This window comes from Phacochoerus africanus, chromosome 4 (assembly GCF_016906955.1).
Source record: "Phacochoerus africanus isolate WHEZ1 chromosome 4, ROS_Pafr_v1, whole genome shotgun sequence".
NCBI lineage: Eukaryota > Metazoa > Chordata > Mammalia > Artiodactyla > Suidae > Phacochoerus > Phacochoerus africanus.
The window spans coordinates 15,762,727-15,906,905 of NC_062547.1; the positions used below are offsets into that span (position 1 = coordinate 15,762,727).

Genomic DNA, 144,179 nt, shown 5'->3' on the forward strand with positions numbered 1-144,179 from the left:
GGAGAATTGAGAATGAGTTGTAACTGGACCTTTGGAAGGAACTAGGTCACCTAATGGCCAAGAGTAGAAGGAAATAATTGGGAGGAGAAGAATAAGAGTGGGTACTGAGTGTCAAGGGACATGTCTTCAGAAGACTCCGAAGGGTATATGGAGAGGTGAGAATCCTATTCTGCAAACCAAAAATGGAAAAGGAGCAAACGGAAGCTGCCAGCAAAAGACAAAAGGATTCAAATGCAATAGAGAGACAGTTGTCCTGGAGACAGCAACACTGTCCTTGCAGCCCTACATCGCCCAATGGGGCACTCAATCTTTGTAATAGGTTTTTCCTCCCTCTCATCTGTTTCCACTAGTCCAACCTGTACATAGAAAGTGATTTTTTACTTTCCAGTTGACTAACATTCCTAATGATTCCGCATTGTCCCCTGAGTAAACCTGAAAATCCCAATAGTTCTTTATGAACTGGACCTAGAATTTCTTTTTAGCTTTATGGTTACTGTTCTCCAGTTTATTCCAGACCCATTCAATACATTTTCAAAGCCATTCTCTTTTCTTAGAATTCTCTTCCCTTCTTCTTTGTATAACTTAACTCCTACTCATCCTTCTGTATCCAGCTTACAAGTTTCTCAGACATGAAAGAGATTATTATATAATTCACCATCCTAATATAGGAGTCTTCTTTTATATCATTTCAGATCTCTCTACCTAAAATATTGCCTCCTGGTGGTGACGTCATGGCTAACACACACAATGTGACAGAGTTTATTTTTCTGGGACTTTCTCCCGATCCGAAGGTGCAGAAAGTCTGCTTTGTGATATTTCTGCTCTTGTACACAGCCATTGTGCTGGGGAATTTCATCATTGTGCTCACCGTCATGACCAGCAGAAGCCTCGGCTCCCCCATGTACTTCTTCCTCAGCTCCCTGTCCTTTGTGGAGATCTGCTACTCCTCTACTACAACCCCCAAACTCATCTCAGATTTGCTGGCTGACAGAAAAGCTATATCTCTGTGGGGCTGCATGTCACAGGTTTTCTTTATCCACTTCTTTGCCGGCACTGAGATGTTCTTGCTCACTGTGATGGCCTATGACCGCTACGTGGCCATCTTCAAGCCGCTCAACTATGCCACCATCATGAACGGGCAGGTGTGTACCTTCCTGGTGGGAGTAGCAGGGGCAGGGGGCCTTTGTGCATTCCTCGGCCCAAATCCTCCTCATTTTCCACCTGCCCTTCTGTGGCCCCAATGTGATTGATCACTACTTCTGTGATGTATTTCCCCTGCTCAAGCTTGCCTGCTCTGACACTTTCCTGATTGGTCTGCTGATGGTTGCCAATGGGGGGACCCTGACTGTGATCAGCTTCCTGGTCCTCTTAGCCTCCTATGTAGGTCATCTTGCTGCATCTGAGGACTCAAAGCTCTGAGGGGCGGCGCAAGGCCCTCTCCACCTGTGGGTCCCACATCGCCGTGGTTACCCTGTTCTTTGGGCCCTGCCTCTTCATCTATCTGAGGCCTTCCACCATCCTGCCTGTGGACAAGGTGGTAGCTGTGTTCTACACAGTGATCACCCCACTCCTGAACCCTGTCATCTACTCCTTGAGAAATGCTGAGATGAAGACAGCCGTGAAGAGGCTGTGGATCAGGACAGTGAAACTAGAGGAGAAATAGAGTCTGAGTCTTGGTGTTGATCCTGGGGTTTAGAATGATGTGGAGTCCAAACTGAGGAGACAGAGTGGGACGAAAGACAGATGCCAGGACTTGTTAGTTCTAGAATTTTTCTAACAGGTTCCCATTTTCAACAGCTTCACTGTAATCACTTGCCAAATGTTTTCTCTTATTGTTACTTGATTAACCATTTTTGTGATAGATGTTTAGATTTTTTTAATGATTTTTTATTACTATAAGTAACAATGGGCTAAGTTTCTTTAATGGAAATCTTTAAATATTTTTAAAGCTCCTTTGCTATCGTACATTTACCGTGTTAAAATTTACAGTAAATTTTGATGCGTGGTGTTAAATCAATTCTCAGAGTGGTTGTAATCCAACACTGCCATTAAACTCTTTTTTTTGATAAGAAATAAGATTTTACTTAGTCTCAAAATATCTCCCTACAAAATATTTATTAATTGCAAGAGGTTAAATTTGACTTTATAATCGGGAAATCTGGAAGACATTCCCTGAAACACCTATATGTTTATGGTACTTAGATTGAGAGACACGGAATGTCATTACTGTGACATTCCTACCAAAAATATGTAACCTCAGGAGTTCCCATTGTGGCGCAGCAGAGATGAATCTGACTAGTATCCATGAGGATGCGGGTTTGATCACTGGCCTTGCTCAGTGGGTCGGGGATCCGGTGTTGACGTGAGCTGTGGTGTAGGTTGCAGATGCGGCTCAGATCCCACGTTGCTGTGGCTGTGGCTCAGGCTGGCAGCTGTAGCTCTGATTTGACTCTTCACCTGGGAACTTCCACATGCCATGGGTGATGCCTTAAAAAGAAAAAAAAAAGTAATGTTAGTTTAATTTTGAAAACTGTCAGTTAAGCCCAAACTGAATAATATTTTGCAAAGAGAGTGGTCAAGATGATAGACTAGGAGGATGCTGGGCTCACCTATCTTCATGAACATACCAAAGCTCTAACTACAAATATAGTGATTTGTACTGAAATCTACCAGAGGACTAGCAGGATAACTCTTCTACAACCAAAGCTGTAAAGAAATATTTACTGAATTCTGGTAGGAATGGAAGAGAAGGGATCAGGACCCATAACCTCTGGTTGGGGGATCCAGCAGAGGAGGGTGATATCTCAGGCTTGGGGGTCCTCCCTGGGGAGTGAGGGTTTCAAAGTACATATTAGGCACCTCAGCCCTTTGGTGTCCATACCAGGAAGACAAGCCACCCCCCGCCCCACCGCTTTAGCTGAAAAACTAGTTGGGATTACTGGAGGCTATAAGAAACTGCTTATATGCTATGTATGCTCTTAAATACACACACACACACACACACACACACACACACACACAGGCACACACATGCTCATGGGTGCTTACTCCCAGTCACAGTACAAGGCAGCAGATAGAAAACCTCCTGGGGTTCTTGTTTGCCTGCCAGGACCATCTCAGTGTGCTATCCAGCCCACAGCAGGCTCCTGCTTCACCCCTATTCCTCCTGGTGTTTCTCCTCACTAAGACAGAGGCTGCCATTGCCAGTGAGGATGGGCACACTTTGGGGAAACAAAGCCATTTTGGACCTTGGTCTTGCCTCTAATCAGGATAGAGGCAGCCATTGCCAACATATGTTTTGGGAGAGAGCAAGGCTGGCCCAGAGTGGAGACAGCCACTGCCAGAACACCTGTCCCTGCACACACTCTCTGAAGGGAAGGAGGCTAGCTTGGGTGGAAACCTCCATCCCCAGAGTGTGTCGTGTGCACACTTGACAGGGGATGGGGCAGGCTCAGCTATGTGGCACCAACCCCCCAGGCCCCAAGCCATCCTGTAATGAAGGTAGAAACACTGGGGAAAAAAGTGAAACCAACACAAAAGTGCAGTCCTAAGCCCTCACACTCTAGACATGTCCCAAACCAGGGTAGAGACTGACACCACACCTGGGAGAAACCCAACTCCCTAAGGGATCCCTCCCATCGTAGGGCAGTGAGGGCCATTGAGTGGACCGTCAAAGCCACTGGGCACACACAGACCACATAGGAATGCTCCCACAAAAGAATATGCCTTCAAGATCAGGATAGGTGACTGCAACACTGCTTTCGCAGAGAGAGAGTTAAACAAAAGGAGAAAACTGAAGGAGACACTTCAAACAAAAGAGAAACAACAACCAAAAAAAAAAAAAAACCCAAAAAAACCTAAGCAAAACAGAGATAAATAACTTGCAATTCAAAAGATTGCAGTAAGAATGCTAACTGAATTGGTAAAAGAACAGGCGAACACTGAGAATTTTAACAAAGATTTAGAAAATATAAAAAAGAGCTAGTTAAAGCTGAAGAATAAAATAACAGAAATGAAAAATGCAGTGAATTAACAGCAGAATTAGGTGATTCAGAAGAATGAATAAGTGATTTGGTAGATAAAATAATGGAAATCACTAAGCCAGAACAGCAAAAAGAAAAACAAATTTAAAAAAATGAAAATAGTTTAAAGGACTTTTGTCACAACATCAAATGTACCAACATTCATATTATATGGCTCCCAGAAGGAGACGAGAGAAAGGGGTAGAAAATGCATTTGATGAAATTATATCTGAAAACTGAACTTGAAGAAGGAAATTGATATGGTGGTAAGGAATCACAGAGAATCCCAAACAAGATAAACCCAGAGAGCCACATGAGGACATAATTAAAACGGCAGAAAGTTAAAAAGAGAATTCCAAAGGCAGTAAAATAAAAAGAGCCACATATAAGGGTACCCCCATAAGGGCAGCAGCTGATTTTTTCAGCAGAAACTTTGAAAGCCACAAGGGAGTGGTGTGATATACTTATAGTGCCGAAAGGGAAAAACCTACAACCTATGATATTCTGCCAGCAAAGTTATCATTGGAATTGAAAGAGAGATAAAGAGCTTCTCAGACAAGCAAAAATTAAAAGAACTCATTAATACTAAACTATCCTTAGTTATTATTAACTTCTTATTAACTAAGAAGTGTTAGAGGGTCTTCTTTAAGAGAAAAGAAAAGGCTACACCAAGAAATAAGAAATGATAGGAAGGGAAAAATTCCACTGGTAAAGGCAAATATACAATAAAGACTGTGGATCAACCACTTAAATAAGCTAGAATGAAAGTTAAAAGACAAAAGTTATAAAATCAACTATAACTATGATAAATAGTTAAAGGAAAGACATGAAGATGTAAAATATGACATCAAAAATATGGGGGAGGAGTAAAAATTATAATTCTAAAATTGAGATTTGTAGAATGTTTAAACTTCAATAACTATCAATTTAAAACAAGTAGATAAAATTATAGGTCATTGTGCCTGAACTCAATGAAAACCACAATTAAAAAAAACTATGGTAGATACACAAAAGTAGAGAGAAAGGAACACAAACATAACACTAAAGAAAATCATCAAACTACAAGGGAAGAGACTAAAAGAAGAAAAGAACAGAGAAGAACAACAACCAGAAAACAACAAAATCACCATAAGCCCATACCTATTAAGAAACACTTTAGGGAGTTCCCGTCGTGGCGCAGTGGTTAACGAATCCGACTAGGAACCATGAGGTTGCGGGTTCAGTCCCTGCCCTTGCTCAGTGGGTTAATGATCTGGCGTTGCCGTGAGCTGTGGTGTAGGTTGCAGACGCAGCTCGATCCCGAGTTGCTGTGGCTCTGGCGTAGGCCAGTGGCTACAGCTCGGATTCGACCCCTAGCCTGGGAACCTCCATATGCTGTGGAAGCGGCCTAAAGAAATAGCAAAAAAAGACAAAAAAAAAAAGAAAAAGAAACACTTTAAATATCCACAGACAAAATGCTCCAATCAAAAGCCATTGAGTGGTTATTTGGATAAAATAAAGAAGACCCATCCATTTACTGCCCAAGAGACTCACTTCAGTGCTAAAGACAACCACACCCACTGAAAGTGAGGGGATGAAATAAGGTATTCCACACCAGTGGAAATGAAAAGAAAGTTGGGGTAGCAATTTACATAACAGACAAAGTAGACCTTAAAACAAAATCTGTAATAAAGGACAAAGAAGGACATTATATAATGATAAAGGGATCATTACAAGAAGAAGAAATAACATTCATAAACATAAGTGTTGAATATAGGAACATCCAAATAAACATTAACATAAATAAAGGGAGGAATGAATAATAATACAATAATAGGAGGGGACTTCAACACCCCACTTACATCAATGGACAGAACATCCAGATGTTTCTACCATTTAACATCCTATCCACCCTCCAATGCCCATTTGCAATGCTCCTGCCTTTCGGAAGCTTTCAGGATTATCCCAAGCAGATATGTCTTCTTCCCTCTTTGAATTTCCATGGCACTCAGTTAGAATCTTTTCAAGCTTTTACTACCTATATTTCAGTGTTTATTTCCTGACCCTCCTCCCCCCCAGCTGTCACTCTCTTGGGAATATGTCATGAATCTTATATCTAGCTCGAATTGATATACAATGAAACAATAAAGGTTTGGTCAGTTAAATTTCTGAAAGTCAGTAGTGCTTTAGATTATATGTGACTAATGGTTATTACATCTATTTTCATCTCAATTATCTGAATAATATACTAACATTATACCACTAAGACCAACCAATAATCACTGAGAATTGTTTCAGAGAATAAATATATGTGCAAAAAAGAGCATGTATTGTGTGAATATTTTACTATTAACCAAGAGACTTTCCAATTTTACCACTAACCAAGAATGTTTTAATCTCATTTCATCCCAGAACACTCAGCTGATGTAGGTATGAGTCTCCTGTTTTATAGATAAAGAGACTGAGGCTGTGGGAGGTCATTGCTTTGATACTGGTCACAGAGTTAGTAACTCCCAGTGTCTGAGTTCAAACCCAGGACTGCCTGATTTCTAGGCTCTTGCTCTCCCTGTGCATTCCTCTGCTTCTCTTTAAAGATTGTCAGAATGCTAACATAGCTAAGCCTCTGAATTCTAAATCTGAGGTCTCATAATCTCCTTATTGTCAGGCATTTTTCCATGAAATCATTTTAATGTCAGGGATTTTTTTTTTAATATAGCATGTACTGCCTTATGATGTTCACAAGCATTCCTGGGTCCACATAAAACCAGGGGCTGAGATACCAGATCTGGGAGTGGAGGGTAGGAAAGCAGCAAGATATGATACTTCTGTCAGCTCAGCCTCCTGTTCTCATGACAGCAAAATCTGGTCACTGAACTGCCAGAGTTACCTAATATATGGGATCAAAACTCAATATATTGGTGAAGAAGAGATTTTTTAAAATGCTGAAAGAAGGCAGCATTATTGAGAATAACATACATTTCAGAAAATGGGAAAAAGAAATCAAAAGATTAATATGAATTGAGCATCCACCAATAACATTCCTAAAATTAGATCTCAGGAAAGACAAAGCTCACTTTACAGCTGAGAAAACTTCAGGTCAAGGACTCATCAGTAGCCCTTGATTTTTTTTTTTTTTTTTTGGTAGCAGTTGTTTGTGAATAATGATTTAGAATCCAGAATTCCTCAGATACCTCCGGGATGGGTGCAGGGGCAGAGCAGAGGAGGATGGGAGGCAGCTGAACAGGTAGCTGTGGGATTTCAATAAAAGCAGCTGATTATCTCAATATGTTTTATGTAAGATTTATGTTGATGAAAAACAGTCAAATCCTTAAAAAAGTTTAAACCTACTCCAATATGCTGTGTCTATACCTCTTTCTTGATTGGTCATAACCTGGTTCTGTGGTTTGGATGTGGAGTTGCAGACTTTAGGAAATGACTTCCATTCTGAGCAGGGGAAGCAAAGCCAAAGCTTCTTCTAAAAGTCATATCCAGAGAGTCAAGGCAAGAACCTCCCTGTTGAGAGTGAAGGTGTGCCTCAGAACACATAGCATGTCCCATTGGGGTGAATGCCCTTGAACATGTGGTGTTGACTCAGCCCAGCCTGAAACTGCCTCCACTCTTGGGATGATGAAACTCTTGTGTCTTTCTATTATGGTTGCAGACTGTGGCATAAGACTTATGGCATTGAGTCGTCCTCATAATCTTTCTTTTTTTTTTTTTAATTTGTGAGTCACAAAGGAACTAGAAATACCTTCTAGTCTGACCTCCTTGTGCATTAGATATTCCAAGTTTTATGATTCTTTGTACTTAAAATTTAATAAAAAATGTTTTGAAATAAATAGAAATAGAGAAGAACTTGGAAATAAAGCCCTTGCATACTATCTCCCACTTGACTCTGACATGCAACAATTGAGATCTAATAATACTTGATATTAAATAAGCACCTACTAAGAAACTGCATCAAATACTTCTACACTCTCTCGCTGTCGCCGTCTTAGGTGGTGTGTAGTATCATCACCAATCTGAAATATGTGGAGAGTGAGTTTCTGAGGTGTCAAGCAACTTGCCCAATGTCATTCAGCTAGGGAATGGGAGAACTGGAAATCAGTTTTACAGAATCTGCACCTAGATTCTTGCTGACTGTGATGGTGCTGCCCAGAGCAGTTTGCCCTTGATGGCCTGAACACCAACTGTGTTGTTCCAAGCACTTGGTCATTTGGTTTTACATCAGAATGTCCTTGCTGAGTTTTTTTTTGGGGGGATGGTGAAGAGTATTACAAAATACCAGCTAGAAACAACGAGCATGTTTTACACTTATCATAAGACCAAATAAAAATAAAATATGGTAGAATTTCTTTTTTGTGAAATATGCTGAGGTAACTTATCTGCTATCAACGTCTTTTTGGGGGTCATACATGGTGATTATATTATTTTTGGTTATAGCATTCCTTCAATGGCAGGACCTGGCTGGCTATTTCCAAGGCTGTTTCTCCTTTTTTGTCCTGTGGTTAAAGATAACCATCTGATCAAACCATTTTCAGACTTTTAGAAGGGAGTAGGAAAATGATTTTGCAGTAAAATACATATATTTTCTTCTGGGAATTTCTGGGAGCTGGAAATGCTTAATAAGCTTGGGCAGAATGTCCCAGGAGAGGACAATTATTTCCTTGTACCCACCTCTGGCATTGTCATTGCTTATTGTTCTAATTTTCATGTGTATCTGAGTTTGGCTCCTCTGAGTGAAACCCCTTTGTGCCAACCTCAGTGAGTATATGCCACAGGCATTTTGGTTCTTCCTCTCAGTCTTCTGTCAATCCTGTATCAGGATCCTAAGTCCCTGGGAGATGTAGGAACTGGAGCTTATCTAAGACCTTATAATACATGATGGAGGACTCTCTGGACTCTTCTGCTAGTGACAAATATAATTTGACTTTTTTATTGCCACCACAGTAACAGAATGATTGTTGATACAAAGGGTGCTCAAATATGGGCCTGTGGGATTTCACTTTCCTTATCCCCACCGTCTAAAATACTGCCCTTGACAATGAACCAGAGGTAACAGTCAGTGTCCTCCCATCACTGATGTGCTCACTGTAGACTTACGGCAGGTTTCCAAGGTTATTGTCAGGCCCAGAAGAGAAGTCCTGCCCATATAAAATGAGAAAATTAATAAAATGTATTTCCAAAGGTGACCGTGTTGAGATTTAAACTGATATATGCAAGGAGGTAAGCCTCTGTCTGGCACATAGTGGTGTAAGTAAATATTAGCTCTTTGGCATAAGATTATGTGCAATTGTGAAGTCCTATATGTGTATAATTTTTTAAAGCCCTATAAGTATCATTTATTCCTTCAATCTGGAAATATAAATTGAGCACCTGCAATGTGTCAGGCAATGTGCTAAGCACTCAGCATGCATTAGAGAAGAAAAGAGACAGTGAACCTTGCCCATGGAGCTCATATTCTAGTAAGGAGAGGCAGACAATAAAATATAAATATAATAAATTAATTATATTCTATATTTGAAAGCAGTCTGTGCTATGGAAAGAAGAAAAAGCAAAACATAGCAAAAGGGGCTGGGTGTGCTGAGAGGTTGCAGTTTTAGCTTTCTTTTTAAAGAAATTTTCAATTAAAGTATAGTTGATTTATAGTGTTCCATCAATTTCTGCTATACAGCAAAGTGTCCCAGATATATATATATATAACGATATATATATATAAATATATATATATATATAACATACACACACACATTCTTTTTCTTATATTATCTTCCATCATATTCTATCACAAGTGATTGGATATAGTTCCCTGTGCTGTACAGCAGGACCTCATTGCTTATTCATTCTACATGTAATAGTTTGTGTCTACTAACCTCAATCTCCCAGTCCATCCCACTCCCTCTGCCTCCTCCTTGGCAAGCGCAGGTCTGTCCTCTATGTCTGTGAGTCTTTTTCTGGTCTATAGATAGGTTCATTTGTGCCCCATTTTAGATTCCACATGTAAGTGATATTATATGGTATTTGTCTTTCTCTTTTTGACTTAATTTACTTAATAATGATTTTTACTTAATAATTTACTTAATAATGATTTTTTTGTCTTTTTTTTTTTTTTTTGCTATTTCTTGGGCCGCTCCCACGGCATATGGAGGTTCCCAGGCTAGGGGTCCAATTGGAGCTGTAGCTGCCAGCCTACGCCAGAGCCACAGCAACGTGGGATCCGAGCCGCGTCTGCAACCTACACCACAGCTCAGGGCAACGCCGGATCGTTAACCCACTGAGCAAGGGCAGGGACCGAACCCGCAACCTCATGGTTCCTAGTCGGATTCGTTAACCACTGCGCCACGAAGGGAACTCCCTAATAATGATTTTTAAAAGTCATTTTTACTTAATAATGTCTTCTATTCCCTTTTCTCTTTCTATTCCCTACTTTGTCCCTGCCCTTTCCCCCAAAGCTCTCATAGCTATCAGATTAATTATTCACTCTTCAGATATATTAATCACCTAGCATCTTATAAGTTTGTTCTTTTTTCCCCACCTGGGTTTATTCACTATAAGTCCCTGCCCAGCCCTTCCTCAGAGAAGTGACTAAGCTGGGGAACAAAACACAGAAGGGCTGCCAAGTAGTGAGTGTGGATGGGGTGGAGCCTGGGGTGAGGTTAGGATGTACCTGGGACATTGGCTCAGCCTCAGTGCCCACCCCTGGACCACCAGCAGGCTCCAGGTGGGGTCAGTGAAGGTGTTTGTGAGAATAGGTTTTTGATTTTCTGCCAGTGTTTTAAGCCTGCATCCTTGACCCTGGTGCCTTTCCTGGGTAGGAGCTAGAGATATAGCCGAAAAGAAACAGACAAAAATCCTTTTACTTATGGAGCTTATATTTAAGTGTGTGTGATAAAAGCTGACATTGAAGTCTTCTAATATTCCTTTCTGGGACTATTTTAGACTACTGATTCAATTATTCTAATAAGTATGAGACAATTAAGGCTTTCTGTTTCTTTTTGGATCAGTTTTAGTAGAAGGTTGTATTCATTTCATCCAACCTTTTGAATTCATGAAATAAATTCAGAGTTTAATTTTAATAGTTGGGAGGGGGATCCTTGATGGGCTTCCCTTACAGTTGAGGGATTATTAATGCCTCAATGAGTGTCCTATTCAGGGTCGGCTTGTTCCGCATTGATATTTCTCAGATAATCTTGTCCCCTGTAATGCTCCTATGATGCCATGTTTAATTTATCAGTTGATGCTGGAGATCTCAGTTGATCTGTATGCCAGAACTGCCATATAACATGTAAGGTACTATTACGACAGAGAATGGGAGCTCCACAGGGTGGAAAACTTGATGAACTCATTTCTGTGCTAATTCTGGAATGTTTTAGTGCACTGCAGTTAACATGAATCTTGTTTATATTATTTATCTTGTTTAAACTCACCATCTGGAAATGGACATAGGTCCAAAAAATTTCTTTCAAATAATCCCCATATGGGCATTCCTATCGGGGCACAGCGGAAACAAATCTGAATGGGAACCATGAGGTTGCAGTTTCGATCCCTGGCCTCGCTCAATGGGTTAAGGATCCAGCGTTCGCCATGAGCTGTGGTGTAGGTCACAGACTTGGCTTGGACCCCGCATTGCTGTGGCTGTGGTGTAGGTCAGCGGCTACAGCTTCGATTGGACCCCTAGCCTGGGAACCTCCACATGCTGTGGGTGTGGCCCTAAAAAGACAAAAAGACAACAACAACAAAAAAATCCCCAGATAAAAAATAATACCATTAACACACACACACACACACACACACACATCTCTTCAGTTGTGATACATCTCATCCTTTAATGTAATAAAGCCATTAAGGTTAGCAACCTGTTTTATTTTTTTCTTTTTAGGGCTGCACTCATGGCATGTGGAAGTCTCCAGACTAGGGGTTGAATTAGAGCTGTAGCCTCTGGCCTACGCCACAGCCACAGCCACAGCAGTGGCATATCAGAGCCACATCTGCAACCTACATCACAGCTCATGGCAATGCCGGATCCTTAACCCACTGAGTGAGGCCAGAGATTGAACCTGAGTCCTCGTGGATACTAGTCAGATTCATTTCCTCTGAGCCAGACGAAACTCCAGTAACATGTTTTAAAATATTTTATTTCACATTTCTCATTCTTTAAATTTTTTGATATATTTAAAAATCTACCAAGTATCTTTTTTTTTTGTCTTTTTGCCATTTCTTGGGCTGCTCTCTCAGCATATGGAGGTTCCCAGGCTAGGGGTTGAATTGGAGCCATAGCCACCAACCTATACCACAGCCATAGCAACACGGGATCCAAGCCGCGTCTGCAACTTACACCACAGCTCACGGCAACGCCGGATCCTTAACCCACTGAGCGAGGCCAGGGATCGAACCTGTGTCTTCACGGATACTAGTTGGATTCATTAACCACTGAGCCACGACAGGAACTCCCCAAGTATCTGCTATTTAGGCTACACATATAGATGATTTATTAAATGTATAAATTAAAACTTTTTAGTAGTAGAGGCAAGATTAAAAAGTTGAGACAACTGCACTATTCCCCATGTTTGTTTTCTTCTTCACACTAATGCAATGTCTATTTCTTTGCTTCTTTATTTGTTTATTGTCTCTCTCCTACCAGGATTTAAGCTCCTTGAGGGCAGGAACTTTTTCATCTGGGCACACAGACTGCATTTCCTAACTTTCTTACCTCCATGTGGGCTCTTGTCACTAAAGCGTGGAAATAATGTTCCTGTTTAGGTTTGGTCCATAACATGTCCCCAGTGATCCTTCATCTATCTCTCATCTTTGGCTGGCTGGGTGCAGATGACCCAGCAGATGGTTCTGAAACCCTGGAGACTGGAAGTGTCACAATTTGGAATGGGCCTGTACCCAGGAGTCATAGCCTGGTGGAGAACTGCCCACAAGTCCTGCCTGATAATACAAATCTGCATTGGACTTAGTGTGAATGAGAAATAAAGTTTTATTGGGATTAAGCCACTGAGTTTTGGGCTTTTTTAAAAAAATTATTACTATTATTATTTTTTGTCTTTTTGTCTTTTCTAGGGCTGCACTCGCAGCTAATGGAGGTTCCCAGGCTAGGTGTCCAATCGGAGCTGTAGCTGCTGGCCTACGCCAGAGCCACAGCAACGTGGGATTCGAGCTGCGTTTGCAGCCTACACCACAGCTCATGCAACGTTGGATCCTTAACCCATTGAGCGAGGCTGGGGAGAACCCGCAACCTCATGGTTCCTAGTTGGATTTGTTAACCACTGCGCCATGACAGGAACTCCATGGAGTTTATTTTTGTGTATGGTGTTAGGTGTTGGACTCTTTGTAATGACCCCAAGTTCATTTAACTCTTTTATGAATTTTGATTAAATTTTCCGAAATCCTATCTTAAACCTGTTTTTAGGGTGTGAATTGAAGAAAAAAAAAGATAAATAGCAATCAATAACTTACTTTTTTTTCCTAGAGCTTTGCAATGTTTACAATCTGTTCATTTATTTATTTATTTTTGGTTTGATCCCGTCAACACCCTAGCTGATGTTTATAAGCCCTAATCACCAATCAGGGGTTGGAGCTTAGTTATAGAGAAGGGCACTGCAGATCTTGAAATAGAGGGATCCCGAGTTTAGGAGGGCTGAGGTGTGGTGGAAAAATCCGTGGAGCACATGGGAACGAATGGGAGATGTGAGAGGCTACCATCCAGGGGCCATGAAGTGGCAGAGGCAAGGTACCCAGGTGAGAGTTGAGTACATCTGTGTGGTATGAAACAGACTGCCTGATTTCTTTCACAGCCCTGAGTACCATTCTCTCTGTGATAACAGGGGCCACGCTGGTTTCATCTGCTGCTTCCACGTCAAGCAGCCCAATACCTGACATAATTCATAATGAGTAAATGAATAGAGGATCTAAGAGTCTTTTCCATATCTCAATTCTATTTTACCTTGACTTGATTTATTCTAGGAGGTGTTTGCTGATCCACTAAGGTGGAGAGCTCCATCCGTATGAAAGCTAATCAGAAAGGGAGCCACCAGGGTTGCCAAGGCCACTCTCAGGAATACACTACTGCTCCTTTGCTGTGTTAACACTGGGTTAATACTGTAATATTAATATTTTCTTTCTTTTTGAATAAAAACATTCCTTGGGTCATTCATATCTGTTAGAACGCTGGAAGTTTTTGTTGTTGTTGTTGTTTTCTTTTTACAGCTGCACTGCAGCACCAAGGAAGTTCCCAGGCTAGGGGTCAAATCAGAGCGGCAGCTTCTGGCCTGCACCATAGCCACAGCAATATTGGATCTGAGCTGCATCTGTGACCTAATGTTTTAGCCCATAAATCTCCTGTTTACCCAGAGTGAACGTCTGCTCCTTTTGGCAGAATCTGTCTAATTGTTATTCCCAGCCCATCACAACTGATTTTTTTTTTTCTGCACTGATGGTATGTGGAAGTTTCTGGGCCAGGAATCAAACTTGCAATTCTGACCTGTGCCTCAGTTGTGGCAACGCCAGATCCTTAACCCACTGTGCCAAATGGGAACAGCCACAATGGACCATTTAAACTTCAGGATCATTCCTTTTTGAACCCCTAATGTGTATTCAAATGGCTTCAGTGAAAATCCTGACTGGGCCACTTATTGGTCATGGGAGGTAATCTTGAGCATGCTACTTATCTTCTCTTTGGCACAAGTCCTTCAATATAAAGATGGCACTCAACTTTTTTGGGTCATTGTGGAGATGGAGTGAGCTAATGCATGTAGAGAGCTTGCGACAGAGCCCCAAATGATTACACATCAGTATGTGCTTGCTCTTACTCTCTCTCTAAAAAACTATTTCTATTCCTTGGTTGGTCTCACTCTGATTCCTCCTCCCCGGAAGCTTTTGTTTGTAGATATTGCCTGTCTTCCCATTATCCTTTTAGTGAGACTTTTCCCTCTTGTCTGTAAGTCTGAGGATTTTTCTGTAGCAGAGTCATCTTGGACACTAAACTTTGGCTGGGTAGATGAGCCTTTCTGACTTTGTTGAAATTCTTGCATATGGTTTTCTCGAGGTGATGGGTTCACTACATCATGTCTCCTCATGACCAAGATACAGCAATACGACCAGGAGAGTGCAATACATGTTTAGAGCTCTAGTCTTAATCTATCAGGTTTTTGCTTTTTAGGGCTACACCTGCGGCATATGAAGATTCTCAGGCTAGGTGTCGAATTGGAGCTGTAGCTGCCGGCCTACACCACAGCCACAGCAATGCAGGATCTGAGCCACGTCTGTGACTGACACCACAGCTCGCAGCAATGCCAGATCCTTAACCCACTGAGAAAGGCCAGGGATTGAACTTGCGTCCTCATGGATGCTAGTCATGTTTGCTAACCTCTGAGCCATGACGGGAACTCCTCAGTCTATTAGCATTTTGTCTGTAGTTTAGGTTGCTATGTCTGCAAGGAATGTGGAAAATGGAGGATGAATTCCTTCATTGCTAAGATTGTACCTAGGTCCATTTTTCCCAAGCCACCAAGAGAAGGTATTTTTGGGTGGTGGAGTGATTGTGGGTGAGAGTTTCAGATCTACTGTGGATCCAGGGAGCTGTGGGTGAGCTCGGATTTATTTGGCTTACAAATAATTTCTGATATTTCCATAGCTCATCTTTCAAGATGTGGAGAGAATGTTTAGAATCCTTCTTTCAGACTTGCCGTTGCTGAAATCACTAACTTTGGAGTTGCACGGGACAAAATCAGTGGATTGATGGCTAGCGTCTTGAAGGAGTGAGCTGGCCTAGAGGGATCCCTGAGGGTCATTTGTGATGATACCAGGGGAAAAAGTAAAAGTATAATTTATTCCTTTAGATAAACAGAAGAGGGAAATCGAGGCATAAAGAGGTTAAAAATCTGCTCAAGTTCACATTATCAGTAAGTGCCAAGGGGAGTTCCTATTGTGGCTCAGTGAGTTAAGAACATGAAATAGTGTCCATGAAGATTTGGGTTCCATCCCTGGCCTCACTCAGTGGGGTTAGGGATCTGGAGTTGCTGGAAATTGTGGTGTGGGTTGCAGATGTGGCTCAGATCCCACATTGCTGTGGCTGTGGCATAGGCCTGCAGCTGCAGCTCCGATTTGACTCCTAGCCCTGGAACTTCTATATGCTGTAGGTGAGGCCATAAAAAGAAATAAAGTGCAAGCCTGGGATGCAAATCCAGGTCACAGATTATGTTCAGATTATAATTTGCAAAAGCAGTGGTTCACAAATACAAGGGAAAAAGTTCAGTTTACTAATAAGGCGGGTTAATTACAGCTATAATACTTCTCCACCTCCATTTTTCCTCACTTACAAGTGAGGAATACTGTGGCTTAGGAAGATGAAGTGAATCTCCAAAGGTCTCAGTTACTTATGGCTGACTTAGGACCAGGCCGTCCTGACTCCAGGTCAGGCACTATTACCACCAAGTTGTGCTGCTTATGAAAGAGAATTATGAAACTCTTAAGCAGTTTTCTTTTTCTTTTCTTTCTTTTTTTGGTCTTTTTGCCATTTCTTGGGCTGCTCCCCGCGGCATATTGGAGGTTCCCAGGCTAGGGGTCGAATCGGAGCTGTAGTGCCAAGGCCTACGCCAGAGCCACAGCGACGCAGGATCCGAGCCACATCTGCAACCTACACCACAGCTCACGGCAACGCCAGATCGTTAACCCACTGAGCAAGGGCAGGGACCGACATCCGCAACCTCAGGTTCTAGTCGATTCGTTAACCACTGCGCCACGACGGGGGAACTCCAGCAAGTTTTCTAAAATAAGAGGATTGATACAATGAAAAGTGTGTGAATCTGGACAACAGATATAGCTGTGGTCAAGTTGTTTTCTTACTTACTAGCCTTGGGATAGTAGGTAGGAAGAAGAAATTTCACTGATGTTAATTTCATCATCGATGAAGAGAAGATAAAATCTGCTTTTCAGTCTCAGTGTAATGATAAACGATGGATGGTGCATAACAAAGTGCTGAGTTATTCATTCAAGCAGATACCAATTATATGGACATATAATTTTTTTTGCCGGTTTACCAAACTGGCTCCCCAAGAAAATTGGGAAATGTCATTCATCTACTAAGTTACTTCTCAGTTCATTTGAAATTGCTCTTTACAGCTTTAATAATTTCCAAAAGAGAGACCTGGATAGAAAAAACAAAGAACGTTACTTACTATCAGCAAGTGGCCAAAAAAATATAAAAATTTTTTAAAAAAGATAACATTTAGAAAAAAAATCCTATATCCATTACTGGCTGGGATGAAAGAGAGAAAGAATTGACCTCATTTTGGTGACAACTGTGGAAATTGGGAGGACCCTTTTTGGTGAGAGATATTACAAATCTTTATAATATCTGTACTGCTCTATTTTGTATACATCTGAGGAAATTATTCTAGGGATCCAGAAATAATTTAATACATGATGAGGTTTTGTGGTGTTAGAAATAATGACTTATTATAGATACATCCACTTAGAATAATATGCAGTCATTAAAAGTAATACTTTTTTGGAGTTCCCATCGTGGTGCAGCAGAACGATTCTGACTAGGAACCATGAGGTGTAGGCCGTAGATGCTGCTCAGATCTGGCGTTGCTGCAGCTGTGGCATAGGTTAGCAGCTACAGCTCCAATTTGATCCCTAGCCTGGGAACCTCCATATGCCTCAGGTGCAGCCCTTAAAAAAAAAATTAAAAAATGATACTTTTAAAGAGTTTCTAATCATATGGGAAATGTTTCATTATAATACTAATCAGGATAGTATATTAAGTATATGATGAGATTTCAACTGGTAAATGAGAAGTGAGCAAAAATCCACATATGGAAGAAAGACTGGAAGAAAAATACACTAGAAAATTGATAGTTTTCTTTTTGGATGGCAGGGTTAAGAGTAATTTTTTTCATCCCCTTTAAGTATTTTCTGAAGTTTGCCTAATCATCATGTGTTATGTTTGTAACTACTTTACTCTCCTTTTCCTTAGAGGATCTGCTGATACACAACCTTGGCAAACCAGAGCTAACTACTTTGTTTTTTTCTGTTCCTTTGTCCTCTCCATGGGCTGAGTAATCTGGGTTCTGAGATGACACATTATGATGTAGGAGGGGTACAACCTGAGGAGTCAGAAGACATGGGGTCTGCGTTCAATCTCTCACAACCTTGCTTCTGTGACTCGAGCTGCCTACTTAGTATTTTCAGCTCAGAATGTTAGCATTTTAAAACTAAGATGTTTGCCCCAAATTCTCACCAAATCACTGTTCTTAATGAGTTCTTAGTAATGAAAATGGGAAGTGATGATTTAAGCGGTCCCCTGTAGCCCATAAATGGATGAAATCCCTTATGCAGTTTTTGAACCCATGTCACTTAGTGGGAGATTTCCAAGTCAAGGAAGTGATTATAGAAACCATGCAGTTTATCACTGCATTTTTCCTCTCTGCAGGAAGCTTCTTTAATCCTGTCTAGGCATCATTCAAAGCAGGGGAAGGAGGATCAGATGTTGCAGAAGGATGGACCGGATGACCTGTTAGGATTTCTATTTGTTCTCTCACTCTGTCATGTTAGAATGTAATAAAAATTCTGATAAGAAGCTATTGACCTCCTTAGATGCCAGTGTAAGTTTCCTATATTGTTGGGGTTTTAGTATTTTATTCATTCAGCACATACTCATTGAGCACTGCTCTAGGTCTGGCAATAAGGATATCAAGCACAAAAAATTCCTGCTTTCAAGGAACTCCAGAGTGTAGTGTAGGAGGGTGGGGGAAGACCAATGCAAGATAGCGTGCAAAGAGCTAGGATGAAGATGCTATATGAATACGCAGAGTCCTTATCAGTCTATCCTAGGGTGGGTAGAAGAGGTCATCTTTCTTGTGGAGGTGATAGCTAAGCCTAGTTTTGAAGCATGTTTAAGAATAGGTCAGTTGAATTGGGAAAGGGAGTGTAGGATGGGGGTGGTGGGTGGGATGGTGGCAGTGAGGTGTGAATGAGCATGGCTTGGTCAGGAATTTAGGAAAGTTTAATGTGGCTAAAGCACATGAAGTTTAATGTGGCTAAAGCTGAAGGAGAATATGGATGGGTCAGTTGGGCCCAGGCTTTTGTAATGAGACTGAAATGCCTAGATTTTATTTTGAAGGCTGAGAGGAGTCTTTGGAGATTGAAACTGGGCAATGACATGACTGAATGATTAAATGTTATAAGTGTCACTGTGGTTGCAGTGTGAATGATTGAGCAGGTGTCTGGGGAAGATGTAAGGGGAGACCAACTGCGATGTTGTTGGAGCAACCATCGACTTATTTTGCTAATTAATCTAAATTTAGTGCTGAGAACTATGGTTGGGGTCTGGCAGGTACATAATCATGTTTTCAGAATAAATAAATGAATGGATGGATGAAGCTAAAGGAACAAGATTTGTGGGTGTGATTAATGTTGGAATTATGAGATGTACTAGTAAAGGGAGCAGTCAAGGTTGACTCTCATGTTATGGTGGATGGTGGAGGAAATATAGAAGGAGGAGCTAGTTGATAATGGGTGAGATGAGGAATTCAGTTTTTGAAGAGATGCCCACTGATTTTTTTTTTTCTTTTTAAGACCACACCTGCGGTATATGGAAGTTCCCAGGCTAGAGGTTGAATTGGAGCTGCAGCTGCCGGCCCACACCACAGCCACAGCAACACCAGATCCAAGTTGTGTCTGCGACCTACACCACAGCTCACAGCTACATTAAATCCTTAACCCACTGAGCGAGGCCAGGGATCAAACCCTCATCCTCACGGACATAATGTCAGGTTGTTAACTTGCTGAGCCACAGTGGGAACTCTGGTAAATCCCTTTCAACTCAAGTTCTTGTTGCAGCTCAGGATTCATGGATAGTCCAAGAACTTTACAGAGTTTTTCATGCTGGGACTTTCACAAAACCCTGAGGCGCCAAGAGTGTTATTTGCGCTCTTTTTGATTGTCTACCTGGTCTCTATTTGGTGCAACCTGCTTATCATGATCACCATTATCTTCAGCCCACCTTGGGCTCTCCTATGTATTTTTTTCCTCTTCTATTTGTCCTTTATTGATACTTGCTATTCTTCATGTATGACCCCGAAACTCACTGCTGACTCCTTGTATGAGGAAAGCAAATCATTGTACCCATTTCTTATGAGGGCTGCCTGGCTCAGTTCTCTGTTGCCCATTTTTTTGGAGGTGTTGAGGTCTTTCTGCTCACAGTAATGGCCTGTGACTGCTACGTGGCCATCTGCAAGCCCCTGTGCTACACGACCATCATGACCTGGCATCTCTGTGCCCTACTGGTGGGGCTGGCTTGGCTGGGAAGCTTTCTGCATTCATTGGTTCAGCTATTGCTGGTCCTTCCGTTGCCCTTCTGTGGACCTAAAGTGATCAATCACTTTTTTTCTGTGACTTGTACCCCTTGCTAGAACTTGCCTGCACCAACACATATGTCATTGGTCCACTGGTGGTGGCCAACAGTGGGGTGATCTGCCTGTTGACCTTCCTCATGCTGGCTGCCTCCTACATTGTCATCCGCATTCCTTGAGGTCCCACCATGCAAAGGGGAGGCGCAAAGCCCTCTCCACCTGTGGGGCCCACTTCATTGTTGTTACCTTATTCTTTGTTCCCTGTATATTTATTTACATGTGGCCATCATCCACTTTATCCACAGACAAAACAGTGGCTGTTTTTTTTTAAATGGTTTTTTTTCCTAGATTGTTATGAGATTAATGTAGTTTGATAACATCCAATTTACTTTCTAGATTAACCAAATAATATTAAATGGTGATAAGTATAACCTGCACATACATGATTTTGAGAAAAATTTAATACGTTAACTTCACCATACAACTATATTCTAATGTTATTCTTTTTAAACGTAAAGAAATGGATCCCTATAAGACCAAAATAACCCAAAGGCCATGAGGTTAGTTTTTACTTTTTCCTTTTTTTTTTTTGTTTAAACAAAATGTGCACCATGATGGTTCCACAAGTAAGGCAAATGCCTTGAATATGAAAGCTGTAGTTTGCAATGCACCACATCTAGAACCCAGGGGAAGTGAATCATTCTAATTAAACAATCGGGAAACACCATGACAAGTTGGTTTGCAGCATCCAAATTGTCCATTTAAGTGTTTTTTTTTTCCTTAATGATCAGAGCTCCCACGTTATCACCAGTTTCTTCATTGTGTTTTATGTGTGATCCATCATAGAGTGGGAACTTTTTGGGCCTCCAGCAGTGGCAGTACACAGGTTTATCTCCCAAATCCTCCATGCCGAAAGCATGTACTACGTTGGGGTTGTCTTTCTGGATGTGAAGGTTTACCATAGATTTGTTGCAATGATCTTTAACATAAAGTCTTTTGTAAGCTAGATAACCAAATGCAGCTGTCCCAGCAGCACTGGTAACTGCTGAGATCCACTCAGCTCGTACACTGGAAGTCGTACTCATGGTGCCATCACTTGCAAGGATGTGCACAGGACGCTGAGCACAAACCGGCTCGTGTGGACAGCGGGGATTCAAAGGGCCACAAGCGATAGTTCTAAGGGCTCCAGGCTGCTACCACGCAGGTGTCGTGGCGGGCCTAGTGACTGTATTTCATTGTGTGTTTTTTTTTTTTCCCCTCTATTGTGTTTTGACACTCATGTTCAACTCCCTGATTTATACACTGAGAAATGCAGAGGTGAAAAATGCTATGAAAAATCTCTGGAACAAATGAACCATTGTGGATGGAGGATACAGGTATAGTAGGGAAAGAAATAACCTGTTGTTCTCAGTAAGAATTCTTTTTTTTTTGTCTTTTGTTGTTGTTGTTGCTATTTCTTGGGCTGCTCCCACGGCATATGGAGGTTCTCAGGCTAGGGGTTGAATCGGAGCTGTAGCCACCGGCCTACGCCAGAGCCACAGCAACGCGGGATCCGAGCCGCGTCTGCAACCTACACCACAGCTCACGGCAACGCCGGATCGTTAACCCACTGAGCAAGGGCAGGGACCGAACCCGCAACCTCATGGTTCCTAGTCGGATTCGTTAACCACTGCGCCACGACGGGAACTCTTGTTCTCAGTAAGAATTCTTAAATAATAATAATAACAAATATAAAGAATGGCAAAAAATTGGACATATACCTCACAACATAAATACGCAAATAGCCAATATGCACATGAAAACTTGCTCAGCCCCATTAGTCACCAGGGAAATATGAATGAAAACCATAATGATATACCATTATCCTCTTTAAAGAATAGCTAAAATTGCAAAGATTAAAATTTTAAATATTGGAGAGGATGTGGGATAACTTACACTCATATATTCCTGATGGGACATAAGGAAAAGTAATAAATTAGTAAATAGAGCACCAAGACAAAGGGCCTTGTAAGTGGTCAGTATGCAAAAAATTCAGAAAACTAGAAATTTGTTTCTTAATGACGTGCTCTATAAAACATAAGTCATGAAATCAATTGACTTGCCCAATAGTCAAAATAAAATATGTCTTAACTATGAAAAAAAAAAGAATTCTTATTGTCATGATGAAAGCTCAGGAATCATTAAAAATATCAAAATAAAACTGATTTGAATGTTCGACATTCTAGCTTATATATCTATGTTTCCTGTTATTGACCAGGCACATGTGTATATGTCACTTCATTTTTTAAGTTTACCCTAGAGTGTGGAGCATAGAAATACCACTTCTCGCTCATCAGCTTGTGTTCGAGATGGTGCTGTGGTCAACCTGGGGCACTGAGAGTCTATCACGAGCAGGATCCCCTTGTTGAAATGTTACTAACCTGCTCCTCCAACTGCACATCATAATACTGATCACAGTAGCCATTGATGGTTCACCTCTAACTGATTCCTGCCGACCGTGATATCAGAAAGCACCTATAGCTTGAGTCCTTGAGAATACATGAAATCAATTAAGAATGACTGAACCCAAATCATGGACGTGTATAGAATAGTATTATAGTAAAGTTAATATAGGTATGATTATAGACTATAACTGTAATGAGGCGTTAAGTTCTGAAATAACTTTTGTGTACATGTGAACACACACATGCACACATATGTATACATGATATATAGTTTATTGAGCATTGACTTGATATTAGGCATTGGGTTAACCAGTTTATAAACAAGATCTCATAAGATCCTTATAAGAAGTTGACATGGTTTTCTTTCTACAAATGAAGAATCTGTGAATTAATTCACAGAGGCTGATTTATTTAGCCAAGGTTGAGCTAGAATTTAAATCCAGATCTTTCTGCCTTCAAGTTTGAGTTTGCCAGCAGGCTTGGGGCTTTACTGATCTTCCTCTGCATGTTTTATTTTGTTTGTGTTTTCTGCTTGTAAGCATCCCGTTATCAATGTCCTTATTTTCAATCTCTGATTAGTAATTGCCCAGAGTCATTATCAAGTATATTATCAACTCAAAAGTTTCAAGTTATAATGAGACATACAAATGGAAAGCCAATCCTTCTCCTGGTAACAAGTGGATTAGAGAGAATCAAAGCCCTCTTGGAGTTCTCGTTGTAACTCAGTGGGTTGAAAACCTGACTATTATCCATGAAGGTGCGGGTTCAATCTCTGGCCTTGCTCAATGGTTTAAAGATCTGGTGTTGCCATTAGCTGTGGTGTAGGTCAGCAGCTGCAGCTCCCATTCCACCCTTAGCCTGGAGACTTCCGTATGCCACCACTGGGGCCCTTTAAAAAAAAAGCACCTAGTATTATTCTGGGAAACTTCAGCTCAGATGCATTCCTGCGATCAATTATACCTGCCTAATCTGTGCTTTGCCTAAGTAAGAAAAACAGTTTGAATCTTATCCAGTAGTTCAATCACACAAAGCAGTGAAATTTGGGATGCTATGCTTGGAGCTGGTTTCGATGTCCCTTTAAGAAATCTCCCAGGTCCACTATTCTATGATGTTAGGACATAGAAAAAACAAAAAAGGACAAACCACCTGCGACCTGTTTATTTCCTCAGATCCAGCCAACCTAAGTTTTCTGTAATCTATGTTAAAGGTTAAATAAAGGGTTCCTGTCATGGCTCAGTGGTTAACGAACCCGACTGGGAACCATGAGGTTGTGGGTTCGATCTGATCCCTGGCCTTGCTCAGTGGGTTAAGGATCTGGCTTTGCCATGAGCTGTGGCGTAGGTTGCAGATGGGCTCCGATCCTGTGTTGCTGTGGCTCTGGTGCAGGCCGGCAGCTACAGCCCCAATTAGACCCCTAGCCTGCAAACCTCCATATGATATGCCACGGGAAGCGGTTCTAGAAAAGGCAAAAAGACCAAAAAAAAAAAAAAGAGGTTAAATAAGAAGAAATACAACTCACATAAAAATGCCAGGGAATAAATTTACTAAAATTCTCATTACTTTCCACAAAATAATTTTGTTTTTCATGGATAACACAAAAAGGAGACTAATTTTTTTTTTGCTGTTTTTTTTTAAAGTAAATTTCTTTGTACTCCCAAAAATTTGAATTACAGAGATGAATGAGCTTCATATTTTGATTTGGGGGCATATAATTTCATTATTTGGCTAAACTGTACACTTAACCCACTGATTGTTTTTACCCTCGTATTCTGTATGAGGATAAGTAGGGCATTTTTAATATTTGTCATATTTTAACACATGCATAACTTAGGTCCTTGGCTCCTTAAGCCTCGTGAGGAATTTGTTGCCCACAGCACTGATGACAGGGACTTCACAGACACCACTTATTGAATGTTTATTCCGTTCAGGCTCTGTACAAAGTCTTGACATGCACTGTTTTCATTTACTGCTCTTTGCAAACTCAGAGTGTAACAATACTCTTATTTTCATTTTATAGTTAAGAACATAGAGTCTTTGAGAAGTTGTCTATGATTAACACAGAAAATAAATAGCAGAGGAAGTATTCAACCTAAATGAGCTTAAGTGACAGTATGGCATGGTGACACCCACAGACTCTATACCAGGACTGCTTGGGTGCAAGTCCTAGCTCTGCCACTTATCCGCTGAGTATACTTCTATGGGTTTCTAAATGTGTCTCTCAGTTTCTTCCTCTACAAAATGAGGATAAAAACAGTAATCTACCTTATGGGGATGACAGGAGGATTAAATGAGCTGTTGTATGTAAAGCAGGTAGGACAGTGCTTGGCAAAGCCTGTTACATAGGTGTTGGCTCTTAGGACTGCTGTCTGTACTCTTAGTCACAGTGTTCTTCTCTGAAAAGATCCCCATCCATCAGACCTGTCACGTGCAGAAGCAGTAGTTGTCATCTTGTAATAAAGCTTGGAAAGAGAAAAAGGATGCAGCTTTCTGATCAGTACAGGAATCTTCTCTCCAGCATGCCTTATATCTGGCTGTCTCTTTCTTCCTTTGAAACTCAATGATTGTACTTGAATTCTTACCATATGATAGGGCATGAAGTCCTCGGCAAGTTGGGAGTTTCAGCTACTTTAAGAAGACTTATGTTTCCCAGGAAAATAATAGATTGTTGGTGGGTGGGATGAGTGACAGCTTTTTGTTTAGCCAAAACTTAGATAAGCACAGGCATTTCCTGAATGTAATTAAGAATAAAGGGTGAGTAGGAATAGTTGCCAGATGAGATTCTAATTTATATTTAGTTAAGATAGGACATCTGTTCTCTCTCCTTCTGTAGCTTCCTTTATGCAGTGAATAGGCAGATAATCATTTAATAGAGTCTTTCACTGGTGGTCACAAAACCTTTTTTTTTAAACTTTGACTCCTCCCTGTAGGCTGCAGAGGAAATGGTAGGCTTTCACGAGCAGGATGTCACCAAACCCAGGGAAAGCAGAGCCCAGAAGTATGTATAATGTAGAAAGCAAGGGAGAAGAGTAATTTAACCTCTTATACACGATACTGTCCACAGCACAGGTGTGAAGTGGGAATAAATGCAAGGAGAGAACTGGAGAATTTGGTCAAGTTTCCAATTTCACCCAAGTCAGCTTCTCCCAATCCTCCTTCAGCTTGCTTTATATCAGTTTGTGTTACTGCTGGAAACACAACAGAAAGTGTAGCAAACCTCACGGTGAAGTCCAAGGAGAAAGATTTAATTCACAGGGTATGGACTATACATGCAGAGATTCAGGAGATTCTTAATATTCATGGGTTTCTCAAGTACTTTTGTATGTTATGTGGAACTCTGCTGAAAACTGTCAGACGTACTCCAGTTGAATTAGAAAATCAATGTCTGCTGAATTTTCAATTTCAGGAGAAACCGAATAAATTAAAATAGAGGTAATTAAATTATTATTTTCACTTAATGACTTAGATATCTAGTGCCCAGTAATGCTAAAGCTAACAGACATGCTCCCGTCTTATGGTTAACAGGATGAATTGGCACATGAATTTTGGAACAGAAAGGGTTAAGAGGAATAAAGGGAAGTGGGCATGGCTAAAAGAAATCTTTTCCCTCCCTACAATGACTTCTGTTCCAATCATGTTTCTCTCTTGACTTAACAGGCAATACTGTACCTGCAACCTCCGTGTCCTTGGACTTTATGGCAATACCACACAATATCATAGAATTTTTCATGGTGGAACGCTCACAGAACCCAGAGATGCAGAGGGTTCTCTCTGTGGTCTTTTTGATCATTTATGTGGTCACAGTTTGTGGAAATATTCTCATTGTGGTCACCATCACTTTCATCCCACCCTGGCTTCTCCCATGTGTCTTTTTCCTGGCCATCCTGTCCTTTATTGGCACCTGCTACTCTTCCTTTATGGCCCCTAGACTCATTGTTAATGCCTTGTATGAGGGGAGATGCCTTGTATTTCTTATGAGAGCTACATGACTCAGCTCTTTGGATCCTATTTTTTTTTGGAGGTGTTGATATCACTCTGCTCACAGTGATGGCCTGCGACCTACTACATGTCATCTGCAAGCCCCTGCACTACACGGCCATCATGACCTGGCATCTCTGTGCCCTGCTGGTGGAGGTGGCTTGGTTGGGGGGCTTCCTGAATTCACTGGCTTAGCTCTTGTTGGTCCTTCAGTTGTCCTTGTGTGGACCTAATGTGATCAATTACTTTTTCTGTGACTTGTATCCCTTGCTGGAACTTGCCTGCACCAACACATATGTCAAAAGTGGGATGGTGCTGGTGGTGGCCAAAAGTGGGATCATCTGCCTGTTGACCTTCCTCATGCTGGCTGCCTCCTACTTTGTCATCCTGCATTTCTTGAGGTCCCACAGTACAGAGGGGAGGCGCAAAGCCCTCTCCACTGTGGGGCCCACTTCCCTGGTGTTGCCTTGTTCTTTGTGCCCCGTGTAATTACTTATATGTGTCCATCATCTATTTTATCTATGGACAAAAACATGGCAGTGTTTTATGGTATCCTGACTCCTATGTTGAATCCACTCATTTATACCCTGAGAAGTGAAGAGGTAAAAAATGCCATGACAACTTCCTGCACATAGTAAGAAATTGCAGGTGGATAATGAATGGTTAAGCAGGAAAGAAAAACTGCTTTATTTCTGAAAGAGGAACAACTCCAAAGTTTTTTTTTTTTTTTGCCATACAGCATCTTAATCCATTTTATCTATTCTTTAATCTTCACAGACTTTATTGGTTTACTTAGACTTTCACTTGAATTTCATATTTTAATTATATAATGACCATATGAGACATATATGGCATGAATGATTGTTATCTCTTTTAGAAATGAGGAAACCGTGTCTTCTAATGTGGTTAATTGATTAAGGTTGTCTAGTTTTGACCTGGCTAAACCAAAACTCAGAATCAGTTATTATTATTTTTCGTTGGTATATGGAGTTCCTGGACCAGGCATCAGATCTGAGCCATAGTTGTGGCCACACCCGGATCCTTTAACACACTTACACCACAGCAGGAACTCCAAACTCAGGTATTTTTGATTCATCATCCCAATCTTTAAATAGAAATCTACGTTGACATGAATTGAGTCTGTGTGACAATTGAAATGTAGAAATGAGAGGAAAAACACAGCAAATAACTTCACACATGCCATATATAGTTGTCAGTGTGTATGTAGGCCTGGTTTCTATTGCTTCTCATCACCCTTTAGGACATCAGCAGCATAGCTGCACATTATAGCAGAGGGTAAGATCTTGGTTGGGAGACAGATTATCCTAAATTTGCATCTTAGGCTTCCTCGTGGCATGACTCTGCATAAGTTGACCAAACTTTTATGAGCCTCTGAAGCTCGCCTTTAAAATAATAATTAAAAAAAGACAAAAAAATAAAGACAATACACGTCCAAATTATTACTATTAGAATTAAACTAGATAATCTGTGTAAAGTTCTTAATCCAGTTGTGGCACATGTGTGCCCCAAATTTTAGCCGACATTATTTCCACTTCAACCCTTTCATAATCTTCCAAAAGAGGCTATTTTCTTTGGCTTTTCTATATCTATTAAATTTGAAATATATGCTCCACTTAGAACAGAATGGCTTATTTTTTGGCCAGTGATGCAATGCGGCATTTCCTTTTTATTGTTCCTAACTCCTTCTCTTTCAAACTCTAAGGGATTCCAGGATTCTGGAATTTAAAACACATACCCATGCCTATTCCATTCCTTTCCTGATTTTAAAAACTGATCACACCCCATTCCATGCTGCACTCTTTAAGACTGTAGGCTCTTGGAATTTCCTGGCGGCTCAGGTTAAGGATCTGGCATTGTCACTGCTGTGGTTCTGGTTACTGCTGTGGTATGGGTTTGATCCCTGGCCTGGGAACTTCTGCATGGCCCCAAATGCAGCCAAAAAAAAAAAAAAAAGTCTGTAGGCTCCTATAATTTATAATAAGCTTATGCTTTGTTTAACAAATAATCAGTAATTCCTCATATTGCAATTATTCACTTTTTACACTAAAAAAAACCCCAAACAAACCTAGAAATTGGTATGTAAAACAATTTCCCTCCTCTAAGTGGTCAGAATCAGTCACCAACTACCAATACATTCAGGAGATCATCAGGAAATAGTTATTGTGTTACCCCCAAACTTCTATGCCTAACAAAAAAAAGTTGCAGAGTTCTTCAGCAAAATAGTCTTTTTTGACTTTGCCACATTTTGATTTTGTAGTTAATAATAACTAAGTATAACTGAGATCTTGAGTTCTATGTCTATTCGTTTCTGCTGTGAGATAATAAAAGTATAATTGAGCCAATTTTCCAATTAGCTAAGAACTATGAAATCAGAGTGAGGGTTACCAAAAAAGAGCCTATCTTTTTTGGCAGCTTGCCACAAATTAATCTCAAGGAGCTTTCTAGGAAAAAACAAAAAATACTTCAGTTGAAATTTGAAAAGCACTTTTATTTTTAGCTCAGTTAAAATAGCAACTAGCATATGGAGTTCCCCTCATGGCTCAGCGGTTAGTGAAACCAACGGGCATCCATGAGTACCTGGGTTTGATCCCATCCATAAGGACCCGGTGTTGCTATGGGCTGTGGTGTAGGTAGCAGACATGGCTTGGATCCCACATTGCTGTATCTGTGGCATAGGCCAGCGGCTATAGCTTCAATTTGACCCCTAGCCTGGGAACCTCCATATGCCGCGGGTGCGGCCCTAAAAAAAAGACAACAACAACAAAATATCAAATAGCATAAAGGACTGACCTGGGTGCCCCCTTGTTTGGTGTTGTCCAAATCAAGGTTCACAGTGGCCCAATTATCTTGTGAATGCTGCTTATTCTTGAAAATTTTCAATCTGCTAGAATAAATACATAAGTGAGTTTCACCAGAAGTGTGCTAGTTGGTTTAAAAAGTATTACAACTTTTACCAAGAAAGGGATATCTCCATTTTGGAGACTATATGAAATACCTTCCCTCCCAAACACACGTCTATATTAAAATTTAGAAAACAAGAACGAAAGATTGGCAACACACACATGCATGTGTGTGTGTAAATCCACTTACAAGCCTGTTACCTAGAGGTAATCACTGTCAACAATGTGTTAGCTTTCCTCCAGTTATCATCATCTTTTCCCCCTCCTCCACTTCTTTCAACTCCTTCTAGAAACTTGGTTAAGCCTCTACCCTCCTAAAAGTTACTCTCTGGGGCCAAATTTCTTTGTTCAAGTTATAAGACAAATCCTTTCTGATCCTCAGTTTTCTTGTCCCCAAATGGGCAACTTCATCCTTCTGTCCTTATGAAAGGAGAATGAGTACAAAGTGCATCGTGTCTGACAAGTAGTTGAGTCTAATGAGTGTTTTTCTCCCTGTCAGTGGGAAATAGAAGAAGACCAGAAATAATGTAAGGCTCTGAATTTTAAATACTGTTGAAAATATTCTTGTGGAATAAAAAGAGAACACCTGGATTTGAGATTTTTATTCCACAGCTCGTTGTTCCCTGGCTATTGGTGAGCTACTTAAAACATAGTTTTCTACCTCCCTTGAATTTCCCCTACCTCAAGCAGAGTTTTCTTTTATTTATTTACCTATTTTTAATGGATCACAGCAGAATGAACACACATTCCTATCAGACACACTTACTAATTAAAAAAAATTACGAGAGGAAAGTACTACCATATAAGCCATTGGATACTTCTTTATGTATAAACTAGATGGAGAAGAGAATAATTTCAAAGGACTTTGCTGTTAGATGGGCATCGAAACACTCATGAAGTTATAAACTACTGACTAGTCACTACTCAGGGCTTTGCAGACGCATGCATTTCAGGTCTATCTGTGAAAGAAAGACCACCTTTGAGTTGGATTAAATGATGCAGGCCAGAGGGTTTCAGAAGAGAACTGTAAAGATTCCAGAGAAATGTGAGAAATTTAGTTTGTTGTTTGTTTCTAAGGGAACGCAGAATGGGTTTGGGAAAGTACACAATCTTTGAGTTAGATGGACCTAGATTTGAATTGTGTCAGCCAAATTTTAGCTATTTGGTCCCAAGCAATGTAATGAACCTCTCTTTACATATATATTAATATATAATGACCCCTTGTTTCCTACTTTATGAAATGGGAATAGCAATATTACTGCACTTATAGGGCTGTAGTGAGAATTAAATAACAAAGTGGATACATAACACTTTGCACATAGTAAACACACAAGATGAGCTGTCAAAATTTTTCACACTAGCATTGATTTATTGATGTTCATACCTTCCTAAGGGTAGGTTCACCATTATGTTCAAGTAAAGAACTATTTTAGACAGAGGTAAGTTCCAGGGTTTGAGGCTTAAAGTAAATGAAAGACATGAATTAAGCCGAAATTTGCTGCCTCCAAAACATATGAAATGAGTGATTAGTTTAAGAATTTATTCACAGAAGGGGCTCAGGAGACCACTATAATCATCATTATCATAAGTGTCATCATCACTGTCTCTTTTTCTTTTATCTTTTACAGCTGTGCCTGGGGCATATGAAAGTTCCTGGGCCAGGGGTCAAATCGGAGATACAGCTGCTGGCCAACGCCGCAGCCACAGCAATATGAGAGTCAAGTATCTGTGACATATGCTCTCAGCTTGTGGCAATGCTGGATCCTCAACCCACTGATCAACGTCAGGGATCAGACCCACATCCTCATAGACACTAGTCAAGTTCTTAACCCGTTGAGCCACAGTGGGAACTCCATAGTCACAGTCTTTCTTTTTACATTATCCTAGTTCATTCTGGTTTTCTTGGGAGCTACAACTAAATGTCTACAAGATAAATGTGATTTTGTAAACACTCAGTTGCTTGCACGTATCTACAAAATGACCACTCATAGGAAATTATGGCAAAACATCTATTTTTTAATGGCCTTATGTGTACAGTGAGATCTAACCTGATGCAGTGTCCTGCGAACATGAGAAATGCCAGCACAACATGATAGTCAAATTCCTGGTTGAGCTTCTATCAGGGAGGTTAAATAAGCAGTAAGGTTATAAGTTTTGAAATCATCATATCTAATTCTGAAATAATTCAGAACTTCCTTTTGGCCTTAATACACCACCTATTGGTTCTTTTTTGAGTTGCTGTGTTAAAACAGCCCATGCAGTGCTATGAGCTGCAGCATGAGAGTAGCAGTTAAAGTGGGGTCTTTTCCTAGAACTGAATCATCTGGATTTAAGTCCTAGCTCTCCCACTTAATAGCTTTGTAACTTCTTCTCCGTACCTCAATTTCCTCCTCGGGAAAATAGGAGAATAAGAGGACACACCTCGAAAGGTTATACAATGATAACTGGGTCACTTTGCTGTATAGCAGAAATGGACAGAACATTGCAAGTCAACTATAATAAAAAAATTTTTTTTAAACTGTTACTAAAAAAAAAAAAAAAAAAATTCCCTTGTTGAGAAATCTCCTGAGGCAAGTTTCTGAGCTCTTCCCCAAACATCACAAGCTCTATACAGGGACTGGCCTTTTGGTCTCTAGCACTGGGCTCTCCTTTCTCCTCTTCCTTCCAGAGGACCAGAAAAGGACAGGATCCATCATTAATGAGAACCTTTGAAAGCATCTCACAGTTGATCCAACCAGCTCTCCCATTTGCTTTTTTTTTTTCTTTGTGTTTTTTAGGGCCCCACCCACAGCGTATGGATGATCTCAGGCTAGGGGTTGAATTGGAGCTGTAGCTGCCGGCCTATGGCACAGCCACAGCACCACCAGATCCGAGCCGTGTGTGCAATCTACACCACAGCTCATGGCAATGCCAGATCATTAACCCACTGAGAGAGGCCAGGGATCGAACCTGTAACCTCATGGTTCCTAGTCAGATTTGTTTCCTCTGAGCCATAATGGGAACTCCTTTTTTTTTTTTCTTTTTTTTTTCCATTTGTAACTATAGACATATTTAAGGACATTTTAATCCCAGAATAGGGACTTGGTGCCGGGCTGGCTCTTAATATCCAGAGATCTTCTCACTGGCTGGGATGATACATGTTGAAGTGAGGCTGGCACAGATGTCTGGTCTCCCTGCGATCATGCTGAGGGAATGGCAGTAGCAGTGTTCTTGGGCTCCTCTGTCAGGAACTGCCGTCCCCAGCACACCTTATTCTCTGGTGGCATCTCTGAGATGCTGGATCAATATCTGAGCAGTTTTCATTAATTTTCAGCTGACTCATTTTTCCAACTGAAGCCATTTAATTCTCACAATTTAAGGAAGTACATAATGTTATTTTCCTTTTACAGATTAAAAAAAAAAAACAGGTAGGAGAAAAAGAAAACAGATAGAAGCACCTTGCTAACATTTACAAGACAGATGAATGCTGGAGATGAGAAATGAAGGTGTTTTGATCCAAAGCTCTTAATCTCTGACTTCAAAGCATCTATTTCTAAGTTCCTTAGAATTTCATTATATTCAAGGTGTGCATTATTTTCTATAATCCAGATTTGGGCTTGGTGTCCAGGACACACTTGTTATTAAATCACTGGTAATTTTTGTAAGTGTTTCATTTTCAGAATCTTCTATTCCTTTATCCATGTCTAAAACTAGACTTTAATGTACAGATATTTTCTGGCCTAATGGAATTTATCAATTATGTTTCCTTTATTCTGGCCAACTTGGTTCCAACTGTTTTTGTAGACTGTTGTGTAATACAGAGAATGATGGAAATGTAATTTTTGAAGAGTACATTTATGTGCAAATGCTCTCTTCTTGGGATTGTGTTAAGAAAAAAGTTTGGTTTTTTTTATTGCTGTGGGGGGATAATATTTATAAACTTCTAAAACTTAGGAGGGTCAGAAAAAGTATATTTTGATAAATGTACTTTTGAAGACTCTTTCCTTGTTCTACATTTTTTCCATGTGTCATTGTTCTTCCTCTTTTAAAATAAAACTGTATTCTGCTGGGTATAATGAGTGTTCAAGAATATCACTATTGGAGTTTCTGTCATGGCACAGTGGAATGGAATCCGACTAGGAACTGTGAGGTTGTGGATTCGATTCCTGGCCTCATTTAGTGGGTTCAGGATCTGGCATTGCCGTGAACTGTGTGGTGTCGGCTGCGGACATGGCTTGGATCCTGCGTTGCTGTGGCTGTGGTGTAGACTGGCAGCTGTAGCTCCAGTTTGACCCCTAGCCTGGGAACCTCCATATACCACAGGTGTGGCCCTAAAATGCAATAATAAAAAAAAAGAATGTCGGTATTGATATACTTAGTATCCACAATCAGGAAAATATTATGACTTTAGTGGGTCCTTCATACTTTTTTGTCCTCATGGGTTGTTTCTTCCATAAAAATATTAAAAATTCTTTTATGATAGCATTGGTATATACATCACTACAATCCAAATTGAATTATTAATTTTTTCTTCTTGTGTTAAAAGAAATTGAAAATTGCAGGGGCTCCTAAAACTATCTTGGGCTCTAGGCTCTGTGCCTACTATGCTTCAATGGGCATCCTCCCTGCTCACAATATATGGGGTCCTAAAGAAAACTGATCCAGATAGGATAATACTCCCAAGTTGATCAACTAAGAATAGGAATAAATCACCATGAAATACCGCAAGATTTTTTTTTCTTCATACCCCACACAAGATTTATTTACCACCAGTTTTCATTATTTGTCCCCAGAGTTTTTTCAAGGCATCCTTCACTTCTGCATTTCTGAGAGTATAGATTAAAGGGTTCAGCATGGGAGTTACTATGGTGCAAAACACAGTCACGCTTTGTCAGTGGGGAAGGAGGTCATGGGTCTCAAGTACAGGAATGAACAAGGTACAAAGAACAAGATAACAACCGTGACATGAGAGGCACAGGTAGACAGAGCTTTGCGACGCCCTTCAGAGCTATGAGTCCTCAGGGAGCTCAGGATGACACCATAGGAAGCAACCAGCATGCAAAAGATTACCAAACACAGTGACCCACTGTTGGCAGCAATCAGGGGCCCCAAGGTGTGAGTGTCTGTGCAGGCTAGCTCCAGGAGAGGGATTAAATCACACATGAAATGATCAATGACATTGGGGCCACAGAATGGTAACTGGACCATGAACAAAACCTGGATCCCTCCATGAATAAACCCTAAGGCCCCAGCCATTCCGACCAGAAACGCACGCACAGGTGGGCTCATGATGGTCATGTAGTGCAAGGGCTTACAGATGGCTACATAGCGGTCATAGGCCATGACAATCAACAAGACGATCTCAGCTGAAGCAAAGAAATGTTCAGCAAAGAGCTGGGTCATGCAGCCTTTGAAGGATACGGTGTTTGTTCCAGAGATCAAGTCAAAGATCATGTTGGGTGCGATGGAAGAAGAGTAGAACGCATCTATAAGGGACAAATAGGACAGAAAGAAGTACATGGGAGAAGCCAGGGCTGGGCTGATGAAGATGGTGACTGCGATGAGCAGGTTGCCTGCCAATGTGATCAAGTAGGTGATTAACAAAACACCAAATAAGAGTTTCTGCAGTTCTGGATTCTGGGTCAGCCCCAGTAGGATGAATTCTGTGACATTGCTCACCCTTGCCGTCAACTCATCTTGGGATGAGAGCATGCGGTCCTTCTGGAAAGAGCACAGTATTACTGAGTGATGACGTTTAAAATTCAATACGAAAAGATTTCATCCCCTCTTTAGTCATGGATTGGGGGAGCTACACCTTCTACCCGCCTCTGAGATTTTACAGATAATCATAAGAAAGGAAGGAGGGTAGATTTGTCCTTATTCATATTAATTGTGACAAACCTTAAAACACGACACTAAAAGCAAGATGTTATTGTGACCATTGACTTATGGTTGACTTCTAAACTTTCTTTGCAGCTCTAAAGTTCTCACAGATAGCTTCCTTTCACGTTGGGGGACACGTTTCATCAATCATAATTATTATTTAAAGTTCGGCTTGTCTATGGGCATGAATATTTTTAGGTATAGGCACACAATACTCTTTTTAAAAAGGCAACTGTGTATCAGATATGAGAGTAGCATCCCAAGCCTTTCTCTGTCTATACCAGCTGTGTTGTCTGAGCTCTTCCTGCCTTCTGTCAAATGAAAGCACATGCACACAGGGACAGGGATACAGATGGGGTTTTTGTCCCTCAAATGTCAAGGAACTATCTTTATAACAGCTCATTGAGCAGCATTCACTCAACCATCCAGGGTGTTTTGTCTGGCTCAGTGTGACTCTTCCACGCTCGCTCTTTCCCCTGTCTTTGAATGTGAACATGTGAGTGGTACAGAGTTCCCTGAAAAGCTCTCGATATTCCTGAAATGAATTTTCTGTGCAGTTGCTCTCTCATCACACCTAGAATCCTGCTCTGGATGAGACCTATTATACCCTCCTCACATTTTACAAATGGAATTGAATGAGCCGTGAAGTTTCCCTGAGTCTTCTACTGACAAGACAGAAATGTTACAGTCACCTGAGATAACCCAACTTTCCCTTCCATCATGTTTAATCCATTAGGATGAACTTGAAGTTTTAGCTGCTCGCTGGTGGAAGTATTGACTCTATGTAAGAATACATTCTTCTTCTGGGGAACGATCTGTTCGTGGATATTCAAAAGTGAGTACACGTTGTTATTAGAAAAGACTGTAGATATTTTACTCTTTATCCCTTTCTCATTTTGCTTCCTTCTCCAGTCCTTGCTAAGAAGCATAACCATGTGTTTTTCCTCTAAAATTCCTGGGTACTGACTTCCTTGCCATGATCTCTCACTGTCAGTAAGGATGAGGGAAGATCTTGTAATTTTCAGGAAAGCATAGTCTCTGAGTGGTTTCTTCTGTGTCCATGGCTCCTTTGGCTGGTGACTGTGTGGCTCATCATTCTTAAAGGATTTCATTGACCCGCTCTAACTTCAATGTGGTGACATGGAATTCATGAAAAAGGGAAGGAATTTCTAATCCTTACAAACAGACTTGTGCAGACTCAATCTACTTAGTGAGACATAAATGTGAACCACGATCTTGTGAAAATGAGTAGTCGTTCTCAAGAGTGTCCTGTCTGGGAAAATCACAGCGTGTTTTCTTCATTCGTTTTTGCCTGGGCCCATGGCATGTGGATGGTCTTGGGCTGGGGATCAAATCAGTGCCACGGAACTGTCAGCGTCAGGTCCTTTACCTTCTGAGCCCTCAGGGAACTGCCAGACAGTGTTTCCTCTTGCTCTTTTGGTATCATTGTGTCCACCTTCATTTTTAGAGAGAACGATTAAGCCTCAATGGACAGACCTCCCATTCTAAGAACTATCTCAGTGAAACTGAATTGGCTAAATTAAGTTAATCTACTTAAATGTTGGAAAAAGAATTATTTACCACTCACCTGGATTGGTTGATTGTGTATCCTTACTGTTTAGATTAGGCCCAGTCACTGCTTCTTCCCCTCAGGCATTTGCCCTATAGCTGCAAATCTACATGCATTAGCCAGGGAGATAATGGAATTCTTCTCTCTCTAGGCAAGTCTCTTAGTCTGATTTCAGTGTATTTTTGTTCTCACTGGCAGTCTGGATTTACTCAGAAAATGAATTGTTTTAGTTGGTAAACTTGGTTAGCTATAAGATGTAATTTGGACTCACTTTCTTGGCTTCTACTGAAACCATAAACGAATCTTCAAAATATAATTATGAAAAGTTCTTCAAATGGAGAAGTATAAAATGTATGAGTAAATGAAATCCATTTGACTGAACATGCTTTTCTCCAGGCAGTTCTGCCAAAGTGTTGTTTCCCAAAAAGTCTATGAGCAATGGGGAGAGAATTCCTTTTATTTCTGATACAAGCCCACATTCACACTCATACTAGGCTTGGCAGCAGTGTCTCCCCAGGAGATCTTCAGCTTGTTGATGCATGGCTTTGTGGCTCTTATTTCCTTAAAGGTCCTTGTAGTTCTTTCTTCGTTGACTCTAGAGAAATGTTTAAATAGACTTTCACCAAGTGCAAGTTCACGTAATGCGTTGACCTCTCAAGTCCTCCGAGGACTAGTAATTGGCCCTGTTGGCATCCTTTCTGAAGCATCAGCCAAAGCCTTGCCTTTACTCCCACTTGGCTCCCACAGACAAGCTTAGAGGCCACTGTTAGAAATGCACTTGGGCTTTGGTGAAACATATGCCTCTGGCCATAGTTTAGGATGGGGGATTTGTGTAAGGTTCTTGGAAAGGTTTGTGTTGGGGCTTCCTTGTTCATTTTGACACAGGTGGGCCTGGCATAAGATATATGGGGGTGGTTTCAGGCATAGGTCAGAGCCCAGATGATGCCAGAAAGATGTTACCGGAGTCTGGGTTCTTTGTGCAGTTGAAGAATGGAGTCCGCAAAAACCCAGGCAACGAGCACACAAAGTCTTTATTACAGGAAAGCAAATAGCTCCCATGGCTGCTGTGTGGGGGGAGAAGTGCCCCCCTTCTCTATTGTCCTATAAAGGTTTTTAATTCCTTAAAGTGTGTGTGTACCAACATGGGGTGTAGAAAGATGTGGTTTTCTCCCACTGGTCTTGCTCAATATCCTATATCAGTCCTTATCCAATAGGGGTTTTAGGTATGGAAATGTCCTGTAGGTCTCATGGTTTTCTTTGCCCTTTTCTCCCCATAAACTGAGTCACAGGGGCTTAGGGATTAATGTCCATCTGGGGGTAGGTACACCTCCTATAGTAAAGAAGGCCTGTGGGGATGTGTACTCCCTGGAGCCCTTCAGCCACAAGTGTTAATCAATAGCCATACCAAAGAAGGCATCTAAGCCCATGTTCCTCTACTGACTACCTGAGTTAGTATTCTGCCTCACAGAGAATGGACTTGTCTGTGAAAACATGATTCTTCTAAATGTATGGTTATGCTAAGAATGGAAATGTCACTTTTTAAAATTATGTGCCAGATTGAAACCTTGAAACAGAGCAGGACCCTGTGCGGCTCCTAGACACAGATACACAGAGCAATATCTTTGAGATTTTCTGCCAAAGCAGTCATCGTTCCAGAAAGAAGGTCTTACTTTGGGAACCACCATAGCTCATCGCAGGACACTCTGAGGCCAGATTAAAAGAATACAGGCTCTGAGTAAACTCTGATCCTTAGCAGCAAACCCACCCTTGAGCCATTTCCATAAAACTCTTCACCAAACCCTACCAGGGTGGGACACAATCCGGCTGATTCCCCCCTTGTCTGGCAAAGCAGTAAAGGTATTCTTTTCTTGTATGACCGAAACCTCTTGTTTCCAAGGTCCAGTTCGGTGCCAGTGCACAGAGGCTGGGCTTCAGCAAGAGGATTATCCTGGGACATTGTGACATTTTTATTAGTGACTGTGAGACACAAGTGGCAGGGCTCCTAGCTCCCTAAGATTGAGTAATTAAGTCGTGGTCATATCAACTTCCTTTAGGATGAGTGGGCGCCAGATTGTCATGCTGTATTATCACATAGCTTTTTTGTGTCTGCCTCACAGAGAGAGAATCATGGGAACTTCACGTACTATGCTTTCACAGAGTAGCCATGGGAAATCACACCCAGACAGGCACTCCATGGATAAAGACACCCAGAGGGAGCAAATAGAAACACTGTGGCAAAGAGGCTGCCTACAGCTTCCTCTCCCTCAGCTTCTGAGGTGATAAAGAGCTGGCTGGAACCCTGCTCAGAATTGCCTTTCTCTTTCAGCAGCCTTTACTTTGAAACCAGATCAACACACTCCTGAAGTTCAGAGCAGAGAGGGAAGCAATGATGTCAGCTCTATCCTCAACAGTGAACAATTTTGCTCGTGTGTTTGCTGCCCGCCTCATGCACAGTCTGTCCCTCTCCCTTGATTTTTTTAAAAATTGTGGTAAAACACACATGGAATTTACCATTTAAATCATTTTGCACGTGCAGGTCAGTGGCATCCAGTACATTCACATTGCGTGCAACCATCCTCACCAGCTATCTCCAAAATTTGTTCCTCTTTTCAGACTGAAACTCCACATCCCCTAAATCATTACTACTCATTCCTGCTTTCTCCCAGCCCCTAGAAACCATTGTTATTCTCTGTGTCTGAGTTGGATTTTTTCTAATATGTTGCACATAAATGCAATTACATAGCATTTGTCCTTCTATAACTGACTTTTTCCACTTAGAATAATGATCTCAAAGCTCATCTATGTTGTCACATAGGGCATGATTTCCTTCTTTTTAAAGGCTGAATAATATTCCATGTACATACAGCATATTAAAAAATGCATTCATCTATTGATTGACATGTGGGTGGTTTCTACATCTTGGCTCTTGTGAATAATGCTGAAGTGAATACAGAACTGCAAATATGTCCTTGAGATCCTACGTTATTTTGGATAAATACCCAGAAATGGGATTACTGGTTCATGTGGTACTTCTATTTTTAATGTTTTGAGGAATTGCCATACCATTTTCCATAGAGGCTGTAGCAATTTCCATTCCCACCAGCAGTGTACAAGGGTCCCCTCTTCTCCCCATCGAGGTCAATAATTGTTTTCCCTTGTCTTTTCTATCATAGCAATTCTAACATGTATGAGGTAACAGCTCACTGTGGTTTTGATTTGCATTTCCCCAATGATTATTGATGTAGAATATCTTTCATATTCTTGTTGGCCATGTGTGTGTCTTCTTTGGAGAAATGTTTATTCAACCCTTTGCCCATTTAAGAAATCAGGCTGTTTTTGCTATTGAGTTGCATGGGTTCTTTATATATTTTGGATACTAACTCCTCCATCAGATACATGGTTTGCACATAATTTTTCCCATTCCAACACAGTTGCGTTTTCACTCTCTTGTTTCTTGTGTTGTAGAGAAGCTTTTAATTTTGATGTTGTCCCACTTGTGTGTTTTCGCTTTTGTTATTGTGCCTTTGGTGTCCTTTCCAAGAAATGTCCAATGTCACACTACCTCAAAAAATGTAATTGGACATTCCAAGAAATTTCCGATGTCACACTACCTCAGAAACACTGACCAACAACACCAGCCCTCAGGAAACATTCCACGGCAGTGGCAAGGGAAACCTGCCCAGCCACGGGAGTACAACTCTACCATGAAAGAGAAAACAACAAGCAAGATGAAGAAGCTGAGAAAACACCCCCAGTCAAACCAAACAGGAGAACTCACCTAAAGCAGTCAACGGGGAAACAGATCTCTGCAGTCTGTCAGACCTGGAGTTCAAAAGAGAAATAGTGAAAATACTGAGGAATTAAGAGAAGATAAGAACAGTAAAGCAGACACCCTCAGAAAGGAACTAGAACATATAAGGAGGAGCCAAGAAAAACTAGAACATTCATTTGCAGAGATGCAAACTGAGCTAAGGGCAGTAAAACCAGAATGAATAATGCAGAGAACAAATCAGTGATGTGGAAGATAGAGTAATGGAAATCACCCAATCAGGTCAGCAGACAGAAACCGAATCAAAAAACTGGAAAGCAATATAAGAGACCTATGGGATAATATAAAGCAGGTCAATCTATGCATATAGGAATTCCAGAAGGAGTAGAAAAAAAATAAGGGAATGGAAAATATATTTGAGGAAATTATTGCTGGAAACTCCCCAAATCTAAAGGATACTGAGTTCAAGGTACAGTTGCTCCAAACAAGTTGAACCCAGATAGACCCACACCAAGACACATTATAATAAAAATGGCAAAAGGTAGTGATAAAGAGAGGCAGCAAGAGAAAAGCAGAATGTTACCTACAAGGAACCCCCATAAGGTTATCATCTGATTTCTCTACAGAAACTCTACAGGTCAGGAGGGAATGGCAAGAGATGTTTAAAGTGCTAAAAGGAAAAATATGCACCTAGAATACTCCTATCCAGCAAGAATATCATTTAAAATAGAAGGAGAAATAAAAATTTTTCCCAACAAACAAAAGCTAAAAAAATACAGCAATGCAAAACCCAGGCTAAAAGAAATACTGAAACTGCATCTCTAAACCAAAAAGAAAGAAAGAAAGGAGGAAAAAGAAAAAAAAAGAAGAGGAGAAACTAGGACTGAGGAAACCGCAATCAGAGAGCAGTCACTCAAATAAGCCAGCATACAGATTTAATCATGAACATGCTTCGAACAAAATAAAATTAAAAAGAAAAAAAAGAGTCCTCAAAATCATAAAATGTGGGCAAGGGATGCTAGGAAATAAATAGACCCTTGTTTTGTTTGTTTGTTTCTCTTCTTAATTTTAATATAGTAATGAAGTGTTTGAACCTATAGGACCATCACACTAAAACACACAATTATAGGAAGGGGTTAGCATACTTAAAAACAGGGCAACCACAAGCCAAAACCAAACATTGCATTCACAAAAAATGAAAGAAAAAAACCACTCAAGCAGATAATAACTAGAGAACATCCCAGCAAAAAAAAGAAAGGAAGGAAGAATGGAGAACCATAGAATCAACTGGAACACGAGGTTCTAAATGGCAATAAATAAATCTATCAATTCTCACCTTAAATGTTTGATGGACTGAGATGCCCCATCAAAAGACACAGAGTGGCTGAGTGGATAAAAAGGCAAAAACCGTTCAATATGCGGCCTACAAGAAACTCACCTTAGGAAAAAGGACACATACAGATTTAAAGTGAGGGGGTGGGGAAAAATATTTCATGCCAATAGACATATGAGTTGCAATCCTCATATCAGACAAAATAGACTATAAACAACATAAAGAAAGACAAAGAAGGACACTATTTAATGATTAAGGGATCCATCCAAGGAAAGGATGTTACTATTGTCAACATATATGCCCCAAATACAGGAGCACCCAGATACATACAACAAATACTAACAGACATAAAGGGAGAAATTGATGGGAATACAATCACAGTAGGAGACTTTAACACCCCCCTCACACCAATGGACAGATCCTCTAGACAGAAAACCAATAAAGCAACAGAGATCCTAAAGGAAACCATAGAAAAGTTAGACTTAATCGATATCTTCAGGACCCTACATCCAAAAAAATCAGAATACATGTACTTCTCAAATGCTCATGGAACATTCTCAAGAATCGACCACATATTGGGACACAAAGCTAACCTCAACAAATTTAGGAGCATAGAAATTATCTCAAGTATCTTCTCTGACCACAATGCCATGAAACTAGAAATCAACCACAGGAAAAGAAATGAGAAAAAACCTACTACGTGGAGACTAAACAACATGTTACTAAAAAACCAATGGGTCAATGAGGACATCAAGAAGGAAATTAAAAAAAATACCTTGAAACAAATGATAATGAAGACACAACCTCTCAAAATCTATGGGATGCTGCAAAAACAGTGCTCAGAGGGAAATTTATAGTGATACATGCCTTCCTCAAAAAAGAAGAAAGATCCCAAATTGACAACTTAACCCTCCACCTAAATGAATTAGAAAAAGAAGAGCAAAAAAGACCTAAAGTCAGCAGAAGGAAGGAAATTATAAACACCAAAGAAGAAATCAATAAAATAGAGCTTCAAAGAACAATGGAGAAAATTAATAAAACCAAGAGCTGGTTCTTTGAAAAGGTGAACAAAATTGACAAACCCCTGGCCAGACTCACTAAAAAGAGGAGAGAAAGAACCCAAATTACCAAAATTAGAAATGAAAAAGGAGAAATCACAACGGATACAGCAGAAATACAAAAAACCATAAGAGAATACTATGAACAACTATACGCCAACAAGTTTGACAATCTGGAAGAAATGGACAATTTTCTAGAATCTTACAGCCTGCCAAAACTGAATCAAGTAGAAACAGACCAACTGAACAGACCGATCACTAGAAATGAAATTGAAGATGTTATAAAAACACTCCCTACAAATAAAAGTCCAGGACCAGCTGGCTTCACAGGTGAATTTTATCAAACATATAAAGAGGAATTGGTGCCCATCCTCCTGAAACTCTTTCAAAAGGTTGAAGAAGAAGGAATACTCCCAAAGACATTCTATGATGCCACCATCACCCTCATTCCAAAACCAGACAAAGATACCACCAGAAAAGAAAACTATCGCCCAATATCATTGATGAATATAGATGCAAAAATTCTCAACAAAATCTTAGCCAACCGAATCCAACAACATATCAAAAATCATACACCATGACCAGGTAGGGTTCATCCCAGGTTCACAAGGATGGTTCAACATACGCAAATCAATCAACGTCATACACCACATTAACAAAGGAAAAGTCAAAAATCATATGATCATCTCAATAGACGCAGAAAAAGCATTTGACAAAGTCCAGCATCCATTCATTTTTTTTTGTCTTTTTAGTTATTTCTTGGGCCGCTCCCGTGGCATATGGAGGTTCCCAGGCTAGGGGTCGAATCGGAGCTGTAGCCACCGGCCTACACCAGAGCCATAGCAACGCGGGATCCGAGCCGCGTCTGCAACCTACACCACAGCTCACGGCAACACCAGATCGTTAACCCACTGAGCAAGGGCAGGGACCAAACCCGCAACCTCATGGGTCCTAGTCGGATTCGTTAACCACTGCGTCACAACGGGAACTCCCAGCATCCATTCATGATCAAGACCCTCACCAAAGTGGGTATAGAGGGAACATTCCTGAAGCATAATCAAAGCCATTTATGACAAACCCACAGCAAATATAATACTCAATGGGGAAAAACTGAAAGCCTTCTCACTCAAATCTGGAACAAGACAGGGATGCCCACTCTCACCACTGCTCTTCAACATCGTTTTGGAAGTCCTAGCCACAGCAATTAGACAAACAAAAGAAATAAAAGGCATCCATATGGGAAAAGAAGAGAGAAAACTGTCACTGTATGCAGATGACATGATACTATACATAGAAAACCCTAAGGACTCAACCCAAAAACTACTTGAAACGGATTAATAAATTAAGGCAAAGTAGCAGAGAGAAGATTAACATTGAGAAGTCAGTCGCATTCCTGCATACCAGCAATGAAATACTAGAAAAGGAATACAAAAATACAATACCTTTTAAAATTGCACCTCACAAAATCAAATACCTCGGAATACACCTGACAAAGGATTTAAAGGACTTATATGCCGAGACTATAAAACTTTAATCAAAGAAATCAAAGAAGATGTAAAGAAATGGGAAGATTTCCCATGTTCATGGATTGGAAAAATCAACATTGTAAAAATGGCCACACTGCCCAAAGCAATCTACAAATTCCATGCAATCCCTATCCAATTACCCATGACATTTTTCACAGAACTAGAACAAACAATCCAAACATTTATATGGAACAACAAAAGACCCAGAATCGCCAAATCAATCCTGAGAAACATGTGTATGTCTCCTTTGGAGAAATGTTTATTCCAACCGTTTGCCCATTTAAGAAATCAGGCTGTTTTTGCTATTGAGTTGCATGGGTTCTTTATATATTTTAGATACTAACTCCTCATCAGATACATGGTTTGCACATAATTTTTCCCATTCCAACACAGTTGTGTTTTCACTCTCTTGTTTCTTGTGTTGTAGAGAAGCTTTTAATTTTGATGTTGTCCCACTTGTGTATTTTCGCTTTTGTTACTTGTGTTTTTGGTGTCCTTTCCAAGAAATGTCCAATGTCACGAAGTTTTTCCACTATGTTTTATTCTAGGAGTTTTACAATTTCTGATTTTACAGTTTCAGCTTTTACATTTAAGTCTTTAGTCCATTTGAGTTGATTTTTGTGACTGGTGAAAGATGAGGGCCCAATTTCAGTCTTATTTTTAAAAAAGTTAGATTGTTCATTTCCCCCTGTTTCTTTCTCAGAGTATGAGGGAAGTATAATTACAGGATGCATGGAAATATGTTAGCAAGTGATGGTGGATTAGTTTGTAATGATGCCACTCTGAGTACTAGATTGAAATAATACATCACTTGTTGGAAGGCACTCTGAATTTCCAGTTCCACTCATCCACTGTTGACAGCAGCTGTGAACTGGAGTTTTAAAACACTTGCCATCTGCCTCTACATGGATTAAATCATGAACCAGTTCAGCTGCAGACCCACAGCATGCCCTCAGCAGAGCTTAGGGTGAAGACCAGGAGTGAGGCATGCTGTGCTCTGGGAAAACTGGAAGAGCAGGTCCTTCAGATAGCTATTGTTAGGAGGATTTTAATGAGCCCACTTCTTCTTGCATCTCTTCATTTCTTATAAAAAAAAAACAAACACTAAAGCCTTCATGGTAGTGTCTGCTCCTCATGACTAGTAGTACGTTCATGACACCAGAGGCAAACTTCATAAAATGTGTGCATGGCTGCATGCACACCTCTGCCTCCACCTTATAACACATATGTTGGCATTTCCCCTTTTCCCCTTTGGGTCAGGATTTCAGAGCTCCTGGGTTGTAATAAGTGGACAAAAACAAAATATGTCATCAGTCAATGCAGTCACTCCCAAGGGTGGGCTGGTGAGCCCTGAGGGAACTCAGGAAAGAAACAAAGAATACTGGCCCACAACAGAGGTACCTATTGAAGGAATGAGTCCAGTAAGCCCAGACCTTTATATCTTCCCATAGAAATAGGTTTTCTGTAAATCTTCTTCTGTAACTCTGATGACATGTGTCTCCTCTTCCTACTACCTTCCCTTTCTTGCAAAAACTCATATATCCTAGCTTTCCCCCTGCCTCTACCTGCTCAGAGGGGGTTCTCTGGGCTAAGATGCTGTCTCCTAGGCTTAAGTCCCTAATTTTGCCCCAAATAAAACTTAATTCCAAGCTTTCATGTTGTGCATTTTTTTTAAGTCTACACAGCCCGCTCACGAACTCTGAAAAAAATGTTCTTTTCTGCATTCCAGGATGGAATCTTAAAATCCATAAAATCTTAAAAATTCCATATTTTAAGACATGATGATGTAAGATATTGCTATCCTAAAGAATATAATACTCTAAAGTTCTTGTAATTATCCAGATATAATCAAGTCAATTTTATTTTTTTTCCACTGTACAGCATGGGGACCAAGATACACTTACATGCATACATTTTTTCCCTCACTTTTTTTGTTGTGAATAAGTATCTCAATGCAGTTCTCAATGCTACACAGCAGGATCTCATTGTAGATCCATGCCGAGAGCAATGGTTTGCATCCATTAAACCCCAGGCTTCCCAATCCCTCTCACTCCCTCCCTTACCTCCTGGGCCGCCACAAGTCTATTCTCTAAGTCCAGGATTTTCTTTTCTATGGGAAGGTTCCTTTGTGATGTATGTTAGATTCCAGTTACAAGTGATATCATATGGCCTTTGTCTTTGTCTTTCTGACTCATTTCACTCAGTATGGTAGTCTCTAGTTCCATCCATGTTGCTGCAAATGGCATTATGTTGTTTTTTTTTTATGTCTGAGTAGAGTTCCATTGTGTAAATATACTACATCTGCCTAATCTTCCTAATATGTTGATGGACATTTGGGTTGTTTCCATGTCCTAGCTATTGTGTATAGTGGTGCAAATGAATATGCAAGTGCATGTGTTTTTTTTTAAGGAAATTTTGTCTGGATATATGCCTAAGAGTGGGATTGCGGGTCATATGGTAAAGTACCATAACCTTAGAATCTATACATAGAACTTCCAGTATGACCCCATACATCCCACTCTTGGGTATCTATCCGGACAAAACATCTACTTAAAAGAGACACATGCACCCCATGTTCAGTGCAGCACTATTCACAATAGCCAGACATGGAAACAACCCAAATGTCATTGACATATGATTGGATTCAGAAGAAGTGTATATATACACAATGGAAATACTACTCAGGCCATAAAAAAAGAATGACATCATGCCATTGCAGCAACTGATGGAACTAGAGAATCTCATACTGAGTGAAATGAGCCAGAAAGACAAAGGACAAATACCATATTATAGCACTTATAACTGGAATCTAATATCCAGCACAAAGTGAACATCTCCTCATAAAGAAATCATGGACCTGGAGAGAGAGACTTTGTGGCTGCCTGGTGGGTGGGGAGGGAGTGGGAGGGATCGGGAGCTTGGGCTTATCAAGCACAACTTAGAATAGATTTTCAAGGAGATCCTGCTGAATAGCATTGAGAACTTTGTCTAGATGCTCATGTTGCAACAGAAGAAAGGGCTGGGGGAAAAATGTAATTGGTAATGTATACATGTAAGGATAACCTGACCCCCTTGCTGTACAGTGGGAAAAAATAATAAATAATTTAAAAAAAATAAAAAATAAAAAATTAAAAAAAATAAGGTATCTCCAAAGTGTTCTCCATAGTGGGTGTACCAGCTTACATTCCCACCAACAGTGCAGGAGGGTTCCCTTTTCTCCACAACCCCTCCAGAACTTGTTATTTGTGGACTTACGAATGATGGCCATTCTGACTGGTGTGAGGTGGTATCTCAGGGTAGTTTTGATTTGCATTTCTCTAATAATCAGTGATGTTGAGCATTTTTTTATGTACTTGTTGGCCATCAGTGTATCTTCCTTGGCAAACAGTGTATTCAGGGCCTTTGCCCATTTTTCCTTTGGGAGGTTGGCTTTTTTGCTGTTGCATTGTATAAGCTGCTTGTGTATCCTAGAGATGAAGCCCTTGTCTGTTGCATCGTTTGCAACTCTTTTCTCCCATTCTGTAAGGTGTCGTTTTGTTGTCGTTTTGGTTTCCTTTGCTGTGCAAAAGCTGGTCTGTTTGACTAGGTCCCTGCTGGTTTCTTTTGACTCTTCTTTCCGTTGCCTTGGGAGACTGACCTGAGAACATATTCATGAGGTTGATGTCAGAGAGTGTTTTGCCTATGTTCTCTTCCAGGAGTTTGATGGTGTCTTGTCTTCTATTAAAGTCTTTCCACCATTTTGAGTGTATTTTGGTGCATGGTGTGAGGGTGTGTTCTATTTCTATTGCTTTGCATGCAGCTGCCCATGTTTCGCAGCAATGCTTGCTGAATAAACTTTCTTTTTCTCATTTTATGCTCTTGCCTCCTTTGTCAAAGATGAATGGACCGTAGGTGTCAGGGTATATGTGTGGGTTCTCTATTCTGTTCCATTGGTCTGTCTGTCTGTTTTGATACCAGTACCACACTGTTTTGATGACTGTGGCTTTGTAATATTACTTGAGGTCTGGGAGAGTTATGCTTGCTGCTTGGATTTTGTTCTTCAGGATTGCCTTGACAATTCTGGGTCTTTTGTGGTTCCCTATACATTGTTGGATTATTTGTTCTAGTTCTGTGAATAATGTCGTGGGTATTTTGATAGGGATTGCATTGAATCTGTAGATTGCTTTGGGTAATATGGCCATTTTTACAATATTGAATTTTCCAATCCATGAACATGGAATATCTTTCAATTTCTTTACATCTTCTTTAATTTCCAGGATTAATGTTTTATACTTCTCGGCATATAAGTCCTTTACCTCCTTGGTCAGGTGTATTCTGAGGTATTTGATTTTTTTAGGTGCAATTTTGATACTGTATTTTTGTATTCCTTTTCTAATATTTCATTGTCGGTATACAGAAATGTGACTGATTTCTGAATGTTAATCTCATATCCTGCTACATTGCTGAATTTATGAATCAGTTCAAGTAGTTTTTGGGTTGAGTCCTTAGGGTTTCATATGTATAATATCATGTCATCTGCATACATGACAGTTTTATCTCTTCTCTTCCTATTTGGATGCCTTTTTTTCTTTTGTCTATTTAACATATGGGTATAGCAACTGATCCTCTTCATACTCAGTAGCAAGATGGAAACAAAGGTTGGAGTTGTTAGTACCTTGCTGCCCAAAGGTACTGGGGAAATAGAAAAAGAAATACAAATAGATGGTGGAGAATAGAAAGAAGAGAAAAATGTCATTGATAGAAGAGTAGGGAGATCACTGCCACCCAGTGTCCTAAGTTGTCCTGTGTATTAGAAGACAAACTTTTATAGCTCTTGTAATTTACTTGCAAGTATAATCCAGGGAGTGTAAGGTGGTGCTTTGGAATTAATTTCTCTGCTGTGAGCTTCACACATCCCCAAACGTGGATCTACAGACTTAGAGCAAGTAGTACCTTGATTAACTATAAACCTCTTTTTGCAAACTGAATTGATAGCTCATATTTTTTTCAAATGGATATCCAACTGTTTTTCTAACTTATGTTAGTAAATGTACACTTATTGATGAAGGTGTTTCATTGACATAATTTTACTTACCATATATTTAGCAACAGCCTGTATGTTTGTCACTGTACATAAGTTACATTTTGTGTTTCCCATAAATATTCCACCAGATAAGAATGAACAGTGATGTTTCATGTGAGAGAAAACTGAAATGCACAGAAGTCAAGCAGCTTGCAAGGTTATGTATTTGGGAAGTTCCATCCTGAGAATGATATTCATGATTGTTTCATTTCATGGTTTATCCTCTTGCCACACATTATTTTATATGCTCCTAAGTGGAAACAAGGATTCATAAGTGATTATAACAAAAGTTGATTCGAATGTCTGAGTAATGGTATCTGTGTTTGAGGAGCTGAGAATGAATAGTGAGACCATGAGGACAGGTTGAAATTGAGGTAGCCACAGGATATATGTGTGAAAATACTCATTTGGGTTTTTTCACAGTTTGAAATGGATGTCAGGACTCTAAAACTAGATTTGGGAATCTTTGCTTGTAAATGAGAGTTTAAATTATTTGGAAATTGAGGAAGGTCATCCAGGAAAACAGAGAGAATAGAGAATTGAGCCACTCTTCTGGGTAGGGTTAAACTAACAGAAAGAATCCCAGAGTGGTCTCAAGAAGCTTGTGGAAAAATCATAAGTGAAACCATGAATAGTAGTGATATCATACTTAAAGGAGTGGAGTTTCATAAAGATGTGAGTGGGTGTTCTGTGTACAAAGGGCACATCAGCACTTGTGGCTAAAACTCAGACACCTGTAAATCCTGATTCACATAACCAATGAGTAGAACAATTTCAAATAGAAAAAAATGTGCTAGAAACCATGCATTTTATTTCCATTGCTCAGAATCTTAAAGTTCTGTAAACTAATACTCACTGAGGACAGAAATCATGACTGTTTCGTTCTCCAGCATTATCTTTATCATAGCAAACAATAATTTGTAGCATGCAATTTCTCTCTCTTTTTTCGTTTTTTTCATTTCTTAAGGAAGGCCAAGAGATCTGAAGGTAGTATGTGGAGGAAGCCAGGTCAAAGAAATGTGCTTTTTAACAATGGAAAAGAAGGAGTTCCCATCATGGCTCAGCTGTTAATCAACCCAACTAGCATCTGTGAAGACACCCATTCAATCCCTGGCCTTGTTCCGTGGGTTCAGGATCCAGCGTTGCTGTGAGCTGTGTAGGTCGCACCCATGGCATATTGATGTTCCTAGGCTAGGGGTTGAATCAGAGCTGTAGCTGCTGGCCTTCACCACAGCCCAGCAATGTGGGATCCAAGCTATGTCTGCAACCTCCTAACTTTGAACACTTTTGATCAACCCTTTGATTTGTACACTAAGGAAGGCATAAGTGAAAAATGCCATGAGGAAGTTGTGGACCAAGAAGTTGGTTTCAGATGACAGGAGATGAATAGAAGTTTCAGTTTTCCTCATAGTTTGGATTGACTGAAAGGAAGTCCATACCAAATAAGATCTTTTTCTTATGGAGTTAATGTAATCCTAACGTGTGGTGTGAATATTAATTTCTTTAGGAATATAAGCCATGTGAACACACACTAGTGTTGAGTCAAGTTTATGTAGAAGAGACGGTCTTACAGTCATGTGAGACACCTTGTCTTCGATGGTCACTGCTGGGTCTCTGCCTCTCTGGTCTGCCGGATATCCCTGTGGTTTGATCTCCTGTTTCCACTGCCCTGTGTGTTGACTTGTGTTTATAATTATACTTCTATTTGCTTATAACCACGGCTTGACAGGTGTTCCTTCCAAAGAGTTTATTTACTAGAAATGGTGGTCTTGTGTCTCATTGTGGACCTTCAACTTGTTTGTTCTTCCTGACTCAGGAAAAAGCACCAGGTTCAAGTAAGCATAGCATCTTCATATTTTAAAGGACAATATATTTAATCTAAGAAACCTCTCTTCTTTTCTTGGGGTTATATTGGAAATTCTTATCATATGTTTACCTAGATTCTTCTAGAACAGTGACAGAACAGAATGAGAAAATTCACCCTTTTGTAGGAGTATTTTTTCCTTAGGGAGGTTCTGACTGTTGGGGTTATACTCATATTAATAATCTATCTGTAAAAAAAATCCTTTCTGCTCTTAAAATGACCCTTTATATTTGGGAGGAAATATTTCCTTGTCTGTTGAGTCATACTCATTTCAATAATTTGTTTATAATAGTGGGCTATTATGATTATGACATAGATGGTCTGAATGAAAGCATATTCAGGTGAGCTAGGTACATGTAGTTGATGGTAGGGAATTCAAAAATAATAGTCAATTACAGAAAGTATGTAATAACCAGGAGGAGTGTTTTTAGGCTTTGAAACATAAATAGTTATATCAGAGATGTGAATGGTTTTCAGTGAATTTTAATGTAATTCAGAAAGGAGAGTAATTTGAGAAAGACTGAGGCATTTAAAAATTATATTTATATAATTATAAATATATGAAAATTATATTTACACCATGGAGATTGACATCATCTTTTGTCAGTATTCATCAACAGTATGGTCTCTAGTTACATGATCATTAAGAATCTTTTCTTTTTTATTGCCTCTTTGTCTTTTTATTTGGAAGTTCCCAGACTAGGGGGTTGAATTGAAGCTGTAGCCTCTGGCTGACACCACAGCCATAGCAATGCAGGATCTGAGCTGTGTCTGCGACCTATAGCACAGTTCACAGCAACACCAGCTACGCATCCCATGGATGCTATTTGGGTTCGTTAACCACTGAGCCATGATGGGAACTCCAGTTTGTTGCCTTATTTGTATTTTAACCATATAGAAAACTTGATATGAGTATTTTTTTTCTTATTTGGAACTTCTATTTCTGTTTAAATATTACTAAATTATATCAATTTTAATAAATTTATATTAACTTTATTGTCCCAAGAAGCTTACATTTTTTTTTTCATCTGAGAAAAACATCATTTATTTCTCAGTGCGGGGCCAGAAACCTGTGAATTCCACAATGAAATCCAATGACATATATAATCACCTTTTTATTATTTTTTTTTTCAGGCTGCACCTGCAGAATATGGAAGTTTCCAAGTTAGAGGTTGAATCAGAGCTGCAGCTGCAGGCCTATGCCACCACCACAGCAACGTGGGATGTTAGCCATGTCTGCAACATGCACCACAGCTCATGGCAATGCCAGATACTTAACCCACTGAGCAAAGTTGGGGGTCAAACCCACATCCTCACGGACACTATGTCAGGTTCTTAAACCACTGATCCACAGTGGGAACTCCTACATCAGATTGTAAATTAAAAATCAGATTGTATATTTTTCATGGCTAATCTATCTCAAGCAGTTTTATATCACTGATCACAGCTGCTACAGTTTGATTTCTGTTTTTGCAAGGTTTGCATAGTAAAAGATTCCAGTTTGTAGGGTTTCAGTTGAAGACTTCTATTTCAAGACAAGGAAAATATGAAAAGGGTTGTATCCCGGATCCAATCTGGGTACCTCCCCAGATGCACTCTATATAATATGTCTTCTGGACAGGCTGTGGATGTAGAACTCCCATGTCACTGTCACCACATCTCTTGCAGACAGACATGTATAATCAAATTCCTTCCTAGGAGTCTATACCACAGATAAGAGAATTGTAAAGAAGTCTGAATGTACACCCTCACAGGGTTTATTTTGAAGTCAGTGGTCTGATACAGCAAGAGTGGGACTCTGAAATCTAAAATAGACACACTTTCATGAAGAAGAGTGAGAAGCATGAACTCACAAATATTCTTGCAAGGCCCTAGTTGTCCTAAGTAGCTTCCTCGTTCTTGAAAGAGAGAAAAGAACAATCAGCCCTATAAATTAAAAAATGTAAATTAATAGAAAAAGATGAATCATACCTACACTCATAGGATAACAATTACATTTGGAGTCGGGTCCAGAACCCTGAACTTGAGTTCCTGTTGTGGCTCAGTGGTTAACGAATCCAACTGGGAACCATGAGGTTGTGGTTTGATCCCTGGCCTTGCTCAGTGGATTAAGGATCTGGCATTGCTGTGAGCTGTGGTGTAGGTTGCAGATGCAGCTTGGATCCTACATGGCTGTGGCTGTGTCATAGGCCGGTGGCTACAGCTCTGATTGAACCCCTAGCCTGGGAACTTCCATATGCCATGGGTGCAGCCCTAGAAAAGACAAAAAAAAAAAAAAGAACCCTTAACTACTAATGACATTCTACCTTATCCAAAAGCACCAGGGCCCTTAATATTAACCTGATTTTAAAAAGATATATTCTTTGTTTTCAAGAACTAAATGAGCCTGATCAAACCCAGTGCCTCATTCATTTTCTCTAAAATACCAATTGTAATTTTACTATGATATGCAGGAAATAAGACAACTAACTGCTGTTTACCATTTTTTTCATGATAAACATCACCTAGGAGATGAATATTCACTAGAAATCTGCAGAGAACTGCACAACAGGTGATTGGAAGGAATACACTGGTTGCTTGGCAGGAAGGATGAGGTGAGGATCTTTATATAGGTAGCAAAAGATGAATAATCAGATATTAATAGGTGACCACTAACCTTAAAAAGTTGTAGGAAAAAAATGAGTCTTGTTAACTACAAGCTTTAATTTTCAGGTTTGGGATCAGAGCTTAATTACAGAGAAAAATTAAAAAGTCACTGTACCCAATTTGTGATCCAGCAATCCAGTCCCCCTTTGCTTTCATTTGAAGATGAGTTTCTACTGCTCATCTTCCCATTCACTAGTTTTGCCATCTTACGTGAAAACAGGAACTCTTCATTTCATATTTAAAGTAGAAGAAATAAGAAAGTTATTTGGAATTTCCAAGTATACATATTTGTAGGCATAAGTTTTGGGTAGTTAGGCAGTATAATGCAGATCTTATATTTTCCCCTCTCACCCCACACACACACAAAAAAATCCACCCCCTTACTTGGGCTATGTGCACTTGAGAAATGGTGGGATCATGACCTGTGCTGGCTGGTGACATCCTGGGAGCAGTGAGAGAAAAGGGATCTTGCATTCACTGTGTAGATTTTCACTTCATCTTAGTACCTGCTAATGTACATTTCATCACTGCTCTCTCCAGTGATACCTGAAACTCTTTAGTTCAATTAAAAATAAATAGGAGTTCCCATTGTGGCACAGGGGAAGCAAATCCAACTAGTAACCATGAGGCTGCGCATACGATCCCAGGCCTCGCTCAGTGGATTAAGGATCTGGCATTGCCATGAGCTGTGAAAGAGGTCACAGATGAGGCTTGGGTCCTGCATTGCTATGACTGTGGCATAGGCCAGCAGTTGAGGCTTGGATTTGACCACTAGCCTGGGAACCTCCATATGCCATGCGTGTAGCCCTAAAAAATAAATAAATAAACAAACAAGCAAGCAAACAAACCTCCAGTCTTTTGTGAGATGGTGTAGAGGTGTTGCCCGACTATGGAGAAAGTGGGCTAGAGAGAGAGAAAATAGTCTTCATGTGACTCAAGGTGCCTTTCCCTCCTACATTCTATGGAGCTTGATGCTCTAAGCTCTTAGCATCTCAGGAGTTTTGCAGGTGAACTACTTGCTATTATCCCCTATCCTATCCTATCCTATTTATCTCCATTCTCAAACATTTGTAACTTCCTCTATCTGTTAAATCAGTTACTTATCACTCTTCTCTATGTTTCAAAGAACATGTGGAAGTCTTTCACCAACTGGTATTTCCTGTCTGGTTCTTTTTATCACTATGGATTAACGCATGATTTGGGGTTTTTTCATTTGTTGTTGTTGTTGATGATGTTTTAGCTCCACACCTGTGCCATATGAAAGTTCCTAGGCTAGGAGTCGAATCAGCTAGCAGCTGTTGCACAAGGCCAGTTCTGAGTCATATCTGTGACCTGCACCACTCATGGCAATGCAGGATCATTAAACCACTGAATAGGGCCAGGGATCAAACCCACATCCTCATGGATACTAGTTGGGTTTGGGTTCATTAACAGTGAGCCTGAAGAGGAACTCCTTGGTTTACATTTTGTACTCTTTGTCCTTCATGTTCTCTGTTCACTTAAAAGGTCTGCTTTCAGGAGTTCCTGTCGTGGCTCATTGGTTAACAAATCCAACTAGGAACCATGAAGTCACCAGTTCGATCCCTGGCCTTGCTCATTGTGTTAGGAATCTGGCATGACGTGAGCTGTGGTGTAGGTTGCAGACATGGCTCGAATCCCATGTTGCTGTGGCTCTGGCATAGGCCAGCGACTGCAGCTCCAATTCAACCCCTAGCCTGGGAACATCCATATGCCATGGGAATGGCAAAAATACAAAAAAAAAATTCTGCTTTCATATAGCTCTGTTTTGTCAAGATGCAAATTCTTTCTCCACAAGTCTTTTACAATATTCTCCCACTTCCCATCAGCCTCTTAGGTCCCTATTCAGAATTTCAGAGAGGAAATCCCCAATAAATCTGGTTTGTCCTTGAGCTGAATAGACTAAACTTAGGTCATTGGCCAATCTACAGAGTAACCAACTCCCCCAGTCAGGCATCATCCTGGGTACAATCTGCTGTGATTTAAAAGGGGGGGGGTTGGAAGGGTAATGGGATAAAAGTGTGGCACCTGATCATATTTGTTTAGCATGGACTGTTAGCCAAGCATTTTGAGGAAAATATGACAGTATCTAATCAAATATTTACCTAGTCATTTAGATAAATTTGACTTGCTTTCTCTTTTTTTATTAACTTTATTGAGATATTATTAACATCTAACATATGTAACTATAAGGTATATAATGTGATGATTTGATAGAGGTACATATTAGAAAATGAGCATCAAATAAGTTTAATTAATCCCCCCACCCCATTAATGACATTGTGTCTGTGTGTGTGGTGATAACATTTAAGATCTAACTCTCTTAACAGCCTTCAAATATAATACCTTTTTGTTAACAATAGTCCCCATGCTGCGCATGAGACCCCAAGAACTTATCCATTTTATAGGTGGGGGTTTGTATCCTTGAACTAATATCTCCCTTTCCACCCCTCAACCCCTGGAAACTGCTGTTTCTGAGGTTGGCTTTTTCAGATGCTGCATATAAATAAAAACATACACTTTGTCTTTTGCATCTGACTTATTTCACTTAGGCTTCAAGTTCCATGTTGTCCCAGAAGGTAGGGTTTCCTTCTTTTCTATGGCCTAATAATATTCAATTTCAGGTATATCTCACATCTTTATCCATTTATCCTATGATGAACATTTAGGTTGTTGTCATATTTGGCTCTTGTGGAAAATAGTGCAAGGAAAATGAGAGCAAAAAGAATATTTTAGAGGGAGAAGGGTCTACAATGGTGGAGTAGCAGGAAATAGGCTCACCTACTCCCACAAATAGATTGAAAATACAACTACATGTGGAACTATGGCACAGAAAATTTGAGAAAAACTGACAAAAGAACTCAAAATTATGATAGAACAAGAAAGATGTTACACAACCAGACAGGATAAGAGAAAGAGGAAAAAAAGAACAAGAGAAAAAATAAGTAAAAGGAAAGGAGATGGGACCTGCTCTCCCAAGAGGGAGCTGGAAAGAGGAATAGTTCCTACACCCTATCAAGTTCCCCCAGCAGCAAGAAGATCAGCCAAAATCAGAGAAGGAACTCTAGAGAGATGGTGTGAGGCAGTTCAAAAGGAAACGGTTCTCCACAAACGGTCAGTGCTACGGGCAATGGGCAACTGTACGTGGGTGCCAGCAAGTGTTGGAAACTAAAATGTTGGCCTTAGAGACCAGACCCAAAGAGGGAGCTGGGGCTGGCAACATGGGGATAAAAAGAGGATTGGCGATGAGGAAATGGCCTGGGGGACTAGAGTGTAGGGCGACCACAGTGGAGAGCATCTAAGCAGAGGCAAGACCAACTGCAGAAGAGCCCATTCGTGAAAGGAGGGCTGGCTGTCTGTGCCCACCCCCTGCTGATCAGGGAAAACACAGGGATCTGCAGAGGCTCATGCTAGTGGTGCCCAGTCAGCCCCAGAAGAGATGCCAGTGGCAGTGCCCATTCCCTGTGAGACCAGTAATCTTCTCAAGCAAGGCAAACATAGGTGTCTTGGCTCTACCCAGAGACTCTTCAGACACTTGCACCAGCATTGCCCAATCAGCACCAGAGATCTGCCAGTGACAATGCCCACTCCTGTGAGAGGGCTGCCAGTGTCTGCTCCATGCCCGAGGTGTGGGCTGCCTGACTGGAGAAGAGCACAAGTTGCAGGGCCCCTGCCAGTGGCCCTGCAAAGGCCCATATTAGTGGCACTCATTTCACACCAAGGCAGCTGGGAAAGGCCCATTAACACACCTCCCAACCCATAGCGGCTACAAAGAGCACTCCACCCAGCACTAAGGCAGGGGAAGGGACCACTAGAAACACACATCCTTCAGCTACAGAGAAAGCCTGTGAGCCATAATTAAGGAGAAGTCCCTGAGCCCTGAGGCTTGAGAGAGAGATCCCTAGAGTGGCCAAGCAAGGCGAGTGCTAGCAGAACAGTGGCACCTACTCCTATACCTACTGAGAGCAGTGGAGCCTTCCTGGCAAAGGGAGGGGGCAGCAGGAGAAACTGCTGACATAGCAAGCTATGAAAATGAGCCCTCAAAGCTACCGGCTCTCAGGAGGGGCTGTAGTAGACACTGCCACCACTGCAAGCTACAGAAGCAATCCTTCCAGTGGTGAATCACTGCCACCTACCTCACAGACCCATATCCTTTGCAGCCACCCAGCTACAGGAGAAGGAGTATGATACCATGACTCCCAACACATGCTCTGGGTACACATGAGACATTACCACCCCTCAGAACTCCAGGGCTCTCCATACCAACTGTAAAGGGGAGGATAAGCAGAAAGGTAGACGTGAGATGACAAAGAAGCATCTTTCAGACAAAGGAACAAGAGAAAAACACACAAAAACTTCTAAATGAGGAGGAGATAGCAATTTACCTGAAAAGGGATTCAGAGTGTTGAGAGTAAAGATGATCCAAGATCTTGGAAAAAATGGAGACCCAGATGGAGAACTTAAAGAAATGTTTACCAAAGAGCTAGAAGATTTAAAGGCAAGATGAATAGCACCATAGCCAAATGAATAATAAACAGGAAGGGATCAATGGCAGGTTAATGGAGGCAGGGGAATGAATAAGTGAAATGGAAGACAGAGTGGTGGAAATCACTGCTACAGAAAAGAATAAAGAAAAAAGCATGAAAAACTGAGGAGACCATAAGAGACCTCTGGGACAACATTAAATGTACCAACATTTGCAACATAGGGGTTGCAGAAGGAGAAGAGAGAAAGTGCCAGAGGAAATATTTGAAGAGATTATAACCAAAAATTTCCCAAATATGGGAAAGGAAACACTCACTCAAGTGTAAGAAACACAGACAATTCCATACAAAATCAACAAAACAACATCAACAGAATTCTACAAAATAAACCCAAGAAGAATTGCAGCAAGACACATACTAATCAAACAGACAAAAATTACGTTCAAAGACAAAATATTGAAAGCCACAAGGGAAAAGCAACACGTCACATATAAGGGAACCCCCATAAGGATAACAGCTGGTCTTTCATCAGAAATTCTACCACCAGAAGGGAGTGGCAAAACATATTTGAGGTGATGAAGAGGAGGAACCTTGAACCAAGAATACTCCACCCAGCAAAGCTCTCATTCAAAGCTCTGGGAGGGAAGAAATCAAATGTCCCATTTTCAGAGGACATAGCTGTCTAGAAAATCTCAGGATAGCAGCAAAAACACAGGTAGACGGACAGTGGGCTTGGCAAGCTCATGTGCCAGGCCACGGGCTCCTCTGTGCCACAACGTCTACATGGAAACCAAAGGATGACACCACAGCAGCTAGTCACACCTCAGAAGGTAAGGTACTTAGGCATGAACATAATGCAATGTGGGTAGGACTGCAGGCCAAAAATTACAAAATGTTGGTAAAAGAGATCAGAGGTCCAAATAAACACAGAGACACCATGTTTGCAGATTGGAAGACAATGCAGTAATGTTTTCCCAAATAAAATGGCCTCATCGAGTGAAAAATGTTTGTTCTGCCAAAGACTGTTAAACAGATGAAAGGATCACTACAGACTGGGAGAGAATATTGGAAATGCTGAGTTCCAGAATATAGAAGGAACTCCAGTGAGTTAACCATAAAAAACGAATATTCCAATTAGGATGTCAGCAAAGGACACACCTGGACACTCCCCAAACAGGGAGCACAGCTGGCTCATAAGCTCACATCATCAGCCTTGAGGGGAATCAGCTCAAAGCCACATGAGGTGCCACTACACAGCCATCAGAACAGCTAATGTAAAACAGCGACCACATGGCAGACTGGCAGGGACCTCGAGGATGTGACCTGGGAGCTCAGCCCCTCTCCGCCCTGCCACAGCTGCTTCTCACAGAGAGAACAAGACCCAGTGACCCCATGCCTGGGTGTTCACCCCAGAAATGAAAGACACTGTTCGCAGCAGCCTGTTCCCAACAGGCCCTGGATGGAAAGAAGGTGCAGATGTGGTCCAGCCCCACCACTGATGTGTCAGCAGCTGCAGGGTGAAAGCCTACAAGGGGTAGATGACCATTTTTGTTGCCTAAACATAGCTTCTCTCCATCAATGCCAAATAGAAATGCAGAGACAGAATTGTGGCTAACGGAGAAAAATAATAGCTTTTGTTGCTTTGCCAGGGAGAGGAGGCCACAGCAGGCTAATGCCTTAAAGACTGCGCTCCCTTTTGGAGAATTGTGGGGTGTTTTGTAGAAAAAGTCAGGAAAAAAACAGGCTTTCAGATAGGAGTCAGGATTGGGGAAAACATGCATTCTTCTCTCTTTAGGGGAATCTTTGTCATCAACGCTGGTGTCAAGAGATCTCGGCATGATCGTGATGGTGGTCTTCTGGGTTATTTCCTAGAACAGCAGCACTTGGGGGAAAGGGCACATTGATCAGAGATTAGAACAAACCAGGAAAATCCCTGAAAAACATCAAGTGCTAATCATCTTTAGCCCACAGGCAGTTGTGCTCAGGGTGCCTCATCTTTAGCTTATCAGGGATTGTGTTTAGGGTGCAATTAAGCCTGAGAGAAGGACAAGGAAGGACTCTAGGCTGTTCAGTTTGAAAGCATTCATTTCTAAAAGAAGCATGAGGAATATAACTTTTCCCTTAGGTGTACAAGATGCCCATGTCATTCTGTGTATCCCTTGAGGGGGAAGCAGGATCCTGGCCCCAAGGCTATACTATTGTTTCTCGACTATTCCTTGCTCAGGTCTGAGTACTAATAAACAGGGGACACAGAAATATGTGGGGTCTTCAAAGGTTTCAAAGGGAGGGAAAGAGTCCAGCTTGAGAGAAGAAGGGAAGGGAAGGATGATCAACGAAGTCTCATGTCCCTTACCCTGTTGGGTCACTCTGGCCAGTTGTCTGTGTCAGAAGGTGACCAGGGACCAAAGGGTCCCAGCTGCAGCCACTGGGTCTGGTCCACTGGCTGGTGAGCTGGTCCTCAAGTACCCCAAGTGGTGGGGATGTAGTCATAGCAAAGAAGGGATATCCCACCAATGTCACGGATTCAGAAAAGCTTTTCCAAGCCAGCTTTCTCTAATAAAGTGGTGGGGATGTAGTCATAGCAAAGAAGGGATATCCCACCAATGTCACGGATTCAGAAAAGCTTTTCCAAGCCAGCTTTCTCTAATAACTGCATGTGAAATAAAAGAGCCCACTTCGACTATTTTTAGGGCAAAAACATTCCCTTTAATACTTAGATACTTACAAGCATATGTTTGGTATGTATAGAAACCTGGCTGAGGCATTCATTGGAGCCTGGCTTTCTGGTGCTCCTCATTTTTGTTTGAGACTCCATTTCTCATTTCAAAGTTGAATTGGTCAGAGATAAAGTTTACTAATGCCATTGTGTGGTGGGCCAGTGTGCTGCTTGAGAGCTTAATTCCTCTAGATTTTAGCCCAGACTTGCTTTAGCTCTCTCTTACATGTCTCGGCTCTCCCAGTGGCATCTAGGACACCACCCATGCTCAGATCACTAAACGGCCAGTTCTCATTCTTGTCCCTGGTTAAGCAGGTTTAATGAATGTGTGGGTTTCCCTATGGGACCACCGCATGGCATGAGGTCTCAGCCTCCACCCCCGTGCCTTACATTCCTCAGTCACCCGAGAAAACCGAAGCCAGCCAGGAGGAGTCTTGTCCCTTTTCCTCAGAGCAAACGCTCTCAGGTAACACTTTCATCTCTATCCCAACAAAATTATATTGTGGCAGCCAAATTGAGGAATGGCATCAGATCAGCATCCTACTTCACCACGCAGTCCAGACCACAGTCTCTTTTCTAGGGTACCATCAGATGGAATTAAATACTTGAGCACAAAACTGAAAGCAAAACCGAAATCCTGGCCAGCCAAGAGAGACTCACAGAATTACAAATGAGGTCTCCTAAAAGAAAAATTTCCAAATGGGAACCAAAGTTTCCCCAAATGGGCAAGGTTGAGGGGGTCCACCAAGCCCTGGACCTTGGTCCAAATTGGCTTCGAAGTCCCACTAAGCCTGGGACCTTAGTCCAAGAGGTGCCTTACAGATGGGATCTCCCAAAAGGGAAATTCCCAAACAGGCACTAAAGGTTTCCCAGATGGACAAGGTCCAGGTGGCCTCAGAGTGCATGCGGCGGGACCTACCCAGATGCTGGCAGAGGTGTCACAACATCCCAGATGCTCCTTTTCTCCTTCCCAAAAAGGTTTCTTGGGAAGTGATAGGGTTCCAAGGGGATGGGACACAGACCCCCACCCCCACATGAGACTGTTCACCTTGGAGACTTGCTGTGACACCCTTTCCTTGAATGTGGTTGCTCAAGTTCGGCAACAAGAAACAACACCTTGTGGAAAACAAATTCTGCATAAATTAACCACCTATAAGGATTAACTGACCTCTATCATGGGACTTAAGCCCCTACCCCTCACTTGACCTTCCCTCCTCCTTCTTCATTGTTCCTGCCACAAGTTCCCTCCATGAACTCCAACCACAGATCCTTTAGAAGACCAGCACCTCCTCACAGTCATAGCTGGTGCCCTCTAGAGCTCAGCCTGTCCCTTTCTGATGCCTTAATAAATCTCTCTTGCTTTACCAACTTGGCCTTGTGTTTTCCTCCCTCAGCAAACCTAACAGGAATTTGGGATCTGCAGTTAATAGAAGGAAAGAACACATATAAAGATTACAGCAGAAAGTAATGACTTAGAGACAAATAAAACAATTGAGAAGGTCAATGAAACTATAAGTTGGTTCTTGGAAAAGATCAACAAAATTGATAAACCTTTAGCCAGACTCATCAAGAAAAAAAAGCAAGAGGTTTCAAATCAAAAAAATTAGAAATGATAAAGAACTTACAAGTGACACTGCATAAATCCAAGGGATCATGAGAGACTACTATGAGCAACTGTGTGCCTAATTGTATGAAAGACAGCAACAGCTTCATCAATGGGCAGAGTGGTCACTGGGCACAAATACACAAAGATCCAGGGCACAAAAGTAAGACAACTACTGTGATGAGAGAGACACAAGTGGCAAGGTCTTTGTGCTCTGCCCCCAAGCTATAGTTCTTTAGGGAATGCAAGATGACCAAAAAGGAAATCAACATGAGGAAAAAATTAAGCAGACAGATGAACCTACTGTTGGCTTCAACAAAGAGACCAAGGGTGTGAGTGTCCATGCAGACAAATTTCAGTAAAGGGTACAAGTCACACATGAAGGGATCTCTGACATTGGGACCACAGAAGAGCAGCCCAACAATAAAAAGAATCTGAATGGTTGCATGGAGAAATCCTCCAGTCCAGGCCCCTCCCAGCAGGACAATACACAGCCTGTGGTTCATGATGGTCGTGTAGTGCAGAGGTCTGCAGATGGCCACATAGCGGTCATAGGCCATCACCATCAGTAGGATAATCTCAGTAGCACCGAAAATGTGTTCAGCATAGACTTGAGCCATGCACCCAATAAAGGAGATACTTTTCTTCTCGTTAAGGGCGTCCACAATCAGCTTAGGAGCTGAGGAAGAAGAATATTGTGTCTATCAAGGAAAGGTGGGTCAGGAAGAAGTACATGGGGGAGTTCAGAGCCTGGCTGGTGGTAAGAGTAACCACAATGAGCAGGTTGCCTGAAAGAGTTATCATGTATACAACCAAAAACACCACAAACACTACGTTTTGCATTTGAGGATTCTGGGTACAACGGATTAAAATGAATTGGGTCACATTCCTTTTTTCTCCATTTTTGTGGTATGGTTGAAAGAATGCTTTACCTAAAAAAAATAAAAGAAAGGAAAAATGAACCACAAAAGGATGAAATACTTCAAAACTCTGTCTTTTAACAGTACTCTTATAATTTCTCAGATGATTCCTTCTCTTGTCAAAACTGTCTAGGAAGAGCTACCTCAAAATTTCTCTGAGTTAACTCTCTTAGTTTTTTTTTTTAATTCTGGACTCAAAATTATTTTTATAAGACATATGAAAACCAGAAGAAAGGAACTACATCTCCTTCTGTCTTTGTAATCACCAAAACTCCCTTGACTATCAATATAATGGACTAATGTAGTGATTAGAAGTAATAATTTTGGAGACGAACAAGACTTTAAAATGTATGTGTGAAGTAACTTGAAAAGAAAGATAAATAGTTTGAATTTTATAAGCATAGGAAAATAATATAGGTAAAAATTAGTGAATGATACTCAATTTGTAATTAAAGATGCTAGGTTTTATACGTGCCATTTAAGAATAAAACTCAAATTTTAAAAATTTCACTTATAAAAGTTAATATAGGTTTTGTCTATTGACAAAGAGGTGATGCAGAAATAAATAATTATACTTAGACTTTTACTCCCGAATGAGAGATTATGTGTAAACTTTATTTTTTTAATATTTTCAAAATCTACAGTTTATATTACTAATTTTATGGTCAGGAAATACAATTTCCATGTTTTGTCTTAGACTCCTCAAGTTGAAATAATGAATTTTTAAAGTGATTGGGATAGGTATGGGAAAACAAACATAGGGAAGTGGACATTAGCACATTGTGAGATCCAAAAAATATTTTCTGGATATAATTCAGTTAGCTGTTCTAATGTACTGATGAACTTGTTGTTATCAAGTCACCTAATGGACACAGAGTGAGGGCTTGACTGGGTAACAAGGGCTTGAGAAGATCAGGGCAGAGGGTGAGGCTGCCCTGATTGCCCCCTGGATCCCTTATAATCATCCTAAATTCCATCTTTAGTCTACCAAAGTTTATTGATGTCTGATTTTAACTTATACAATTTATACTGACAGCCAATAGGTCAAGCCTGGATAATCAAATAGGTCAGTGCAATGCAAAGTCTGTTTCCATTTACCTGATGAGGAAATACACGTAGTATTCAAACTTTAAGGTAAAATATTAAACTAAATATTGTCAGTATTAATTTTCACTTTTTCCTAAACCTAAGATTCCATTACTCTCTTTCTGCTTATGCATTCTGAAAACCACAAGGCAGTGAAGTGTAAAATGAATTCTGTCTGTTATGTGTAGTCAATAATAAGGAACATGGAAAGGAAACCTCTTCTGGGTGATCCCACAAGGGATTCACTGAGAAGCTAGCTTTAGGGTTCCAAGCCCCAGGAGAGGGGTCCCCTTTCTGGACAGTCCATTGCATCAAAGAATCCTTCCAGGAACAATAACACTGAAGAAGAAAGTTGAGTGTCTTCTAAGTGCCAGTCTCCTCTAGAGAAGATGACCCCTGGGAGAATCAACAACCGAAAATCAGACAAAAATCCCAAACTTGATTTATTCATCCTCATGATTTCACTTATTACTTCAGATTCTTGCAAACCTTGAAGCGGTTAGAATATATTTTTAAAACAGTTCTCTTGCACAGTTTTCACTGGCTCCTTTTGTCCCACACAACACAAAAATGAACACCCAAACAAAACAACTTGTTCTATGTCAAAATAAATGACTTTGATGGCCTTTGCTAATTGATAGACCCAAGCATGGGATTAATTTCTTTTTCATCTTAGTCCAAAGACCAGGAGAGTTCCTGTTACCATTTAAATCCTCTAATATCCATACTTCTCCAAAAAAAAAGAGGACAAATGGGAGTTCCCGTTGTGGCGCAGTGGTTAACAAATCCGACTAGGAACCAGGAGGTTGCGGGTTCGGTCCCTGCCCTTGCTCAGTGGGTTAACGATCCGGCGTTGCCGTGAGCTGTGGTGTAGGTCACAGACGCGGCTCGGATCCTGCGTTGCTGTGGCTCTGGCGTAGGCTGGTGGCTACAGCTCCGATTCGACCCCTAGCCTGGGAACCTCCATATGCCTCGGGAGCGGCCCAAGAAATAGCAACAAAAACAACAACAAAAAAAGACAAAAAAGACAAAAAAAAAGACAAATGGACAAAAGTTACGATATATCAAAACAATCCTTTTTTGGGGGGTGGGGGCATGGCTGCAGCCTCAGACCCATGCTCCAGCAGTGATACAAGCCACTGCAGTGACAATGCTAGATCCTTAACCAACAGCACCCAAGAGAACAGCAGCAAGATAATCTTGATATTCCACAAAAAGGCATTCAGACTGCAATTGGGAGGCAAGAACTTCAGCAGACAAACTTCTCCCTAAGCCAAGAAACCTTTGTTGCCGTCCATATTCCATATACTCAAACACTGTGAAATGCAAACTTTTAGTATAAATCTGCTTTTTCTCATTTCTATGGAGTGCAGAGATGAATTTTTTACACCATGTAGTTGCTATGATACATGTTCATTGTGGTTGAATTTTGCACTCTACTGGGCACTATACCAAGTACTTTACATGCATTACTTCATGTAGTCTCCAAAACAATCCTATGAGGTTGTACACTCTTGCCTATACTTTAAAGGAAAGGAAATTGTGCTCACAAGAAGATAAATGTCTTGCCCAAAGTCATAATGATAAACTAATAGAGAAGACTACATTCAAATTCAGGATGCCTGTGTCTAGTTCTTTGGTGCTCTGTGCCTTGCCAGTAGAAACACAGTTTCCTTCTGGGAATCAACAATGCCAGAATTTGAAAAGCAATCCTATGAGGTTGTCACAATATTATCTATATTTTAAAGGAAAGGGCATCAGTGACTAGAAGTTAACTGACTTTCCCTAGACATGACAATAAAAAAGACAAGATAAATGGAGGAGACTATATTCAAAATCATTGTCTGTTTCTAGCTCTTTGAACTTATGTCTCTCCAGTGTACATCCAGTTTACTTCTAGAAATCAGCAATGCCAGAGTTTGGAAAAACCACCACAAATGGCCATGCATAATCCATGGCAGTTCTTCTGCTAACCTATGAAATGGAATGTAAATTTGTTGTAAACAATGCACTGGAATGAAGTGGAATGTAACATTTGTAACTTATCAAATGTTGATGCGTTCAAGGGTCTGTTGGACAAGAACTAGAATTTTATACACAAAAAAATCTAGCACTTTGTATTTGATGGCCTCAAATGCTCTTTAAAGATAGGGGAACTGGGGTCCAAGGAGGAAATTGATCAGTAGTAGAAACTGGTCAGTAGTACACAAGAGTCCAAATCTTCTATGGCCAAAACTGATTTTATTTTCCCACCATCACATCTTATCTCCCTTCAGATGCCTTAAGACCAGTGTATATAAGGGGAAAAGAGAATTAACTTTTATGTCCTACATTCAGAAATATCTATCTGAACTCTCAGGAAAAGGACTGTCTGAGGTCAGGGATGCAGAAATGCAGCCATATTGCTGAGACCGCACTGATTGCAGCAGAAATAAGATCTTGTCTTGTTAGACCAAGATCCACGAAGGTCTGAATAGAATCAGAATAAAATAGTCCTTGAGCCTGGAGTTGAGTAAAGATACCAAACCACAGCAGAGGGTTTTTTTTTTCTTTTCTTTTCTTTTTTTTATTTTGCTTTGCTAGGGCCACAAACATGGCATATGGAGGATTCCAGGCTGGGGTCAACTTAGAACTTGGCCTACACCACAGCCCCAGCAACCCCAGATTGGAGCCATGTCTGTGACCTACACCATAGCTTACCGCAATGCCAGATCCTTAACCCTCTGAGTGTGGCCAGGAATCAAACATGCATCTTCATGGATATTAGTCAGGTTCATTACTGATGAGCCACAGCAGAAATTCCCACTCTTTTTTTTTAATGTTATATTTTAATCCATTCCTTTTTGGGATCTCAGTTTTTGAGCTGAATTCTTCCTTTGAAAAATAGAATCCAAATGCTCTCCTTCTTCTCTCTCCCATGTTAACCTGGAAATTTACAGAGGAATCTGTAAAGCCTAAACCAATTCCTGATTAGCCATAGATAAATCCATATAGAGTAAGGAGAACAAATATTTCTGCAAAATATCCTAAAACATCTCAAAGTATCTCCCATCAAATACCAGAAAGTTATGCTTTAATGATTTTAACTATAAAACCCTGGAAGAAAATGAAAAGGTGAAAACTGGGCCAAAAGTCAGCAATTCTAGGTAACTCACCATGGTGACATCTGTAGCTAAGGAGAATTTCCAATGTATTCAGGAATAAGAAATAACCATTACATTTAAAGTCTTATCAAGTGTATTCCTCAAGTCTCCACTGACTGGATAGAGCTACAGGAAGCAGAGAGTATCATGGTGGCACAAGGTTATTTAAATGATTCGGCAAGTATTTTCAAAGTTCCAATGCCTTGGAAATTCAAGTCAAAGGAAAAGAAACTTCCATGTTGAATTTGAAACACAAAGTCCTTAGGTGCTAATATCCATGAGGAGGCGAGTTCAAAGCCTGGCCTTGCTCAGTGGGTTAAGGATCTGGCATTGCCATGAGCTGTGGTGTATGTTGCAGACATGGCTTGGATCCTGCATTGCTGTGGCTCTGGTGTAGGCCAGCAGCTACAGCTCTGATTAGACCCCTAGCCTGGGAACCTCCATATGCCACAGGAGCAGCCCTAGAAAAGGCAAAAAGACAAAAAAAAAATTCTATTTTGACCTTGAGGCAGACCAGTATTTTTCAGATATGACACAATAAGCATGAACCCTAAGAAAAATGAAAAGTTAAAATTGGTCAAACCTTGGCTCATCAGGTGAAACTATGTTTAAAAATGAAAATGCCAACAGCAGAAATTGACAGAACATTGTAAATCAACTGTGATAGAAAAAAATAAAAATCTTTAAAAAAATGAAAATGCAAGCCACATAATCAGAGACTTGGAGAACATTTTACACATGTGCCATTTAAATATATGGCTAAGAACCAGTGTCTAGAATATATAGAATACTTACAACTCAGAAATATAAAAAAAAACAGCCCATATTTTTAAACTGTGCAAAGAACTCAAACAGTAACATCACAAAAGAAGATACACAAAAGGCCAATAAGAAGATGAAAAATATGTTCAACATCATTAGTGATCACAGAGATACAAATTGAAACTGCATACTACATACCCTCATGCAGAGCTACAATGAAAATAATTAACACTACCAGGTCACAGGGACATGGAATGTCTGATTTCCATTTCTTCATATGGCTTCAGATATCTCTCCACATTTTTTTAATGCTGCCCAGAATTCCACAATGATCAGTTCATGAATCCCAAAAGTAACTGTAATCTGGGTTCCTGAACATTTGCATTCCCTTCTAAGAAATATGAAAAACAAATTTTTAATTTTTTTAGATTTTATTGACTTTTTTAATCATTTATTTTTATATATGTATTCTACTGTAGAGCATGGAGACACAGTTACATATACTTGTATACATATTGTTGGTTTACAATGTGGTATTAACTTCTGCTGCACAGCAAAGTGATTCAGTTATACATATACACATATCCATTCTCATATAAACTATCACAGAATATTGAGTAGATTTCCCTGTGCTATAGAGCAGGTCCCCATTGACCACCCATTCCATAAGCAATAGATGGACTGGCAGCTTGGGAAAAACAACTTTTGAGTCAAGTACTTCAAAATGGCTGCCATTAATTTTATGCCATTGCTGATCGAGCTTTCGAGCAGTCATTAGTGGGCATCCAGAAAAAGTTTAATATTTGAGGTAAAATAGAAGCTCTATTTGTGATACAATTCAATCAGGAAACTACATCACCATTTGAAACTGACAGCGCTAATGCCCTGAACCTAGCCAGAACCCAGGTTGGGACTTGAACCCATGTGCTGGGACTTGAATCCAGCCTAAACCCAGATTGGGACTTGAACACACGTGATGGGATTTGAACCCATCCTAAACTGAGGTTGGGACTTAACCCTACAGTTTTAGAGTCACTCACCCTGCACACCCTGCATCTGGACTACTGAGGTTCAGGTTCTTCATGCCTCCACATAGAAGGAATTCAGCAAGAGACAAAGTAATAGGCAAGAAATAGATTTATTAAGATAGGATGATCATGAGAGATGCAAGCAGGCAGGCAAGGGGGCTCTGCCCCAAGGATTTGGTGGGCTACAGTGTTTTTCACCCAAAGGAATTAGGGATTGGAAAAATGCTGCCTCTTTCTCTTTCTTTGGGTAGTAACTCCTCCTTTGTATCTGGTCATGGTGCTCATTTAAATCAGCAGAAAGGCAGTCCTCAAACTCCTGCCCTTGGTCTGAATCTGAATGCAGACCTCACCCAATGACCTGAGGTACATCTCATGCCTCCACAAGTCAAGCAAGCCTGCCTTGTTCTGATGGCCTTCTTGAGCAGTTTGTAACTTACAGTGATCTCCCAAAGTCCCCTAGGCACTCCTCTCTATATAGAGTCCTTTTTGGGGGGATTTCTACAATCACCTCCATCCCTATCATTTCCATACACTGCAATTTTGCCACCTTGCTCTGCACATAACATTCAGTTTTCTTAACAGTCCAGGCTTAGATAGAGAAAGGGGCTCTTGGTTAGGTTAGGTTACAAGTGTAGAGATGATCCTCTTCCCATTCAAGAATGGGTGTTTCTCAACACGTCTCTGCAGATACTTGCTCCTAAAACAAACCCTTCTATCAAAGCTGATGATTAATTCCTAGGAGAGAAAGCAGCAGCCATGAGACAAGGTCCCTGAAGCTTATGGAAATCTTTTTAAATGTCTTCTCGACAAGAGCAAGATGAAAATGAGTTTGATTGCCATTTGCTTCTCCAGAACCAGATTCATCATGGACAGAGTGAACTTTTTGACCTCTACACTATCTGCCTCTTGCCCCACAGAACCAGACCCATTTATTTAAGATCACTTCTTCACAGCCTTTCAAGAGAACCCATTCTAAATGCAAAAATGATCCTGAATGATGTTTCCAACAGAGTTTCTGTGAAGAACTTTTGTAGCTTTAGGAAAGGTGGGAAGAACCTTAGGCTTATAAGAACTCTTCCTTTTTGAAACAAGTTTATTGATGTATACTTGACATGCCAAAAACATGGCACATATTCAGTGTATATGATTTCTTAATAATTTTTTATTTGATAGTGAACTATATGAATAAGCTCTTCCCAAGTCTGACATATATTTTATATTTAGAACGACTTATGACAAGAAGCAGCCAGTTTAAAAAAGTAATTGGTTTTGTATACCCCAAAACATCAAGACCATCTAAGACAACTAAGGTAAGTTTTTCAATAGTGCTGACCCTTGCTAAAGATTGTTCCTTACCATACACAGGGCTCATTTTTCAATACTTTTCAGGTATAGTGATAGAGTATTTCATCCTCTCTCCAACTGCTGAAAAATCATTTATAATTAATATTAACCTTAATTTGACAGTTGAAAGTTTTGAGGCTCATAGAAATAAAGCCAATGATAAGACCCACCTCTCTGATATCAGACACCATATTCTGCCATTAGATACCTCATCATTCAACTATTATAGGTAGTCTACTCCTGGGGTCCTGGGGTTTGCTTTCTACCCCTTTACTGGATTTCAGGCATTTCATCCAAGACTCACAAAGGTCTTTAGTAGAATAACATCCAAGATTCCTCTTATTCAAGTTCTTATCCATCCTTTCACTCATATTCTCAATAACCTTCCATGGTTCCTCATTTCCTAGATACTAAAGCAAAAATTCTGCAGCTTTGCAATGATAGATTTTTATGCCCAACTTCTACCTGCTTTTCAGAGTTGGGTGCCAATATGTGTGCTATGTACTATGTAGACTCAGTCCTTCGGGATGATGAAGTGTACACAGATGGCCTCCTGTGTGTGTGTTTAGAAAAGTTACTCATATCTATAGTGTTAAAAAAGACTAATATCCAGCACAAATGAACATCTCCTTAGAAAAGAAAATCATGGACTTGGAGAAGAGACTTGTGGCTGCCTGATGGGAGGGGGAGGGAGTGGGAGGGATCGGGAGCTTGGGCTTATCAGACACAACTTAGAATAGATTTGCAAGGAGATCCTGCTGAATAGCACTGAGAACTTTGTCTAGATACTCATGTTGCAACAGAAGAAAGGCTGGGGGAAAAATGTAATTGTAATGTATACATGTAAGGATAACCTGACCCCTTGCTGTACAGTGGGAAAATTAAAAAAAAAAAAAAAAGGTATCATGGAAAAAATCTGAAAGAAAAAAAAAAGACTTTACCTGGGAGATAATTTAAATAATCTTTATGAACTCACAATCTTTATTTCCAGCACACACAAATACACACACAAACACACACTAAAAGAATTCAAGATTTGGGAGTTCCTGTTGTGGCAGAGTGGAAGGGAATCTTGAGGATGCAGGTTTGATCCTTGGCCCTGCTCAGTGGGTTAAGGATCTGGTGTTGCCGTGAGCTGTGATGTAGGTCACAGACACAGTGTGGATCTGGTGTTGCTGTGGCATAGGCTGGCAGCTGCAGATCCAATATTACCCCTAGCCTGGGAACTTCCATATGCCACAGGTACAGCCCTAAAAAACAAACAAACAAAGAAAAAGAATCCAAGACTTAATAGAATTTAGAGATTTATTATATGGTATAATGGGAAGTGTACCAAAGTCAAGGTGGCATTCATAAAAATGGTTTTCTTTTCAGGTAATGCAATTAACCATCATATGAAATACATGGAGAATAGGAACAATGTGACAGAGTTTGTTCTCCTGGGGCTCACACAGAATCCAAAGATGCAGAAACTCATATCTGCTGTGTTTTCTGTCATCTATATTATCACTGTGGTAGGAAATGTGCTCATCGTGATCACCATCACTGCCAGCCCATCCCTGGGGTCCCCCATGTACTTTTTCCTGGCCCATCTCTCCTTCATTGATGCCTGCTATTCCTCTGTCAGTACCCCCAAAATGATTATAGATTCACTCCATGGAAGAATACCATCCTATTTGAGGAGTGTATGACCCAAATCTTTGGGGAACATTTCTTTGGAGGTGCTGAGATCATCCTGCTTACTGTGATGGCCTATGACCGCTATGTGGCCATCTGCAAGCCTTTGCACTACATGACTATCATGAATCAGCGAGTGTGTGGCCTGCTGGTGGGAGTGTCGTGGGTGGGAGGCTTTCTTCATGCAACCATACAGATCCTCTTCATCTCCAGATTACCCTTCTGTGGTCCTAACATCATAGATCACTTTATGTGTGATCTGAACCCTTTGCTGGATCTTGCCTGCACTGATACCCACACTCTGGGGCTCTTTGTTGCTGCCAACAGTGGCCTCATCTGTCTTTTAAACTTCCTTCTCCTGCTGGTCTCCTATGTGGTCATTCTGGGCTCCCTAAGGACCTACAGCTTGGAGGCGAGGCACAAAGCCCTCTCCACCTGCATCTCCCACATCACAGTGGTTGTCTTATTCTTTGTGCCTTGTATATTTGTGTACCTGAGACCTGCAGGTACGCTATCAATTGACAAAGCAGTTGCTTTATTCTACACTATGATCACTCCCATGTTAAATCCCTTAATCTATACCTTGAGAAATGCCCAGATGAAAAATGCTATTAGGAAATTGTGTGGCAGGAAATCTATCTTAGGTGACAAATAAATATGACTTGGGCCCAATATTGATTTACCTGAGGCTATGGTCAAAAGACCGTCTCAGAAAGAAATATTTATGGGATAAAGAAATCAACTAACTGTTATGAATCATATCCCCTGCATTGAGTGGAGCAGAAGTAGGTGCAAGAAAATAGAGAATAACATAATGTGGGGCCACTCTTTTCATATTTAGAAAATTCTACCACAGTGGAAGAATTTTAGAAGAATCTTACCAGAGTCAAGCAGATACATGGATTCATAAGCTGGCCTTCTAATACCAAATTGAATAATTAAATTTTCCATTATTGGGCAGCATTCTCTGTAATAATCCAAGGAAGTATACAGTTACTATTGTCATTTTTCAAGTGAGAAATCTGGCATCAAGGGGATGATATCAAAAAAGATACACTGGAGAGCCATGAAACTGACTGATTTCCTACCTCATGCCCTCAACTGTCAAGCAATGATGATAGCAAAATCAGATAACTATACTAGTTACCATTTATTGAGACAGGGCCTGTGCTGAACACAATGTACATATTCACTTATTATCTATCATTGAAAATCGAATGATTTTTCTGTAATAACTGTGCTTGTGTGAGTGCCTGTAACATTAGAGGAAGTAACTATTTTTGGGCTATAAAAGCATTGGCCCTACTTATCTCTGAGGGTTAGATAATGAAGGTGAAGCTTATATACACCATCTCCACATTACCTTGTAGGCTTCAGGACCATTATGTATTGCTCATATCACCCATGCTATGTAGGTAACACATCAGAAAGAGTAATGATTCAAATAAAAGAATATTTTGGTATCAGAAAGGGATTTAAATATAAAGTACTTGCCTGCAACATAACAATCGTTTCTACAAGGTAGCAAAATAGCAGGTGCATGATCAATATTAAATGAATGAGTCAAAGTACAAAGGAAAATGAATGACTTCAGTAATATTAAAAAATGCAAAAATGTAGTGCTGAAGGCCAGGGCATTATGTCCTACTTTTGCCTGATTCAACTCTAGGGACAATTTTGGCTATACCTCTTGGGGAACTATAGTTTGTTTTTGTTACTGCTTACACTGAGGATGAGGTAACAGAAATGGAAATTACAATTCTCAGCATATGAGCAAGTAGTTTAGCTTGATATGCTCCCTGTCCTCAGCAAGATTTCATAATCTTATTAATATGAGCTGTTTCTATTATATTTTCTCAATGTGATTACTTTTTAGAAACATTTCATTATTAAAAGCTGTTTTTAAAAATATGCATATCTGGAGTTCCTGTCGTGGCGCAGTGGTTAACGAATCCAACTAGGAACCATGAGTTTGCAGGTTCGGTCCCTGGTCTTGCTCAGTGGGTTAAGGATCTGGCATTGCTGTGAGCTGTGGTGTAGGTTGCAGATGCAGCTTGGATCCTGCGTTGCTGTGGCTCTGGTGTAGGCTGGCAGCTACAGCTCCGATTAGACCCCTAGCCTGGGAACCTCCCTATGCCGCGGGAGTGGCCCAAGAAATGGCAAAAGAAAAAAAAATTTTTAATAAAAATAAATAAAAAAAAAAATACACATATCTGTCTACATACAAACAATTTCAGGATAAATACATTCCCTTTTTTCCCTTTTGTCATTAATTCATTATGAGAAAATTAAATATTTCTGAGCACAAGGAATGTATCAGAATGTTGCTGGGGCTTCAGTGGTGAATAAAAAGAGATCTGGATTCTGCCTTCAAAGAGCTTAGGAACCATTGAAAAACTCCCAGGAGGGAGTAGAATATTACAGCACAGTGTTATAAATGAAAAAACAATGAAGCACAGGGAACTATGAAATCATGTTGGAGAGATGCACATCAGGGAAAGATTTCTGGATGAAAAGGCACCAATAATGGGACACATTAGACGAAAAGGAGTAAGATGGCAAAGTGAAGAGACATGAGGCTGGAAGGGTGTCCTAGAAATGGAATTGAAACAGAAATGTATAATTGAAATATGTGTTTCTGATACTCCGAAAGATATAAGAGAAATGTAGAAATCTCGAGCATATAGATGGCAATTAGGAGTTCCCATCATGGCTCAGAAGTTAGCCAATCTGAGAAGGAACCATGAGGTTTCAGGTTTGATCCCTGGCCTTGCTCATTGGGTTAAGGATCTGGCATTGCCATGAGCTGTGGTGTAGGTCGCAGATGTGGCTCAGATCCTGCGTTGCTGTGGTTCTGGCATAGGTCAGCAGCTACAGCTCTAATTGGACCCCTATCCTGGGAACCTCCATATGCCATGGGTGTGGCCCTGAAAAGACAAGAGATGGAAAAAAGAAAAAGAAAAAAAAAGATGGCAATTAAAGCCAAAAAAGAGGTAGACATCAAAGTACAAAGGGAAATGAATGAATTCAGTCATCCATGGGTGGATTTCAGTGGCCTCTCAAAAGATCATAGCCTTTTACACATGTTTAAGGAATAAAACAAAAAAACTTTGATCCCAAAATTGAGCTCCTAAAAATGTCAATTGCTATATTACTATGAATTCACTAGGATGCCAAATTCACAAAATAACAATAGGCTATGAAAAAAAATCAACCCCGTATCAGAATTTTTGTCTGCAAATCTACAAATTGAGAGTTAATGGGTAAATGGCCTTAATTTCTCCAAAACAACTTTCAGTTTTATATCATCCAAGTTAGAATTAAAATATGAGAATAAAATGAATACATTTTGACATCAAAGGCTCAAGAAGTTTTACCAGTCAAGCATCATGAATAAGAAATATACCTCAGTAGAACACAAGCAAACTAAATTTAGCACATCCAAGAGATTATACACCATGACCAAGGAGGATTAATCCCTGGGATGCAAGATTTCTGTAAAATATGTGAATCAGTCAATGTGGTAAACCACTTCACAGAATGAAATATTAAAAAAAACCCATGTAATCCTATCAGTAGATACAGGAGAAGCATTTAGGCACAACAACCCTTCATGATAAAACCTCAACAAAATAAGATTTTGAAGGAAGTTTCCTTAAGACAGTGAAAACTATTAATGAAAATCCCACAGTTAATATGATAATGAGAGAAAACTGACACTTTTCCTCTAAGACCCAGTGAAAAGTAAGGTGCCCATTCTCATCACTTCTATTCAACATAGTATTAGAAGTACTAGGAGTTCCCACTGTGGCTCAGCCAGTTAAGGACTCCACATTGTCTCTGTGAGGATGCATGTGCTATCTCTGGCCTGACTCTGTGTGTTAAGGATCCAGCATTTCCACAAGTGGCAGCCTAGGTCACAGGTGCGGTTCAGGTCTGGTGTTGCTGTGGCTGTGATGTAGGCCACAGCTGCAGCTCCATTTTAACCTCTGGCCCAAGAACTACCATATGCTGCAGGTATGGCTGTAAAAAAGAAAAAAAAATTACTAGCAAAACCAATCAGAAATAAAAAGAATTAATAGGCATCCAAATAGAAATTCTGCAGATGATATGATTCTATATATTTAAAACACAAAAACTCTAAAAATGAATAAATGAATCCAGTAAAGATGTAGAATAAATATCAAAATACAAAAATTGTATCTCTTTACAGCAAACTATATGAAAAGGAGGTCAGAAAAAATACCCTTTTTTATGAGAATACCAAAAAGAATTAAATACTTAGGAAGAAATTTACCAGTGAGCTGAAAGGCCTCTACACTAAAAACTGTAAGACACTAAAGAAAGAAATTGAAAAAGACTTAAATAAATGGATAATAAATAAATGGAAAATAAATTTTCCAAGAAAAATATTTATTAGATCATGAGAATTAATACAGTTAAAAAATCCATACTACCCAAAACCATCTAAGATACAATGAAATTCATATCAAAATTCCAGGACATTTTTCACAGAATTAGAATATACTGTCCTAAAATACATATGGAACCACCAAGACCCTGAGTTGCCAAAGCAATACTGAGAAAGAAGAACAAACCAGGAAACACCTCACTTCCAAATTTCAAATTCTATTTCAAAGCTATAGTAATCCAAAAAGGATGGTACTGGCGTAAAATAGACACCCAAAACAATGGAACAGAATTGAGATCCCATAAATAAACCCTTGCCTATACAGTTACCTAATATTTGACAATGGTGCCAAGACACCTCAATGGGGAATAAATAGACTTTTCAGTAAATAGTGATAGGTAAAGTTATATTCACATGAAAAAAATGAAACTGGACCTGTATTTTCTACTATGTACAAAAATCAACACAAAAAGGAACAAGACTTAAATGTAAATGTAAAACCTGAAACTGTAACAATGCCAGAAGAAAACAGAGTAAAAACTTATTGACATTGGCCTGCATAATGATTCTTGACTATGACACCAAAAGCTCAGGCAACAAATGTAAAACTAAACAAGTGAGACTACTTGCTTATCAAACAAAAAAATCTGCACATTAAGGAAACAATCAGGATTTCCCTTATGGTGCAGTGAGTTAAGGACCCAGCATTGTCACTGAAGCAGCTTGGGTCACTGCTGTTGTGGAGGCTCAATCCCTGGCCCAGGAATGTCCACATGCCACAGATGTGGGAATAAAAATTTAAAAGAAACAACCAAAATGTGAAAAGGCAAGCAAAATAATGGGAGCAAATGTTTGCAACCTTTAGATCTGATGATGGGTTAAAAGCCAAAATATATAAGAAAATCATACAACACAATAGCAACAAAAAGTAAATAATCCAGTTTTTAATTGGGTAAAGGAATGGATAGATATTTTTTGAAGGAATACATCAAAATGGCTAAGAGGCATGTGAAAAGGTGCTCAACAATATTAATTATCAGGGAAATGCAAATCAAAGCCACAATGAATATCACCTCACACCTGTTAGGAGGGCCATTATAAAAATTAAAAATAAGTTAATATTGGCCAGAATGTCTAGAAGTTGTAACCCATAGGCACTGTTGGTGGGAAGGCAAATATGTCAAGCCATTATGAGAAAAAGTATGGAGACGCTTTAAACAACTAAAATTAGAACTACCATATGATCCAATATTATCTCATCTACACATCTACCTAAAGGACAAAAATCAGTACTGTGAAGAGATCTCTACATTCTCATGTTCATTGCAATATTATACACAGTAGTCAAGAGGAAAACACATCCTACGTGTCTGTCCATCATCAGATGAGTGGATAAAGAAATGATAGTACATATATACACAATGGAATGTTATTCCGCCTTTAACAAGAGGAGATCCTGCTTTGCAACAACATGGATGAAAGAGCAAAACATTATGCTAGCTGACTGCAATAAGCCAGACGCCGAAAGGAAACAACTGCATGATCTCACTTCTATGTGGAATCTTAAAAAGTAAAGTAAGTAGAATCAGAGATCAGAAATATTGTGACCAGAAGTGGGGAAGTAGGAAAAATGAAGATATGTTAGTCAAAAGGTACAAAGTCATGCAGGATAAATAAATCTGGAGATTTAATGCATCAAATATTATAAATCTAGAGATTTAATGTATTGAATACTACACATTTGCTGAGAGAGTAGATTTCAGGTGTTCACACAACACACAGCAAAAAAAGTAACCATGTAAGTAGAAGAATATGTTAATTAGCTAGATTTGCTTTGCTTCTTCTATGGTATTATGGGATTTTGTGGATTCGCTTTGTAACCCCTTGTTATTAGTCCTTTTTTTCATATTTCTTGAATTCTTTTGGATGGCATAGGTTTATATTTCTCAAGAGTTTTGTTTTCTTCATTCTACTTTTCCCATTATGAAGTTAAACACTGTAATTCTATTCTTTCATGGATTACTTTAGTAACGTCTTTAGTGACTTTAGTAACTGTAACTAACATCTTTTACACTTTAACAAAGTCTAAAACTAATCTTTGCCTTTACCATAGTCCGATCTTTTTGTATAGAGATATTCATTAGCAAGAACAAGAAAAACCAGGCACTTAAGCAATTAAAAAAGACTGGAACAGAGTTATTGGTATGAACAAGTAAAGCTTTAATATGCTTATAACATGTCCAACAAAATAATCATTCAAAATTCAGTGCAGAGTATGTCATTTAATATGTAAATATTTTCTTTTCACTTGTGACACCAATATAATTAATAACTGTATGGGATCTTATTCTGTTCAAATTATAGTTTTTCTTCTGGCTGGACCCGGACTCCTACAGGATGGAAACTATCTAATTCAATCTCGGCCTATTAGGTGTTTCATGAATCACATCACTTTTTACCATATAACCAAGAAGATTTAATGAACCAGAAAATTCATGACAGAATTTATACCAAGGCAGAGTCTAAAGCAAAGGAATATTATTAAACAGGTTATTTTACCTCAGCATTTTTGAGGGTATAATTTAAAAGATCTAACATAGGGGCTACCATAAAATGGAAAACCTAGACTAAATGGACAGATACTTGCAAAGGCACAACCTACCAAGACTGAATGAGAAAAATAGAAATATGAATAGATGAATCACAGTGCTGAAATTGAAAATGTGATTTTAAAACTTCCAAAAAACAAAAGTCCAGGACTTGGTGGCTTCTCAGCTGAGTTCTACCAAACATTCAGAGAAGAGTTACCACCTCTTCTTCTAAAACTTTTCCAGGAAATTGCAGAGGAAGGATCACATCCAAGTTCATGCTGTGAAGTCACCACTACCCTGATTAATAAATAAATAAAAAAAACACTAAAAAAAAATTACAGACCACTATCACTCATGAACATAGATGCAAAGATTTTCAACAAGTTATTAGCAAAGCACATGCAAATATACATTACAAGGATCATACACCATAATCAAGTAGGATTTATCCGAGGGATGCAAGGATTCTTCACTATCTGCAAATCTATCAATGTGACACACCACATCAGCAAACTGAAAGATAAGAACCATATGATCATCTCAATAAATTCAGGAAAGAAATTGACAACATTTAATACCCATTCCTGATAAAAACTCTCCAGAGAGTGGGCATAGAGGGGAACTACCTCAATATAATAAAAATCATTTATAGCAAACTCAAAGCTAACATCATTCTCGATGGTGAAAAAAACTGAAAGCATTTCCACTAAGATCAGGAACAAGATAAAGCTGTCTTTTACCAATGTCATTCAAAATGGTTTTGAAAGTCCTAGCGATGGCAATCAGAGAAGCAAAAGAAATAAAAGGACTACAAATTGGAAAAGAAGTAAAACTATCACTCTTTGCAGATGACATGGTACTATACCTAGAAAATCCAAAAGACACCACCAGAAAACTGTGAGAGCTCATCAAGGAATTTGGTAAAGTCTCAGGATACAAAACTTTTTAACTCAATGAATTTTATTGCATTTATAGTCTACAATGATCATCACAACCCAATTCTTTTTTTTCAAGGTGAAAAGGGGGTTATTTTTTCATTATTACTTTTATTTATTTTTTTTAATTTATTTTTTCCCACTGTACAGCAAGGGATCAAGTTATCCTTACATGTATACAACCCAATTCTATAGCATTTCTATCCCAAACCTCCAGCCTATTGCCCCACCCCCAACCTGTCTCCTTTGGAAACCATGTGTTTTTCAAAGTCTGTGAGTTGATATCTGTTCTGCAAAGAAGTTCATTGCATCCTTTTTGAGATTCCACATCAACGTGATAGCATATGACATTGGCGTCTGGTACAAAATTAAGACGCAGTAATCAATTGCAGTTCTATATACTAGCACTGAAAGATCAGAAAGAGAAATTAAGGAAACCATCCCATTTTACACTGCATCAAAAAGAATAAAATACCTAGGAATAAACCTACCAAAGGGACAAAAGACCTGTACTTTGAAAACTAGAAGATGCTCATGAAAGTAATCGAAGACACAAATAGATGGAAAAATATATATATATATACATTTTTCCTCACATTATCCCCCATCATGTATTTTAAAATATTTTTCTATTGCTGTAAAGAATGTCATTGGTAATTTGATAGGGACTGCATTGAATCTGTAGATGGTCTTAGGTAGAGTTGTTATTTTGACTATATTGATTATCCCAATCCAAGAGTATGGTATATGTGTATATATGTATATGTACGTATGACAGGGTCACTTTGCTATACAGCAGAAATGGACAGAACATTATAAGTCAACTATAAAAAATTTTAAATAATTTTAAAAATAAATGAAATTTGTATGGAAATGCAAAAGTCCTCAAATAGCCAAAGCAATATTGAAAAGAAAAAACAGAATGGGAGGAATCAAGCTCCCTAATGTCACACTTTACTGCAAAGCTACAGTCATCAAAACGTATAGTACTGGCACAAAAGTAGAGATAGAGATCCATGGAACAGGAGAGAAAGCCCAGAAATAAACCCAAGCACCTACGGTCAAGTAATCTATGACAAAGGGGGCAAAAATATACAGTGCAGGAAAGATAATCTCTTCAAAATTCGTGCTGGGAAAATGGCAGTGACATGCAAAGCAATGAAATTAGAATATTTTCTAACACCATACATAAAAATAACCTCAACATGGATTAAAGACCTAAATGTAAGGGCAGATACTCTAAAACTCCTAGAGAAAAACATAGGCAGAATGGCTCTTTTACATAAACCATAGCAACATTTTTTGACCCACCTCCTACAATAAAGACACACACAAAATAGTGGGACTTGCTAAATTCAAAAGTTTCTGCACAGCAAAGGAAACAAAACAATGAAAAACAACCCACAGAATCGGAGAAAATTTTTGCAATTATTCAGCTGACAAAGTTTAATATCCAAAATATACAAACAACTCAACAACAAAAAAACAAATGAATAATTAGAAAATGGGCAGAAGACCTAAATACGCATTTCTCCAAAGACATACAGATGGCCAGCAGGCACATGAGAAATGCTCAACATCACTAATTATTAGAGAAGGGCAATCAAAACAACAGTGGGGTACCATCTCACACCAGTTAGAGTGGCCATCAAGTCAACAAACAACAAATGCTGGAGTGGATGTGGAGTTAAGGGAACCTAGCTTCACTGTTGGTAGGAATGTAAATTGGTACAACCACTATGGAAAATGGTATGGAAGTCCCCCAGAAAACTAAATCTAGAGCTACCACATGACCCAGAAATCCCATTCCTGGGCATCTATCCAGACACAATTTTCATTGAATAAGATACATACACCCACATGTTCATAGCAGCACTATTCACAGTAGCCAAGACATGGAAACAACCTCAATGCTCATCAAGAGAAAATGGATTAAGAAGGTGTGGTACATCTATACAATGGAATACTACTCAGCCATAAACTAGGACAAAACAACGCCATTGGTAGCAACATGGATGGAACTAGAGACTCTCATACAAAGGGAAGTAAGTCGGAAACAGAAAGACAGACAATATAGATATCACTTACATGTGGAGTCTAAAACATGGCACAAATGATCTACCTACAAAACAGAAACAGATCATGGCCATAGAGAACACACGTGTGGTTGCTGTTCGGGGTAGGGGGAGTGGGATGGATTGGGGTCTGAGGTTAGCAGATGAAAACTTGCATTTGTAGTGGATGGGCAATGGGATCCTGCTGTAGAGCACAGGAAACTATATCCAATCACTTGTGATGGATCAGGCTGGAAGATAATGTGAGAAAAAGAATGTGTGCACACACACACACACACACATATATATGTATATATATATCGGTCACTTTTCTGTACAGCAGATATTGACAGAACATTGAAAATCAACGATAACAAAAAAATTTAAATATATAAAGAGAGCATTTCTATTTCCTTTGGATATATATACCCAGAAATGGGATTGCTGAATCATATGATAGTTTGATTTTTAATTTTTCAGGAATATTCAGTCTGTTTTCCACAATTGCTATATTAATTTGCATTCCCACCAGCAAAAGGGTTCCCTTTCCTCCATACCCTCACAAACACTTCGTCTTTTTGATCATGGCCATTCTAGTGATTCTTTTTCTAGGTACAGTTAGTTTCCTAATGAGTCTAATATCCTGTGCAAAAACTCTTAATTATGTTTATTGAGTTATAATATCTCAGAAATTGAATCTTTCAAATTCAGAATTTTTTAGAAATTATTTCATTTTTGAATTTGAGGACATAATTTCTTAATTTCCCCTCACTAAGCATATTTATCTCTGCCCCTTAAAGATTTCTTTTGTACTCTGATGAATAGTCTTTTTTTTTTCTTCACCTCTACCTGGCATATGGAAGTTCCCAGGCCAGGGATTGAACTGCACTGCTGCTGAAACTCTGGTGGATCCTTAACCCACTGCACCACGGCAGGAACTCTCTGACCAGTATTTTTTAATAGCCTTCATAGATCAATCTAAGGCTTCAATGTATTTGTTTCAAGTTACATTATTTCTTCATTTCTAAAACATATTCAACTCCACATAAGCAGAGGGGATATCTGCCTACAAGATGTTAATTGCTAATTTAAGAGTGGTGGTATGTCTACATTTGGTCTGATCCATTATAGAGTTTTGTATATGTGTGAATATAATTTTTTTAGTCATTTTTGTTTGCAACAGAAACTCACAATTCACATTAACATTCCTGCCTGTCAGTGTGTAGACCCCAGAAAAAGTTTCAGCCTGGGGCTCCACGTTGTTCTGCTGTGCTTTATCCAAGTGAAGCTTTGTGAGCCAGCTGCCATCCAATTTTACACAGATTCTCTTGCCCATGATTTCACTGACCAAAGTCACATAGACATTCTGGCTTCAACATTTGTGTGGTATCTATGAAATCATCCCGGACTTCCGGCACCTCACCCAAAATTGTTTTCCTTCTTTTGAGTACTCACGATTTATATCTAATTAGGTTTTGATACTGTTGCTATGTTGCCTCTTTCAGCCACTGTCCTGTTAGCATTCACATGCACACACACCCCAAACATCACACACACAAAATAATCATTCCTCCTTGTGATATTTTGATACCAAAAGCACAACAATTAACTTGTTTAGGTGGTGAAACATAATTATGTGTAGTTCAAGAAAAATGTAGCAATAAATCCTTTCAATTGTATGTTACTTTTCCATCATCAGATAATCAAGACCATGAAGTTTACTTCAGGAAGTTATTCTGTTGTTGCCATTGAAGTTCTATTAGAATGGACTGTGTAATTTGGAAACAAATGTACAACTTGAGTTCTAACTATACAATTAATTTAAACATGGTTTTGAAATATTCAGCATATTATTTTACTACCTTATTTGAAATTGAATATCCAAAAATACTTACTAAGTTCTCACTGTGTCAAGTGTGATACTACTCTTCACAGTCATTGCATTGGTAAAGGACTTTAGCCACAGTCAAAGTATACTAGTTAGTACTTATCTATCCTTGTCAAATTGCCTCGTATGCGCTTCTGTGGAAATATTACTATTACTGTTACCATAGTTACCAGCAGATTGTGATGACTGTTTTCAATACTTGTCATTACACTTGTCGTCATTACAATTTAATTATCAGATACAAATTGAGAAAGAGTAGACCTTAATATCATCGAGTTAATAATTCATTTAGAACATAAAAAAGAACACCAATATTTTAGAAGAACAACACCAAAAAAACAGAGTAACAACAAAAGTCCTCGGATTATCTATGGAAGGTAAAACAAATGGTCCGGTGAAATTATCTACTGTGAATGTAATTGGATGACTTGGGTATAGAATTGGTTTCAGGAAAAGCAATGAAAGAGGATAGCTTTGTGGAAATGGGGACATTAAAATTTCACTTTAATTCCATTAAGAAAAAGCCTAGGAGCTCCCTCTGTAGCACAGCAGACTAAGGATCTGGTGGTATTGTCTCTGAGACAATCCAGGTTCAATCCCCAGAAACCACACAGTGGGTTAAGGATCAGGTGTTGCTGCAGGTGTGGCACAGTTTGCAGCTGTGGCTGAGATTCGACCCCTGGCCTGGGAACTTGCCTGTGCCTCGGGTGCAGCCAAAACAAATGAACAAAAAAAGCTGAATACTTTCAATGTCAATAAATAATTAGCTTTAGTGATGAAAGCAGAGGAAGACTTAATAAGTACAATGAATGCATTAGGGTTCATTCCCTGTGTAGAAAGGAATAAGACTGATTTTAAAACTTTTTGGCCGCTGACCATAAAACCTACCTTTGATATTTAACATCATATATTTGAAACAATCTAAAAGAATGCATTTTTAAAAGTTTGAAAAGTCAGAGTGATAGGAAATTAAAATCACTAGAGTTATTTTTTTCTCCTTTGTCCAAGAAGCACCATAGGGATTACATCCAGGTCCCTCCAGTGCCTTTAAATCATGCTCTTCACGCTTTCAGACCAGATATTCCAGGAAGCCCCAAACCCCGTGCATTTGGGAAAGTAGATCTTGCTGGCCATTATTGAATCAAAGGGGAAAAAGACAAGAAACAAAGGCCCATATGCAGCTGACATTTTCCTTGCAGTTTTGTGATATATTCTTATTCTGATTCTGAGCATACATAATCTAGCTTTTAAGATATATTTATTAAAAATATAACTTGAAAGCTAGATACGAAGCCATGAGACCTTTTCATTGCCTTTTTCCTCTAAGAGATCTTATTTAGAATTTTGATTTAAAATATATAATTTATATATAATTAATTAAATATATATATTTCATTTGTGGTCATGAGTTCGAGAAGTCAAGGCTATCTCTTCAAATACTGATTGGAACTGGCTGTTATTAAATATGTGAGTTCTTTATTTTTCTTTGTCATTCACCACCTTTTCTTTCTTCCTGCTTAATTTTTGCATGCATGTGTCTATAAAGTCATCTCTTTGAACAGCTATAGAATCACCTATCCTTATCTGCTTTTTTCCTCCAAAGAAATTATTTTTCCATATATATGTATTCTGAAAAATGTATCTGCTTGGTAACTATCTCTTTTATAACCTTTGCTGGCTTCTAAGCCTATCGGCTGTGTCATGTTACAATTTGGCATTTTCATTGTTCACAAAAAACATTAAGTCTGTTTTAACAGGAAATGACAATGGAAATGCCCTCTGGAAATCCTGGTTTTCAAACCTGGGACTGTTAGATGCTAGGATAGGAGGCAAAGAGAATTTTAGAACATTTTGCAACATATTTTGGATAGAAAAGCCAAGATAAAAAATAAAAGTTGGAAATATTAAATAGTTAAAGAAAACAAGAAAGAAGCACAATAAAGATGATAAAAATGACGATTGATAAATTACTTAGTCTCTTGATGTTAAAAAATAGGTCTTGGCAGCTGAACGTATCCATGGAAATTATGGTTCCTCATTTTCTTAAGAGGAAATAGATACTCAACAAATATGAGGTGCTTTCCCCTAAATCACATAATCAGGAAGTGGCAGGTAAGGAGCAGAATCTATGTCCTTTCCTCATGTGTCTTAGGTCTGTCATGATGTGCAATAATCCCTGATATTTGAAATAAATTGGGTAGTATAGTAGGAAATGTCAGTGGCCACAGTTGGAGAAGTTCAAATTGTATAACTAATAGCTATTTCTTCAACAAAGATCATAATTTATTATTCAAACTGAAAAAAAATGCAGCAAACTAAAAATGACCTATGTAAAATATATGAACAAAATAACTCTTTTCTTGAAGGGTTTGATCCACGTATTCCTACTTATAAAAGGGAGGTTATCTTTTGTAAGGTTCTGGAGGTCTTCATAAATGAATTTTTACCTTGATTTCAGTTCTCTCACTTGTGAAATGGGAACTTCTATTACGTACCCCATTTTCCTGGTAGTTACTCAGGGATTTTCAGTAGTGGCCAATTGTTGAAATAGTTCCTAACTTCTCTAGAAATTTATATTCAGTGGCATGTTAAACTCATTGAAGACAATTTATTCCTGAGCTCCCTTTGTTTTACGCATAGGGAAACATTGATAGGATATGAGTCCTTTTTTGAATTAATAATGAAAGAGTTAATATTTAGTTAGTTCTTGTAATGTATCAGATGTACATATCTGTATGTAAATGCTTTATAGGGGTCTTTTAATTGGATTCTTATGAGACTCCTATGTGGTAGGTGCTATTATTATCACTGTTTTCAGTTGGAAAAACAACAACAGCAAAACAACCAACAAGCCTCAGAGAATACGTAACATGACTAATATTCATCAGTTAGGTAGTGGGCCATATGCTGAAACCCATTTGGTGTAACTCAAGTACCCTCACTTACCACGTTAACCTGCCTTCCTTGCAAGTACAATTGCCAATTGTATTTCAGAAATAAAGATTAGTCAGTCTTTTTTTCCTAAGAAACATTTTCTGGGGGATGGAGGAAATCAAAATAACGCTGAAAATCAGGACTTGGGTGGTTGCGGTTGTTTTTCACTTTTTGTTCCTTTTAGATTCTGTTTAAGGCAGAGTGAACATGAGTTTCTTTTTTTTAATTAACTAATTAATTTATTTATTTTTGTCTTTTTGCCTTTTCTAAGACCGCTCCCATGGCATATGGAGGTTCCCAGGCTAGGGGTCGAATCGGAGCTGTAGCCACCAGCCTACACCCGCGCCACAGCAATGGAGGATCCCAGCCGTGCCTGCAACCTACACCACAGCTCACAGCAACACTGGATCCTTAACCCACTGAGCAAGGCCAAGGATCAAATCTGCAACCTCATGGTTCCTAGTTGGATTTGTTAACCACTGCGCCACCAAGGGAACTCCAAACATGAGTTTCTTAACTGTTCCTTTTAGGATGCTTTCCAGTGTAGGTTTTTTTTGAACTTGAAGAAGAGCTGATGTTTTCAGTTAATTAAAAGCAGTAGATATGAATGTCCTTTCCACTGAATGCACCACACATCGGATAGCTTTTGTGTAGCACGTAGCACGACCTAAGTATTCAGCATCCTCTGTTCCAAATGTATTGTTTTCTTCCATTAAAACTATAATAAGAGTCAGTATTAGTTCAGCAAAACAAAGAGGCAGGAAAAAGAGCAAATGATAAATTTGAGTCTTCAATAATAATGGCTCTTAGATTTAACAAAAGATCTTGGGATTTACTTAAATCTTATCACATTTACTCAAGTATATATAGACTTTTTAATGCTGATGTGAAAATGGTATTGGGGTTCCCGCATGGGTCAGATTGGTATCCATGATGATGCAGGTTCCACCCCTGGCCTCACTCAGTGCGATAAGGATCCTGCATTGTCACGAGCTGTGGTGTATGTTGCAAACATGTCTTGGATCCTGCGTGGCTGTGGCTGTGGCATAGGCTGGCAGCTGTAGCTCTGATTCAACCCCTAGCCTGGGAGCTTCCATATAATGCGGTTGTGGCCCTAAAAGATGAAAATATGTGTGTGTATATATATATACATATATATATATATATATATATATATATATATATCATGGCCACAGGAGCAGTGCAAAAAAAAAAAAAAAAGCAAGAAAAGAACATATCATCTAAAAGGAGATGAAGATTTTGACATAAATGTCAATGCATAATGTATAGATGTGTCCTGTTTCCTTATATCAGATATCTCCTTATAGAGGATGGGAAGGGGAATAGAAATGTATCAGTCTGTTATGTTTACATCTTTTATGACAACTTATGGCATACAGTGCTCAGGGAGTAACATCCATGTCCACATTTACTAGAGTAATTGGGGAAATAAAGTGCTAAGTAATGAGGAATGTGTTATGTATGTTTCCTGAATTCTAGGAAAAGACTGTGGTTTATGTTTTACTTTAATAGCATTCATTATGTACTGTATTTCTCTTAAACCATATTACAAAATAATGAGTCTTAAAATTAATTATGGAAGTAATACTCAAATGTGCTGTCTTTTTTGTTTGTTTTCAGTGCCACCAATTATTTTATTTTATATTTTAAGTGAAATTAGAGTTGATTTACAATGTTGTGCCAATTTCTGAAGACATCAAAATATATACCACTAAAATCCCTTTTGGCCATCACTTTATTTCTGAGAAGTAAATCTTTCCTTCCTCATGTTTTCCTATTGATTTATAAGCACAGATGTTCTTGTAGAAACTACACAGTATTCAGTGGATGTTATTTTTAACATACAAGCTATTATACTGTGATTATCTCTGAGGACCTTTTTGTATTTTGCATTCAAAACATATCTTAGTGATGTGTGCCATAGTTGTGTGCAACATTAAAATGTCTGCATAGTTTTCCATTGTAATAACCCACCGCACCTTATTTCCATTCTATTTTCAGGTATTAAGATCATTTCCATTTTCCCAGCTGGAATAAGTCTGCAATGAATATCCTTTAGTGCATTTTCTGGGGAAGTTATACCAGGTCACTCATCAAAATGTTATATGGACAGGCTTTGTAATTTTATTCTCACAAAATGACCCTAGCCACAACAGTGATAATGCTGGATCCTTACCCTGCTAGGCCATCAGCGAACACCCATAAATCCTTTTTAATTATTTCTCAAATATTTGTTCTAGTTTTGTTCAATGCATTTGCATCTTTCAACTATCTAGAATATGATTTTTCTGTGCCTTGTGAGGTATTTCATTCCTCCACAGGGAGGTCCAAAATCTTAAACATCAGTTGCTGAAAAGTCATTATTTCACATCAATTTCAAATGTCAAATTAAGCATAGAATAAATTCCAATATATTTTTGTTTATTTATTTTTAAAAGAAAATTTGTTTTTAATTTATTTTTTAATTGTTATTTCCCCCAACATACTTTTTTTTTTTTTACTGTGTTTAAGTCCAGCAATTTTCTTTACCAACAACACTTTCACTGGCCTAGATTTTTAATATGCTTCAGTTCTGAAAGGTATGTCTATCTTTTTGTTCTTTCTTTGCAAAAGTTAGGCTCACTACTTTGGATATTAATAGTTTCTGAATTCTGGAATCACATTCTCTAATTTCATGGACTATTTTGTCAGGACTTTTGTTTTCATTATTAAATGTGATGGTTAATTTAGGAAAAGACTTTTTTTAAAAAAAAGTCAGATGTAATAAAGTGCAGTGTTTAGTTGCTGTTATAACCTTCACAAACAGGCTGACAAATGTTATCAACGTGTAGGGTTTATCATTTTATAAAACTGAGCCTTGACGTTAGAGTTTTTGTAATACATTCTAGGTCATGTTACAAAAGGGAAGGAAGAGATGTGGTGCTATGTTTTGCAGCAAAGAAACATTTCCTTTTCAACTAATATATTCCAGGACTCAATCCCATGGGCATATGATGAGCCTGGTAAGGAGGAGATTCAATTCAAAGACAATCAAGGTGATGGAAAGGATTGAGTGAAAAAGCATCTCTGAATGCCATCTGCCCCTCCAAGGGTGCTGTCACAAAAGGAAGTGCCTGAAAGTGTGACCAAAGGACAAAAATGATGAGATCTCCTGGGTTAGATTGGAAAGTGAACTGGGAAGTAAGGGTGATTTCAGGAAGCCATGTGTCCTAGAAGCCCATACAATGGAGCCTTTTTCACCAAAGATGTTATTGTTACTCTTTTCCTCTCTCCATTTTAAAAAGGTTCATGAAAAAATATTTCAGGCACTTTTGGAAATTGTCACCCAGATATTTAAAATTATGACCTCATGGAACTTTAGTGCCATGACAAAACTTTCGGAACTTAGCACAGATGTAGTCACTGGGAAGGGCTAAGAATTAGAGTGACCTTCTGGCCCTTGAAGAACAGACAGCCCCAGAACTCTTTCATATATAACAGAGACTCAAAAATCACTCTCAAAGTTTAATACTGCAAGTGTACTTCAAAATTGACCCCCAAAAGGAGTGTTTCATCTTTTAAATACTTACCCTGCTATTCACAGTTAGTGTGAGGCATTGAAGTTTATCGGCGTTGCAATGATTTGATTATTGGTGCTGCGACTGTCACCATATGTCTGCTCTAATAGATGTAACTTGTGGGTAGTGACACTATTTTGTATCTTGCTGTAGCCTTGCATCAAGATAGTGATTTGTAATATAACAGGCAACTGACGTATATTAGTTGACTAACTAAATGACTTTTAAAATAGATAATTTCAAAAAGTAGCATGTTTCAAGCATACTAACTTCCTCTTCGAAACGATTAAATGCTCAGAAGCCATGGGACATGAAAACATCACAGAATTCATCCTCCTGGGTCTTTTTAGTGATGAGAAGGCGGAGGTTGCCTGCTTGGTGCTGTTCTCACTTTGCTACGTTGCAATCCTCTCAGGAAATCTGCTCATTCTCCTCACCATCCGGGGAAGCCGCCTCAGTGAACAGCCCATGTACTTTTTCCTCAGCTACTTGTCCTTTGTGGACGTCTGCTTTACCTCCACCGTGGCCCCCAAACTCATCACTGACTTATCGGCCCAGCAGAAGATCATCTCCTACAACGGCTGCATGGCCCAGATGTTTTCTGCCCACTTCTTTGGGGCCACTGAGATCTTCATCTTGGTGGCCATGGCCTATGACCGCTACGCAGCCGTCTGCCGACCTCTTCACTACATGGTCATCATGAACAGCCAGGTGTGCTATGTCCTCGTCGTGGCTTCTGCTCTCGGAGCATTTATCCATTCCATCCTGCAAGTGCTGATTGTCCTCGGACTTCCCTTCTGTGGCCCCAATCAGATAGACCACTATTTCTGTGATGTGTTCCCCTTGCTGAAGCTGGCCTGCGCCGACACTAGCCTGTGGGTGATCGCAATCATTGCCACCACAGGGGGGCTGTCCCTTTTGACCTTTGTGGCCTTGGTCATTTCTTACGTCATCATCCTGTCCACGCTGCGGACCCGCCCCTCCGAGGGCCGCCGCAAAGCCCTCTCCACCTGTGGCTCCCACGTCACCGTCGTGTTCTTGTTCTTCTTGCCCCTCATCTTCACCTATGTCCCCACGGCTGATTCTGTCGGTAACGACCAGATTTTTGCCCTGTTTTACACCATGATCGCCCCCATGTTCAACCCTCTCATCTACACACTGAGAAACACAGACATGCAGAATGCCATGAGGAAAGTGTGGTGCCGAGACAACCTCTCCAAAGGGAAGCGGAGCCTCTGGGGGGTGTGCCCTTTGCCGGATCTGTTCTGTCGGCAGAACCATTAACGTGAACACACGCAGCGGGTACAGGGAGGTTCTGCGCTGCCAGCAAAAGTTGCAAGCCTTGGAGAGAGAGGGCCCCTCTGCCACTTCACTTTCCTTGTTTTTTTCTTTTTTCTTTTTTCTTTTTTTTAAAATCTTTTTAGGGCCACGCATGTGGCATATGGAAGTTCCCAGGCTAGGGATCAAATTGGAGATGTCGCTTCGACCTACTTCACTGTTTGCAGCAACAATGGATCCTTACCCCCACTGAGGCAAGTCCAGGGATCAACCCGAATCCTCATGGATACTAGATTTTCAGGTTAGTCTTAACCTGCTGAGACACAATGGGAATTCTTTTGTCATTTTACTTTTTTGAGACTGTACCGGAGGAGTAGATCTGACACTCTGGAACATCCTGTCCTTAGCAATCACTGAGATAGTGGGCATCAAAGCACTTTTGTCAGGGCAAATTACGAAGACTGCAAGATTTAGCAGGTGTGGCCATCTTAACTGAGACCCCTCTCACAGAGCTGTCCTAAACACCTCCATATTTTTAAGGCTTCCACTGCAATAATTTTAAAAAAGCCATGTGAAACATTTCACAAGTGTTTTATACTTTAATTCTTTCAGTAACACATTGCGCTTCTAAAAAATGCAATATAAATATACTACTCATACCATATTTATGGACGTTGTGGTAATTAATTCTTAGTGACTTATCAGTGGTAATTAGAAGTTTTAAATTGGATAATGAACTATTTTTTCAATCTTAGACATGTAATTTTGTTATGTTATTTACCAGCTCTTTTTTTTTTTTTGGATCAATGTCTTCAGTTTGTGAGGAAAAAATAATATTATGGAGACTTGCTAGGGCCCTCAATTTATGGCAGAGCTGAGTCTCCTAATTCCCACTCCAGGATTCTTCCCACCATAGTCCCTTCCCGACATAGCTGCACCTTGAATGCCTCCACTGACAGGGAGCTCACCACATCCTGAGGTTGCCCAGGACATGGTTTTGAAGTTTTAGTGTTAGAAATGTCTTCTGAAAATTGAGCCAGAACCTGCTTGCCCCTAATTTCTGTCTTTCCTTCTTGTTCTTCCCCCATAAGTCATGCAGAGGACAACTGGTTCTAGATAGGGTTTCTCAGCCTCTGGGGCCAGAGGAGATTTTGTTGTGTGTGTTGGCGGGGGGGGAGCTGGTGTGGGGGTGGTGTAGGAGTATAGGAGGAGTTTGTGCATTGTAGGATTGGAACAGAATTCCTGGATTTGACCTCCTGGATCCTGCACCCTCTCACTCATGACATCAAGTTTGTCTAGACATTTGCCGTGTGCCCACCAGGCATAAAATCACCCCGGTAAAGAGCCACCATTCTATAGGAATGAGAGTCCAAGGTTTCAGTGTCTCTCAGGAGGCCAGAAGGAGCTAGCTCCCTTGTCTCCACCCAAAGAAGCGAGCACCACAGCCCAGGGAGGCTGGCTGCCTACTTAGGTATTTAGAATTTGTTTTTTTATTATTTATTATGTATTATTCATTTTATTATTTATTATTATTTTATCAATTATTATTTTATTATGTGTCTTATTGCTTTGTTTATTATTTGTTACTAGTTTTTATTTTTTATTATTCCTGTCCCTCATGCCCATTCTCTCCTGTTTGGCCTGTTATACTGCTCCTTACAAAGCACCTTACACTAAGTATACTAGAGGTTTCACCAATTTGAGACTGTCTCCCACTCCTACATCTGATCATCTATTCTTGGATAAATCAGCTGAATAATGCCGTGTAACTGCCATTCCTAAACTCACAGCTTAAACAATAGGCATGGAAACTTCTTGCTCATGTGTCTTTGGGTCAATTTGGGTTCAGCTACTGAGGTCAGGCTTGACTGGGCTTAACTCCAAACTGTAGAGTAGGCTCAGATACACTTCATGCTGTTCCATTTTTCTTGAAATACAGTGGAAGTGGTAGGTTGGTCTGTGGAAATTGAAATTATATATCTGTACACGTGATGTTGGTCTGTATCATTGACTCTCATTGAGTGCATAAGAGGGTGTACAGTGTTGCCTCTCTCTACTCTGTGGTGCACATACCTTGTGGCTTTTTTATACTCAAAGTGTGGAATAAGAACTATTTCAAAGATGTGTATTAAGAGATGAAGTTACATTACACCCCAAGACACAAAACAAAACCGGACACCAGGTAAGAACTGGATGTCAGAATACTGTCCAAATGAGGCATTCCCAATCAGTTACTATTTTTAAAAAAGTCGTGAAAATTCTGGAGGCTCCGACAGGTGATAGATGTTTCCATCTCTTGGATATGTTCAAAAGAGGGAAGGAATACTATCATGTGGAGGCACATGAAAGCTATCTTTACATAGTCCATTGAGCAGTGCAGGAAAAGTGTTTTAAATATTTTATGCTCTTCCAGGGGACAGGAATATAACCACTAGTTAGAAGATGTGTTTTTATTGTCTTCTACTATGAAATAAACTAGTTTACTCATTTAGAAAATGAGAAGGATTACCATTTATTTTCGTCAGGGAAGTCTATAATCAAAGTCACATCTGCCTACTACTTCTAACAGTGAGATTAAAAAGCTCTACCACTGGCAGCCAATGTTGGGATGATCATACATCTATAAAACAAAATGATGTCGTTGACAAGACTCACCCCCGCTGAAACTGGGAAGAGTTGAGTTCTTGGTCATTGCTTTCCAAAGAACCAGGCAGACATTCGGAGCTACTTTGATTGGGATTGACTCCGAGGAACTTTTGTGAACAGGAATACATTCATAAACTCAATGGTAGAAACTTGAACACCATTTCGTATGTTCTGTTTGTTTGTCTTTGAGAGTACTGCATCTGTCAGCTTTTACTTTCCAAGCGACTTCAGACCATCAATATCCCTACTGTCCCTTGGTAGTCAAGGCTTTCATGCAGAGACATAAAAGGAAGAGCATTGTGAGAACACATCAAATGGATAGCATTGATTCATCCCAGAGTTTTTCTAAATATACTTCAATTTTAGGTCTCTTTGTGTTATGGCAGAAAGATGGGATTCTATATCTGAAAGTAAGTCTCTTGGGGTCTTATTGATCCATAGACCCCTTGTGCTCTAAGAACATCAACTAGCTCCAGTGTTTCCAAGTCTAAGGTCTTGGATGTACCCTTGCCTGGATAAAAATTATCAGAGGTGCTTTTAAAAATGCACATTTGTGGAGCCCCTCTAACACTAGCCTACTGGATCAGAAATTCTTGGAATAGATGCTTTCATCTATTCAGAAACCTCTCAAGATGATTTCAATGATCAGACAAGTATGAGAAGCACCAACCTATGGAGCACCTTAAAATTGAGCAAATGGAGGTTCATGGAGATGCAGTGAATGTATGTCCAAGGAGGGACAATAAGCATGGGTTCGTGTGGCCCAGGGCAAGGATCTCTTAATTATGACTTAGAATCTAGGTATCTTGCTTCCTTTTTATCTTTCTTAATTCTGTGAATGCTTCATCATTAGAGATCATTTTTTAAGGCACTACAACAGTCCTCAATATAATGTGTGAGTGCAAAACACACACACTCCATGACCATAAACACAGACCGAGGTATGGGCAGCAATTTGAATAAGAAGATTTGTGGAAAAGACAATGAAACAATGGCAGAGAGATAATCTGTGATGTGATCTCAGGTTGGGTGAAGTGAAGGAGGAATATAGCTCCAGGAAGTGTCAGTTCACATAAGAAAGATACGTTTATTTGTCCAGAACAAATGTCTCTGGACTCCACAGCTGGAAATCAGGTCATGCTGGTCAAGGAGGCAGTGATAAACGGCTCACGGTTTTCAGTAAAGCTGCTTGGTTCCAACAGTGGAGGGAATATGGTTTCCCAACCATGCATTTCAGCAAATCATGTTGACCCTCTTGATTGAGGCACAATCATGTATTCATTGCAAATATTTTGTTTTCATTCAGTTTCTTGAGGGTTTCCTGTGAGTCACCTTACATTAATAGGGACAGGATCTCTGGCTACAGAGTACAAGTAAAGATGAGAGTCAATTAGCAGAAGCACATACATGGGATGTTACAGTTAAACTGGGGATCTTAGAGGTAATTTTTTCCAGTTTACTTATTGTTTGCATGAAGAAAGTGAGCTAGAGAAAGAAAAAAGCTTTTTCTCCAAACCAGAGGACAAGGACAGACAGATTTTTTGTTTTCCAAGTCTGTTCTTTATCTCGCTGGCATTCTGCACATACCCCCTCCCCCATCCCAACCTCAGGAAACTTAGTTTTCACCGTTTTAGAGGATTTGTGTCAGAACACCTCAGATCTGTCAGTTTCCATGCACCCTTTCCTTCATTCAGCATATACCTTTGAGTGTGCAATATGTCACAATCACAGTTTTAAATACTAGAAAACAGCCTTACTTCACAGAGGACTCTCGATTCTTTAAAGACATTGGCAAACGGGGGCAATGGGAAGGAGAAAATCTTGGTGCTGAGTATGATCATGCTGAGCTTCTGAGTTTAATAAGATTTCTTTTTCCTAGATATTTTAGAAAACCATGCTTATGGACTTTTCAAACAAATAAAATAATAGTGATTTAAAAATACCTTACTTGAATAGAACATTTTATTCTCTTAGTTGCTCCTCCAAAAAAAATCCCTGTGCAGATGAGACCATTGAAGATCATCCACCTTGTATTGTTACTTCCAACTATGTACCTTTTGTTCCCCAGAAAACCCACCTGCCCCACAGTTTCTTCATTGCATTTTTTACTTCTGCATTTCTCAGTGTATAAATCAGGGGGTTTAACATAGGGGTGATGATGGTATAAAACAAAGCCACCATCTTATCCTCTGAAAAGGTAGTTTCGGGACGCATATACATGAATGTACAGGGACCAAAAAAGATGATGACCACAGCAATGTGGGAGCCGCAGGTGGAGAGAGCTTTGCGCCTGCCTTCTGCTGACTGCTTTCTCAGGGACACCAGGATGAGGATGTAGGAGAAGAGCAAGATAACAAAGCTCACCAGAGCGATGATACCACTGTTGGCTATCACAGCAACACCAACGACGTATGTGTCTGTGCAGGCAAGTTTCAGCAGAGGGTGAATATCACAGAAGTAGTGATCGATCACATTGGGCCCACAGAAGGGTAGTTGGACTACTAGAGCCACTTGGACGATGGAGTGCAAGAACCCACCTAGCCAGGTCCCCAGCAACATTTTATTGCATCTCTCCCGGTCCATGATGGTCACATAGTGTAGGGGTTTACAGATAGCCACGTAACGATCATAGGCCATTACCGTGAGGATGAAGATCTCAGTGCAACCCAAGAAGTGTACTGCAAAGAGCTGCAACATGCACCCCACATAGGAGATTGTTTTGGTCTTGGCCAGTAAGTCAACAATCATCTTAGGAGCTGTGACTGAAGAGTAACAGATGTCCACAAAAGACAGGTAGTTGAGAAAGAAATACATTGGGGACTTGAAAAGGTTGCCCACATAAACTGTGAGCATGATGAGCAGGTTTCCCAGAAGAATGACAGAGTAGAAGAAAGAAAACACCACGAAACACACTTTCTCAACCTTGAGGTTCTGAGAAAGACCCCAGAAAACAAATTCAGTTACATTGTTTATCTTCTCCATGGAGTTACTCTAGAAGGCCAAATTCCCAAGAGACCATTAAATTTCCTGAAAGAAACATATAACAAAGACCACCAACATTTATGTATAACTCAAAACAAATGAAATGAATCAGCGGAATAGTTAAAAATGGAAAAAAAAACAAAAGGTGCTTCCAGCCGGTTGGTTTGTATACCTAAAAAATCAAAGTCCATATTCTGATCATCTTACTTCAGAATGATAGTCTAGTCATTTACATGTGATGAGGAAACAGAGTCTAGAGAAATAAAGTAAACCCTCTCAGGCACACACCTAACCCTGAGTTTACCTCCCTCATATTTCATTAAGGTTCCTTCCTTTGTTTCTAACAATTTACTTCTTTCTAATCTTTCAAAGGCACTCAACCTAAATTTGAGACACCTTTTGAGTTGGAGGATATGGTAATGTTTATATTTTGAAAAAAATGATCTTATTCTCATAAAATTTTTAAATGATACTTTGTTTAGTTATTACAAAATACTGTCTATATTCCCTGTTATACAATATCAATTTGAGCCTATCTTACTCCGAACCTACTATTTTGTACCTCCCATCCCTGAGCCCTGAGGTGCCCCTCCCCACTGCTCCCCACTGGCAACCACTAATTTGTTCTCTAGATCTGTGTGTCTGCATTTTTGCTATATTTTCTGGTTTGTTTATTTTTCCTATTTCACATATAAGTGATACCATACTTGTTTTTCTCTAACATATAATTTAGCATCTCATTTTGTATACAGAAGTCAAAACATACGCTGACATTTTCCCTTCTGAATACTGCCATGAGGGTTCGATTAGTTGGGACTTGATAACCCCGCAGATGCTTCTCCTTTGAAAACTCTGATCTTTGTGTGCATGAATTTTTGATCCCCTATTTAATATAAAGCTTTTATGGTCAAGAAGTGGTGTGGAGTAGCAGAAGGTAAACAAAATTATACAAATCTGATTCTGAGATATGGTTGCTGTATCCCTAAATAAATCCTTTAGCTTCCTGGGGCTTCTGTTATTCCATTTGCAAATAAGAAAGTTTATATAATATTAACTGCTATTTCTACTATGGAATCACATCATTTCTTTCAATTTGGAAAACCATCAGATGCTTAAAAGGAGGCAGAAACAAAGGCAGCAAAAGAAATAAAAAAAAAAAAACTGCTGGAGATATATCAGGAGCTGTTGGATCTGCAATGAAAGAAAGGGAAATTTCATCTTCAAACTGTGTTTGAGGATTCCCCAGGAATTGCTTTGCCTTGGTATTTTAAACATTCCACATTAGACTCTTTTTTTTTTTCTTTTGTACGGCACCCATGGCATACAGAGGTTCCCAGGCTAGGGGTTGAATCAGAGCTGTAGCTGCCAGCCTACACCAGAACCACACTAGATCTGAGCTTCATCTCTGACCTACACCACAGCTCATGGCAACGCCAGATCCTTAACCCACTGAGCAAGACTAGGGATCAAAACCGCAACCTCATGGTTCCTAGTTGGATTTGCTACCACTGTGCCATGACGGGAACTCCCACATTCGTCTCTTAATGTAAAGAAATAAATAAGGGGGGGGGGGAACGACTCTGCTCTTAATCTCACCACTCTTTCGTATTTATTAAGGGATGCCTCTCCACTTGGAAGTTTGAACACTCCAGTGAGGTCACTGCAAAGTATGTGTGGAAAGGGCTTTGGGACATAGTTTTGATTAAATGGGCTCAGAAGTGACTCTTCAACCCAAGCTACAGATGTTAACAATTCCTTTAGTTCTGGGCTGGGGTAGAATTGCACGCTGTCTTAGGTAAGCATCTGGAATTGTGTCCACCTGAGGACACATTCCAAAGATCTATCAAGTTCAAGTTCAGGGCTTACAGTCTCTATTGAACCCTGGGCTCTCCTCTATCCTTTGCAGCAACGTTGGACCTGGCTTTTCCAGCTTATGGGAAACTACAGGGCTGTGTTTCCGCAGATCTGTATGTTAGACTTATATTAGTCTACTTAATTATATTACTCTACTTAATTATATTAGTGTCTTATATAGGACAGAATAATGATAACAAGAATAAGGAAATAATAATAATTCCAAATCACACTCAAACACATTCCCTTGTTTTACATGCTTATATAACCCTTTTGTTTTTCCTCCTGAATTGAAGGAAATATACTATTTCCCACGGAGAGAGCTTTTCCTTTTAAGAGAGCTCAAATCATAGCAGTTTTTGACAACTGTGAATAATGTTCCTTGGTTCTCATCTAGAAGAAACTGGGCATTTAAACACAAGCCTAGCAACTGTGCCTCCATTGTCCATTCTCTAATGTCCATGAGAAAGTCTTCTTTCTCCGTGAATCAATACCTTCCTCCCCTTCCTGAGCATTTCAACATGATCATGCCTCACTTTCCTTTGAAATTCTGGCATTTTCTTACTCATAATCGGGAATACACCCTCTCATAGTCATGTGTGGATGAGCTTCATTATCTTATCATCATCCATAAAATTATACAGTATCTTGAAATTATATCACAAGCATTCAAAATATAGATATTTGATTCAATCCTCTTTTTCCACAAAATTTAATATTAGCTTTAGAAGAAAAAATATCTCACCAGTATTGCCCAGGGCTTGAGTTTTGCTTTATTTCTCTCTCTCTCTTCTGATAATTTGAGTGTGCTTTTCCAAAATAAAGTTAAGTGATGCCTTAAGAATTGCTTTGTGAATAATTAATTTCAAAGAATCTCTGACCAAAAAAACTCAAAGTTTGGTTGAAGTCATGTCTTTGTTGCTCCCAGCCTGTTTCTCACCAGCTGAAACCTGTCATTTCACAGTACTTTTGGCAACAAATGCTGTTTACTTCTTGTTGGGTCACTTTAAAGAGAATGATATAAAAGGTTAATGACCCTGGGGAAAGCCTTCCCCCCAAAGTCTCCCTCCAGAATCAGAACCACTTTAGAGAATTGACAATGAGACTTAATTTCCAGGTGCCTTTTCAATTAAAAAAAAAAAAACATGTATGGAGTTCCCGCTGTAGTGCAGCGGAAACAATCTGATTAGGAACCATGTAGTCGTGGGTTCCCTCCCTGGACTCACTCAGTGGGTTAAGGATCTGGCATTGCCATGAGCTGAGGTATAGGTCGCAGACGTGGCTCGGATATGGCATTGCTGTGGCGTAGGCCGGCAGCTACGGCTCCGATTAGACCCCTAGCCTGGGAACCTCCATGTGCCATGGGTGCAGCCTTAAAAACACAAAAGACGAAAAAAATTAAAAAAAAATAAAAAAATTTAAAAAATACATGTAAATTTTTTTTAAATTAGCTAAATGTAAATACCAGCTAATAGTTGCATTTGGAACCATAGCACTAATCCAGAGCTCTTTAGTAAACAGTGGTATGTAATTGTTTTATGATTATCGATTTCATTGAAATTATATGTATATATATTTACATATATTTCGTATAATTTGCTTATTTATATAACATATATATTACAAAAATCTCTTTTTGGAGGTATTTCTCTATTGAATTTTAATCGTCCTGCTTTTTCAGAAGTTCCATTTGATTGGAACAGAGTGGACTCCATTGTACTATTGGGGTTCACTGCGTTTCTTTTTAGTTGAGTCTCTGCTGATTTCTGGAGAAACTAGTGGGAAAAAGTTCCCTTCCAGCCCATACCTGGAATGAATCATGGTGCAGGCTTTCATTTTTTTTTTTTTCCACTTTTTGATTGTATGCCTTTAAGGCTGACTCTTGACCACTAATATTTTTTCTTATTCCTTTCACATTCCTACCCTTTCCTTTCCCCTCATTAATGTTTTATTTTCTTTCCCCTCTTGGCCTTCACCTCCCCCCTCCCTTCTTTTTAATATAATGTCCAAAAAGAAACTGTCTCATACTTTGAGAGGGAATTTACAAGCTGCCCACAGCAAATGCTTTCCTGATTTCATTGGACCTTCTAATAGAGACTATGTTTTCCTTTTCCAAACAATCTAAATAACTAGGAAAGGGAAAGATAGATTCATCGACTTCCCTTCCCTACTGGTTAGAAATTTGTATGTGATATTATTACAGACTCTTTGAGTTGGGTTCAGTTCAAACGCAAAGGGAAGCTTTGTTTATTATTATTATTATTATTTCTTTCTTTTTTTTGGCTTTTTTTGTCTTTTGTCTTTGTTGTTGTTGTTGCTATTTCTTGGGCCGCTCCCGAGGCATATGGAGGTTCCCAGGCTAGGGGTCGAATTGGAGCTGTAGCCACCGGCCTACGCCAGAGCCACAGCAACACGGGATCCGAGCCGCGTCTGCAACCTACACCACAGCTCACGGCAACGCCGGATCGTTAACCCACTGAGCAAGGGCAGGGACGGAACCCGCAACCTCATGGTTCCTAGTCGGATTCGTTAACCACTGCGCCACAACGGGAACTCCTATTATTTCTTTTTAAGGCTGCACCTCTGGCATATGGATGTTCCCAGGCTAGAGGTGGAATTGGAGCTGTAGCTGCCAGCCTATGCCACAGCTACAGCAACTCAGGATCCAGGCTTCCTTTGCGACCTACACCACAGCTCAAGGCAACACTAGATCCTTAACCCACGTAGGGAGGCCAGGGATCGAAACCATATCCTCAAGGATACTTGTCGGGTACTACCACTGAGTCACAACTGGAACTCTGGAAGCTTTATTCTTTGATCAAAGAACCGAGAGACATGCAGTTCCTGTACTTGCTCAGTGGTAGCAAACCTGAATAGTATCCTTGAGGCCGTGGGTTCGATCCATCACCTTGCTCAGTGGGTTAAGGATCCGGCATTGCCGAGAGCTGTGGTGTAGGTTGGAGATGCGGTTCAGATCTGGCGTTGCTGTGGCCATGGTGTAGGCCGGCAGCTACAGCTCCGATTGGACCCCTAGCCTGGGAACCTCCATGTGCCCTGGTGTGGCCCTAAAAAGACAAAAACAAAACAAAACAGAGAGGCACGCGCTGGCTCCCAAGGGCACAGGTTCTTCCAGACAGGCGGTGGGCGGGGTTCTCAGGGAGGGTGAGGGCAGTGGGTGGGGTTCTCATCAGCAGGGAGGGGAGGGGGCGGAGTTCTCATCAGCGTGGGGGGGGGGGGCGGAGTTCTCGCGAGGCCAGGACTTCTGAGCAGCTCGGGCTCCAGGGCTCAGGGCTGGGCGCAGCCCCTCTGATCCAGGCCGCTTGCTGTCCTGAATTGCAGTGTCAAACCCAGTACTTCAGCACAAGGTCACTGGGCTGAGGTGTGGCGAAGCCGTTTCGCAGGAGGAGCTCCAGTCCACAGCGCGAGGTCTCTACACGCCGCAGTCTGCAAATGGGCAAGGAAAACTGGACTGCACACGAAGGCAGCGGAAAAGGTGGGCCTGCATTTTATTAGCAGATTCTGTTTTTATTTATCAAGAGTTGTTCAAGGGCTTTGCTGGTGATAAATGCCTCTCTGCTTTCTGTCCTGCTGAGTTGGTTGGGGCAGGCAGCATGTAATTTAAATATTACGTGGGAGCTTTCATGATTTCTTCTACCTGGAAGGCCTACTCGAGTGGTTTCACTTCAGGAAGGTTAAGGTGTCCCTTCTCTTGGGCTTGGGCAATGGGTCTACCCTGAAAGAGTTGCATTTAACTGTAATTTATCGCTTGGGGCTAACTGCCTGCAGAGCAGATTAATCGGAAGCAACTTGACCCAGTTTTCTAGAGTTTTTGAGGTAGCTTGGCTAAGGCCCCTTTCAAGGTCTGATTGGATCTACTTTCTCTGATGACTGAGGTCCATTTTATTTCCGGGGAACTCATTATCCCTCTGTCACCTGAGACACAAATGCTGGATTATTATCCCTTTGTAGGGACCTTGGAGCCCAAACCTGGGGGTTATTTATTTCAGTAAAGCCTGAGACACTTCAGCTGCCGTTTCAGTTCTAGTGGGAATCCTTCTACACATCCAGACAATGTGTCCATAGCCCCAGAGATACCTGAAATTCCCGAGGACTCTCGGCATGACAGTGAAATCAATCTGCCAGTTTTCTCCAGCATATTTCCCTCTGACCTGAAGGGGCCTTATCTGGGGGCCTCTTAGGGATCTGATGTGGGGGTTGTTTGTTGTGCAGATGGGCCACGTCTCCACTGTCTGACTGATTGTACTTTCCATGCCAGGATTTACCAAGGGTAAAGGAAGGACGCTGCTAGTCCAAAGCTTCAGAGAATTTGAAGGTTTAGGGTCTCACCTTTTCTCACCCTGAGGCACCTTGGACACATGGGACTCCAAGAGCACATAGAATCTTTGTCCCTGACGGTGCTCTGTGCTTGGTTCCTGGATCAGATTCCATGGAACTATTTCGTAGATTAGAAGCTGTTTGTTTCCCAATTTCTGAGTCTTTCGGTATGACTCATATAAATTAAATTATAGAATACAGTGGTGACCAGTTTTAATTTTAATCATGGCAAGTAGGGATTTAAAGTCACTGTAGTGTACTCATTATTAATAGAACATTGACGTGTCTTCCATTTAGGGACAGAAGATTATTTATTTATTTATTTATTTTTGGCTGCAGCTGTGGATTCATTAGTTCCTGGGCAATGGGTCCAGGGGTCCAATGTGAGGCACTCCTGGGAAACATTCCCCTGGTGGCTCAGTGAATTAAGGATCTGGCATTGTCACTGCTGTGGTGCAGGTTTGATCCCTGGCCCGGGAACTCCTGCATGTTGCATGCAGCCAAAAAAAAAAAAAAAATGAAGAAGAAAAAGCTTCTAATGGAAGCTACTGTGTGGTCTTTTATTTTTGTAGAAATGATTACTAGATTTAGTATTTTTAACAGCTTTATTAGGCTATAGCTCATATAGAATATAATTCACTCATTTGAGGTGTATGTGGTTCTTAGTATAGATGTCTATGCAACCATCAACACTGTCTAATTTTGCAATATATTTGTCACCCCCAAGGAACCCATACTCATTAGCAGTCACTCCTCATTCCTTTGTACCACTGTCACTGGCAGCCCTAGTCAAATATTAGTTTATAAAGATTTTCTTTTCTGGACATTTCATATGATATGTTCTCTTCTGCAACACGCTTCTTTCACTTGGCAAAATGTTTCTAAGGTTTCCTTCACTGTGTGGTAAGAATCAGTATTTCTTTCCCTTTTTTTTTGTCTTTTGTCTTTTTAGGGCTGCACAAAATAACATAGATTTTAGTACAAAAGTTTTCCGTTTGGGGTAAGTCCAATGTAACTATTAAAAATTACTATTGTGTACTTTTTTTTTTTTCTTTTTAGGGCCATACCTATGGCATGTGGAAGTTCCCAGACTAGGGTCAAATCAGAGCTGTTGCTGCCAGCCTACACTATAGCCACAGAAAGGCCAGATCCGTAACCCACCAAAGGGGCTAGGGATTGAACCCTCATCCTCATGGATACTAGTCAGGTTCATTTTTTCTAAGCTACTATGGGAACTCCTGTGTACCAATTTTCAATAACATTTCTATATATCTTTTATCCATGGGAATGTGATTCTTAATGACAGTTGTCATTCTGCTTTTTTCTCTAGAAATGATCACTAGATTTGACAAGCATTTTTTCTATTGAGACTTGGACATAGTAAGTTTGTTTTACAATAGAATTCTTTCTCTGAGCATTACATTACCAACAATGTAATATATATATTTTAGGCATATGGTCAGATGAGTTTTGATCAATGTATATATTCATATAACTGTCATGCCCCTTTCAGTCAACTGACTACAACCATTGTTCTGATTTATATCACTCTTAGTTTTGCCTATTCTAGAACTTCATATAAATTGAATCATAGCATTTTCTCACTCGTGCAGGTATTCTTTTTGAGATTCATCATGCTGAGATGTGCCTCACTAATGCATTACTTTTCTTTCCTGATGATTCTTCTCTTATGTGTATTCTGATAACTTCTGTCTTTTAAATGCAGCATATTTGCATATAATGGGATTGTTAACATTGTTTTTTCTTTTTGTCTTTTTAGGGCAGCACCCACAGTATATGGAGGTGCTGAGGCTAGGGGTCAAGTCGGAGCTGCAGCCACCAGCTATGCCACAGCCACAGCAACACCAGATTCGAGCTGCATCTGCAACCTATACCACAGCTCAGGATCCTTAACCCACTAAGCAAGTGCCAGGGATCCAACCTGCAACCTCATGTTCCTAGTTGGATTTGTTTCCGATGCATCACAACTCCTTCGTTTTTGGATTTAAGTTCATCCTATCACAGTTTACTTTCTCATTGTTCCCTTTCTATCATATATTCTTTCTTTCCTCTGTTCTTTTGAGGTGAGGAGGTTTTTTTGTTTGTTTGTTTGTTTACTATTGTTTACTATTACATTCTGTCTTCTCTCATGACATCTTTTTTTAAACGGCTTTTTTTTTTTTAAGAGGAGTTTTAGGTTCCCAGCAAAATTGAGCAGCAGATACAGAGATATTGCATGTATGCCCTGTCCCATTCATGCACTGCCTTCCTCATTCATAACAACCCACAGAGGGGATACATTCGTTCACTTGATGAAGTTACATTGACACATCACTATCCGCCAAAGCCCCAAGTTTACGTTAGAGTTGACTCTTGGCGTTGTGCATCACATGGATATGGACAAATGTATAATGACACACATGTGATATCCATCATTATAGGACCATACAGAATAGTTTCCCTGCTTCACCTGTTCGTCCCTTCCTCCACTTGACCCCTTGGCAACCACTGAACTTTTTACTGTCTCCATAGTTTTGTCATTTTCCAGAATGATATAATGGCTGTCATACAGTATGTAGCATTTTCGGACTGGTTTCTTTTACTTAATAAAATGCAATAAGTTTTCTTCATATCTTTTTATGGCTTGATAGTTCATTTCTTTTTTTAGCATTGAATAATATTCATTTGTCTGGATATTCCAGTTTATTCACGCATTGAAGGATATCTTAATTGTTTCTAAATGTTGGCAATTAAGAATAAAATTGCTATAAAATGAATGCAGATATTTGTGTGAATAGAAGTCTTTAATGCGTTTGGGTAAATACCAAGGAGGGTGATTGCAGGATGGAATTCATAATTTATGCCTGTGATATAAGTATTGCTGTTTCAAAACATAAGGTCCTCCTCTGAGTATTTAATTATTTACTTTAATCAGTTAATATGTTAGCATGCAGTAACATCAACTGCCTACACTATTTCCAGAGAAGTATGTCACCCTTAATATAAATATATCACCCTTAATTTGGGTGATATATTTCTTAATTTTGCAGTAACAATAAGTGAATATTAAAATAGTAATTATTTCTCTTGTATATTTCAAGAGAAACTTATACGACCCTCACATTCAGTAAAGGATCAAATTAGGAACATAAATTGTACCAAAAGAATACCATTATAAGTATATACCCAATAGCCAAAGCCTTCCTAAAGTCAAAGAAAAAAAAAATCAGAAGTAGAATTATATCTCCATATTCTGTCACTGTTAGAAGGATCTAGGGGAACATATGGTAAGAATTCAAAGTATAATACCAAAAGGTTGGACATTTGTTCTTACAACATTAAGATTCTGTATTATTGGATCTGGTACTTTCTGCTGAGTCAGGAAGAACAATAAGTTGAAGGTCTATGATCTGACAGATGTGACCAAAGTGTATAATAAACACCACTATTTGAAAGAGATCAGTCTGGCTCTTTGGAAGAGCCTGTCAGGCTGCGGATGTAAGCATTTAAAAGTGTAAATAGGAAAGTTTTGTCTGTATATATGCCCAAGAGTGGGATTGCTGGGTCATATGGTAGATCTATGTATAGTTCTCTAAAGTACCTCCATACTGATCTCCATAGTGGTTGTACCAGCTTACATTCCCATCAACAGTGCAGGAGGGGTCCCTTTTCTCCACACCCCCTCCAGCATTTGTTATGTGTGGACTTATTAATGATGCCCATTCTGACTGGTGTGAGGTGGTATCTCATGGAAGTTTTGATTTGCATTTCTCTAATAATCAGGGATGTTGAGCATTGTTTCATGTGCTTGTTGGCCGTCTGTATATCTTCCTTGGAGAACAGTCTATTCAGGTCTTTGGCCCATTTTTCCATTGGGTTGTTGGCTTTTTTTGCTGTTGAGTTGTATAAGTTTTGTATATTTTAGCTGTGTAGCACTGGGAACTATGTCTGGTCACTTATGATGGGGCATGATAATGTGAGAAAAAAGAATGTATACATGTATGTGCAACTGGGTCACCATGCTGTACAGTAGAAAAAAATGTTTTGGGGAAATAACAATTGATTACAATTTTAAAAAATAAAAAAATTAAAAAATAAAATAAAAAAAACTAATTCCAGAAAAAAAAGTGTAAATAACTATAAACAGAGAAGACCAGAAGTCAACATGGGGCAGGAAGAACAGATCAAAACCACTGTTAGGCAGGCAAGAGGGGCAGAGACTCAGTAGTGAAAAACATCCAAGGCAATGGATCTGCATTCCTGTTGATACCTGGTGCTGTTTAATTCTCTACATAAAATTGAGTGGACACTAATCAGGGTATGTGTTTACAGTGTTTATTTTCCTGAAGGAAACTAATACCAATTCCTATGAAAGGATTATATTAACACCACAGTATGAAATGTTATTCTCCAGGGATTTCGAATTCAATCTAAACTATGAAGAAAATTTTGAAACTTCACTCATCTTTTGACATCTGAGATCAACTTCTTGCTCCATAGCATCCTCATGGCATTTTTTCATTCTGCATCCTCAGCGTATAAATCAGAGGGTTGAACAAAGGTGTTCTAATTGTATAAAACACAGCTATCATCTTATCTATGGGGAAGGTGGTTGCAGGGCGTGTGTATATAAATATGCAAGGACCAAAGAAAAGATGACCAGTGATGGGGAGATGCAGGGGAGAGGGCTTTTTTCCTCCCCTCTGCACTGTGGTTTCTCAGAGAATACAAGATGATGACATAGGAGACCATCAGCATGACAAAACTCACTGTACAGATGGCTCCACTGTTGGACACCAAGAGTAGGTTGGTCACATAGGTGTCTGCACAGGCAAGTTTCAGCAAAGACCCCAGGAAACAAAAACAGTGATAGATCACATTGGGACCACAGAATGGTAAATTCAAGGCTAGAAAATTCTGAGCTGAAGAATGCACACAGGATCTGACCCAGCCCACAGGCATCAGCACACCACAGACTCGATGGCTCATGACGGTCGTGTAGTGCAGGGGCTTACAGATGGCCACATAGCGGTCAACAGCCATGAGGATGAGGATGAAGATCTCCAGGCAGCCAGATACACTGGATGAAAAGGCTTGGATCATGCACTCACTGAAAGATAGTGGTCTTCTTCATGAGGCATCCACAGTCATTCTAGGGGCTATGGAAGTAGAGGGGAGGATATCAGATAAGGAAAAGTGGAAAAGGAAGAAATGCATTCGACTCCCAAGTACCTGACTGGTCTTGATGGTAGTAATAATGAGCAGGTTCCCCAGTAATGTCCCCAAGTAGAAAATCAAGAAAGTGACAAACATGATTTTCTTCCTAAGAGGATCCTGAGTCAACCCAAGTAGAAGGAACTCAGTCACATTATTGTTCAGCCGCATGATTTCATAAATGAGGAGAAAGGATGAGTGAAATGGATTATCTGCAAAAAAATAAATTACTGTATGTTGTGATATATGATATTATGAAATATTTTAAGTAAATATAAATATGCTTATTAGGTATATTCTAGCTTGGTTTCCTAATAATGTATTTTGCTCATTTCTTCTTGATAATAACACTTTGTTCTTCAATTTGTAATGAGCATTTCATAGGGTCATTATGAGTCTCATATAAGCTTGTGAATGTTAAACTTTCCTATAAAACTAGTTAAACACACTTCTACATTAGGAAACAAACTTTGCTAGCTCTTTTGATTTTTTTCTCTACAAATCCAGGGAAAACACTGTGGTGCTTGAAACCAGAGGTTCTATTCTATGGGCTCCAGGCATTCCTCACCTGGAGCTACAGACATACTGCAAGTGATCTGATGATTAATATGTATATGGAACTCTTTGTACAAACAATATGTATCTCTTATTTGTCAAATTCACTTCCATTTATTTTTAATTCATGTTAGTAAAAGACATATCTTGAAGGAAACAATTTATTGAAACAATTTTGTTTACCAAGTATTTATTGATTAGCTTTTATATACTAGGCTCTGTGTTTGTCGCTTTTCATAACTCAGCTTTTAATTCATATAATAATTCCACGAAATTGGTATTCAAAATGGAATTTTGTAGAAAAAGAAACTGGAACTCACAGAAGTTAAGCTGCTTGCCTAGGTTATACATTTAATAATTTCAGTACTGAGAACTGTACTAAAACTGTTTTATTCCATAGTTTGTTCTCATTCCACACATTTTCCTTATTCTATGCTAAATTGAAAACCAAAAAAAAAAAAAAAAGTTGGAGTTCCTGTCGTGGCTCAGCAGTTAGTGAACCCAACTAGCATCCATGAGGACATGGGTTTGATCCCTGGCCTCACTCAGTGGGTTAAGGATCTGGGTTTCCATGAGCTGTATGGTGTAGGTAGCAGATGTGGCTCAGATCTGGCATTGCTGTGGCTGTGGTGTAAGCCGGCAGCTACAGTCTGATTGGACCCCTAGCCTGGGAACCTCCATATGCTACAGGTGCAGCCCTATAAAGACAAGAAGACAAAAAAAAAAAAAAAAGAAATCCAGGGAGTACCAGAAAGTGATGATAATAATGAAAAATGTTTCTAATAGATTAGTAATGCTATCTCAGGTTGTGGTGTCTAGAATTTACATAATGTTGAAATCCCAATAGCCATAGGATATACAGGGAAACATTTTCACATTTTCAGTAATTTTTTTAAAAATAAGAATTTCAAGCTAAATCTGTGCAATTATATTTGAGAATAATTACTGAAAATGATAGTTTTAATCAGAGGCAGCAATGCTCATATCAGACAATATAAAATTTAAAATATTCTATAAAAAAAGACAAAGGAGGGAATTATTTAATGATAAAGGATTCATACAAGAAGATATTATAATCATTAATATTTCTGCACCCAATTTAGGAGCACCTAAATATATCAAGCAGGTATTAGCAGACTTAAAGGTAGAAATTGAAAATAATGCAGTAATAGTAATGGACTTAAATTGGAAGAATTAATATTGTTACAATATCCATACTATCCGAGTTCCTGTTGTGGCTCAGTGGTTAACAAATCTGACTAGGAACCATGCAGTTGTGGGCTCGATCCCTGGCCTCGCTCAATGGGTTAAGGATCTGGTGTTGCCGTGAGCTGTGGTGTAGGTCACAGATGTGGCTCAGATCCTGTTGCTGTGGCTCTGGTGTAGACCAGTGGCTACAGCTCCATTTAGCCCCTAGCCTGGGAACTTCCACATGCCGTGAGTGTGGCCCTAAAATGACAAAAGACAAAAAAAAAATGCATACTATCCAAAGCAATATACAGATTGAATGCAATCACTATCAAAATACCCATGACAGTTTTCAAACAACTAGAACAAATAATCCTAAAATTTATATGCAACCATGAAGTTTCCGAGTTGATGAAACAACATTAAGAAAAAATAACAAAGTTAGAAGTATCATTCTTCTTGACTTCAAACTATACTACAAAGCTTGTGTAATCAAAACTGTATGGTACTGACATAAAAACAGACAGATGAACCAGTGGAACTGAATAGAGAACCGAGAAATAAACCCACATACTTATTGTCAATTAATCTATGGCAAGGGGAGCAAGAATATACAATAGAAGAAATAGAATCCTTCAGAAAGTGGTGCTGGAAAAACTGCATAGCTACCTGTAAAATAATGAAAGTAGGACATTCTCTAACACTATATATACAAAGAAGCTCAAAGTGGATTAAATGTAAGACCTGAATCCATATCTAGAAGAGGACATAGGCAGAACACTGTTTGGCATAAATTTCAGCAGTATTTTTGAATCTGTCTCCAAGGCAATAGAAATAAAAGCAAAAATAAACAAATGTGGCCTGTTTAAGGCTTTTTCACAGCAAAGGAAATCATCAACAAAACAAAAAAGTAACCGAATGATTGGGAGAAAACACTTGTAAATAATATGACTGATAAGGGTTAATGTCTAAAATATATAAACAACTCATACAGCTCAATATAAAACAAACAACCAGGTTAAAAAATAGGCAGAAGCTCTGAATAGACTTTTTTTTTTTCCCAGAGACATACAGATGGCCATAGGCACATGCAAAGATACTCGACATCATTAGTCATAGAGAAATTCAAATCAGAACTGCAATGAGGTATCATCTTATACCTATCAGAATGGCTTTCATCAAACAGAACAAAAATAACAAGTGTTGGCAAGTATATAGAGAAAAGGGAAGTCTTGTTTGCTGTTGGTGTGAATATAAATTGGTTCAGCCAGTATAGAAATAGCATGGCAGTTCTTCAAATGCTAAAATAGAATTAGCATATGATTCACTAAGTCCGTTCCTGAGTATATAACTGAAGAAAACTGAAATACCATTTATACCTGCACCCCCAATATTCATAGCAGCATTATTTACAATTGCCAAGATATAAAACAATCTAAGTATCCATTAACGGATGAATGGATAAATAATACATGTATTCACATACACACACGAATACTATTCAGCCATAAAAATGAAATTTTGCCATTTGCAACAACATGGATGGACTTGGAGAGTGTTGTGCTAAGTGAAATAAGTCATATAGAGAAAGATAAATACTGTATTATATCACTTATATGTGGAACCTAAAAAAACTATATGTGTTATCTCATCATTGTTATATTTGCAATAACCTAACAAAATATGATGTTGTTAATCTTTCCATACACTTATTTTTCATCAATATGTTTTCTTTGGTGATATGTCTAGACTAATCATCTGCCCATTTTTTAAAAAATTGGATTGCTAGTTTTCTTGTTGCTCTTAACTGTTCTTTGTACATTTTGGTTATGGGTCTTTGTCAGATATGTGTTTTGGTACAATTGCTTTCAGTCTGTGGCTAGTATTTTCATTTTCTTAACAGTGTCTCTTGCAGAGCAGAGATAATTGATTTTAATGAAGTGCAGCTTAATACTTTTTTCAATTATGGGTGTAAACATAGCATATTTATAGATTTTTTTTTAGTTGTTTTTTCAGTGCTGCACCTGCAGTTTACGAAGGTTCCCAGACTAGGGGTCGAATTGGAGCTGTAGCCACTGGCAACATGGGATCCTAGCTGCATTTGTGACCTACACCACAGCTCACCACAACACTGGATCCTTAACCTACTGAGCAAGGCCAGGGCTCGAACCTGTGCCATCATGGGTACTAGTCAGATTCGTTTCCATTGAGCCACGATGGGAATTTGTATAGATTTTTATTCTTGGCAGTTTAAAGTTCACAGCAAATTTTGTGGAAAATGCAGAGTACCCACGAACCTTTTGCCTCCCTGCTCCTCACACACAAAACCTCTCCCTGCCTCAACATGCTGAACTAGAGCAGTGCTTGTGGTTACAGTCAAGGAAACTGATATGCCATTGACACACCATAATCAGCCACAGTCCATAGGTTACGTTCAGGGTTCAGTCCTGGTATAGTACACCCCGTAGGTTTGGATCTGTGTATAATGACAGGTAACCACCATTATAATATCATACGCAATAATTTCAGTGCTTTAAAGTCCTCTGTGTTCTGCCTATTCATCCGTCTTATTAAACTTAATAAAGGGAAGCCCCACTAAACTGGAAGCCAGAAGGGGGAGCTCCTACATATACTGTCAACGCAGATCCCACAGAAAGAGATGTGGCTTGTATCTCTGGTGGGATGTGATACTTCACTGCCACCAGCAGGAGGAAGATGTCTTGCCTGGCAACACTCAGTCAACAAGAGACTTAAATTCAGGTGAAAAAGCCACTGGAGTCAAGCTCCCAGTGTCCTCCAGTGAACTTGTTGTTTATAACAGCCTCTCCTAACTGCCCCTTTGCTATAAAAGAGTGTCCTCTTCTTTGCTTTACAGGTTTACATGTGGTTCATGGAGTTACATGTTTCTAATTGCAATTCTTCCCTGTTCCTGAATAAACCTGTTTTACTGGTGAAATAACTGGCTCTTTTATTATTTTCGGTTAACACCTCCCTCTCTCCAACTCCTGCCAAGCACTGATCTCTTTATTTTATTCCTTTTTTTTTCTTTTCAGAATCTTACATAGTTGGAATCCTACAGTATGTTGCCTTTTCAGATTGTCCTCTTTCATTTCAGTAGTATGCATTTTAAAATCCCTTTGTGTCTTTTCATGGCTAGATAGTGCTTTTAAAATTTTTTTTAGTGCTCAATAATATTTCATCATGGGGAAAGCACAGTTCGTTTACCTTTGCACATATTGAAGAACATCTTGATTGAGTCCAAATCTTAGTAATTATGAATTAACGTTTCTGTAAATATCTGTGTACAGGTTTTTGTGAAACATAAGTTTTCAATTCATTTGCAAATACTGTGTTGTGAGATTGTTGGGTTTATGTAGGTTAGGTTTTGTAAAACACAAAAGCGTCTTTCTGTGTGGCTATTCCATTTTGTATTTTGATAGGCAATGCATGAGATTTTCAGTTGCTCTATATGCTTGCTGGTGTTGTAGTGTTTCCGATGTGGCTTTTTATAGGTGCCTGGTGTCATCTTTTTTATAGGTGCATAGGTGCATCTTGTTTTAGTTGCAATTCTTTAATGGCATTTGATGTTGATTATCTTTTTCTATCTTATTTTCCTCTCTATATATTCCTTTTTATATCTGAAGACATTGTTTTTTGAGAGAAGATAATTCTTTTAAATATTTACTTATTCTATAAAGTTTTTATTGTGATAAAAATACTTGAGAAACACCCACTTAATAAACTTTAAATTACACAACAGAATAATATTAACCATAAGCACGTTTTATACTTACTCTGGAACTTATTCATCTTCTATAATTAAAAATTTTCCCTAGTCCTGGCAACTGCCATCATGCTGTTTGTATGAGTTTGACTCTTGTGTATACCTCCTATAAGTAGACTCATACAGTATTTGTCCCTGTCTATCTGTCTTATTTCACTTGGCGTAATGTTGACCAGGTTCATCCAAGTTTTGCATATGGGAGGATTTCCTTTTTAAAAGACTATATAATATTCCATTGTATGTATATACCATCTTTTCTTTATCATTTCCTCTTTCAATAAACAGGTTGTTTTCATAAGTTGGATTTGGGAACAATGCTACAATAAAGACACGAGTGTAGTTATCTCTTTGCATTCCTGATATCAATACATTTGGATATATAGATCCAGAAGTGAAAATTTGTATCACATGGCAATTCTATTTTCAATTTTTTGAGGAACAGCCATGCAGGTTTTCTTAGGGGTTGCATTATTTTACATCATCCTGGGCAGCATACAGGTTTTCCAGTTTTTCCATGTATGTGCCAACACTTGCTATCTTTGTTATTTTGGTAAATACATCCTACTCAGTGGGAGATGATATCTCATTGTGGTTTTGATTACATTTCCCTGATAATTAGTGATGTTGATCACGTATGCCAGTTGACAATCTTTGTGTCTTCTTTGGAGAAATGTCTGTTCAAGTCCTCTTTTCATTTATCAGTTGGGTTGTTAGTTCTTTTCTATTGATTTGTAGGAATTTATTGTATATTATATTTTCTGTCTTAATATTTTATTGTGTATGTGATTGCAAATAGTTTCTCCCATCATAGGCTGGTTGTTCACCATGTATAAGCTTTCCTTTGCTGTGCTTAGTGATGTTGTCTCACTTGTCTAACTTTGATTATTTTACTTGTGCTTTTTTGTGTCTTTTCCAGAAATCATTGACAAGCTTAGTGTTGTTAAGTTTTTCATCTCTGTTTTTATCAAGGAATTTTACAGTTCCAGTTCCTCCATTAAAATTTTTAATTCATTTTAAATTGATTGTGTATATGATGTAACATAAGGGTACACTTTCTTTCATATGGTTTGGTTATCCAGTTTCTCAACTTACTTGTTCCAGAGACTCTCCTTTCTCCACTGTATATTCTTAGTTTGCATCAAGGAACTGTTGAGAGTATATACTTGGGTTTTGGGGGTCCCTATTCTGTGCCTTTGGTCTATACGTTTGTCTTTTGGCAGTATCATCCCATTTTAATCACTGTAGCTTTTTAATGTATTTTGAGATTAGGAAGTGTGATTCTTCCAGATTTATTTTTCTCAATAGTAATTTGCCCAATTGGAGAAAATTGTGGTTCCATGTGAATTTTAGAATTGTTTTTATTTCTGTAAATAACTGCCATTGCCAGAGTTCCCTGGTGATGTAGTGGTTAAGGATAAAATATGGGCTGTGGCTCATATTTTATCTCTGGCCTTGGAACCTGCATGACATAGGCATGCCCCCTAATCTTTGACACAAACTCTCTCAGCCTTTTTTTAGGACAGAAAATCCTACCCAAAACTTTGAAAAAATATGTTTTGCATTTACTTCCTTTTAGAACCTAAGGTAAATCTATATAAGATACATCGATCATAAAATCTAAACTTATTTTGCTGTTATTAGAGAGCAAACTTACTTATAAAAATTATGTCCTCTTCTATGATTATTAACATTGAATGATCCATGAAATTGGTATGTTAAAAAAGAAAGAAAGTGGGAGTTCCCCAGTGATGCAATGGCTTAATGATCCATTATTGTCACTGCAGTGGCTTAGGGAACTTCCCCATGCCTCAGGCACAGCAAAAGACAGGAGGGAGAGAGAGAGAAAGTAAAGAAAGAAGAGAAAAAGATATAAGAACTTTTTAGATACACATTTATAAAAGTATTGAAGTCTTTCATGTGGAATTTTCATAATGTAACATTCAAATTAATGTTTGCAACATTATAATAATGCTCAAGATTTTAAAAAACTATTTGCACAAGGAAATATTGTATATTCATTAAATGTGTATTTATGTGTATTTATACTAGGGTAAACTATAGAATATTTGAAGATATTAATATATGTGTTAATAAAAGATGTACTTACAGTGAATTTGTATAAAAATCCAAATAAAATATTTTTGAACATGGTAATGAGAAATTGAGATTTCTCTTGATAATATAACTTTTTTTGATAGGCTATTTTAAAAGAATAATTGTAGGCTTACAGAAAAATTACCAAAGAAAAAAGTACATGGAATTCCCATCTAAGCTCTGTGTCCCCTTCACCAATATACTGTTTACTGACAACAATTATGTAATACATTTGTTACAAATGATGAATCAATATTAATCCATTTTTACTAAAGTTTGTAGTTTACAATTGGTTTTACTCTTTGTGTTGTGGAATTTTATGGGTTTTGTGTCAACATCTTGTACCAAAGTGGGATATGTGTTACAATCAATGAATCTAGCTGATACGCTATTATCACCTAAAGACCGCAGATAAAATGAAGGTTTACTTTTGGAGTTGTAATTCTAGGAATTTTGACCTATATGTAGTGACACGTATCCACATTCTAGTATCATGCACAATAATTTCACTGAATAAAAATCCATTGTGCTCTGGCTCTTCATCTCTCTCCTCCACAACCCCTGTTAACCACAAATCTTTATACTGTCTCCACTGTTCTTGCCTTTTCCAGAAGGTCCTATAGGTGGAATCATATGATATGTAGCCTTTCACATTGGTTTCTTTGCAAAGTAATATGCATTGAGGTTTCTTCCATGTCTTTTTAATGGCTTGGTAAGTTTCTTTGCAGCGCTCATTAATATTCCATTGTACAGTTTATCTACCCACTCACTTACTGCAGAGCACCTTGATTGGTTCCTGGGTTTCACAGTTATGAATTAGAGCGGCTATAAACAATTGTGCGCAATTTTTTGGTGTGGACATGACTTTTTAACTCCTTTGGGTAAAGACTATGTTGTGTGATTACTGCATTGTATGATACGAATATGCTTAGTTTTGTGGAAGCCTCCGTAGTTTCTTCCAACATGACTGTACCATTTTGCATTCTCACCAGATGGATGAGTATCTGTCTCATCGCACTGTCCCAAATATTTGATGATGTGTTTGTAATTTGGCTTTTTAATAGGTTCATAGTTGTATCTTGATGTTTTAATTTGCAGCTCTTTAATGACATATGATGTTGATCATCTTTTCATGTCATCTGTATATTTTATTTTTAATATTTTAGTACGTTTTAATTTTTATAGTATTATTTCAGTGAGAACTCATTTTTATTTTAGTATTTTATTTTAGTGAGAAATTTATAGTATTTTTATTTTATTTTATAGTATTTTTATTTTAGTAAGACCTGCCCTCTTGACAATCTTTGAAGTACACAGTGCACTATGGTTAACTACAGTGTTTTACAGCATATTTTTAGAATTTACTGATCTTGTGTAATTGATATTAAATATCCATTGAAGACAATTCTCCATTTTTCCTTCCATGCAAAACCTGACAACAACCGTTCTGTTGTCTCTTTCTGGGTCTATTTTGTATATCTCATATAAGTGGACTCATGTAATAAAACTTCTACTTCATTTCCCCAGGTTTAATTTGACCAAAAGTATTCTCTAATCACACAAAACTTCCATTATTTTGTCCTGTGTATTTTCTTTTACTTCTATTTTCAATCTTTTTTAAAAAAATTTATCTTTTAGGTTATTTATTTTCTCATCTACCTGCTACTTTTAATTATTCATCTGAAATGAAAATCAGCATGAAAGCCTATAGTGAATGTGGTGTGTGTGTGTGTGCTTATCATGCTGGAGTTATAGAGGAATCTATTAGGTAAGTTTATAATAGATTATGACATTTCCATTCTGTGTTAACTATATGGACCTCCTTATGCATCACATGCCAACTTTGGGACACTAGTGCAGAAACTGAGCTTTGAAATATCCCAGAAAGCAAAGAAATGTGAGAACACTGAAATCTCATGTTATTTTATTTTATTTATTTATTTTTTTTTAGGGCTACACCTGTGGCATATGGAAGTTCCCAAGTTAGGGGTCGGGTTGGAACTGTAGCTGCCAGCCTACACCACAGCCACAGCAACACAGGATCCAATATGCATCTGCAACCTACACTACAGCTCATGGCAATGCTGGATCCTTAACCCACTGAGCAAAGTCAGGGATTGAACCTGCGTACTCAAGGATGCTAGTCAGATTCATTTCCTCTGAGCCACAACAGGAACTCCTTCATGTTATTTTAGTAATGAATTTATTCTAAAATAATTTTTGATGGGGGTAATGATGGCTTTGGTAAGGTTTTACAAATAAGATAACAATATTAAAAATGAAGTGGTATCTTCATTTTTTATAAAGGTAAAAGTTCATGATGTAACCATTGACATGCAAATCCCAGGTTCAAGTGTTAATATGATCTGCCTGCTCTGGCCACCAAATTGTATCGGCAATTACAACATATGAAGCTCGATGACCTCTTTGTTGGGCAAGTACAGAGGAAAAAAATAACTTCCTGCTGTGTAGTGAATTTTCTACATTTTTTTTTCCTTCAAACCACGTTCTACCTCCCTGTACTTCAATCTCAGAAAATACGTTGCATTTCTCCTGTATTTTTAAGTGTGTTTAAGTCTTGACAACAGAAATTATTTTACTTCCTAGAGTTATTGAACTCTATCACTGTAGCTCCTATACACCAATCACACATAGAGCTAAATATCTCAAGTCCTTTGTAACACACACACACACACACACACACACACACACACAATGTCTGTTATCTTAATAGCCAAAGAGAACAATAATAAAACTTTAAAAATATTATTATATAAAAAAATTTGATTCAATAGTGTGGAACTGTTTTAAAATAAAATAATTATATAATGAAATGAAGTGATTGATTCACAGGGTTAGTTTCCTTGCTCCAGAAGTGCTCAAGAGAAAGCAGTTTACCTGCTTAGAAAGGTGGTATAGCAGAAATTACAGATTACAGAGTACTAGCTGTACTTTATTTATGGATGATCATGTAATTAAATAGTTTTGATTGTATAAAAGTTATTTTTTTATGTAATCAGAGTCTAGACTGTTTTGTAGGTGTATTTCACAATCAGCAATGCCAGAATTGAACTCTCAGGAAAAGAATGAGTCAGGCTTGAACATGCTAGGGAAACTATGAATCTGAGGGCAGAAGCATAGAGAAAAGAAGGAAAATCTGTTACATTTTAATAGATGTTGTGGGGGAGTCAATATCTGTCATCTATCTATCTATCTATCCATCTAGAGGCGGTCAAACGGTGACTCAATAAGTAAACAAAGCTCTGAATTCATCTTTTGCTTTCAGAGGTAATTCTGACATGCCATAATTTCCTCATGGCATTTTTCACTTCTGCATTCCTCAGGGTGTAGATGAGTGGATTGAGGAAGGGTGTTCCAATGGTATAAAATACTGCCACCATCTTGTCCATGGGGAAAGTGGTTGGGGGGCGTGTGTATATGAATATACATGGACCGAAGAATAAGATGACTACAATGATGTGGGAAGTGCAAGTGGAGAGGGCTTTTTTCCTCCCTTCTGCACTGTGGTTTCTCAGGGAACGCAGGATAATGAAGTATGAGATCATCAGAATTACAAAACTGCTGGAGCAAATAGCTCCACTGTTAGACACCAAGAGCAGGTTGATCATGTAAGTGTCCATGCAGGCAAGTTTCAACAAGGGCTGCAAATCACAGCAATAGTGATCAATCAGATTGGGGCCACAGAAAGGCAGTCTCAAGGCCAAGATAATCTGAGCCATAGAATGTATAAAAGACCCTATCCATGCCAGAACAATCAGGATGATGCAGACCTGGCGCCTCATGATGGTTGGGTAATGCAGTGGCTTGCGGATGGCCACGTAACGATCAATGGCCATGAGGATCAGGACAAAGATCTCCATGCAGCCAAATATATGTAATGCAAAGACTTGAGTCATGCACCCATTGTAAGATATGATTTTCTTTGCAGACAGAGAATCCACAATGAGTCTAGGGGCTATGGAAGTTGAAAAGCAGGTATCGGCAATGGACAAATAAAACAGGAAGAAGTACATTGGGCTCCCAAGTGTTCGGCTGAATTTGATAGTCACAATAATAAGCAGATTGCCCACCAGAGTTCCCATATAGAAAATGAAGAACATTACAAACACTATTTTCTGTCTCATAGGATCCTGTGTCAATCCTAACAATACAAACTCAGTGACACTATTATTTGGCTGCATTGTTTCAGTCAAAATGGAGAAGGGGCAGGTTAGAAATAGTGAATCTGCAAAGGGAAAAAGAAATATGACATGAATACCACATTTAAAGTTCAAATACATATACCTTATCATGAAAGTGCCACTTTCCAATTGGTAATCTTTTACCTTATGTATTATTTTCTGAATAAAATTGAAACCAGACTTTTTATTCAATCTATTTAATGGATTGCTTATGAAAAGATGAAGTATATACATAACAAAAAAAAATAGTTGCTTAAATATAGTAAACACTAATTAGGGTAGAGTGTTGCATAAATAGAAAAAACTTATGCCTCACCCTAATATGATTTACATTACTTAAATTGTTAATACAGCTATAAATACTTTCTGGTAAATGTTACAAACATTTGAGGGGGGAGTACAGGAGAGATGGGAGAGGGAGAAGGGAGGGAGAGAGAAGTGAAATAAACACAGTTTTAGCAGTGAAAATCCACTCAAATTGTCCAGTCAATAATGAGATTTAATCCTTTGCCTTTGACTAAGTTTCTTTTTGCTTTACCTCGCAAACACTTTTAGTTGTTTACAGTTATGAATTCAGTTTATATTGTTAAACTTTACACTTTTAAATTTATAACAGGTTGTCTAAAGTTATATTCTTCCCCTTATTCATTATTTTTTGAGGCTTTCAACATGTTTTATTGACACAAGGAGATGATAAGACTAAAATGAAGGGTAAATAGAGTGATAACATTTGCCATAAATGTGAATATTCTTTCAAATTTCATTCATGTGAAGCAGCAGGAAATTTAGAAAAAGAACTCAGGAAGCTCCAAGGTATAGTTGAAACTTTTCAATAGAGAATCCTTTGGATCTATATTCTTCAGTGTCCCATAGGCTGACTTCAGTAAGAGAAGGTAGGAATAAAAAGAATTATTATTTATCCACATAAAATAAATATAGGCATTATTTTATGTACCTCATCACAAATATTTTCCAAATAATAGCACAGGTAAAAGCATAAGTGTCAAGCTGATAACATACATGTATAACATATATACCAGATAAAAGCATAATTTCCTCAAGTATAAATGGATTTCAAGGGCCAATCTTTTAAAACACAGCACAGAGGAATCGTGAGCAAAAGAACTGATCCTGAAAGAAAACCTTACTAAAATTAAGCATGTGAAAAGTAGTTCAATTTCATTCTAATTAAGTATATGCAGATTTAAATCACAATCAGATATCTGTTCACCTACCAGATTAACAAAGTGATCTTCTGATAAATATCTAAGTATGGTTGAAAATTTCTATGGGAAGCAATCTCACATTTTTGGTAGGAATTTAATCTCATAGGGAGTGATTTCCAGCACTGATGAAATTACAGCCACATATAGACATAGGTCTAGTGATTCTCTTTGCTACAGATGATCTCACTCATAGACACAAAATAGTCACTACAGCCCCTTCCATGGTAACAAAAGGTAGGAAATTATTTCAATGCCTATCAGAAGAAAGCTGAATAAATGAGGGATAGTACTTTATACAATCATTTTAAAAATATTTTTAATTGAAGTATAATTGATTTACAATGTTCCTTCAATTTCTGTTGTACAGCAAAGTGACCCACTCATACATACATGTACTTTCTTTTTTTCAAATACTATCTTCCATCATGTTCTAAGATGATGGGACTAGTTCCCTGTGCTGTACAGTAGGACTCCATTGCTTATCTGTCCCAAATGTAACAGTTTGCATCTACTAACCCCAAACTCCCCCTTTATCCCAATCACTAACAAAAATGAATTAAATGCGTATGCAGTGATTTCTAAAATATGTTGTAGAGTGAGTGAGTTAAAAACTGTGTGGGTTTCTAACATTTGTTAATAACAGAATAATATATATCACATATAGGTATATGCTTATATAAATTGATTTCATTTACAAGAACACCAAAACAGCATAAAACTTGTGGTCTTTGGTTGGGAAAATTGCATCTTGTTATCAGAGCTGGGAGGATTGACCTGTGTTTTAAGCTATTCCCTTTGGTAATATTTGAAAATATGTCATGATTATGCTGCATTAAAAATAAAACAAAAAAAAATCCGATCTTAGAAAGTGACTTCTCAGTAATATTGACATATTACAGATCCAGAAAGTCAATGAAAAAATTAAAAGTGTTTCCCCTAGATACAATTCAATAGTTATTGACACTATTCTATACTTACTTGTTGTTAAGGGACACGTGAGTCCTGCTGTATCTGCAGAAAAATCGTAATGTTCATGGAACATTTCCACAAACATTCAAATAGATAGTTTACCTTTTTGGCTGTCTGTCATACCACATCTTCCAGGAGAAGTGCCCATTTCCATCAGGGGCTCTGGTGCACAATTACATTTCCATCAACCCGAGATCGTAAAGCACCACTAAAACATTCCCTAAACTTTCCCTGATTCCACAAGTGCCTTTCATGTATTAGGTGTGCACTGTGACATTTACTAAATTTATTTTATCCAAATAATAAATGTAGTCAAATGAATTCTAAATACAAATCTTACCAGTTTTGATGGGAGGTTATGTAGAAGTCAGGCTCTTCAGTGGAAGCCCAGATCTCTTTGATCTCACAAAGAGCCTAGGTTCCGACCTGAGTGCCAAAAGGCAGACCAAATTGATCTCAGATGCATCCCACACTTTCTGAAATCCACAGTCATGCAAGATTTTGACAGGGAGGTGCTTCTCTTTTGCCCTTCCTGGAAGAGTATTTAAGAGTGGGTGATACAAAGTAGAGGAGTCTGGGGAAGGTCATTCCCTAAGGTTGCTTTTGCTTCCAATTAAGAAACATGAGTCAGATGTGATAAAGAACTTAACCTTCAATATAAGTTATTGGAATATGGAAAAAAAGGTGGTCTCTTCTTGCAGTTAAAGTTGTAAAGTTGTTCATTTGTGCTATAAATCACATACTTGGGTTATAATTTTTTTTTTTTTTTTTTTAGGGCTATACCCATGGCATATAGAAGTTCCCAGACTAGGGGTTCAATTGGAGCTGCAGCTGCCGGCCAACGCCACAGCCGCAGCAACTCAGGATCCGAGCTGCATCAGTGACCAACACCACAGTTCATGGGAACGCCAGATCCTTGATCCACTGAGCAAGGTCAGGGATCAAACCTACATCCTCATGGATACTAGTCGGATCTGTTTCTGCTGCACCACAACGGGAACTCCTAGGTTACAATTTTTTTTTTTTTAAAGAATGGTTTTCTGTGTCCAAGTCTTGGTTTCTGATACCATTCTTCAATAAAATAAATTAGAGCCTTTTAAAGAAATGGCTGCTTATAGGCCTGAGGCAGGGAATGTACATGATGAACTGGAGCCTCTCATGCTAGAACATGTGAAAGATCTCACACACACACTCAGATTCACATACACACACACAAATGCACTCAGATGCAAAATGTCACATCTTTTTTTATCCATTTATCTTTTGATGGACACTTAGGTTGCTTCCATATCTTGGCTGTTGTCAATAATGCTGCAGTAAACATGGCAAGGCAGATATCTATTTAATTTCCTTTGGATGTATACTCTTGTGTTGGAAAACTGGATCATATGGCAGTTAGATTTTTAATTTTTTGAGGAAGCTACATGCTGTTTTTAAAAGGGGCTGCATCACTTTATAGTTGTACCAATAGTTCAAATGGGTTCCCTTTTTACTGCATCCCCACCAACACTTGTTATTTCTCATCCTTTATGATGGCCATTCTGACAGGTGAGAGGTGATATCTCATTGTTATTTTCATTTTCATTTTCCTGATGATTATGGGTGTTGAACATCATTTTATATCTTTGTTGGCCATTTGGACATCTTTGAAAAAAGTTTGTTATTGGGCTATTGAGTTTATATAGTTTAGATATCAACATTATTAGATATATGGTTTCTCTCATTTCATAGATTTTCTATTTATTTATTTTTTTGGTTGTTTCTCATGCTGTGCTAAAGCTTTGTAGTTGATATAGCCCCATCTGTTGATTTTTGCTTTTGTTGCTTGTGTTTTAATATCATATCAAAAAACTCATCGCCAACACCAAGGTCTAGGAGCTTCTTTCCTATTTTTACTTGGAGAGGTTTATGGTAATATGTCTATTTTAAGTCTTTAGTCCATTTAGAATTAACTTTTGTGAGTAGTGTAAAATAGGGACCAATTTTATTTTTCTGTATGTGGTTATCTAGTTTTCCCAACACCATTTATTGAAGAGCCAATCACTTTCCCACTGAATATTCTTGTCTACCTAAATGTGATATACCACATTTATAGAATAAAATGTAAAAATGATGTGATCATCTTAATATATACAGAAATATCATTTAACAAAATACAGTTTTCTTTTATGAAAAAAAGAAAACCTCTCAACAAATTGAGTGTAGAAGGTATATACCTCAACATAAGAAAGATTATGCACAACAAACCCACAGCTAACTTCACACTCCACAATGAGAGGTTGAAATATTTTCCTCTAAGATCAGGCACAATTCAAATGGGTCCACTCTTACCATTCCTATTCAACATATACTGGAATTTCTGGCTGAGGTAATTGGGAAAGATAAAGAAATAAATGGCATCCAAATTGGAAAAGAAGTAAAAATATTTCTGTTGCAGATTATATAATCTTATGTATAGGAAATCTTAAAAAAATCATTAAAAGGAAATTGTTAGAACTAGTTAATGAATACACTAAAGTTTCAGGATACAAAATGTACAGAAATTAGTGTGTTTCTGTATACTAATGACAAAATGACTAACTTAAAAAAAAACACTCACAGTAGCATCAAAAACAATAAAATACTCAAGAACAAATTCACCAATGAAGTGAAAGGCCAGTAAAATGAAAACTGCATGCCTCTGATAAAAGAAATTGGAGAAGATATTCACAAATGGGAAGATATATGTGTTCATGGGTCAGATGCACTAATATTATTTTTAAAAATTAATGTTGTTTAAATGGTCGTACTACCCAAAGCAATGTATGCAATGCATAGAGTCAGTGTAATCTCTATCAAAATGTCAGTGACATTATTCACAGAAATAGAACAAACAGTTCTAAAATACATATAGAATGCAGGAAGAATAGCCCTGGCAATACTGAGGAAGAAAAACAAACTGCAGGCATCACACTTCTTGATTTCAAACTCTATTGCAAAGCTATGGTAATCAAAACACTATAGCAATCAAAATAGTAATAAAAACAGACAAATAGACCAATGAAACAGAATAGAGAGCTCCTTTCGTTAATATGATATATTACATGATGGATTTTCCTCTATTGAACCAATCTTGCATTCCAGTATTAAATCCCACTTAATTACTTGTATAATTTTTTAAAGAGTTGTTGAATTCTGTGTACTAGTGATTTCCTGAAAAAATTTGTATCAGTTTCTTCAGAGATGTTTGTCTGTGGTTTTATTTTTCTTTTCCTTTTTTTGGGGTGTGTTCTATAATTGCCACAAAACACTTGATGTTTTGTTGTCCTCTGTTGTGGGTTATTAGTTTCAATCCATTATAATTGGATAAGATAGCTCTAATCTTTTAAAATTTACTAAGAACTGTTTTGTGTCCTAACATCTGGTTCATCTGAAGATGTTCTATATGTACTTGAGAAAAATGTAATTCTGCTGTTTGGTGGAGAGTTCTCTAGAAGTCCATTTGGTCTACACTGCTATGTAAGTTCTCTATTTATTACTGATCTTCTGTATGATTGATTTATTCATTATGAAATGTGGAATATTGAAGATTTCCACTATTATTTCAGAGCTGTTCACTTATCCCTTTAATCTGTCAGTGTTTGTTTCACATATTTTTAATATATGATTTTAGTTGTGTATATATACATATGTGCATATTTCAAACTGTTGTTTTGTTTGGTGAGTTGATTATTTTCTCATTAGATGATGACCTGATTGGTCTCTTGCAATAGTTTTTGACATAATGTCAATTTTGTCTAAATTAGTATAGCCATCTACTCTGTTTTACTACTTCCGTGTAATTTATTTTTCTAACTTTTCAATTTCAATTTATGTGTGTCCTTAGATCTAAAATAAGTTTCTTGTAGACATCTTATAGTAGTTAGTGTTTTATTTTATATTTTATTGAAATAAAACTGATGTACAACACTGTATTAGTCCCAAGTACAAAACAGAATGATTCAGTGTTTCTGAACTTTGCAAAACAACCACCAAAATAAATTTAGGTGACATTTATCACCATACACAGTTATTTCAAAATCATTGACTACATTCCGCATGCTGTACATTCCATCCCTCTGACTCTTTTATTGTGTACCTGGAAGATTACAACTCTTAACGTCTCTCATATATTTCATTCATCACCACCACCTTATCCTCTGGAAAATACTTGGTTTTTTTCGGTATCATGGAACAGCAGAACTCTGCAGAAGGCAAATGTCTATGGACTCAGAGTTCTAAAGTACAGATTCTCCTTCCAAGACTAGATGAAGAACTTACGCATTAACCATGTTATTCTATGAACAGCTGCACTATGTCCTAAGATACCCCCTTTGGATATTACAAAGAAGATAATCTTGTCATTGCCTATGCCTGTCCCTGCCCCCAAATCTTGTCACCTTCATTAATCCCATCAATAATAATCTCATCACCTTCCTTAATAAAAAGATAGGGGCTAAAGCTTAGGCACCTTTGTTCTGCAGACCAGAGTGCCTCCTGGTCCCCCACTTTCTAAATGTTAGAGTCTTGTGTGTTCTCTTACACTGCGCCACGCCGTCTCTCTTCCAGGGTTCCCCGTTTCCCTGCAGTGCTGAACTCAAAGATATCTTTGAGTCTATTTCTGTTTTGTTGTGTTTGTTCACCTGTTCTGCTTTTTGGGTACCATATGTTAAGTGATCCCATGCCATTTATCTTTCTTTGTATGATTTATTTCAATTAGCATCATACCCTCTAAGTTCATCCATATTGTAGCAAATGGCAAGCTTTCATTGTTTTTATGGCACCCTCCCTCTCTCTCTATTTTTTTCACAACTACTTATCCAGTCGTCTATTGATGGCACTTACATTGCTTTCCTATCTTAGTTGTTATAAACAATGCTTTGATGAACACAACTGTGCATCTGTATGTTCACATTAGTGTTTTTGTTTTCTTTGGAGAAAATACACAGAAGTGGAATTGCTGGATAATATAGGATGTCTCTTTAATTTTTTTGAGGAAACTCTATACTGTTTAAATAGTGGCTGTACCAATTTACAGTCCTACCAACAGTGCATGAGAGGTCACTTTTCTACCCATCCTTGGAAATACTTACTATTTTTTGTCTTTTTGAAAATCAGCCACTCTGAGAGGATTGAGGTGATGTCTCGTAGTTTTGATTTGCGTTTCTCCAATGATAGTGATTTTGAGCATTTTTTCATGTGTCTTTGCCATTTGTATGTCTGCATTGGAAAAAAATGTCTGTTCAGGTCCTCTGCCCATTTTTTAACTAGGTTGTTTATCATTTTTTGATGTTGAGTCATATGAGTTCTTTGCATATTTTGGATATTAATCCCATGTTAGCTCAGACATATTTTGCAAATATATTCTTCCTTCTCTGTACAAAAGCCTTTCAATTTGAAGTAGTTCCCATCTGTTTATACTTGCTTTAGTTTCTCTTGCCTGGGGAGACAGATTCCCCCCTTTCCCCCCAAAAAATATTGCTAAGACTAATGTCAAAACATGTACTGCCTATGTTTTCTTCTAGGAGTTTTATGGTTTCATTATTACATTTAAGTGTTTAGTCCATTTTGAATTTATTTTTGTGAATGCTGTGAGGAAGTAGTCCAGTATGATTCTTTTGCATGTAGCTTTCCAGCTTTCCCAGGACCATTTATTGAAGAGAATTTCCTCCCACTGTATATTCTTATCTCTCATTGTGGAATAATTTGACCCTGTGAGCATCTTCATGATCATTACCTTAACCTCTTTACCAGGGAGGCTGCTTCTCTCCACTCTGTTGAGTTCTTCTTCTGGAATTTTGTGTCTTCATTTGGAATGTATTCCTCTGTTGCCCCATTTTGTGTAACTGTTTTCATTTCTTTGTATTATGTTGGTTGGTTACTTTTGCTAATCTTGGAGAGATGAACTTAATTAGATGTCTTAATGGACCCGACCATGTACTCCTTTCTTATCAACAGAACCATAGGCTGTAGGGGTGCCCCCTATTTGAGATGCATAGTTTCTTTAGCTGTAGTAGGAGCTACTATTGTAGCTGTGGTGGTAGGGAGGGCTGGGCTCTGACCTGTTTGACGTCCAGGTCCTGCTTCAGGTGGAGGCTGTCAGACTGCTCTTATGTTAGCTGGGTCCTGATGTGGTCCCAGGCTGGGGGAGTAAGGATGTGGAACTTGTGTTTTTGAATTCATCCAGTTACTCTCTGTCTTTTCATTGGGGCATTTAGTTTAATCTATTTATACTTAAAATAATTACCAAGAGGGAAGGACTTACTACTTCTTTTTTTAAAGTTATTCCTGTCCTGTAGCTTGTATTTCTTTTCCTCTTGGTCTTTCTTCCTTTCTGTTTCATTGACTTTTTTTAACTCCTTCATTTGAAACAAAAGTGCACTGGAAAGTAGCGTGAAAGCTTATAAATGTATAAAATTCACTAGTAAAGCTAAAGGAACTATGGTGAGTGGATGCCATGCATTTATCTACTCACTTTGATGCAGCTGGTTTTCAACTATAGGCACTGTAGCTGACATGCTTCTGAGACTTTATTAATCACATAGCTGAAAGTTGATACCTGTTTACCAGACTCTTCATATTTCCCGCCACCTCTGCCTCTAGCACCCACTTTTCTACTTTCTATTTCAGTGAGTTAAACTTTTTTTTTTTGCTTTTTAGATTTCACATATAACTCATTTTTAAAGATTTAAAGCTAAAGATGCAATACATAAAAAGCCTGGAGCTGTTACCTAAAGTCTCCTTTTTCCTTTAGTTAAGCAATAACTGTGTGTTTAGCATTCTCTTAGGTTTCTTTTTAATCTTATTAAAACAGTACCAAACAATATCTTCAGTTAAAATTTATCTTCTATTAAAACTATAAATTGCATTCTCCGAATAAAAGTATTGTTAGTAAATGTATATGATGGCCATGACTAAAAATATGTTTCACTAATTATATTTTTAAAATCCATTTTATAATGAAAATAGGTAGTGCACACTAGATTTTCTTCACAGCTCTTTATTATATCCCTTTTTAAACCTCATGACAAGCCAATCAAATAGAGATTATTTTCACTTCCAATTTACACACCAAAATTGAGGCCCAGTATTTTATCTATATTTCCTGATGTTACAGGGCTGTAAAATAATAGAACAGAATTTGGATCCATCCAGGTTGAGCATAGACCTCCTATTCTTAATCATTACATCCTTCCACCAAGCTTGAAGCAAAAGTAAGTGCAGTTCATGATCATTGCCTCAATTCCAAGTGTTTCCTGTATTGTAGGGATAAAGTGGATGGCAGGTATTTATTACTGAAATGAGGGGCATACAAAACTTGTTTAAAACCTTGCTTCCGATACATTTTAGCAGAATAACCTGAAGGGTGTTTTTACTTCTCTGAACTTCAGATTTTTATCTGTGAATTTTTGATAAATATACCTAACTTTGTATTATTTTGTGAGACACAATCATGATAATAAAAAAGCACTAGATGCATATCAGCCATTTTCCTTCTTTCTAAAATGAAAGGATAATTATAATGCATAGTATTTCTTTTAGGGAAGTCACTTTTGAGGGCAGGTGACCACTTTACAATGATACATCGGATGGATATCATGTCCAGAAACTTTTAAAATTCCATCATTTACCTAGGTTTAATTTGACTACAAGCCTTCTAAGTTTGATGACCCTCTATAACTTCTTGTTTTAGTATCTTTATTTTTAACCTACATGTTAGTTTATTTTATTCTATTCTGTTCCTCATATATTAATACATTGTTTCATCTGAAATGCAAATGCCCATGAACCCCTGTACTGTGTGTGTGTGTATGCTCGCATTAGGGAAGTGTAGGTTAAGTGAGTTTATGATGGAATCATAGCACTTCTATTCCTTTTATATATATGGCCCTCGTCATTAATGCCATGCAATGTTGAGACATCGGTATTGACACTAAACTTTGTAATGTCCCAAGAAGGTAAAACAAAAGAGGACAATAAGATTCATATTATTTTACTGAATTTATTTCAAAATAAACTTTGATAGGAGAACATGCTTAAACTGGTAAGTTGGGTCCACTTAAAGAAGGAGAAACCTAGCCACAGCAATTAGACAAACAAAAGAGATAAAAGGTATCCAAATAGGAAGAGAAGAGATAAAACTGTAACTGTATGCAGATGACATGATATTATACATACAAAACCCTAAGGACTCAACCCCAAAACTACTTGAACTGATTAATACATTCAGCAAAGTAGCAGTATATAAGATTAACATTCAGAAATCAGTCACATTTCTGTATACCAACAATGAAATATTAGAAAAGGAATACAAAAATACAATACCTTTTAAAATTGCACCCCCCCAAAAAATCAAATACCTTGGAATACATCTGACCAAGGAGGTAAAGGACTTAAATGCCGAGAACTATAAAACTTTAATCAAAGAAATTAAAGAAGATGTAAAGAAATGGAAAGATATTCCATATTCATGGATTAGAAAAATCAATTTTGTAAAAATGGCCATACTACCCAAAGCAATCTACAGATTGAACGCAATCCCTGTCAAATTACTCATGACATTTTTTACGGAACCAGAACAAACAATCCAAAAATCTATATGGAACCACAAAAGACCCAGAATTTCCAAAGCAACCCTGAGAAACAAAAACCAAGCAGAGAGCACAACTCTCCCAGACTTCGAGCAATATTACAAAGCCACAGTCATCAAAACAGTGTGGTACTGGTATCAAAACAGACACACAGACCAATGGAACAGAATAGAGAGCCCAGACACATATGGTCAATTAATCTTTGACAAAGGAGGAAAGAGCATAATATGGGAAAAAGAAAGTCTATTCAGCAAGCATTGCTGGGAAACCTGGACAGCTGCATGCAAAGCAATGAAATTAGAACACACCCTCACCACACCATGCACAAAAATAAACTCAAAATGGCTGAAAGACTTAAATAAAAGACAAGACACCATCACACTCCTGGAAGAGAACATAGGCAAAACACTCTCTGACATCAACCTCATGAATATTTTCTCAGGTCAGTCTCCCAAGGCAACAGAAATAAGAACAAAAATACACCAGTGGGACCTCATCAAACTGAAAAGCTTTTGCACAGCAAAGGAAACCAAAAAGAAAACAAAAAGACAACTTACACAGTGTGAGAAAACACTGGGAGTTCAAATGATGTAACTGACAAGGGCATAATCTCTAGAATATACAAACAATTTGTACAACTCAACAGCAAAACCAATCACCCAATGGAAAAATGGGATAAAGACCTGAATAGACTGTTCTCCAAGGAAGATATACAGATGGCCAACAAGCACATGAAACAATGCTCAACATCCCTGATTATAAGAGAAATACAAATCACAACTACCGTGAGATACCACCTCACACCAGTCAGAATGGCCATCATTAAGAAGTCCACACATAACAAGTGCTGGAGGGGTTGTGGAGAAAAGGCAGCCTTCCTTCACTGTTGGTGGGAATGTAAGCTGGTACAGCCACTATGGAGAACAGTTTGGAGATACCTTAGAAATCTATACATAGAACTACCATATGACCCAGCAATCCCACTCTTGGGCATATATCTGGACAAAAGATTTCCTGAAAAAGACACATGCACCTGCATGTTCATTGCAGCACTATTCACAATAGCCAAGACATGGAAACATCCCACATGTCCATTGACATATGATTGGATTAGGAAGAGGTTGTATATATACACAATGGAATACTACTCAGCCATAAAAAGAATGACATAATGCCATTTGCAGCAACATGGATGGAACTAGACACTCTCATACTGAGCAAAATAAGAAAGACAAAGACAAATACCATATGATATCACTTATAACTGGAATCTGATATACAGCACAAATGAACATTTCCGCAGAAAAGAAAATCATGGACTTGGAGAATAGACTTGTGCCTGTCTGGGGGGAGAGGGAGCAAATGGGAGGGATAGGGAGCATGGGGTTATAGGATACAAACTATTGCTCTTGGAATGGATTTACAATGAGATCCTGCTGTGCAGCATTGAGAACTTATATCACAGTAGAACAAAGGGAGGAAAAAAAATATATACATGTAAGTGTAACTTGTTCCCCATGCTGTACAGTGGAAAAAATAAATTAAATTAAATTAAAAAATAAATTAAAAAAAAAAGAATGAGAAGCCTTGGCATTCATTTTGTCTGTGAACCAGAAAAAAAATAGCAACTCTCAATCTTATGTTTGATTTATGGTATTCCCACAATTATATACCTCTACAGAATCAGTCAAACTATGACACATTAAGTAATCAGACCTCAATTCATCTGTTGCTTTCTGAAGTAATTCTGACATGACATAACTTTCTCATGGCATTTTTCACTTCTGCATTCCTCAGGGTGTAGATGAGTGGATTGAGGAAGGGTGTTCCAATGGTATAAAATACTGCCACCATCTTGTCCATGGGGAATGTAGTTGGGGGGCGGGTATACATGAATATACATGGACCAAAAAACAGGACAACTACAATGATGTGGGAAGTGCAAGTGGAGAGGGCTTTTTTCCTCCCTTCTGCGCTATGGCTTCTCAGAGAATCCAAGATGACAATGTATGAGATCATCAGAATTACAAAACTGCTTGTGCAAATGGCCCCACTATTAAATACCACGAGTAGGTTCATCACATAAATATCGATGCAGGCAAGTTTCAACAAGGGCTGCATATCACAGCAATAGTGATCAATCAGATTGGATCCACAGAAGGACAGTCTCAAGGCCAGGATAATCTGAGCCATAGAATGTAGAAAAGACCCTATCCATGCCAGAACAATCAGGATGATGCAGACCTGGCGCCTCATGATGGTTGGGTAATGCAGTGGCTTGCAGATGGCCACGTAACGATCAATGGCCATGAGGACAAGGACAAAGATCTCCATGCATCCAAATAAATGCAGTGCAAAGATTTGAGTCAGGCACTCGTTGTAGGATATGATTTTCTTTGCAGACAGAGAATCCACAATGAGTCTAGGTGCTGTGGTAGTGGAAAAACAGGTATCAGCAATGGACAAATAAAACAGGAAGAAGTACATTGGGCTCCCGAGTGTTTGGCTGGACCTGATGGTCACAATAATAAGCAGATTGCCCACCAGAGTTCCCATATAGAAAACGAAGAAGATCACAAACACCGTTTTTTGCTTTTTAGGATCCTGTGTCAATCCTAACAGTATGAACTCAGAGATACTGGCATTTGGCTGCATTATTTGACTCAAAGGGAAAGCACTGATTAGAAATATTCTGCAAAGAAGAAAAAAAATTACAATTTCAAAATAAGTAGTATATTTGCAAGTAGAGTATATATCATGGCACTGCTACCTTTCACTGGGTAATTATTTACCTGCTGTGTGTTGCTTTTATTTCAGTAAAATGGAATTCACGATACTTTTTCAATCTGGTGCCCTAATGACATATGAAAATGATATGAGGCACTTCCCTTCATGGCTCAGCAGTTAAGTAACCCAACTTTGATCCCTGGCCTTGCTAAGTATGTTAGGATCTGTCATTGCTGTGGGCTGTGGTGTAGGTTGCAGACTGGGCTCCAATCCCTTGTTGTTGTGGGCTGTGGTGTAGGCTGGCAGCTGTAGCTCTGATTGGACCCCTAGCCCGCGAACTTCCATATGCCGTGGGTGTGTCCCTAAAAAGAAAAAAAAAAAAAGGAAAAAATTATATGAAAGTAAGAAAACAATGAAAAAGTAAATGATTGTTCAGGCATTGGAAGCACTAATTTGGGTTACTAGCATGAGTTTTTTCACTTTGTCAGCTGAATGATTTCTCCAGTTTTAATCTAGAATGTATCCATATTGGGAGAGCTATGTTTTAGTAGAGAAAACTTTTGCCTGATTTACTCGATCCACTTTTACATTTCTTAAACCTGCAGTCCAGTTATAAAGTATTTTAGTAACTGTTCTGAGCATCAGAGAATGATGTTTCACACAATTCAGTGTCTCTTCCTTAATGAAACTTCTACACACACAAATACTTGGAAAGTCACAGATCATAGAGTCTAGTGTGGGAGATAGAAACAATAAACATAAAATTTTGGTAATGTATAATCAGTCAGTTGGCCCAGGCCATCATGAGATTTATTTTAATCTTTTGCCTTGACTAAGTTTACATCTTTTTCGTTCTCAAAACTTTCTAGTTGTTTATGTTTAAATTCAGCTTCTATTAATAAAATTTATAACCTTTAAATTATACTATGTTGTCCAAAGGTAAATTTGCCCTGCTAGTCATTGTTTTTTCTAAATCTTTCAATATGTTTTCTTAAGACAAATGGACTCACTGAATCTAACATGAAGGAAATATAGAAGGAGTACATTTTCTATAAATAAAAACATTCTTTTAAATTTCGGGTTTAAAGTTTAAAACCAGGAATTTAGAAGATGAACACAGAAAGCTCCCAGTCATACCTGAGACCTAGAATACATAGAATTTTTGTGATATAAATCTTAAATATCCTATATTCTCACTTCAAGAGAAGATAGAAATAAAAAAATAATCATTATTTATTCATATCTAGCTGTATGCCAAACACTGGACAGATTGTTTTATGTGCCCTTATATTCTCCAACTAGCAACAAAGTCAATAACAAATTATGAGACAAATTGATAAAGTATATTTGCAACTCTCATACCAGTCAAAAGCATGACTTTCAAGTGTAAAGTGGATTTCACTTGTTGATCTTAAAAAATACAGTAAAATAAGTAATAGGCAAAATAATCAATTTTAAAAAACTTCTTATTAAATGTAATTAAGCATATAAAAAGATGCTGAATTTCATTCACAAGTACATACATTCAAATTAAATGTCCAGTCAGGCAATGTTTTCATGAATCTCTTCAGATTCATCCCTAACCCAAGAATTTCCATATGCCCTGTGTGTGTGGCTATAAAATTAAAAAAAAAGGGGAGTGTAGTTTTATTGACACCACACACCCTATAAAACCATTGATAAAAAGAAAGCAGATATATATGCAGTGGTCTCTACAGTATATTTTAAAGTGAAAAATAAGACAGCATTGTGTGCTAGGTTGATAAGAAGTAATTAAAAGTAGGATATTACATATTGCTTACACACAAAATCATGCATAAATGAGTTGTATTTAAAAGAATGCCAACAAGCCCTGCATTTGTACTCTGTGTATAAGGAAGCTGCATTCTTGGCAACAGAAATATGAGCAATGCCCATTTTTTTTAAGAGGTGATCTTTGGTCAAATTTGAAAATACATCACTAGCATGTGTTATGTAAGAAGTGAAGTCTGTGATGGTCTATTATTCACAGTGGCATATCCCTGAGCCATCATAACTGTCCTGTGATGTAAGCAGGAGGGACAGCAGTATTTTTGGGGGGGAGAGGGTGGACTGGAAGACTAAAGAGCATAAATAGGGACAGCTATAGAGGTGAGTATGGAACTCAGTGCTTTTTAATCCCATCTAAACCATCACAGTACCTTTAACTACAGGTTCACTGACATTCTGGATATTTTCCAAATGAAATCTGGTCAAAGCTCTTCAAATGAAAAATCATTTCGTGTTTATATCAATTAAGACCATTATAGAAATATCTCTACTTACCTATTTTTGTGTTTGTATGTATATGTATATAAAGATGGGCACATCTGTATAATTCACATAATATATTTATGTGTTTATGTAGATACAGAAGTATGCACATATCAGAAATATATATATACAATTAACACACATTAGAATGGAGTATTTTAAGAGGCATTTTAAATCCATAAATGACTGTATTTCAGCTTCTAGAGTAAAATGTGTGCTTAAATACTTGTGAGTGAATGAGAAGAACTGAGAAAATATCCTGTGGGTACAACCCAATAGTGTTCTGCCCTGTGCTGTCCTGAAATGCATGGAGGAAAAGGGAAGTCTGAATTGTACTATATCACTACCAAATCATCATGTCTAAGCATATCCTGAAACTCCTAGGTAGATGTTATTTCTATGTTCTTAATCTCTCACACCCTCCATTCTAATACCCCTATCCTAGCAGTGCCCCTTTCCCTCAGGAGAGGCTGTGCACAGCTTTTATTTCCATCGTCTCACTTTAGAATGTAAAACACCCCTTAAAACGTCCCAAACTTTCTATCCTTCCACAAACGCATTGTATGAATTAGATACTCCCATTGATCAGATTCACTTTTTCCCGAGTATTATATAAAACTACATTAATCCTCAGTAAAAATCTTACCAGTTTTAAAAGAGTTCATGCAGAGGTTAGGATGTTCAGTTGTCCTCTTTTTCTTTCCAAGGCAATCTGGACAGCCTGGACTCAAATGAGAAGAAAAAAGTTCCTAAAATTCTGTTTGATTGTCTAGAACCAGCAATTCTTTGGTCTCACAAGGAGACTTTGCTTCTTATCTACAGGCCTGAAGGCAGCTTAAGTTGATCCAGAATGATCCCCCACTTTCTGAAATCCACTCTCACTTAAGATTATGAATGAGAGGTGCAACTCTTTGCCTTCCCCAGAGGACTGTGTAAACATGGATGATGAAAAAATACAGGCACGGGGGAAGGTCATTCCCTAAAGTGTCCCTTCTCCTCTAGTTCAGAGACATGAGCCGCATGTGAAAAAGACCTTCATCTTCACTGTATCTTATCACATTATAGAGAAAAAGGTGGCTTATTTAAAAAATAAAGATTTTTTTTTTGTTTGTTTTTTAGGCCCACACCCATGGCATGGAAGTTCCCAGGCTAGGGGTGCAATCAGAGCTGCAGCTGCTGGCCTGCACTGCAGCCACAGCAATGCAGGATCTGAGCCACATCTGCAACCTACATCATAGCTCATGGTAATGCAGAATCCCTGAACCACTGAGTGAGGCCAGGGATGGAACCTGCATCCTCATGGATACTGATTGGGTTTGTTTTAGCTCCTAAGGAACTCCTAAAAAATAAAGATGTTTATATGGGTCATACATTTCATCTTTTGACTGGAATAAGACATGATAGTCTTCTAGTACCTCGGACCTGCTTTCCAATACTCTACTGCAATAAAAAGAATTAGGGCTTCTTGAAGAAATGACTGATTTTAGGTCTGGGTCAGGGAATGCAAAGATGAGCTAGAGCAACTAAGAATGCTAGAAAGAAAGGAAGTGCTGAAAGACACATCCTCACATAGTGATGAGGATATGCCAAATGATCACAGGAGCCAAATGGAAGACCCCCAAAGCACAAAGCTGGAAAAAAAAAATCAACAACATACTGCATAACAGAGAATTGAGCTATAACTTAAAGTGCAAAATAAACATCTCTGAGTTATAATGATATAAATAATTGAGTAACAACTGAATAGGAGAGGATAGATGAAAGAATTCTGCATGATATATGTATATACTCTGTCCTCAAGTGTGAGCTGAGCACACACTTAACGTGACTTCCTTCTATGGAGTGAGGGAAAAGCGTAAATTTGCCAAGGAGAATTCTGACAAATAGTACCTCAGTCAGGTGGCCAAGATCAAGGTTAATAGCAACAAGTCACATTGAGAGTATGTACCCACCGATGTGATGGGATACAAATGGTACTTGATCTCTGTGGTCTTCCTTCCGATGACCCATAACCCCCATCTAATAATCTTGAGTAAGATATCAGACCCCAGTGGAGGGTTTTTATACATAAAATCTGAATAGTCCTCCTCAAAACTATCAAAGTCATCCAAGACAAGAAAAGTCAGAGAAACTGTCACTGACGGGAGGATCTCAGAAAAACTTGACAACTGAATGTAATGTGATTTCCCGGATCAGAGGCTGCAGGAGAAAAGTGGCATCAGTAACAATGCATGAGTCTGGTTAAAGTACAGATTTTTGTTAAAAATAGTGTAATAATGATGGTTAATTAGTTGTGACAAATGTACCATGCTAATATAAGATAACGATAGGGGAAACTGACTGTGGGGTGTATGGAAACAATCTGTTACTTTTGCAACCTCTCTGTGAATGTAAACCCATTACGAAATGTAAAATTTATTTAAAAGAGCCGTTTATTTAACATGTGTTCACATTTTATTTCTGTCGTAGCATGCATCAGATACTCCTTCCATTTTAATGCTGAGTAATACTCCGTTGTGTGGATACCACATTTTGTTTATCTGGTTATGTGTTGATGAAGACTTAGGTTCCTTAGCCATTTTGACTGCTCTGAAAAACCTTTTTATGAAATCCCGGTTTGCAAATATCTCTTTAGGTCCCTTTAAAGAGATTTTTTTTTTCCATTTCTTTTTGGTATATACCCAGAAGTGGAAATGCTGGATCGTATTCTAATTTTGTATTTAACTTCTTGAAGAACGGTGTACTGTCTTTCATAGTGGCTGCACCATTTACAGTCTCAGGAACAGTGTACAAGTGTGCTTAATAATGTTGGGCTTTTTTCATGTACTTATTGGCCATTTGTATGTCTTCTTTGGAAATACGTCTTCAAATTTTTTGACTATTTATTAATTGGGCTATTATTTCTTCGTGAGTTCTAAGAATTCCTTGTATATTCCGAATATTTGTTTCTCCTCATCAGATATTTATTTATAACTGTTTCCTGCAATTCTATGGGTTGCCTTTTCTCTCTTTTGATTCTGTCCTTTGATGCTTAGAAGCTTATAATTTTTTGCTGTTGTCTTTTTAGAGCTGCACCTGTGGCACATGGAATTTCCCAGGCTAGGAGTCAAATCGGAGCCATAGCTGAAGGCCTACACCACAGCTACAGCAACATGGGATCTGAGCCACATCTGCAACCTACACCACAGCTCAAGGCAACGCGGGATCCTTAACCCACAGAGCAAGGCCAGGGATTAAACTCTTGTCCTCATGGATACTAGTCAGGTTCATTATCATTGAGCCATGCTGGGAACTCCAGAATCTTGTAATTTTGATAGAGTCTAATGAACCTATTTTTCTATTGTCACCTGTGAATTCTGCCCAACATGGCATAGCTGTCCTGTGTACAAGTGAAAATGCACTGTCTTTCCCCCCAAAGGAGGTAGAGTCTTTGTTATCTTAAAACTTTAAATGCTGTGGTAGAAATTAATAATACTTAAATACTATGATAGAAAGTTAACGTTATTTTATATGATACAGTAATAAGAGAAAGGATAAAAGATATATATGTATATGTGTACATCTATAACATATGTGTTTGTATGTGTGTGTATGGGTATAAATGTATGTATACATTTATGTAAATAACACATACGCAAATATATTCATAAATTAAAGAGGACAAAGAACATAGGCACAGAACATGTCATTACATGTCTTATTTCCGTAATTGGTCACATGGCTGTAGCTGGTCTTTATTCTTTTACTCACTCATTTTGTATTCTCTGTGCCTTTAGCAACACCTGAGCTGATCGTGATTTTTACCTGGTGGGGTGACATAGACCTTCATTGCTGAAAAGTCTGGGCTGTTAATAGGTCTGCCTGGATTGGGTTGCTGCAGTTTCTGTTACTCTTATACCAGACGTGCTGATACTAAGAGGCTGTCTAAGAGTTCCTGTCTTCCAGACATGCTTTTCCTCATTCCTCTTTCAAAGTAGTAGTCCCATTTCCCTTTGGAGTCAATATCAATCACTTGATCTCACTCTCCTGTTGATTCAGAGGCGGAAAGATTCTAAAACGTTCAGGCAGGAGTCTTGACCCCCCAGTTCCACAGAATTTTGCTGTGTCTCCTGGTGGAAGCTGTCCAAGACATGTTTCTTTGAAAACTCCATCTTGTCCTTCTTTACTTTATCCCATCTTCTTGTCTTACTTTATCCCATCTTCCTGCTTGGAAAAACAGTCACAGTGCTAGTAAATGACTTAAGCTTAAGAACAAAGACCTAAAGGCATAAGTGACTTAAGCTTAAGAACTGTTAAGTGCCTAGAGGTCAGAGTACAAGAGCTTAACCTTTTACCACCTGAGTGGCTTTTTAAATAGTAAAAGAACTTATATAATGGTAAACAAACCCTGTACCCAAAGCCACTCCTCACTTGATCTCATCTAAGGAGCACAATAAAAGCAGTGTGGTTTCTTGAGGCGGGGGGTGCTTGGTCCCTGAGACCTTGAGTCCCCGGCTCCCACCTTTACTTAAGATAAATGTCTCTGTGTCTGGTTTTATGTTAACTTTTTTTCCTTAAGTTCCACAGCACCCGTTCTTCAGCCCCATCCTGCTGAGCTGGCCCCTGCAGGAAGCATTTCTCCCTTTGGAACTAAAACCTCTAAGCCGGCAGAGCAATAGGTTACCTAGAACTGGAAGCAACATTTTTAGCAACAATAGTTATTAAAGATAATTGTGAATGGCGCCACTCCCATTTTTATCCTTAGTGGTGAGACACAGATATTTTCATACATTTTGTCCATTCAGAGAAGCACCTAAATGTACATTGTCCTCATTTTTTTTCTTTTTCTTTTTTTGGTTACCAATTATTCAGTCCTGTTCCTCCCGAATTCCAGATCATCCACCCAAATCATTGGTTAAAACCCATGAATCAGTATATATAGCATATCTGGACATTTCTCTTCCAAACAAAGTAAACAATCAGGTGCACTACTTGAACTTGTACCCTTTGGGAGGATTTCCATCAATACTGATGTTCAGGGATGTTCCAGAATGGGGCTGTAGTGCTGTAACTCTCCACTTTCAGGTATTTATTTATTTATTTATTTATTTATTTTTTCTTTTTAGAGCCGCACCTGTGGCATATGGAAGTTCCCAGGCTAGGGAGAGAATCAGCTGCAGCTGGGGCCTATGTCGCAGCCATGGCAACGCCAGATCCGAGCTGCATCTGCAGCCTACACTATATCCTGAACCCACTGAATAAGGCCAGGGGTTGAAGAACCCACATCCTCATGGATACTAGTCAGGTTCTTAACTCACTGAGCTATAACGGGAACTCCTCCACTTTGAGGTTATGCTGGCTCATCATTGCGGAACTATCTGTATACAAGTCCTTAGTCTTTTTTTCCGCTGTTAACTGACCATAGGCAACTCCCCATGACTCCATAGGGGCTGGCAGGGAGAGAAGGGATTTAAGACAGGTCAGGACTTTGAGTATTTTTGCCACTTACCCATGTAACTTTGCCTTCAGGTCTTACTCAGGCCAGTCCCTTTGATGATGGGTTACTGTTGTGCCTGCCCAATTTGATGGCTTTGATGGGTCAGAGAACAGCAGGTTCATGATGGGCAGCTCATGTTAAATTGGTAACCCATGCTGAGGCGGTCAGAATCTACTAAAGTCCAGTGGCAGCCCAGGAGCTATTTATTAAAAAGAGTGTTTAACTGCAAAAGATGGCAAGCTTTGCTCCAAAATACTAAGTGCCTACACTGCAGTGTGCATGTGGAGTCCTGCCAGAAGCCCTGGCATCCCCATCTGCCACTGACACATCAAATGCTACGGACCCACTGGATCAGAGAAGCTTGCACAATATCCCGCAGAGCTTTCTTTTCCTTTTTTTTTTCTTCTTTTTTTGGTGACCCATCACAGAGTCCTTCAAGGATGCCGAGGCCTCTGCTACAAATTTATTTTTCATGATTGTGGTGAAAGGTGTGTATTCTGGAACCTCTCAGAGTGGCTGACTGTATCTTCAGTAAAAACCCACTCTTGTCTTCCAATCTCCTAGTAACTTCTAATCTCTTCTACATTAAACCAGAGCAGGTCTGGCATGTCTGAGCTACTCACTGTGGGCCACTGTTTGATTCATGCATTGGCCACCACCACCACACAAACTGTTAGAGCATGTCTTAATTCCCCCAGTATCAATGTTGAATGCAGAATCTCTGCTGAGAGAGCCTCTATCAGTAAATCAGGCCAAACCAAAGTTTATAATTTTTCTGTCTGCATACATTAGAAAATCCAGGTGGTTATTTTGGAGTGTAGTGCAACGTCTAATGTGTCACATTTTGTACCTCACTTTTTCTTTCTTATTTTTATTCAAGTATAGTTCATTTACAGTGTTGTGACAATTTCTGCTGTACAGCATAGTGACTTAGCCATATATATATATATATATATATATATATATATATATATATATATATACATATCCTCTTTTTCTTATACCATCTCCCACAATGTTCTGTCCCAAGAGATTGGATATATAGTTCCCTGTGCTCTACAGTAGGATCTCACTTTTATCTATCTATCTATCTATCTATCTATCTATCTATCTATCATCTATCTATCTATCAGCTATCTATCATCTACCTATCTATCATCATCTATCACCTATCTGTCTACCTA

The 144,179-nt window shown here is 38.9% G+C and overlaps 7 protein-coding genes and 5 pseudogenes across 7 annotated transcripts; 5 read left to right on the top strand and 7 right to left on the bottom strand.

Annotated features, from left to right (window-relative positions):
- Positions 1-731: 731 nt before the first annotated feature.
- LOC125124079 (olfactory receptor 4X2-like) lies at positions 732-1,663 on the top strand (annotated as a pseudogene).
- Positions 1,664-19,988: 18,325 nt separating this feature from the next.
- LOC125124486 (olfactory receptor 140-like) lies at positions 19,989-21,715 on the top strand (annotated as a pseudogene).
- Positions 21,124-21,447, bottom strand: LOC125124080 (CDGSH iron-sulfur domain-containing protein 1-like). The gene has a single exon (XM_047774253.1). It carries the CDS (start codon positions 21,445-21,447, stop codon positions 21,124-21,126), a length of 324 nt encoding a protein of 107 aa, XP_047630209.1.
- Positions 21,716-26,465: 4,750 nt separating the features above from the next.
- LOC125124487 (olfactory receptor 4C3-like) lies at positions 26,466-27,416 on the top strand (annotated as a pseudogene).
- A 7,024-nt stretch (positions 27,417-34,440) lies between these two features.
- LOC125124082 (olfactory receptor 4C45-like) lies at positions 34,441-39,300 on the bottom strand. The gene is given in 3 exon segments (XM_047774254.1): positions 34,441-34,568; positions 34,571-35,355; positions 39,290-39,300. Coding segments are annotated over 3 exon segments (924 nt in total).
- A 23,961-nt stretch (positions 39,301-63,261) lies between these two features.
- LOC125124488 (olfactory receptor 4C12-like) lies at positions 63,262-66,186 on the bottom strand (annotated as a pseudogene).
- A 6,704-nt stretch (positions 66,187-72,890) lies between these two features.
- On the top strand, positions 72,891-73,828 carry LOC125124083 (olfactory receptor 4C46-like). The gene is given in 2 exon segments (XM_047774255.1): positions 72,891-73,152; positions 73,155-73,828. Coding segments are annotated over 2 exon segments (936 nt in total).
- An 18,039-nt stretch (positions 73,829-91,867) lies between these two features.
- Positions 91,868-92,848, top strand: LOC125124489 (olfactory receptor 4P4-like). The gene has a single exon (XM_047774597.1). It carries the CDS (start codon positions 91,868-91,870, stop codon positions 92,846-92,848), a length of 981 nt encoding a protein of 326 aa, XP_047630553.1.
- Positions 92,849-93,131: 283 nt separating this feature from the next.
- Positions 93,132-98,485, bottom strand: LOC125124084 (olfactory receptor 4S2-like). The gene is made up of 2 exons (XM_047774256.1): positions 97,566-98,485; positions 93,132-93,177 (listed from the first exon to the last, which is right to left on the bottom strand). The coding sequence occupies exons 1-2, from the start codon at positions 98,468-98,470 to the stop codon at positions 93,132-93,134; spliced, it is 951 nt and encodes a 316-aa protein (XP_047630212.1). The 5' UTR covers positions 98,471-98,485.
- Positions 98,486-109,120: 10,635 nt separating this feature from the next.
- On the bottom strand, positions 109,121-110,044 carry LOC125124085 (olfactory receptor 4C16-like; annotated as a pseudogene).
- Positions 110,045-120,740: 10,696 nt separating this feature from the next.
- Positions 120,741-121,711, bottom strand: LOC125124086 (olfactory receptor 4C11). Its single transcript, XM_047774258.1, has one exon. The coding sequence runs from the start codon at positions 121,694-121,696 to the stop codon at positions 120,764-120,766; it is 933 nt and encodes a 310-aa protein (XP_047630214.1). The 5' UTR covers positions 121,697-121,711; the 3' UTR covers positions 120,741-120,763.
- Positions 121,712-134,222: 12,511 nt separating this feature from the next.
- Positions 134,223-135,155, bottom strand: LOC125124490 (olfactory receptor 4C11-like). Its single transcript, XM_047774598.1, has one exon. It carries the CDS (start codon positions 135,153-135,155, stop codon positions 134,223-134,225), a length of 933 nt encoding a protein of 310 aa, XP_047630554.1.
- Between the last annotated feature and the right edge of the window lie 9,024 nt (positions 135,156-144,179).

Bases quoted from the DNA above. Each gene is read 5' to 3' on its own strand.
- LOC125124080 (XM_047774253.1), bottom strand. From the start codon at position 21,447: ATGAGTACGACTTCCAGTGTACGAGCTGAGTGGATCTCAGCAGTTACC.
- LOC125124489 (XM_047774597.1), top strand. From the start codon at position 91,868: ATGGGACATGAAAACATCACAGAATTCATCCTCCTGGGTCTTTTTAGT.
- LOC125124084 (XM_047774256.1), bottom strand. From the start codon at position 98,470: ATGGAGAAGATAAACAATGTAACTGAATTTGTTTTCTGGGGTCTTTCT. The intron at 93,178-97,565 runs GTGGGTTTTCTG...AAATGACAAAAG, and splicing joins ATGAAGAAACTGTGGGGCAG to AATTCCCATTGTGTCTCAGC.
- LOC125124086 (XM_047774258.1), bottom strand. From the start codon at position 121,696: ATGCAGCCAAATAATAGTGTCACTGAGTTTGTATTGTTAGGATTGACA.
- LOC125124490 (XM_047774598.1), bottom strand. From the start codon at position 135,155: ATGCAGCCAAATGCCAGTATCTCTGAGTTCATACTGTTAGGATTGACA.